At 38.3% G+C, this 144,179-nt stretch overlaps 1 long non-coding RNA gene across 7 annotated transcripts; it reads left to right on the top strand.

Annotated features, from left to right (window-relative positions):
* The first annotated feature begins 44,690 nt into the window (after positions 1 to 44,690).
* Positions 44,691 to 129,123, top strand: LOC138920816 (uncharacterized). Of its 7 annotated transcripts, none has more exons than XR_011432680.1 (7): positions 44,691 to 44,848; positions 46,904 to 47,085; positions 87,508 to 87,707; positions 89,301 to 89,381; positions 90,872 to 91,137; positions 94,844 to 94,946; positions 128,550 to 129,123. It is a non-coding gene; the product is annotated as an uncharacterized lncRNA (long non-coding RNA). The 7 variants fall into 7 exon arrangements; XR_011432679.1 differs by lacking the exon at positions 128,550 to 129,123 and adding an exon at positions 107,251 to 107,402; XR_011432676.1 differs by lacking the exons at positions 89,301 to 89,381; positions 90,872 to 91,137 and adding an exon at positions 107,251 to 107,338 and having other exon boundaries at positions 128,550 to 129,118.
* Positions 129,124 to 144,179: the final 15,056 nt, after the last annotated feature.

Below are 144,179 nucleotides of genomic sequence, written 5' to 3'. Positions count from 1 at the left end.
AATAAGCACATAATCGCATATCTAGCTATTTCTGCTTCCAACCAAGGTGCACTGATCAAAGTTCTGCCCATGAGAGGGATTTCCTTTCACCACTGGCCTTCAGGGATGTCCTAGAGAGGAGCTATAGTGCTGCAGATGTCCACTTTCAGGTGCTGCCTCCATATTGTGCAGAAACATCTGTAAACCAGGCCTGAGTCTTCTCTTCCTCTGTAAACTGATCATAGAGAGCTCCCACTGAGACCACAGGATCAGGCTGGGAGAGTGTAGCAGAAGGTGGAGGCCCTATGAGCATTTGGGCCACTTCTTCATGTAACTTGCTTGTGCCTTCAGGGCCTGCTTGAGCCCAAACAAAAATATATCACTTCCATTTGATGATAGAATGCTGCTGTGCACATCCAACTTTATGAGTTTGTACATCAGATAATACCCACTAAGTGACGAGCAGCTCAGGTCGCTTGATAACTTGGCAATCTATGTTTAAGTGTTTAGTCTCTACCAAAAGCTGTTTCTCAGAGGGAGAGTAGTTATCTGCAAAGTACGGCAGGGTTTTTCTCAAAAACCCGAGGGGCCCGCACTGTGATTCTTCTACAGGGGACTGCCAAAGGCTACAAACAGCATCCTGACTGTCACTGACACTTCAACACCATTAGATATGCTGAATCTTATGACCCCACTGCCAGAGAAGTTTGCTCAGTGGCCTGGTCTTATTGCTTGTTCTGGACTCCACACAAAACTAGCATCTTTTCAGGCAATTTGGTAAGTGAGCCAGAGTAACACACTCAAATGAAGGATATGTTGCCTCCAAACTCCAAAGATCCTCACCAGGTATTGGGCCTCTTTTTTTGGTTACGGAAGGGGCTCGATGCATCAACTTATCCTTTATCTTAGAAGGGATATCTTGTCATGTCCCATACCACTAGACACTAGAAATTTCACTGAGGTAGAAGGCTCCAGAATTTTTGCCAAATTTACCTCCTATCTTCTGACATACAAATCCCATATCAATAAGTCTAGACTAGTTGCTAATTCTTGCTCACTAGGTCAAATCAGCATAATGTTATCAATGTAATGTACCAGTGTAATAGCTTAGGTAAGAGAAAGGTATCTCTACAAACAAAAAACATCTCTACAAACCAAATTATGAGATATGCCTGGAAAACTGAGATAGGACAGTGAAGGGTTATTACTGTCCTTGTCAGCTGAATGAAAATTGCTTCTGGTGGTCCTTATTAACAGATATGAAGAAAAAAGCATTCGCCAGATCAATAGCTGCATAACACGTACTAGGGGATGTGTTAATTTTCTCATGCAAAGAAACCATATCTGCAGCACCTGAAATTGGAGTTACCACCTAGTTAAGCTTATGATAGTCCATTGTCATTCTCCAAGATCCATTTGTCTTCTGCACTGGTCAAATAAGTGTGTTGAATAGGGATGTGGTGGGAATCACCATCCCTGCATCTTAATTGTGGCACTTGATCTCTGCAATCCCTCCAAGAATGTAGTATTGCTTTTGGTTTACTACTTTCTTAGGTAGAGTCAGTTATAGTGGCTTCCACTTGGCCTTTCCCACCCTAAAAGCTTTCACTCCGCAGATCAGGGAACCAATGTGGAAATTCTGTCACCTAATGAACATGTGTGTCTCAATTATGCGCTCCAGAACTTAGGGAATAACCATATGATGGTTTTGGGGACCGACTGGGCCCAAGGTGAGATGGACCTCAGATAAAACTCCATTGATCACCTGACCTCCATAAACCTTATACTCTGATTGATGGATGGACCACAGTGACCACAATGGTATACCTGGAATGAGTGTCAATTCGGAGCCAAGGTCTAGTAGTCTCTGAAAATTTTGATTATTTCCTTTTCCACAATGCATCTGCCCTTGTAAAAGGCCATCTGTCTATTTGGGGAAAGCTAGAAGAAAAATTAGCAGTATAAATCTTTGGCAGTGTACTGGGGTCCTTCCTCAAGGAGATCCAGCCTCCTCTTTATATGGGGGATTCTAGGTCTTTAAACTGGCTCAAGTCTTGGAATTGATTGAGGGGCCATGACTCTCTGTTTTAATGATTCAGATTATAATTTTGTTCTCTTGACCTATAGCTCTTCTGCTTATATGCATCAAGTAAGAATTTCTTAGGCTTCCTATTTCACTTCTACGAACACCATGATCAACAAGCCAACACCATAGGTCAAAGTAAGTCAAGCCATTCTGATAACTGCTTTGACTCTCCTGTCTATTATGGTAACCACATCTACCTTGCCTTTGGTGTTTGAGTGGTACCATGTGGTCCCTGTCACCCTGGGATCCAATTACTCCCATTGCATTTAGGTTTGCTAATTTAGTAACCACATTTCCCACTGTAAGATCTTGCCTACAGAGAAGTGCAATCACAGAGTTCTTCAAGTGTGCTGCAACTCCCCTCATAAATTGATTTCTCAAGTCAAAGGGAAAGATGTGTCTTCTGCACCATCCCATGGTGGCTGAGTATGTCTTAAATGACAAATCCACTCTAACACTTCAATCTCTCCAAATCTGTGAATCCCTTTCTCTGCATTAAGGTAAGGCATTTCCAGCATTTCTAGTTCACTCACAGTGAGCCAGCTTTTGGTTCATGCTTCAGAGAACTAACCAAACCAACCAACCACAAGAGCCGTTTGTAAGTCCTCAAGCTGCAATATTCAATGCTAGGTGAGCCTCTATCAATAAATTTAGCCTGATCCAACTTTCTGTACCTTCCACCATTATCCTATACCCTTAGTACCCATTCCCATACATGGTCCCTAGATTTATGGCTGATTAAATTAGAAGAGTAAGGTAGTTCTTTTGGAAGGTAGTATATGTCTTCACAGGTCACACTTGTACCTCACTTTTAGGGGCCTGCTGGCACTTGAGTTTAGTTATAGGTCTAGAAGAAAAGAAAGATGGTTGTGTGGATATTGAGGAGAATCAGCATTGTCTTGTTCACTAACTACCTGAGGGGAGGTCTTTATGGTTTTCTCAAGCAATGCAGGGTTATTCCCCTCAGATGGAGTTGGAGAGGCTACTTCCAGTGTGGGTACAGAGGCTGCTTCCACTGACAAAGAAGATTCATCAAAATTTAGGGGCTCAGTGTCTCCAGCTCATCGTGGTCTTCCCACATGTCCCCATTCTAACTTTCAAAATCCCATTCCTTCTCAATCAATGCCCTCATTTTAACAGTAAACAACTTGTGAGGCTGGGCTTCTGTTGTAATTCAGCCAGTTTCAGGATGAGATTCTGTGTTTGATTGTCAGCAATCTCAGCCCTGCAGCTACAGAAGATAAAGGTCTCCTTCAGGTCAAACATAGACACTTTCAGGTCCTTTATGTGGTGCTTTAGCTGAAATTTGAATACTTGTGTTCATCTCTTTCTTTCCCTACTATGTCCAAGGACATTAGGAACAACCAGTCAACGTATTTTTATCATATTTGTTAGTTTGACAAAAATGTTTGAAAGTATCATATACACAGTCACCATATCCTTGTTTCTCATAAGTGGTTGATGTTTCAGTTCAAATCCACAGAAGAAGAAAACAAAACAATGTCTGAGTTTGAAGGCAGTCAGGCGGGAGGAATCCCCTCTTATCTGGGAGAGGGTCAGGCTTTTTGTTCTATTCAGACTTCAACTGATTGGATGAGCCCACCCACATTAAGGAGGACAATCTACTTTACTCATTCTACAGATTTAAATGCTAATGCCACTTAATAACATCCTGGCAGAACCACTTAGAATAATATTTGACTAAATATCTGGGCATCACATGGCCCAGTCAACTTGACACATAAAATTATCCTTCACAGTTTATATGGTTATCCTTATGCTAGCATCACACTGTTTTGATTACTATAACTTTGTAGTACATTTGAAATTGGGTGGTTTGAATTTTTCCATATTCTTCATCTTTTTCAAGATTGGTGTGGCTCTTTAGGGCCCCTTGCAGCTTAAATATATTTGAAGGTCAGCTTTTTCATTTCTGAAAAATGGCTGTTAGAATTTCAATATGAACTGCATCAAATCTGTAGATCACTTTGCATAGTACTGACATGTTAACAATATTAAGTCTTTCTACATATGAATTACAGATATATTTACATCTAGTTATGTCTTCTTCAATTTTCTTCAGTAATGCTTATAATTTTAATTATAAAAGTCTTTCATATTTTTGGTTAAATTTATTCCTAGGTACTTTATTCTTTTAGATGCTTTTAGAAATGGAATTGCTAATTTATTTTTTGTATTGTTCATTACTGATATACAGAAACAACTGATTTTTTCATGTTGATCTTATGCCCTGCAACTTTGCTGAATTTGTTTATTAGTTCTAGAAGATTCCTTCTGAATTCTTCAGCATTTTCCAAATATAGGATTATATCATCTGTGAATAGAGAGAGTTTTACTTCTTTATTTCCAACTTGAGTGTCCTTTATTTATTTTTCTTGCTTACGTAATCTGACTAGAAATTCCAGCACAATGTTATATAGCAGTGGTAAAGTGGGTATCATTGTCTTGCTCCTGATCTTAGGGATAATGTTTTCAATCTTTAACCATTGAGTATAATGTTAGCTGTGGGTTTGTAAAAAAAAAATAATAATAATGTCCTTTATCAAGTTGAGGAAGTTTGCTTATATTCCTAGTTTTCAGAGTGTTTTTATCATAAAAGAATGTTGGATTTTGTCAAATGCCTTTCTGCAGTGCTTGAGATGATCATACTTTTTCCATTCTTCCTGTTAATGTCATGTATTTCATTGATTTATTTTTCTTACATTGAACCACTTTTGCATTCCCAGAATACATCCAATTTGGCTATGGTGGCTAATCCTTTAGATAAGCTGTTGGATTTGGTTTCCTAGTATTTGGTTGAGAATTTTTGCATCTATACTAATAAAGAATATTGGTCTGTACTTTTCTTTTCTTGTGATACCTTTATCTAGTTTGATATCAGAGCAATGCTAGACTTATAATGAGTCAGGATGTGTTCCCTTTTTCTCTTCTTCTTTTGTTTTTATTTTTTTTTTTAACATTTGGAAGAGTTTGTGAAAGATTGATGTTATTTAAAACTTTGGTAGAATTCACCATTGAAGACATCCGGTCCTAGACTTTCCCTTGTTCTGAGGTTGTGAATACCAGTTCAATCTCTTTAGTTGTTTTAAGTCTGTTGAGAGTTTCTATTTATTTTTGAGTCAGTTTAGATCACTTGCATATTTCTAGGAATGCATATATCTAGGGTATCTGATTTGTTGCCATATAATTATTCATAGTATTTTCTTATAATCCTTTTTATTTATGTAAAGTTGGTAACAATATATCAATTTTATTTCTGGTTTTAGTTATTTGCTTTCTGCATTTCTTTCTTTGTCATTCTATGTAATTGTCAATTTTGTCAATTTTGTTGATTGTTCAAAGAACTAAATTTTGATTTCATTGATTCTATTATTTTTCTATTGTCTATTTTGTTTATATTTGCTCCAATATTTATTATTTTCTTCTTCTGCTAGCTTTGGCTTTAATTTGCTCTTCTTTTTCTAGTTCCTCAAGATGTAAATTTAAGTTATTGATTTTGAGATGCTTTTCCTTTTTAATATAAGCATTTATAGGTATACATTTGTCTCTGAGCAATGTCTTTGCTGAATCTTATAGGTTAATATCTCTTTATTGATGTTTATATTTACTATACATAATTTTCCTGATTTACTTTAGTTCCTTATCTGTCTTTTCCTTCAGATCTTTGCGTATATTTATGGCAGGTTTTCTTTGTCTAGTGAGTTCTATGTCTGAGCTTCCTCAGTAATGGTTCCCATCAATTTATTTTGTTCCTTTCAATGGGTCATACTTCCCTGGGTTTTTTTGATGACCTGTGACTTTTTTTTGCAAACTGAACATTTGAATTATTTGGTAACTCTTGGAATCAGATACTTCTTGCCTGGGTTTTGTGGTTTTCTTTTTGGATTGCAAAAGTCTACAGCAATCCATTATTTGGCAAGTTTCCAAGTTATTTTTGCAGAGACTGTATTCCTTGTCATGTCTGGTCACTAAAGTCTCTGTTTCTTATTTTATGTTCAGCTAATAATTTGACCGAGATTTTCTTGAAAGCCAGGAGCTTAAAAGCGAAAAAGGAAGCACACACAAAAAGTAAACAAAATGAAATACCTCTCCCAGTCTTTGCTGATTGCCTCTGATGCTGCACTCTAACACTTAGCCAGTGGCTTGCACTTGGCCTAGGGATCAGTCCAAGGTGAAATCTTAGAGTAATCTCACGTCTTTGAGCATTCATGTTGCCTGGGTATGCATGAGACTTTATATATATAGATATAGATAGCTGTTATTGAATGTCCTAATTTCCCAAAGAATCTCCTCTAGCTTTTCTCTCCAGGCCTTAGGCAGTCTATTGTATGTCTTTACCATAATCTTTTGCCCCAGGCACCTGTGAGTTGTTAGTTCACCTTGCAGCATTTCCTGGCAATGCTCATAACTTTTCTTGCCTGAGTTCCCAGTTAGGCAAAAACGAAAATGGGAGCACCCTAGTGTTAATCCTTCAGTAGCCTGCAGAGATTTCATTTTAACCCAGTTCCCATTTCTATTCATAGCCTGAGCTCTTTGAATGTTACATACAGATGTTCCACAGATGTTTCACCAGAGCATGGATGAGAAAATTGGATAAAACTCTGTTGTTAAATTGAAAGCAGTATTGAGCTTGTCATTTGGTCACATAACTGTTGTGTACCTTGAACTCACTATTTGTAATACAAGAAGATCCCACCAGTCAATATTTACAAAGGTACTCTCGGGAGATTATTTCCTTTAACAACATGGCCAACTACTATTGAGAGCAATGCATACCTTTATCCCATCTTGAAGACTTGAAAGACGTGAATGTATTATAAATTCTTAAGAATCTCTGTAGTATATATATAATGGAAGGCAGTATTTTACAAACACATTTTCTTACTGAATGAAATCCCTTCCTTCTTATGCCGTCAGGAATATTTATTTAGAACTTCTTAGAACAAAACATGGCTAATTTGGTAATAATGCAATCCCAAAAGTCTTATACAGAGGTTCAAGGGAAGGAGTTAAGATGATGATCTTCTAAAGTAAATAAGCTCCAGCTCAGTAAAAGGAAATGTTTCACAATTCAAATACTTTACTTTCCCACTGCTTGTCTAGGTCTTTCTCAAAGCTAAGTTTTATGGTTTGGCCAAGAAGGAAGTTTTATTGTGGCTACTGTGCACCAATACTGACATCTGGTGGTTTCATACTCTAAGTAGCAGATCTGACCCAGCTAAACTCCCAAGGGGATGTTTGGTCATGAAGGTGGGTTGGTGATAAATTGGGGTTACTTAGAGGCTGGGCTTATGAAACACGTTCTCCTTATAGCTTCCACATGAAGACTATGAATGCAATAGCAGAAGAGCCATTCTTTATGTTCTCCTTTTTCACCTGATAGTTCACTATGTGATCTCTCTCTTGTCACCCATGGGATAAATTATCCAAACTAACTAATTTCACAGACAGTAAATTACAGACATAGCCAACGAATCTCTGTCTCATTAGGGAAGGTTAATTTAAGTAGACAATCAACAAAAATACAGGAGAAAAACTCAGCTTGAATAGAAGATTTCTCTACATCTAGGGCACACAATGAATTCACAACCTCAACATCTGCCATCACCAGAGAAAACACTTTGGAGGAAAAAAAGAAAGAAAAGAAAATTGACTCATTGTGCTTTCCTCTGATGAATGGTGAATTTCCAATTAGCATTTTAATTACTCAAGCCAGACTCTCAGCTGTCTTCAACATAACAAGAAAACTCAACAGTAAGTTATCATATTAGTTCTGAGAAAGGAACGTGGCCCCTGACTTTGACACACAGTCACTCAAGTTTAGTCTGTCTCTCTCCATGTAAACTACCTGATCAAGTGCTCAGGTTATCAACTTGCTGGCAGCACTATTTTGCACACAATTTCCAGGAAAGGCAATCTTCTCTCTTCCTTACCATATGCCATTGGGCAAAACTACAAACATTTGGGCCTACAGATAATCATGTGAGATAATAAAAACATTGGGAGAGGCAGTATTGAATGCCTTTTGGTCAAATCCCATGGAGGTTTCCATAGTATCTTTAGTTTTTTCTTTACTTCACAGCATTGATTTTTCAACAAGTAAGAAAATTCAAATGTCCTTTGTTCCATTTTACTGCCTTTACATGTCTGAACAATTTAGAAAAAGATGACTTTTTATTCATTCTCTGAAGGCCTCGTGAAACAATGATTCCATGCACATCCTTAATAATGATTCCAGTTCTACATAACACCCATCCATTTGTTCCTCTTTCTAAAGGCACTCAGTATTAGGCTATATTGGGAGAAGGAAGATGTCCAAATCACTGGACTGGAAAACATCATTATATTCTATGCTAGTAATATCACAAATGAAGAACTGTGCTCAGTTCATTAACTCATTGAAGTTATCTGGGGGAGGGTATCCAGACTGGCAAAAACTTAGAAATTTTTGCTCATAAGGAATAAAGATAGAGTTAGGGATGTTTAGCTTGGAGAAGCCTTGATTGTAAAGGGAAAAAGTAGGGATGATAGCTGAGTTTAATAATATAGATATATATTTTAGCATGTGAAAGATAGAGATGGGAAATTTGGCTTAATTTCATTTCCACTAGAACTGTCATCTTTGAATGACAATATGCAGCAAACTCTGCATGATTTTCAGCCAGGAAAGTGATACAGAGTATTTCTTTAGTGGACAGGGAGTTGGAGTAGACAGTTTCTGACATTTTCCTCTCTAAAATATTGTGATTTCTAATTAAGCTGCAATTAAAAATGATGATGCAAATCTATATTTATTGACATGGAAAGATGCCCATGACATATCACTGAGTGAAAAATAAAACAGGTTTTAGAACAGTATGTTCGATATTATTCCATATATAAAATTTGTGCATATTTCTGTTTTTATCCAGAGAGAAATGTTTAATGGTGTGCTCACCCAAACGTTATCTCTGGTTATCTCCAGATGGTGGATTTCAGATGATGTTAATTTCTTTCTCTTTACATTTTAGCAACCACTATTTATAATAACTATATATTAATTGTTTTTAAAGCAATAAAGTTATTTTAAAGTTTTAAAAGATGTTTTAGATAATTACACAACTTCATAACAGTATTTCTGAATTAGAACAAGCTGTCAATGACTGAAATTGACTTGGAATCGGGTAATGAGCAATCTGATTGCACATCTTTTTACCCATTGTGTGGCTTTCAGTAAATAATTTTACCTCTCTAAGTTTTACTTTTCTCCTATGTAAAATGAGGATTAAACACTACTACATAGCCTTATGGTGAGGACTGATTAAGGTAAAATATAAAATGACCTTAATTAGTCTGAGTGCATCCAAGTACTTAACAAAAATGAAGTGCCTGGCAATTGATAAGTGCTCCATTGCTTCATAAATGTTAGTTATTATTTTTTGTTAAAGTAACAATTATATTATTTTCTAATTCATTCAATAGTATTTATGGGGGCCGGCCCAGTGGTGCAGCAGTTAAGTTTGCACATTCCCCTTCAGCGGCCCAGGGTTCGCCCCTTCAGATCCCGAGTGCAGACCTACACACCACTCGTCAAGCCATGCTGTCTCAGGCATGCCACATATGAAGTAGAGGAAGATGGGCACGGATGTTAACTCAGAGTCAGTCTTCCTCAGCAAAAAGAGGAAGATTGGTGGCAGATGTTATCTCAGGGCTAATCTTCCTCAAAAAAAAAAAGTCATTAAGCATCTGAGTGGGTTCGTTGTTTGCAGTGAAGAAATCTGTTTTTGATTCAATGGAAGATTTTTTTCAGGTGCTAGGAGACTTCCTTTAACATATCCTTGCAAATAAGTCCTTAGTTCATAAGCCCACAGACAAAACTTGCCCAACGTTGATTTCCTTTCCTCAGAATTCCAATCTGGGAGAATCGTGTTCTCCCTTTTCAACATGCAAATTTTCAATGGGCATGTAGAGGCAAAGTAAGAAGCATAGTTACGTCCTTTGCATTTCCTTTAGGCCATATACTGGGGCCTCTGTCACCTGCAGGTTTGCATGTGTGTGTGACAGAAGAAAGATTAGCCACAATGAAGTGACATCTTGAAGGCATAAATTGCTGCTGGAGAAATATGGGGCCTGCCAAGACTTTGCATCAAATCTCAGGAGTAGTCCATCTCTTCTCTCTCCACCCTGAACTCAGCGTCCTTTCTTCCACTCTGCTCTTTTAAATTTCATCATCACTCTGCTCATGGCAAGAATTTGGTAGGATTTATCAAGAGCCAGCAAGAGGAGCCCTTTACTTCTGTTCTCCTAACATGGCTGGAGCATAGTAGTTTTTATTACACCATAAATTAGACCAGGAAAAGCTAATATACTCTATACATTTGTCAAAAAAAAAAAAAAAGCAGCAGATCTTTACGGGGAAGTCCCCTGTAGCAAATCTGTCACTTCGGTGAGTGGGTTTTGAAATATCAGAAGTATTTACTGTCCAATGCAACCCTGGGATAGAATAGCAAAGTACAGTACCTGTTGGAGGACTGCCCCAGCACAGAGTGAGTTCTCAAAGCAGACAGCAGCAGGCTTTTCACGATGTCATCCAATGCAGCAGAGGGAAAGTCTCCAAGTGGACTGCGTTTGGTGGGGGTGGGGATAGGAAAGGGTGGTTCAGAGTCATTTTCCTTAATATGTTCTAAAATTTCCTAATCCCAGGGAGAGAGCAATGTTGCCCTCAAAGACCTTAAAGTCTGGACTCAACTATTTCAGAGTGATTCTACTTGGCCGAGACAAGCTACATGGGGCCCCAAGATTTTCTTCCTCTCCAGCCTTAAGTTTCAAGGAAAGCTTTTGTGATATAGTTTCATACATGCCATGTGAATTTTGAGAAGTTCTTCCATTTATACACCAAATACCCTTACTGTGGTTCTGTGTGCTTAGAAGTATGTCAGACCTATAACTTCAGAAACAAATAAGACAAAATTCCTGCTTACAGCAAGCTCACATCCTTGTCCGGGAGACAGCGCAATATGGCAATTGCTATTGTTGCTCCAGTGTAGGATGAAACAGAAAACTAGGTACACATGATCATAATTCCTCTTGGGAAAATCAGAGAAATTTACAGAAAAATATATTCCTTAAGCTGAAATTTGAAGGAGGTACAGAAATTTTCCAGATGCATAAAGAGAGGGCATTCCATAGAGAAGAAACAGGATACATAAAAGACCAGAGATGGCATAAAAGTTGGACAACCATATACGTGGTTCAGCACTGTTACAATATAAAAATGGTAAATAAGCAAACCCAGATGGAAAATGTAGAGCAACAGTGTCTCCGCACCTCAATCGATCTGTGCTTCTTAAAATGGGCTCTGAGAAATGAACAGATTTGGATAAAGTTTTAGTGTGTCTAAATCACAGTTCTGCTTTTCTGTGACACTGGATAAGCCACGTAACCTCCTTAAATCTGTTTTCTTACCTAGGAAGTGAGGATTATAACACTAACCTCAAAGGGATTTTTGTGAGGATTAACTGAGTTAACATGTTGACATCTAGCACAACTCCAGACTTAAGCAGGTGCTCAGCATACATTGGCTAAATCTGTATCTTGAACTCAAGCTCTTTCCTCAACTTCAGCTCTCATTAGACTCTATCTACCGAGTGCTGCCTCTCTTTTTTGACAAAGGGCATTAAAATAAATCAAGACTGGTGGTGTAATCTTTTAAATTTCCCTGCATAGTCAAAAAGTAGCACAAATAATACACTCATCTTAAGGATTTTGGAGTAAGGGAAGATGTATAAATCAAGCCCTTTATCTACATTTTCTCACTGAATCTCTATAACCCTGTGCAAGAAGTGCTGCTAATTTTGTCCTTTGATTTGTTTAGATTAAAAACTTGGAGTTATCCTTGTCTCTCCTCTTTCTCTCTAAGTCACATCAAGTTGAACAGCAATTCCTTTTGGCATTATCTTCAAAAATTACCTAGAATCCATCCCCTTCTTTCCACCTACACTCTTGCCAACAGGGCCCAAATCATCACATCTCTTTTAAAGATAATAAATGGTCTCTCTGTTCTATGCTTGCCTTTCTTCAGCCTATTTTTAATAAAATGGCTGGAGTGATCTTGCGAAAATTTAAGTCAGATCATGTCACTTCTGTACTCACCTCGCTCAGAGTAAAAATCAAGATATTTACCATAACTGCCAAGACTCTACACGATCATTCCTTCATCCTTCCTTTCTGATCTCATTTCCCACTGTGCTTCCCCTTACTCAGCTCCAGCCATGCTGGCTCTCTTGCTCTTCCTCAAAGAGAATGGAGAAGTTCCTGCCTCGGAGACTTTGCCTGGTTCCTCCTCCACTGGGAATGCTTGAGTGTATCCAGGCATTCACATGTGTTGCTCCTTCACATCTTTGTCTTTTTGCTAAAATCGTACTCTGAGAATTGAGTCTTTCCCTGGTTATCCTACCTAAACTTGCAATCTTCCTTATCCCCAAATTCCCTATTCCTTTTCACTGATTAATCTGTCTTTGACAATTAGTGTATAACATACATATTTTATTTTCTTAATATGTTTATTGCTTGTTCTCACCCTTCTGGAATTTTAGTTTCACAAGGACAGGTATTTTTATCTGTGTTAATTATTATTTATCTTCGCCATCTAGAACAGTGTCAGGCACTAAGAGGCAAAAAGTGAGTGAATATTAAATAACCAAAATTTGCCAATGAAAACTATGAGCCTTCAAGAGCAAAAATATAGTTCCTTGAGGTTATAAAGCAAGTGTCAGAACAGGGATAAAAACCCAAGTTTGCTATTTCCAAAACCCACTCTTGTTCCACGATGCTTAGGGTGATAATACAACTTACTGTCCAAACTGTGAAAATTTTTGAGAGATAAAGCGGAGTTAAAATTATTAAAGTTTGAAGTTCTCAACAAAATATTGGCAAATCGAATCCAACAATATATAAGAAGAATTACACACCAGGATCAGGTTTATTTATCCCAGGTATGCAAGGCTACTTCAACATTCAAAAACAATGAAATCTATTACATCAATAGGCTAAAGAAGAAAAATCACATGATCATACCAATTGATGCAAAGTATTTAACAAGATCTGACACCATTCATGATAAAAATTCTCATCAAATTAGCAATAGAAGAGTATTGCCTCAAGTCAATAAAGAACATTTACAAAAAACTCATGGTAAACATTATGTTTCATGGGGAGAAACTTGAAGTTTTCCTGCAAAAACAGGAACAAGGCAAGGATATCCCCTCTCACCATTGCTTTTCATCATCATACTGTAAATCCTAAATAATGCAATAAGACAAGAAGGGAAAATAAAAGGTATACAGACTGGAAAGGGAGAAGCAACATTGTTTTTATTTGAATATTAAATAATATTGTTTTGATGCATATATAAATAGAAAATCCAAAAGAACTGACAGAAAAAAAAGCTTCTGGAACTAATAAGAGATTATAGCAAAGTTGCAGAATACAAGGTTAATGTACAAAAGTCAATCATTTTTCTATATACCAGTAATGAACAAATGGAATTGGAAATTTAAAACACATTAGCACTTACATTAGCACTCCCAAAAATGAAATACTTAGGTATAAATCTGACAAAACACGTACAAGATCTATAGGAGGTAAACTACAAAACTCTTATGAAAGATATAAAAGAATAACTAAATAAATGAAGAGGTATTCCATGTTCATGAGTAGGAAGTCTCAGTATTGTCAAGATGTCAATTCTTCCCAACTTGATGTATGGTTTCAACACAATCTCAATCAAAATCCCAGCAAGTTATTTTGTGGATATTGACAAAGTGATTTTGAAGTCTATATGGAGAGGCAAAAGACCCAGAAAGCTAACTCGATATTGAAGGAGAAGAGCAAAGTCGGAGGACTGACACTAACTGACTTCAAGTGTTGCTATAAAGCTACAGTAATCAAGACAGTGTGGTATTGGCAAAAGAATAGACAACTAGGTCAATGGAACAAAGAGCCTAAAAATAGACTCACATAAATATAGTCAACTGATCTTTGAGAAAGGAGCAAGACAATACAATACAATGGAGCAAAGAGAGTCTGGTACTGGAACAGCTGGACATACGCAGACAAAAAAATGAATCTAGACACAAATTTTACATCCTCCACAAAAATTAACTCAGAATGGATCATAGATCTAAAATGCAAAACTATAAAAACTCCTAGATGATAACATAGAAGAAAACCTGGATGACATTTTGTATTATGATGACTTTTTAGATACAATGCCAAAGGCAAGATCTATGAAAGAAATAATAAGCTGGACATCACTAAAACTAAAAATGTCTGCTCTGCAAAAAACAATGACAAGATACTGAGAAGGCAAGTCACTGACTGGGAGAAAATATTTGCAAACAACATATCTGAGAAAGGACTGTTATCCAAAATACACAATGAACTCTTAAGACTCAACAATAAGAAAGTGAACAACTTAATTTAAAAATGGGCAAAAGACCTAAACAAACACGTTATCAAAAAAGATATACAGATGGAAAGTTAGCATAAGAAAAGATGTTCCAATCATATATCTTCAGAGAAACACAATTTAAAACAACCATGAGATATCACTACACACCTATTAAAACAGCCCAAATCCAAAATGCTGACAACACCAAATGCTGACAAGGATGTTGAACTCTCATTCATTGCTGGTAGACCTGCAACAATTTGGCAGTTTCTTGCAAACTAAAAGTATTCATACCATATAATCCAGCAAACTTATTTTTTCGTATTTACCCAAATAGGTTGAAAACTTACATCCACGCGAAAACTTGCACACAGATGTTAATAGCAGCTTCACTCATAATTTCCCAAAATTAGAAGCAATCAAGCTGTCTTTCAGTAGGTGAATGGATAAACAAACTGAGGTACATCCAGACAACGGAATATTAATCAGCATGAAAAAGAAATGAGCTATCAAGCCATGAAAAGACATGGAGGAACCTTAAATGCACACCATTAAGTGGAAAAAGTCCATCTAGAAGGGCTATATACTATATGATTCCAACTACATGATATTCTGGAAAAGGAATAAATATGAAGACTGTAAAAAGATTAACAGTTGCCAGAGGTTGGAGGTGGGGGAAAAGGCAGAACACGCATGATTTTTAGGGTAGTGAAACTATTCTATATTATTCTACAATAGTGGATACATGGCATTATACATTTGTCCAAATTCATAGAATGTACAACACCACTGGTGCACCCTAATCTAAACTATGAACCTTGGGTAAAAATGACGTGTCAATGTAGGTTCGTCGACTATAACAAACGTACCACTCCGGTGTGGGAGGTCGATACTGAAGGAGGTTGTGTACGTGCAGAGACTGGGGAGTATATGAGAACTATCTTTTTCTTCCCAATTTTTCTGTGACCCTAAAACTACTCTAAAAAGTAAAGTTTGATTTAAAAAATCATACAAAGCTTAGAAATGCATACATTTATTGACTGACCAGTTTTATTATATTAGTGTACATATTTAATTCCATTTAAAACTTTTCAAAAGATAAAATGCCTTAAAATATATACCCATATATAATAGGGAAAATATTTTTAAAAATCATTTTATACTTGATTATCTGAATATTCAAATTTAACAAGCAGAGTAGTTATTTTTGGCACATGTTCATGTACTTTAGTTAGTTTCTTAGCTGTATCTCTTTCTAATAATGTGTCGCTGTTGTTTGTTTTTCCCTGAAGAAAGCACTCTTTTCATTATGGCCTATTTTTTTCATAAAACTATCTGCATTCCTTTTCGAAGTTTCATGTTATGGTTGACATATTTAAAGCTATTGCCATCATCTTGGACTCTGATCTCTACACTTCGCAATTTTAGTTGAGAAAATATTCTCTCTGTGCGTGTGAGATAACTCTAAGCTAAGGGCAAATTCTGCCAATGGAGTATATTCTTATGTTTTGTGTATTGAAATGAGTAAATATTTCAGTCTGAATATTTTCACAGCTATTGTCCTTTTCCCTCCATTCAGAGAATCTTACTGTGATAAGTATGTTTACAAGACAAGACTTGTCAAAGATATTGCTCCATACATGATTCTTTTTAATATTTCCCTCAATTGAATTGCTGCAAAATCGAGGATGTTGGCAATGTCATTGCATTCCAGTACAGAATAGGTACTCAATTTCCGGAAAGTTGAAAATCTGAAGATGGGGTCGGCCCGCTGGTGCAGCGGTTAAGTGTGCACCTACCGCTTTGGTGGGCTGGGGTTCGCTGGTTCAGATCCCAGGTACGGACATGGCACCACTTGGCAGGCCATGCTGTGGTAGGCGTCCCATATATAAAGTAGAGGAAGTTGGGCATGGATGTTAGCTCAGGGCCGGTCTTCCTCAGCAAAATGAGGAGGATTGGCAGCAGTTAGCTCATGGCTAATCTTCTTTAAAAAAGAAATATCTGAAGACATTCTGGCACTCATATCATTGACTACATTGTTAAAGATTTTGAACAACATCTAGCCAAAATCTAGAGGATATGTTTTAAAAATAAAATAGTTTACTATCATTTTGAAATGCTTAGGTTGATTGATGAAATAGTTCTTCCAAAGCTCAGATATGTCTAAAATCTGATTTGGGCAACAAGAAGAAAGTGGGCATTGCTAGTCTAGTGAATTTGTTTTGCTGCTTATCTGAGCATAGTTATGGATTATAAAAGGCACCAAGACAAAGTCCATGCACATTTCTTCTTTGTAAGTTTAGTAAAAGCATAGGTTTTATCATCATAGACTCCACCAAAGTTTGTATTCACGCTACCACTAGGAAAACAACTAATTTTGTTTTCAACGTTGTACTTTTACCAGAATTTACAATATCAGTCTCCAAACTGTCAGACGTTTCACATTTGACTAGTGAACTTCCAAAAGCTTTACTTTGATTTTAAGAAGAATAAAAAAAAAATCTTGTTAGAATTTGCTAATTTTCTACTTGTAGCATCTGGTAATACCAATACAAAACTTGCTCAATTTACATTCCTGTGAATTCTTCTTATGTTAATGGAACCAACACATCAACAACAATCACTTCACTTTTTGTATTTACAAGAGAAAACTTCAAATAAAAATGGGAGAAATTAGAACAAGGATTTGATCTAAATGAAAAGTCATGTTTTGCAGAAGGATATGGAAACCTTTACTGCTGCAGTCTCCTGGGCTAAATAGTTGTTTGGGGAAACAGTCTTCATAAATTACCTGCTCGCTTGAAGCCCATCCAATTTTTCTTCGGCAAAGTTGTGTATTCTGTTTTTCCATGGTCAGTGATTTGCTACGCTCTTCATGGTGGATGGTAAATGTTGACAAATATTTTTCAAAGATAACATTCATCATCAACCTTCTTTAGTGACTGGAATTCAGTACGAATTTTTAATGAAGCATTCACTTTTTAAAGCTCATGATGTCCAAAAGGATTCATTAAAAAGAAACAAATAGGGGTCAGCCCGGTGATGTAGTGGTTAATTTTGGCACACTCTGCTTCAGCTGCCCAGGTTCACTAGTTTGGATCCTAGGCATGGACCTACACCATTCATCAAGCCACACTGTGGCAGAGACCCACATACAAAATAGAGGAAAGATGGACACAGTTGTTAGCTCAGGGCCAATCTTCCTAAAGCAAAAAGAGGAAAATTGGTTCAAGGCCAGCCCAGTGGCATAGGGGTTAAGTTCACATGCTATACTTCGGTGGCCCAGGGTTTGCAGGTTTGGATCCTGGGCATAGACCTGACACTGCTTATCAAGCCATGCTGTGGTGGCATCCTACATAAAATGGAGGAAGATTGGCATCAGATGTTAGCTCAGGGCCAATCTTCCTTACAAAAAGCAAAAAAGAGGAAGATTGGCAACAGATGTTAGCTCAGGGCCAATCTCTGTCAACAACAACAAAAGAAATAAATAAAAAGATTACCAGATGTTAAAATCAATAAATGTTTGAAAAGAATCACTGTAGTCATTATGGTCAAATAGATGTTTAGTCACTACTTCTTTATCATATTTAATGTATATGTAACTTGTAATTTCCCGAATTGTCCACTGATGCTGGCTGCTGGACCTGGGCAATTTCATGTCTTTCTTGTAGGTCACTGTGTGGGGTATAGCACAAGTGGCCAGCACACCAAGTGGCCAGCAGGACGAGCAGTAGTACTTCTACCACCAGTTAACACTAAATCTAAGTGCGTTGCTTCAAGTCCCTGAAGAGAGGTGTTGTAATATAGTGTTTGGAGATAATCTAAAAAAGAGATGTAGGTTATTGCTGGTCATTCTCCACATATAGGCATTTGTTAAGGTGAAAATTTGGTTAATTGTATGTACATCTCACATGCTATGAGATGAGACCATGGCAGAAACTATAAGTACAAAGTAGATGCTCTCAAACCCATCCTGGCTTCTTTTAATGAAAAAATAAGTAATAATATTTTGTTATAAATGAAAAGAATATCCAGAACAAATTCTAAATCTGATGGGAAAACAAGGCAACAGGCATAAACTATGACTATCCCATGTGAACTAGTAGTCGTAGATTACTTAATTATACCCCAAAGGAAAATAGGGGGTATAGAAAATAATAGATGCAGTATGGCATAAAAGAGAATAAAAAATATTTCACGGGGGATCCCTCTAAGAAGGTCCATCCTTAAAAGATAACGAGAGCCTGGATTAGGATGATTTCAATGGGAAACAACAGAAACGAATAAAATAATAATGAAAATAAGTTTGGCAATACTTTGTGAAAGGTTGCAAAAGTGTCTACAAATTATTCTTTTCTCTCTGTCTGTGCCCTCTGTTAGGACTCTTCATTGGACATTGTGACTTGCTTTTGGCAATATAATATTAACATAGGTATCACAAGCAGAGGCTTATAAGGTGCTTTCATGTCTGAGATTGCCTTGTTGTTACTCTTGGAGCCCTGTGACCACTCTGATGCTTGCCTAAGCTAGCCAGCTAAATGAGGAGCAACACATGGCCAATTGATCTCCATCACATCAGTGACACCGAGCCACCCACTAGACACCTGAGCAAGACTCCAGCCGAGCCAACCCTGACAGAGCCAGCTCCAGCTGAGCCAGTCCAGATCAGAAGAGCCACCAGCAAACCCACAAAATCATGAGAAGAATAAATGTTTCTTGCCTTAAACCACTTAGTTTTGGGGTGGTTTGTTACACACCAAAAGGTTATGGATACACACATACTTGTTGTAAAAAGTAAAACAGGGGTCAGCCCCGTGGCCAAGTGGTTAAGTTTGTGTGCTCTGCTTTGGTAGCCAAGGTTCATCAGTTTGGATCCTGGCCACTGACCTACACACCACTCATCAAGCCATACTGTGGCAGCATCCCACACGGAAAAACTAGAATGACTTACAGCTAGGATCCACAACTATGTACTGGGGCTTTAGGGATTAAAAAGAAAAGTAAAACAATGCAGGGCAAAGATGTATAAAGACAAATATCACCTCCCTCCTACCCACCTCTATCCTTCAGCACCACCAACTTCACCTCTGCCACCCTGAGTAACCAATATTTACAGCCTGGTGTATGAATTTATCTGCCTTTCTCTTTTAAACATACACATTTAAAAATATACATGGAACTTTGCTTCACACACAGAATGCAATTATATATGTTAGTCTGCAACTTGATTTATTTTCACTTGGTAATCCATCACAAAAGTACAAGTTAGTCAATATAAATTTATACTATTTGTGGGTTTTTTTATAATTACTTATCTATATACACACATAGATATTATTATACTTAAGGAGGATTATAACAGGCATTTTTCTGCAGTCTTGTTTCCTTTGTCTTTCTTTACATGCCCCACACCCCATTCCCTCTCACAAGATAGCATACGTAACAACATGGAAGTTATCCTTCCATACTTTACCCATGCTGAAGTATCAGGGACCAATATACATGTATTAATATACATCTGTGTCTGCGTATATGCAAAACTAGATGGGAATTTTTTCCAGTTTTAATTTCCAAAACAGGACCTTAACTTACACATTATTTTTCTTATTACACACACTTCCTGCTTCTAAGCTTTCTAATCAATAGTACGTTATGGGATTTTCTTTGTCAGGTAGCATAGTTCTAATTCATTATTCTTAACAGTTGCAAAATAGTCCCTTGGTATGATCAAGCTATAATTTATTTGTTTGTTGCTTTGTTACTACTTCCTGCCTCTATGAATATTACTGCCATAAACATCTGTATCCATAGATCTCTATATCCTGAGACTGTATTTCTGTGGGATAGACCCCAGGGAAGGAGTGCTGTGTCGAAAGTTAAGTGTATTTTAAATTTTAATAACTGTTTCTATATTGTTTTCACGATTTTTTTTAAACAATTTATAGCATTAGAAGCAGAGGTAGCTAATGAGCCTGAAATGATATCTCATCGCTACATATTAATTTTTATTACTCTGACTTCCATGGATTTTGTGCATCTTTTCACATGGTTTTAACCATTTACATTGGTCTTATGAGAAACACTTGGGCGTACAACATTTTTCTTTTGGATGCTTTGACTTTTTTTTTAATATTTGAAAGAAATCTTTCTATTGAATAAATATTAACCATCTGTCATTTCTGTTGCATTTTTTAATTCAATTGTTTGTCTTTGACTTCAATTTCAGCATTTGATCACTGAATTCATTATCATTAGGAAGATTTTCACTGACTCCAAGAAATACATACAATATCATCTAGACTCTCTTATAAGATGTACCTCTTTTACATTTTATTCTCTACTTATATAAAATTAATTTTATGTGGTATGAGATAAGGATCAACCTTTTTTTTCTCTTCTATAGGGATAACCAGTTGTGCCAGCACGATTTCTTAAATAACTCACCATTGTATCAATGAATTAAGCTACCACATTTATTGCATATTAAGTTCTCATAAAACATGTACATTCTGGTCTACTGAAGTATCTGTTCACGACTATGCCACCACTGTGTTGATTGTTAACATGGACTCTGTGGTATTTTTTCCTATCAGGTAAGGCACATCACTCATCTATTCTTTTTTCATTCATTTTTTGGCTCTTCTAGACCATTTTCTCTTTTAACCATACACTTAATTTATATTGTGAAATATATTTTATATAAGCAACAGTGCAGAATATATAAGTACAGTGCAACATATGTAATAAATTAGGCCTTTACACCCACAAGAATTTAAGAAAGAGTATTACCCTTGGTTTTGTTTCCTCCTATGTTTCTATTCTATTCCCAGCAAAACGACCACTATACTAAATTTCTTGTTAATTGGCCACTTGCCTTTTTATAGCTTTAGTGGACTTGCTAGATATTAGGCTGTGCATATATTTGATTTTACTGGGTAAGGCCAAACTATTTTCCAAAGTAGAAGGACCAGTTTATACACCCACTCCTCATGAATGGGAACTCTTTTGGTTCTGCATCCTTGCTAAGATTCGGTATTGATAGACTACTTAGATCTTGTTAATCTTGCGGGTATGAAAAAGCAGTTCATTGTACATGTACCCTATTCCTGATACAGTGACCATCTTTTCAAAGATCATGGGCTGGCTGCATTTTCTTTGTAGTGAAAAGCAGGATTGTGGTTTTTCCAATTTTTTCCGCTTCGTAATTTGCGGTTGATTTTTTTTTTTTTATTGATTTGCAAGAGCTGTTTATACATTCTGTGAAGTAAACCTTTGTCATTTCTGTAGTGGTGAATATCTTCTCTCACTTTGTGGCTTGTCTTTTCAATCTCTTTTTGGGGTCTCACTATGAGCAGATGCCCCTAATATTAAAGAAGTCAAATTTACATTTTTATTTATGCTTTTTCCTTTTGCATTTTGTTAAGAAAACTTTCCCTATACGGAAAACTCAAAAATATTATCTATTTTTTTGTTTTATTGATTTGGTTAGCATACTTAAGTCTTTAAATTATCAGGAAATAAATTTTGTTTATGATTCAGGATGAGCAACCCTTTTCATTTTTCCCATGTGGAGACTGCTTTTCACAGTGGCACTGCTTATTAAACAGACTATAATTTTCCTACTAATCTGTCTTGCCAGGTTTTTTTTATGTAGTTGGTTTCCTTATATGTATGGGTCTCTTTCTATTCTGTATCTCCTGCAGATTTTTTTTAGCTCTCCTTTACCCAGTCAAGCAAATTGTATTTTATTCATAGTTCAGTAGGAGTTTTCATTACAAACGATTGCCAAGTTTCAGTGAAAGCTTTTATTGCATCCATTGAGATTTATTTTTCTTATTTGGTCAGTCAATATGGTTGAATAAATTTATAGATTTTTCTAATATTAATCATTCCTAGAGCAATCTCATATTAATCATGATGTATTTTTTGATTCATTATTGAATGCAGTTTGCTAATATTTTATTTAGAAGTTTTGCATGTTTATGAGTTGTAGTGATCTGTTATATTCCCATCGTATACTCTTTCTGTGTGGTTTTGGTTGGAATATTATGCTATCCTTCAAAAAAAAAAAAAGGTTGGGAAGCCAACTCCTCTTTTATTTTGTTATCTGAAAGACATTTTGTAAGATTGGAATTATTGTTCTCTTTGATGTTCTATAGAATTTACCTGTAAAATCACCCAGGCCAGTTTTGTTTCTGGGAATAGACTAAAACATTGTTTCAATATCATTAATGTATGTAAAGATCATTCAGATTTTCTACCTCTTATTGTGTCCGGTTTAGTAAACTATATTTTTGATGATTTGATATACATAAATTATTTCCATTTATTAGAATATTTGTTTACAATACATATTGCCTCTTATTTCCATTAATTATTGTTCAAACTATAACTGTATTTCCTTTCCTTTCTCAACCTTGTTATCTATGCCCACTTTCTCTCTCGCTTTTTCTCTCTCACACACACACATCTTTGTCTTCATTATTAAATCCTCATTTCTTTAGATTTTTCCTGCCGGTCTTTTACTAATTTTTTTAATTAACTTTTACCCCTTTTGCTTTTCAATGTAGAGATTTTGGAACTGTAAACTTCTTTTAGTTATCATTTTAGCTACAACACAAACTATTGATAGATAGGATTTCCACAGTTATTGAGATCTAAATATTTTCTAATGTCCATTATTATTTCTTACTTTACCCATGGATAATTTAAAACATCATTTTATTTAAATTTCTGAATATACATATAAATGCATTTTTTCTGATATATATGTGTGAGCATAAGTACACATTTAAATTTACTTTTGTTATTTTTTATATTTTGATATCTAACAATTTCATTTTGGTCAGAAAACATAGGGGTATAACATTAATTTTCTGAAACTTATTGAGAAATGTTTTTTGATGTAGAAAATGATTAATTATTTAAAATTGCCCAGAAAATAATTGTTAGTATTCCACTATGAAGCTTGTTATTTATGTTGTTTCAATCATCTATGTTCTCGATCAATTACTGAGAAATGTATTACAATTTCTCACTATGATGTAGACTTGTCATTTTTTCCTTGCAAATCCATATTTTATTGCTTTACATAATTATAAACTACACTATTAGGTGGTTACTAGTTTTAAAATATAGTATTTTCTTTGTAAATTGAATCTGTTTTCTCTACAGAAAGATATGCTTTACCTCCTCTAAAGATCTTTTTTTTAAATTCTTTTTCGAAGATTGGCACCTGAGCTAACACCTGTTGCCAATCTTTTTTTTTTTTTCGCCTCTTCTTCTCCCCAAAGCTCCCCCACTACATAGTTGTATATTCTGGTTGTAGGTCCTTCTGGCTCTGCTCTGTGGGTTACCACCTTAGCACTGCTTGAGGAGTGGTGCTAGGTCCCTGCCCAGGATCTGGACCAGCAAAACCCTGGGCCACCGAAGCGGAGTGCACCAACTTCATCACTCGGCTACAGGCTGCCTCAAGGTCTTTTTTTAACCCTAGTATCCAGGTTATACGAAATTTGAATAGCCATGTTGGCTCTAAGGCGGTATTTTACTTTTATATTTCCCATTGTGGTTTTTCAATCTGTGGGTAGATTTGTGTTTTAGGCTTTCCCTGGTAAATAGTCTATAGGTGGATTTTTTTTATATAGATTTTAATCTTTTAAATGCAGAGAGTAATCTATCTGCATTGATTCTGATTACTGACGTAGTTGGATTTGTATCTATTTGATTTTCTATTATTCCAATTTTCAAAATTTTACTTTTATTTCTTTTTTTCCCTTTCTTTTGGAATGAATTAATGTTTCTTCTTTCCTAATATTTACTAGCTTGGAAAGTATACACTCTACTGTTCTTTTAATGGTTACCAAGAAATTATTACATACATATTTAAGTCAATAAACTATAGAGTTAATCAATAGATTCTCCTCTCCATAAAAAGAAAAATCACTGAAGCATATTGATAAACTTTAATTTTGGTCACGTCAAACCTGATTTATCAGCTTTTGATGGATATGGTTCAGACGTCAAAATAGGTCTTATGTTTCTGAACCTCAGACCTATATGGGCATTTTTCCTTTTCATTCATCCAGGGGTACTGCTACAGTTTACGGTCTTGGCTTAACACATTATAGGCCCCAGGCTTTTTTCTTTCCTTTGGCTCAAAAGTTTCCTTAAAACTCTGGATTTAGGCCACCCAGTAACCGACTCAAACTCTCAGCAGAAAATTACCTAGAATGTTCTCATTTATCCTTTCATGTTCATACTTTCATATAGTCTCTTGCCTCTGATTTATTGATGTCTTTAAGGTGCATAAAAATTAAGAGTTTAAATTTCTTTATTTTAACTCAATGTACTAAATTTTGTGTACTGACTGAGGCTTGTCTGGCCATCTAGTCTGCCATATTCCCAAAAATATATGTCTTCAGCCTTTTACTTCCATAAGAACTATAAGATCAGTGTGTCCAATTCCATAATGAAACAAAATATAATTAAACAAAATAAAATAAATTAACTCTTGGGATTACAATTGATGGTCAATGAATATGTTAAGTTTGGGTTGAAGTGATAAACTGATAATATTATTTTCCCAGTTTTCTGGTTCCATGTCCAGAATTGAGAGGAGTTGACGACTGATTGAATATTAAGCTAATAGGATGTGTAGATTAATAAACACTTTAATGAATTCACCCACGTTAAATCCCTGAACTCTGAAGTTCTTTCCTTGCTGGGAAATATAGGAGCCTTCACAAACAAGAGCAAGCAAATGAAATTAGACTTTCAATCATCGGGTAGATAATCAAGTATTAGGATTCTTGGCTTTTCTCCTCGTGTTTATTAGATGTTTGTCATTAATTAGACATGGAACTGAAGAGCTCCATCATTGTCAGCTGGCGTGACTGCTGGGACAGCCTTAGAAGCCCTTGCTCTTGGTATGAACAATTTCACTGGGAGATATACCTTGGAAGTTTCTTGTTTGAGTCTCCTTGGCTTAGAAGCCATGCCAGACTGTATTCTCCAGATAGTCTCTCTCAATAGCAGTATAAGATAAAAAGGTATGATTTTTAGCCAGACTTGAGTTCTAGTCCCAGTTCTGCCGTTTCAAACCATGTGGTCATGGGTGATTTGTCTCCTCTGTATGCATCTCTTTTTCCCTCTCTTTAAGATGAGGGATTTGAACCTTAGCCCTCCCAACCTAGAGCTTCTAGGAGTCTGACATGTTTGAATTATTGTAGTCACTGTCCTGATATGCACCTCATTGTGGTATTTTATCCAGGAACAAGAGAGTTAAGACATCCATGAGTTAGCAAAGAGAAGTCATTCAATTCATACATATACATGATGACATTCCTTGTTTCTTTCCTTGGTGCATGAGCAACATGGAACAGGCAGATAAGAAGGTAAAGCCTCATGTGTATTTTCTGAGGACGTCCGTCCCTACTAGATTGTTTGAGGGACTCACCTGGTCACAAAATATCTCTCATGGGTTTGGACGGAAATTCAAATGCATAATATGCCTGCCTTATTCTAGTAGATAAAAAGCCTAATAACATTCTTGCTCAAACCCTGTGAGATAGGCATTCTCATCTTTATTTTGCAGGTGACAAAACCAGGGCTCAGAGAAGCTAAACAGCATAAACCTCATGACATGACTAACGCATAGTACTGCCAGGGGTGGAGTCATGCATATAACTTCCACAGTCCTTTCATATCTGTCACCTTTCACTGCTCATGGACTTGAGTTGTGGTCCTGCATTTATCCTTGCAGGGTATTAGGTGTGAGGAAAGGCCACAACCCCTTCTTGTCCTCATTTCTCCCAAAAATTAAAGACAGATAAGAGTAGTATGTTCTCCCACATCATTGTTTTCATAATGATTAATTTAGATAATAGATAGGCAAAATCTTTGAAAGGTTTAAATGCATAGGAATCAAGCTTAGTCCTTGGGAGAGGTGTCCTAGGATCACAGAACTACTATAAGATAAAGATTAAAGACCCACACTCGAGCTGGACCACCTGGCTTAGAATCTTGGCTGACCCTCTTATTTCCCCACGTTCAAAATGAAGATATTAAGAACAAGTGCAAGATGCAGTTGTGGTGAGGCTTAAAAGAGTTCATATATGTAAAGCACTTGGACCTAGGACTGGCAAACAGTATATGCTCAGTAATGCTACCTGTGTCCCATTCGTATGTGTCTGGCTATGGGTAGTATTTTGATAGTGCTCTGTGACTGTCTCCTTGTATATAAAACTACTTCCACATGTTTGGGAGCATTTGGCTCATCTAAGAACTTTGCACATTCCCTGGCAAAGTGAAGGAGCCCATAAATTTCCCTTTTATCCTCCTCTCTTCCTTCATTAATGCGTTTATTTATTGCACCTTTCAACAAATAGTATCATGTGCCTGCCTACTGTGTGCAGTAATCTCAGATGATATCCTGGGAAAGTGAGGAGGAGGAGGGCTCAGTGATCAGAGGGTGCAAAGGAGAACAGCCCCCGCATATAGGAGATAGGGGTCTTTCCACCGAAGACAGTGCCTTAGGGTGGAGGTGAGGAGTGAGCAGCAAAGGATTTTGTTCTTGGCAGAAGCAAAGCCCATGGGGGATTCCAGCGAAGGTTCTCTTTTCCTTTTATTGGAGTTCTGTGCTGGAGCTATAAACCCTCTAAATGAGTTGAGATCATTAGGGAAGCTCCACTGATCACTGGTGAAAAAATATAAGAATTAAAACCAGAAGCTTCAGAGTGGGAAGCTTTGGGAGGGGCACAGGAGAGGAGAAGGGAACATGGAGGGCTCTTAATACCTAATAGCAAATACTAATAATGGCAGAGAGTTGGGGACTAATTAAAAGTTTCTAAAAAGAGAGATTGAAAGAGATAGAGAAAGGAATTCATCCGTAATATTTTGCCGGCCTGGAATCAAGAAGTACTATGGCTTAGGAAAGGGAAGGAAGGACAAGGAGTCTAGCATTTGGGTTTGAGGCCCTGTCTTGGGTGATTCAAATGACCTTGGCAAGCATCTTCATCTCTCTGAGCCTCACTTTTCCCATCTGCAAAATGCTGCCTGGCTTTCTGCCTCATTGGGTTTAGCAAGTATCAAATGTAAACTGTATTACACTACATAACATGAGCAAGATGCTGTCTTTCCTCCAAGGAGAAGCACTAAGAGCTGTTATAAATGACCTCTAAGTCTTCTGCAACTTGGCAATTTTATGTTTCCACCAAAAATAAATAAATAAAAGATGTGATCTCTGAACTGATATTTCAAGTAGATTTAGAGAAGGTACTGGAACTTGGAATTTAAATGATATTCCTGAAGGACTTTTGTCCCAAATATTCCCATTACCAATCAATAATAGTCTCTGACTCTTTTTCCCTTTAGACAGCCATTCCTTTGGTGTAATCCTGCATGCCTTCATCTTTCTCTGATGAAAATACAAGTAGATGATCCGTCATCACTTACCACTAACAATGAACTTCACATTAACAGGCAAATACTTTCCTAAGGAGACTTTTTATGGACTGAGGGAAAGGAAATAATTGACAACCTGGACATTGGTAATGGCTGCTAGAGTAGTGCAGGCTTGGGGAGGGAGAGAGCTGGCAACTGAACCTACCTCAAAAATGGGACTGGTCATGAAGCATCATAAGCGGAAAAAAATAAATAAAAAACTTGAATATCTACAGTGTGTCAACTACTTTACGTCTATAGCTCACTTAATTTGCATAGAAATCAATGAGGCAAATATCTTACAGGTAGAGAATTTAAAATGCAGAGAGAATACATAAGTGACCCAAAGCCAAAGGATGAATAAGAGAGGCAGGAATTGACTCCAGTCCTATGTTCTTTGTGGCCTACCACTCTGAATTCTCACCTGTTTTCCATGGTCCCAGGCCCCAAGAGGCCCCCAGAATCGATTGTCAACCACAGCCCTGCAAATGAATCTGAAAAATATGGTCTATAGAATCACCCGAGTTTCCAATTTGTTTTTTTGAAGCTGCTTCATTCATTTGTCAGTCTACACTCGATACATTTTCATCTTCTTTCTCCTTTTAAATTCCCTAATAACGTTGGTTGGTGGGTGTCTTTCCCTCATAAGAGGTTTTTAATGGCAGCATGAGGCATTCAGCTTTTTGAGTTTGAATTCACTTGGTCACTTTCTAAAAATGAAGATCCTGAGGCCTTACTTCAGAGATGCCGATTTAGTGGTTACAAGGATGGTCCAAAATCTGGACCATTTTTTAACCATCGCAGCCCCACCTCTCCAATACAGGCAGTTCTGATACAGTTAATTCAGGGGCCACTCATAGAACACAGAATAGCCTGAGGCAGGTGTTAGAAGAAATCTGAACTCAAATCCTGGGTCATGCCATTCGCTAATTCTATGAACTTAGTACACTTTTTCAAACTGCCTCTGAGACCCAGTTGCATCACCTGTAAAACTATTGGAAGACTCTCTCCTTCATGGTGTATCCCTGAGAATAAAACAAGACAGTATATTAACTCCTGGCTGAGAGAAAGTAGTTTGTAGTAGCGGGGTAGCACAGCAGAGATGTGTGGAAGTTAAGTGTAAGAATACTGGAGCCATACCGCCTGGGTTCAAATTCAAGTTGACACATTTGTTAGCTCTTTAATCTTGAGTGAATTCTTTAACCTTTCTCTGCCTCAGTTTCCCCCATCTTCAAATGAGAATACCCTAGGGAAAATGTGAATTTCATGGTACAAATGAAAACATCATGATACAGTGTGAGAATAACATGGTACTTTTCTCATCAGGTGATTGTAAATATTAAATACAGTGATATCTCCAAAGAGCTTGGAACCCTAACTGGCACAGACTTTTATTATTGATATTTAATAAATAATAGTTTTCTAAGGATAGGAAACCCATCTGGTTCTCTGTGGCATGAAGCCCAGTGCTGTGGGCAAAGCATTTGCTACCAAACGCCCTTAAATAAAAAAGGAGCCGGTGTTGTTGGGAGAATGGGGAAGGTGGACCCCACAGCACGAGAAATTCTTAGATGATGACCAACATTCCCCAAATCAAGCACATGCCTAGCAGAACCTTCCTTTAACAATTTTTGCCTTCTCCTCTAAAACCAAAGCATATTCCAAGGGTAATTTAATCCATATGCTTTTCATTTACTCATTTACTCTTAATCATCCAAATATTGTTGGATGAAGCTATTTGATGCCCGAAGAGAAATATGAAAGAATCACAACATGAGTCTTTAGAAAGCTTTTTTTTATGCCAGACAAGAAACTGCATATTGGTAAACAAACTTGTCAACCAAAATGAAGTGACAGATATGATCATCCTGATTTCTCTCCACCACCCTACAGTCTTAACGTGCATTTCAATCACTTTCACTCAGTTTTTCTTTCCCTTCTGTTGGTCTGTGTTTTGTTTTCTCACCTGTATTTCAACAACACCTTCAGGGTAGGTAGATTTTGTTCTCCAATTGTACAGCAAACGAAAATAGGTCTGACACTTGTTTCTACACATATTTCTAGAGGAAGAAAAAAAATGCCAGGAGGAGTTCTGGTGTTCATAGGCACATAATTTCACATTTAAAAGACCTGAATAACCAATATAATTCATTAGGAGATTTTAGCAGAAATGTGACACAAAAGGGAACTCCTTAATGGATGGCTATATGCATTCACCTGCACATGTTAATGTCTCCTCTGTTTTGAATTGGTAGTAAGTCAAATTGGCAACCAACTCTGTAATATAAGGCAGAAGATGGTGAAGCTATAAGAGAGGGTCGATTATCCTATAGCTATGAAGAAGAAGAAGGGGTTAGTTTTCGTGGGTTTGATCATTAAATGTTATAAGTAAAATCCAATGTGAGAGGTTTTATAAAAGCCACATGTGAGAAGATGAGTAGGATTTTTATACACAAAATTTGGGTGAGCTATAGACAGGAAGAATAGTGAGACTAAAAGCGCAGAGTCTCAACATGATAGCCAATATTCAGAAAATAAGTTGTGGGATCAGAACAATCTTTGTGGAACAAGCCTCTGAATCAAAGTCAGGTTTTAAGGGATAAAGAAGTCACCCAGGACAAATAGAACATGCGGTTTGAGTCCTCTGTACAGAACCACCAGCCAAATGTCCTCCTAATTCCAAATGTGGCTTGATTGCCACCAGGGGAAACTCACTAACTGTCCCAACAGTCCGTGGTATGTTTGGAAATCTATGATTATTACATGGAATAAATTTTCACCTGCAGTTGATACTTCCGTTAATTCATTGAATCACAAAGAATAAACATAATGGACCTTCCTTACATTTCTAAAGACATTTAAGGAAGATAATAACTTATTTGTTTATTCATCAACTCATTGATTCCCTGCTACACATTCTGAACTAATCACTGGGTGGTCAGTAATGATCAAACAAATCGAAATTTGCTCTTGTATGTACTTTGGCCTCATGAAGTCCACACATAAGCAATGGAGACACATTGTGATGGTTGCATGATGAGAGAGTTTCAGGTACTGAGGAATTACCTGAGAGAGACATATAATCCTGATTAGTGTAAATCGCATAATCCCGGTGTGCAAAATTCTGTTGTCTCGTTTTTCAACTAAATCTCAAGTCCTTCAATTCTTTTCTTCCCTATCTTGTTCACTCTTCTGTGATCATGTTCTATCTGTCTGCTCTTCTTAAAAATTGGAAGTAGAACTGTGAGCCTCAGCTGAATAGAAAGTATTTATCATCTGGCTGTTTTTACACGTTACATTTGTAGTTATGAAATTTTAACTGGTAGCAAACATTCATATTGGGTAGCCATCTTTCATTATTTTATTATTTTGATTTTGTTTTTTTAAAGATTGGCACATGAGCTAACATCTGTTGCCAATCTTGTCTCTTTTTCTTCTTCTTCTTCTCCCCAAAGTCCCCCCAGTACATAGTTGTATATTCTAGTGAGTGCCTCTGGTTGTGCTATATGGGATGCCGCCTCAGCATGGCCTGATGAGCAGTGCCATGTTCGTGCCCAGGATTTGAACCTGCAAAACCCTGGATAGCTGAAGCTGAGCATGCAAACTTAACCACTCGGCCACGGGGTTGGACCCTATTTTGATTTTTTAAAATAATTTTTATTAAGGTATAAATGACATATAACATTATTAGCTTCAAATGTACAACATAATTATTCAATATTTGTATATATTGCATAATAATCACCACAATAAGCTTAACTATTTTGATTTTACCTTCAATTAAAACCCCAAAAGTTTCCCAGGTACACATACATAACACACACACACACAAATACACACTTATGCACACATTTTTATAATTATAAATTTTTACAATTGCTTTTATTTCTACAACTTTCTTTTTTGATTACTACATTTCTCCATTTTAGATACAGTTCATTTCTCTGGGCTGTTCAGATCACTTTGAATTCTGATTCTGCCATTCAACATATTCCCACCATCATATCACTTACATATTTCATGATCATGAGCTCTCACTCTTTATCCAAGACATTAATAGACATAGTGAACAGGGCAGGACAAAGGCCAGAGCCTGCAGGCTGTGACCAGTGCCTGTCCTCAATTTTGGCATTGATCCATTAATTAGCACTCCTGGGGACCATCTTTCAACCAGTTACAAAGTTACAAAACCAGTCCATCATACCTCCATCAAGCTTCCATTCTTCACTCCTTTCTACAAAGATATCATCAGGGAAGACTTTGTGAAATGGCTCGTGGAAAGCTAGATATGCTGTATCAACTTCCTTTCCTTGATCTCCCATCCTAGGCTATAAATACTCTAGAGTGAAAGAAGGTCAGTCTGATTTGACTTACTCGTGGAGAGCTCACACCAAGACCAAAGGGAAAGTGGTACTCTTTCTGTATGTTTAGAACTTCAGAATTCAGGAGCTGTAAAGGATTATAGAGATTATCTCATCCAGCCTCATCATTCCACAAGTGAGTCTCAAGCTTGAAATAACTTTGCCTATGGTCACACAGCTAGTCAGAGCTTGAAATGTAGTTATAACTTATATTCTCCTTTTCACACTTAGGAGGAGTGGAATTGACTTTAGAAAAGCATTTCCCAAAATACATTCCACAGAATATTACTTCTAGGCTGAAAAAAAATGTCCCCATGTTCAAAAGCATTTGAAAACCCTCATGTATTGCTTTATTAGTGATTCACAATTCATTCAGTCATTAAGTAAATATTTACAGACTGCCCCTAAATATCAGACACTGTGCTGGGCACAGGAATATGACAGTGAATAAGATCTCTTATAAATTTTCTTCTAAGGGGAGAGACAAACATTAAATAACCAATTACTCGAATAGAAAGATTGCTATGAATTTTAATTTGCTCTGAAAAACAATTTAGTGTGTTCTAACAGACAGAAGGAGTATAAGAAATGGCCTATATGAGAAAATGACATTTAAGTATGCAAGAAAGCTCAGATAAGAAATATCTTGGCATATTCAACAAAATGGAAGAATAAAGGAGATTGTTAGCCATGACCCTGAGAAGAACACCTCAGAGCTAAAGAAGGGATTTGTTGGCAATGTTAAAGGAAAAAATACAAATATGAACATAAAGGGCATTGGTGCATTTTGAGCATGAGGATGACCCAATGTCATTATCATTTTGAAAATATTACACTGGCTGCTCTGTGAAGACAGAATTGGGGACCCGGGGTGTTAAGAATACAAACACAGGAAACTGTTATGAAAATTTTGATAAAGTTCCAGAACAGGGAAAATGGCCTCTTGAGTATGGACCTATTATAAAAAGAAAACAATCAAGTAAACAAACTGTTAACTCTTTATCATTTATGCACAACACTTCCCAAACTCATTTGACCATGGAATCACTATTTAGGTAACACTTATTTTACTCCATGACATTCTGAATAATACATTTTAAGAAATGCTGCTGTGGGATATCTCAAGTTAAAGTCATTCTAGGCCCTTCAAAATGGTAACAGAGCTTGCCATTTGCTGGATTTGGAATGCTTTATTCATTTATTTTCTTCATTCCAGCCGATGATTCATTTGTTTATAAGGGTCACCCTGGTGCTAGCTGGTTTACTTTCATTTGAATTTCCAGGTGTCAGGTTTAGAAAAATACAAGCCCAGGAAGTAATCCCAATATATCACCATGTTTACTTGTGTATATTTTTATTTCTCACCTCCCTCTACTCACTCTTAATTCACAATGTCATCTGTTTTCAGAATAGAATTCTAATTGCTCATTAATATTTAGGAAAACTAACTCCTACGTTAAAAAAAAAATGACCTTCCAGACTAATTAACCAGCAATGAATTTCACATTTGAGTATATTTCCATAGGCTGATGTAAACTTATTCTTAAATAAGGAATGATGAATAAGAGGACTACAAGGAGGTACCAAGATGTCAATATAAAATAATAAATTCAACATCTGCAGTGTGATTTCCATATGTCAGCTCTTTGAATCAGCACAGCTCTGTAAGGCAGGGCATCTGATATCTCAATATGTGCATGGATTACTTGGAGATCTGGCTGAATGCAGATTCTGATTCAGTGGGTTTGAGCGGGGCCTGAAATTCTTCTCCCTGGTGATGCTTCCAGACCTCAGACTACACTTTGAGCAGCAACGGTGTTAAGCACCATTTCCACTTTGCATTTCAGGGTTCAGCAACCAGCAATAGAAAACCCCAATTCCCACAGTCTTAACAATGACACTATTTGTTATCTCTCACCCAAGAAACCCAGTGCTAGAATGGCTCCAGGCATGATATGTCAGTATCTCAATAATTTCATCAAAGATGCAAGTTCTTCAATCTCTCCACTCTGCTTTCTTCAGTGCCTTCATTCTAAGGCTACTTCTCCTGTTTCTAATATGGATATAGCAATTTCAATGTCTTATTCAGATATAACAACATCCAGAGGAAAATATTTCTCTTCTACGTTTTCTTCTTAAGACCAAAGAAACCTTGACAAGAGTCCCCTGGCAGACATTGCTCACATTTTATTAGTCAAATCTGCATCACGTGTTCCTCAGTAGCAGACTCTGTAGGTACTCTACCTTATGCCCTCAGCCCATAAACAGATTGCCTGCAATTTATTGGGCAAATCTCATAAGCCCTTGATTCCTTCGTCTGGAAACTGCATCTCTGAGCCTGAGGGCCACCTCTGGAGTGTGCACAGGCTGGAAATGCTAGAGAGTTGAAGTCCTAAGGAGCAATCTTAAACAAGTGAGTGATGGAAACTAAATCCTGTCCTCCTCCTTCCTTAGGGGGCAAACTCTGAGTCCTGCACTAGGTCTCCAGCAGCATTAACTCCCAGTGGCACATGGAGGAAACTGGCCATCAACTAACCCTTGGTGGCTTTCTTTGCGTCTCCTTCTCACATCATGATTCCTTCATAGTGATTTCTAGGATCATGTCCCAGTAAAAGACTTGAGCCCACATCCTTGTCTTAGGTTCTGTTCTTGAGAGAATGAGTTAAAACAAGTCCAAATATCACAACCAGACCAACTGGAGAATGAGAATGTGTCAATTGGCTTAGAGGGGTGGTTTGATAGTGTGGACCCCAGACTAGAAGCATCAGCCTCACCTGGGAACTTGTTAAAAATGTAAATTCCAGGGTTCCTCCCCAGTCCTATGGGATCAGACTCTCTGGGGCTGGAGCCAAACAATCTGTGTTTTATAACAAGCCCACCAGATGATTTTGGCACATGGCAGGTTTAAAAATCACTGGTTTAGATTAATCAGAATATATCCTGGGTTCTGAGGGAAGAATCTCCTCTCATGAATCATTTGATCATGAGGAGGATGTGTAGATATCTGCACAAAATTATGGTTCTATTAAGGAGAGTTAGGTGAGTTGAGGTGGGACAATAGATGCTTCAAAATCACCATTTCTGCTTCCCTTTAGGGATGTCCGGAGAGCAAAGCCAGTTGCACCAAATCTCAGAACTGCAAAACAGAAAAAGTGGGTTTTTCATCCTGATTTATGCCAATAGACACAGTGCTCCTTGCCTAGTTTCTTTAGCTCTGTGGTCACTGGGGGACCTTAGGCAGCATGGGAGAGAGAAGGCCACGGAGGACAAGGCTTCCCTTGCCAGAAGTCACAGCATGTTTTCCTTCAGTGGCAATAAATCCCATGAAAATGCAGATAGATAAAGCATCCTGACATTTATATCCAGTAGGAAATACATGAAAATAATAAGAGGAGAAGATAATAGTGCAACATGAAGCTTTTATTAATGTTAGACTAACTCTGTAGGGGAAATGGTTCATTTTATTGCTTTAATGTCAAGCTTTCTCTTTTCCTCCAGTGGGCATAAAACTGGGCTCACCCCTGATTATTAATCAGTAAGTGAGAGAGCAGTTAGTGAGTGCCTCGGGTGTGTCTAGAGGAACTGTATGAGCCATAGGGATATACAGCAGTGTGTGAGACACGGCCCCTCCCAGGAGCTCATGATCTAGTTGGGAAAGCCACATAAACAGACGTATTCAGACTTAACATTTATTGAGTGCTTGAAATGTTCCAGAAGCTATGTTGAATGGTTTTACACATATTTCATTTTAAAATATACATGAATTAACAAATAAAGGATAACATAATAAAACAGAGTATAGCCAGGTACTAAATTGTATCCAATATGGATTTTGAGCAGGGAAAGACCACCAGGAATTGTAGCTCTATCATTAATTTGTTACATGATCTTGGCCAACTCATTTCCCTCATCAGATGTTTCCTACCTAGCACAAGGGCATTGAACCAAAAGAGTGCATCCCAAAATTGTGTTCCATGGAAAATTTCTCTTTAGGATATTAATAGATATGTAACATTAAACAAAAAGATTGAGAGAAGTGGCAGAAGATGAAAACATTTAGAAACATGTTCAACAAAATTGAGCAGGTTGTTTCCTGCAAGACCTCTCAAGGCCTCTGTGTTTTGTGAATCTATAGGAGGAGAATATTATTTGTAGCATTTCATAAGATTATTTTATTAAAGAGCCTACTATTATATGATGCTGAGTAACATCCCTTAACATGTCCCAGAATCAGTGTGGAAATTGACAGAAAGTATGTCTGAGGTCTCTTCCAGCAACATGGTTCTGAGAGGTTTGGCAGCTCACTTGATCAGTCTTTAAAGGAGACTCAAGTTCAACTCAGTGAACAGCAAGGGCATTCATAGTGGGGATAACAACATAAAGAAAAGTTCTGGGATAACGTTTTCCTTCACTAAGACTGTAGACAGCAACATACCTTAACATTTCTCCAACAAACTTACAACACATTTTCAGATATTCACTAATTTAAACCCCCTGGCAACCTAGATGTAGCTTTTTGTTCTCCACTGTTATTTTTTTCAGTGAGAAAACTGAAGCTTGTAATGGCAGAATCTGACTTTCTTAGTGTCACTTCTTCTGTCCTCTCTCGCCTGATCCCTTCACTCTGTGCTGAGCTTAGTTGCTTATTAAGGTTTCCGCATTTCAGCGTGTACTATTTTTTTTTAATCTAGTGTTCAAGTATCATAAAAACATGGCAAGTTTTACAAAAGGTTGGCGTTTCTCCTTTTTGTATCGTCTTTTTGTTTTTCCCACAGCATCTTGCTATGTGCTTTAGAGCCCAGATCTGGTGATCAAGGTCCAGGCAACGTTAGCATATCTTAGGGATAAAAGTGGTCCTACAGGCAGGATGTTCATACGAAACACTAACTGGGCTCTTCTAGTCTTCAGCACATACCACCTGGGTCTGGTCCTGGTGATACCTCCGGCCAGTCACCAGCCCTCAGCCTGGTGTCTTTAATTAAACACCCTCAATACTACATGAGTTAATTCGTTGTATGTTTATAAGGGTCTTTGAGGAATCAAAATGCTACCTGATAGGGAGGGTGATCTGAGGGCAGATGTCTAATGGGAGAAGCAGGAAGTTCCGAGCTGGGAAACCAGCTGGCTGGGATCAGTCTCAGGCTCTGAACTCTCTTCCTGGATGATGTTGGGCAAGTCACACCTCTTCTTCCAGCCTCTTTGTCTCTTTGTTTAAAAAATTCAAAAAAAAGTAGCTTTCCAAGGCTCCCACCAGATCTCACAAACGTTTATTTTTTAATGTCAATTGACCAAGTCAAACTTAGCAATCAATGAAGTGACCGGTGTCACATCAATTAAGCCCTTGTGGCCATTATTTGAATGGGGCACTTGAAACCCTCCCAACCCCCTTCTCCTGCCAGAGAAGATGAAAGTGTCATTTCTGACCTCAGCACTGGCCTTTGCCTTGAACTTTGCAGTGCCTTCCACATTACCATTTCCAGCTGGTTCTTTGCCCCCCGGCGAGACCAGACTTTTCTGAAAGAGTGTAAACTTCTCTGAATGATATTTGAAAATAAAATATAATTGATTTAACAGCTCCTTGAACCTCTCCTATCAGGAATTGATTTTTTTTCTCTCTTTTGTTTTACACACTTGAAAGTGATTTGAGTGATGACAGGTAGAAACTCCAATACATAAATGTTCTGCATCCATTCTTCCATTCTCTTTAAATTCATCCCTTAGAAAAGAATGCATGTGGGTGTGTGTGCAAGTGCATGTGTTTTTACAAGTGTCTTTTCACATATATTCATATCTGTATTTGCCTGTGTTTATATGAGTTCATCAATCTGCATGCACTGTACATGTGCTTTTGTATATCAACGTCTTTGTATTTGTATGCACTCACATATACAGCAAATTCATTTATTTGTGCATGTGTGTTTTCCATATGTGTGCATCCTAACGCAAATTTGAATATGCATATTTATAAGCATGCATCTTAGCAAATGAGTATTTTGCATACATCTATGCTTGTTTGTGTGCTTGTGATCTGTGCATGATTTAGCTTATGGAGGAACAGGGAGGTTTGTGTCTAGGTGCTTATGCAAGTGTTTATCCATATGAATAGGTGTATGTAAATCCCTATGTAGTTAGACAGGCATTTCAAAGCACACCTAGGCTCGCTATTCCTCCTTCTCTCCAAAGAATAAACAGAACTCAACTTTTCCTGGACGCACCAGACAGCTCCTGCCGATTCGGACAGTCATTATGAACCATGGAGTGCTCTCCAGTGCCAGCCCAGTATTAGCTGTCACTTCCTCAGGCAGGATAAAGTCACCCAACTGGACTATATCCTAATTATCTGGCAAGAGAAGAAGGTGTGGCAGATGCTGCTGATGGACCTGGTAACCCCTCTCTTTGAAGCAACCCAGGGACTCAGGTGGCTCCCTAGAGCCCACCCCTGGAGCTAGTGCTGGACTACTTTTGAGTGACACAAGGGCTGGCTTAACACGGTGCTGATTGAAATGTCGGTGTGGCAGAAGCTGTCGGTGCCAGACAGGCCCAGCACACCTCTTTTCCATCCCCTGCCTGCCTAGATTTGTGTGAGCGGCAGATCTGTGCTTCCTGTCAGTCAACCTGTCTGCTCGTAGCTGGCAGCACTGCCAGAGTGGTCAGTTTGTGACAGTGATGTTTGGTAGGGGAGAAATTGGGCTCATGTTCAAATAGGCCTTTGGCTTCCTTTAGCAGGAGAACGAGCTCCCACATGGGAACTTGTGTCATTACCCAGGAAAAAAAAAAAAAACAAAACCATGAGCATTCTCATCAGTTGAAGGTAGAGTAAGACATAGACACTCACCACAGACACTGAAGGTAGGGTGGGGATTCATGATCTGGGAGGTGGAGGTGGATGGAGAGTTAGAATAAATAAACCCATACTAGATGCGTAGTATGGAGCCCTAGGCTCAGGTCCCCACCCTTCCATGAGTGGGCTGCAAGGTGTTGTACAAGTCACTTTAGACAAATCTCAGGACCAGTTTGGATTTATTCCCCAAACCATGACAAGACAGAGTGGGGTCTGGCCCCACTCTGGTATAATGGGAAGAGTCCCAGCATCAGTTCCTCGAAGGAAATCTAGTCCAATAGGCAGGATATGTAGGGTATTACTTTGCCAACCACGAGAGTGACAATTCAAGATCAACAAGACCCTGTTTGAAAAGGTAAAGGCTATTCTCTTCCTTCTTTCCAGGCTCCTGTTCTACTCACTGATTACTTCCACTTAGATATTTCAAGTCATTTCACATTCAAGATATCCAAACATAGCTGTATCCTTCTCTTCCTCAAAGCACTGTGGCAACCACATACAAATTATTACTGATCCTAGCCTCACTTTTCACCTCCTTACCTTTGACCCGTCTCTAACCAAATGACAATCCCTCTGGACTTGCCTCCTGGATATCACTGCAGTCCGTCTTCACAGCCACCACCTGAGTGCAGCCTGAGAAGCATCTTCTTTTGCCTTGATTTTACAATGACCTCTTAAATGGTCTCCCTGGTTCCACTCTGCTTCCTTCAAATCCATTCTCCACACCGAAGCCAAAGTGACCATTTAGAAACTGCAATGTTGGTCATGTCTTGCCCTAACTTAAAAGCCTTCATGATCTTTCCACCATCCTTAGGATGATGCACAAATCCATTAGCATGGCCTATGGTGATCTCTGTGCTCACATCTCTGTCCGCAGCCTCATCTTTTCACATTCTACTCCACATGGCTCACTCTCACCATTATGAATTTCATTCATGCCCTAGAGTAACTGATGTTCCCTCTCACCCCTCAGCCTTTCTCATGCTATCCCTCTACCTGAAATATAGTTTTCCATTCTGTCCATCTGACCAGCTCCTATACATCTGTCCAGTTTACGCTTAAATATATTTCCGTGGAGAAGACTTTTACGTGTCCCAATGCAGATGAGACATCCTTGCCAAATTATCCTGTTCCAAATTCTACCTCACTTGCAGAAAACTCATCTCAGAACATTAGAACTAATTGCTTAATTGATAGTCTTCCTTATTAAAATTCATGCTGTTTTAGGCAGAGTACAGGTCTGCAATATTCACTTCTGTTTTTCTATTGCGTAGCACAGAGTTTAGTACATGGAAAATGCTCCAGAAGTGTGTACAAAGTAAACTAAGAAATAAATAGCAATTAATTACACTTTCATAAAATTATGTTAAATTGCTGTGTGAAGGAGTTCATAAATACAATATAGACTTTGAATGCAAGTTCCTGAGAGCACGAACTTGTTCTGTACACCAGTGTACCTCTCTCTACCCTGACAAAAGTGTCTGGTACAGGCTAGGCTCTCCATTAATATTTAATAAATTAATGAGCTTTTAAAATAAGTATTTTATATCGTGCTATGCACATATTTGGAATATATAGAGTTTCTTAACTTTTTCCACCTAAATACCCATAACATCAAGCAAGAGTGAGTATGTACCCCTAGAAGATCTGGAGGTGTAAGCCTAGATGGCACCCTGTAAGGAAGAAATCTCTTTGCAGTCTTGAGTTATAGCTCAAAATCCATGCAAATCCTCTATTCGATACCGCAATGTATCTGTGTTTGTTTTAATATAAAAATAAGTTTACCTTAGTTGCCATGAGCAAAACTAATCGTTGAGAAATATATGCCATACATATCACCTGGCTTTGCGTACTTTCTGGCATATGGCCACATACCATTGCCAATAAGCTTATTTTACTTTGAGAACCAATGAAACCCCAATGGCTAACTCAGAAACCATGCTGTGACCAGAGATATGATGTAGACCAGGTGGTCTGCCAAATATCAAAACTTCATTTGGAGATGATGCTTGGGGGATTTCTCTCTAGAATTATACCCATAGGAGGTCTCCTATAAACTTATGCAGGAGCTAACCTAGACAGGAATAATTGTTCATAATATCTCATAGTTATTTGAGTCCATCCATTGCTTCTCCTACAAATGTCCTCTCACTGATATTCAATAGCTCTTTTTTCCAGTAGCCTCCCTTCTGCCTCTTTTCTATATGCTAGTTGTAATTGCACACACTGACTCATGCCTTTCCACTCTCTCGTGCATAGAATGCAAAGCTTTTGAGGCCTCTACATTATTCCTTTATCCTCACACACCCTCACAATTGAATACCATCTGCAAATTTAATTAGCCAGCAATTTATTCCTTTTGCCTAATCATTAGTGAAGTTGAATAACTTGATGAAAAGGGAAAAAAAGAAACTTTCTCAAATGCTGTGTACAGAATAGAAACTATGGCCTTTTCTTCTGTTTTTTAACCTCTCCAGCTTACTGTGATGGAGGACCCAAGTGATGGAAGCCCAAGCCAATCAGAAGTCAGGTATAAACATACAATGCAGTTCGATGAGAATTTTTTAACTAGCTCTAAATAAAGAATACCAGGGAGCTTATCTAGAGTAACACAGTTGTTTAGGGCACAATGCTGTTCTATTCATTTTTGAATACGATTTTCTCCTCTAAATACTAGGTAAGCAATTTTCAAAACTATTTAGCCCTTCTGTGGCATCTGCTCATAGAGTATTGTCATTCTTTGAGAGGCCTCCTTGAAGAATCTGGATTCCTACTTTGATTGCTCTGGCCTCAAAATCACTTCTTTTTCACTGATTTCAGAGCATTTTTGTCCCTCTGAATCAACAAAGCAACTAGGTAAACTTGTCTTTTTTCCAGCTTTATTCCCTGGGAAATTTCCTCTGGTCTTTGGGAACAATCCGGTCCATGGCACAGAGAAAGGGTTACACTTGTCTCATTTCCAGAGATTGCTCCAGATGGTTTGAAACAACAAAGACAGCCACACAACACATTGGCCAATGTCGTATGCTTCCTTGCTCAGGTGTGTTGGGAAGTTTCAGGTACTTAGGAAAAGTAGCATCCATCAAGAAATCCAGTGCATTTTTGCATTCAGCGTTGTCTCTCCTTCCACTATTTATCTTCACCTTAAAGTGTTATTCTAAAGTATAAATGGATGTATGTGAATTACTTGAATATTGTCACTAAAACATGCAACAATATGAGGCAATTGGAAGACAGCTGGCCACAGGTTAGAACAAGTGATCTCTTCCATTTAACTAACTGGATGGTTTCTACTCAACAATTCCCCTCTTGAGTCTTGTTTCTTTTCTCAAATGAAATAACATGATCTATATATTTCACACAACTAGACTCTGAGTTAGGTAAGGATGAAGATTGTAGTTGCTTGATGTTTGTATACACAGAGCCCACTACCAAACAAATAGTTGAGGATAAATTAGTGTCTACTGAATAGAATAGACAGGGTTGTTGTGAGGTTGACTTGAGGAAATTGTACGAGTACAAATTACAAGAATTATCATCATCATCACTGTTATTACAATTGCTACAGTTGTGGGATTGATTTTTACTGTTACCTGAGAGGAATATGGAATACCTAGAAAATTTAAATTCATTTAAAACTTCTACAATATGTGCCAACTTTCTTGTTTTGATAGTTTATACTGGTTGGTGAAAATGAATCTTTATCTCTAGTAAGGTATGTGACAAAAATTCAATGTGATGGTTAAGAATGTCCATAAATTTTATACAAGAGTACAAATGATAGTTGCTGAATCCAAAATCATGGCCCTACATACACATTTCATTACCCAAAGAGAATAAGATGTGTGGCATCAGTGAAATAGCATTTTGGAAAATAACATGAAAATTGAAACAGAAGATGAAGTGTAATTCTTGCTCTGCCAACACTCACTGTGTTACCTTGTATAGTAGGCAGAATTCTAACCTGGCTCTCAAGATTTTCACCCCATGTTTACACACCCTATATAATTCCCTCTCTTCCTTTATGTGGGTGGGACTTGTGATTATGAAAAGAGAGATTATTCTAGGTGGGTCTGACCTAATCAGTGGAGGGTTTTAAAAGATGGTCTAGAAGTCAGAGAGATTCAAAGCAGCATAAATGTTCTCTTTCTGGCCTTGAAGTAGCGAAGTGCTTTGCTGCAGAGAGGGTCTTGTGGCAGGAAATCATGGGCAATCTCTAGGAGCAGAGGGCCTCAGTCTTACAATCACATGAAACTGAAATCTGCCAACAACCATGGCAGACCTCTTCCAAAGGTGGAAGAGGATCCTGAGCTTCAGATGAGACCACAGTCTTGACTTTATTTTAGCCTAGTGGACTCTGATCAGAGAACCAGCTAATTCACGCCCAGACTCCTCACTGACAGAAGCTGTGAGCAAATGTGTGCATTGTTATAAGCTACTAAATTTGCAGTAATTGTTATACAGCAATAGAAAACTCATACACCTTAGATAATTTGTTACCATTGTGGCCTCACTATAAAAAGAGTCAAGAATACAACCTCTTCTAAAATTTTGAAATGTGTAAGAACTAATGCAATGCAAAATATACTCATCATTGTATTCCTCAAAATTTTGCTTAAAATTCCTTTTTTTTTTTTTTTTGCCAGATCAACTTAACATGTACTAAATTAAGCTTTTCAGCTGCCTCATCCTTCTTAGAATCCCCAATCAGCTTCACTACCTATGGTTCACCTATTGGTTGATAGCCTCACCAGCAACCTAGTGCCCAAAGCTGGAAACCTCGGGGTCATTCTCTATTCCTTCCTTCTTGATTCTCCCAACCAGGCTCAATTTTCATGTCATTCGAGAAACTTACCTTAGCTCTGGTATCTCCTGTGCTTCCTTACTATTCAACTCAACAACTGCTGTGGCCTTAATGCAAGACTGTGACTTCCATTTGGTCCATTTTTTTCATTGCCATAAGAGTTATCTTTCTAAAGAGAAAGCTGCTTTATCCACTCTGCTCCTGAAACATGCCTAAGGTCTCCTCCACATGGCATGTTGTGTTTTTCACAACCTGGCTCCAACCCACTTCTCTCCTTTCCCAACATGCTATCTATATGCCACCCTTAACTTTCCATGAATATGATGGGTTGAATCATGTCCTCTCCAAAAAGAAGATATGTTGAAGTCCTAATTCCTGGTAACTATGAATGCGAACTTGTTTGGACAGAGGGTCTTTATAGATATAATCAAGTTAAAATGAGGTCATAAGCATGGATCCTAATCCAGTAGGACTGGCATCCTTATAAGAAGAGGAAAATTTAGACACAGAGAGAAGAATGCCATGTGAAGACAGAGATGCACAGGGAGAAGAAGGCTGTGTGAAGATGGAGGCAAAGATTGGAGCTGTGCTGCCACAATGCCTGAGGCTACCAGAAGCTGGAAGAGGCAAGGAAGGGTCCTCTCCTAGAGGGTTTAGAGGGAGCATGGTCCTGACAACACCATATTCTTGGGCTTCTAGCCTCTAGAATTATGACATCATAAATTTCTGTTGTTCTAAGCCACCAGTTTGTGATACTTTGTTATGGCAGCTCTAGGAGATTAGTACAATGGACATGCCAGCCCCTCTCACTGACCCATGACTTTGAACCAACTACTCCCTTTGTCGATATGTGGAAATCCTCTAAACATATTTCAAGATACAGTAGGTAAGCTACATCTTCAAAGAAACCTTCTAGGAGAGCTTCAACCAAATTCTCTTTCCCTGAGTTTCTCAGAGCAAGTTTCCTGATCTCTGTTAAAAGATTAATACTGAATTGTTTATCCATGATTTTCTTGGCAATCTCTTCCACTGGGTTTAAAACTCTTAGAGGTCAGGGATTATATGGCATTTATCTCTTCAATGTATAGCTGTTGAATTAAATAAAAGAGGAATAAAACTTTTGCCAGCCTCGTGTATCTAGTTAGAATTAACTTTGGAAATAAAATATTATATTCTTTTAATGAATTAGCCCTTTAGACATCTTGGAAGGTAACATTGCTATGCCCAATGTTTAGGTGAAGAAACTAAGGTTCCATATATGTTGCTTCCACTTACCCTTTTGCTCCCAGTAAATTAACAAGCCTGAGAGGCCAGAGGCTGGTACCAAGTCTCTCCCAGATTTCACTATGCCATATCAATTTTGGGAGCTGAGTATTTTTTTGATGATCATGAGGCTGGTCAGCTGATGGAAGTTATAATGGAAATTTAAAAAATAAAAATGATTAAAAAAGGGTTGAGATGAAATATGTGATATGATCCTTGTGAGTAAGTCTAGCATTTATCACCATTTCATTGACATGGTGAATGAATTATATATATAGCATTATAATGATGTAATATCTCACAGTCCTTGATGGCTTGTGGAGTTGAATGGTCTGTCTGGGTGCAGTTTATGGAAGAAAAAGAGGGACAAAAATGAATGCAGAGTCATTTGGCATACTGTTCAGGTTTTCCACTAGCTACAATTTCTTTGTAATATTGCCATTGTTTAAATTCAATGTATTATAAGCAACATAAATTCATTCGGACAATGAAGAAATATTTAATAGGAAATAGATTCATTTTTTAAATATAGGTATTTGTTTTTGTCTTTTTTCTCAACTCTGTCTCTGTTTCTCTGTATCTCTCTCTTTCTTTCTCTGTCTGTGTCTTTTAATGTTTTGGCCTTTACAAATCACCCAATCCAACTGAGTTCAATTTCCTCATGTGCAGATTGGTGGTTAGGAGGCCATAAACTTATGGAAGAAGCGCCATCACTGTGTTGACATCAGAAAATATGGTCTTCTATTCTATTCTCCCCCCAAGATAAATGGGCTTGATGGAGAGCTTTCCTTTCCAATGTGAATGACTTCATGCTCCAAGGAGCTGAAGTGGAAGAATGAATCTGAACATAGCTTGGTCAACATCAGTCTTCTGGGTACAAGCCCATTATGAAGCAAACATCTAACAAATGTTCAATGAATTCAGGTTTTCTGTTTCATTTATGCCCTGGTATAAAGAGAATGGTGGAAAATAAATTTTGTGCTAAATAAAATTTTACTTTGACATTCAATGACAGGATAACCACCTAGATACATAATAATAAAAGCAAGAACAATAATGTAACAATAGAACAATTATTGCAACAAAAATATTAGCTAACAATTACCAGACACTTATTACTTATGGTTGCTTCTTTTGCTGCATAAAACTCATTTCCTAATTCCAAAGTGAAATGAGAGCATGCTTTTTCCTTCTAATCCAGTGGACTCTTACATTGCATCCATAGATTCCATCCTTCCCACAGGTATGTTGACCTAAAGCACGACTTACTGCCATCTCCCACCACTTCACTGGGGAGAATGATGAAGACCCCACGTCTAGAATAGACAGAGTAAGGGCCAATTCTTACCACTCCAAGTTTGCTAAGGAAAGCAGATACTTTTCATCTTCCAGAGAGCTTGTGAGCTCCCAATAAGTGTTGAGCAGGTTATGGTCAGTCGGTCAGTATAGGTACAACAATTCCTGCAAGCACGAACAGAAACAAAGCAGGATGCATGCGGTTTTATTAGTCAGTTTAGGCTAGATCAGGCTGCAGTAACCAGTGAGCCCAAAAGTTCACTGGTTGAAGCAACAAAGTTTATTCTTCACTCACATTGTATGAATATCACACATTTGTGGAGGATTTATGTTCATATTGGACCAAAGCTGATGAAATTCCCACTTTATTGAACATTGCTAGCAGCAGCAGAAAGAAGAAAGAGACGGATGATCATCCACTGGATCTTAATGCTTCTGCTCAGAATCAATACATGCCACTTTGCTGACAATTCATTTATCAAAGCAAGACAAATTTCCATTTCAAGACATAGAGGAGAGGTGGTCTTCTTGGGTGCGCAAAGGTGGATGTCATCGGAATTATTGGTGAGTGGCACTGATGTCTACCATACCTGAGACATCAGGTTTTCAAGGAAAGGGCGCCACCTGGAGCTCTATTGTCATGGTCCCCAATTTATCTACCACTGTTCTCTGTTGTGCACACTCTGATAAGGCTTCACGGACAACTCCAGCAAAACCACTCTCGTCAAGGCCATCAGCACCTTCCACATCTCTAAATCCACTGGCCAGTCAGCACTCATCTTTGTCTATCTATGAGCACTGTTTACATTCTCTATTTCTCCACCCCAATATTTCCTTTAATTCCAGGTGAACCCACTCTTCTGGTTTTTCTCTTATCGGATGGGTTTTTTCTTCTCAGTTTCATTTGTGAGCTCTTCCTTATCTCCCTGACCTCTTAATCTTCCAGTGCCCCAAGGCAATATCAATGGTTTTCTTCTCCTCTCTATCTAACCTCATTCATTTGGTGATCACATTCAGTAGCTTGTTTTTGTTTTGTATTGTTTAAACTGTTTTAATTTATTTATTTACTTATTTTATTTATTTATTTATTTGAGGAATATTAGCCGTGAGCTAACTACTGCCAATCCTCCTCTTTTTGCTGAGGAAGACTGGCCCTGAGCTAACATCCATGCCCATCTTCCTCTACTTTATACGTGGGACGCCTACCACAGCACGGCTTTTGACAAGCGGTGCCATGTCCACACTCGGGAACCGGGGAACCCCGGGCTGCTGAAGCGGAACGTGCACACTTAACCGCTGCGCCACTGGGCCGGCCCCTAGTAGCTTGGTTTTGATCCAACCTATAGGCTGGATATTCTCAACATTTATTGACAGCTTTTACCTTTTTCCTGAAATCAAGCTTTCTATAGTCATCTGTATATCTGATATCTAATTTATCAAGTCTATACCAAAACTCCTAATCTTCTGGTACAAACATCTCCTATTCTACCCTTTCTAGCAAACTTTGCTGTCTTAATCTTCCAAATATATCCAGACCGCATTTTACCATATTCAGTGGTACCAAGCCTGTCCAAGTTACCATATTTGCATTATTATATTATCCTCCTAAGTGGTCTCCAAACTTCTATCCTTGACTGAACCAGCCCTATCTGTCTATTCTCTCACATCAGTTAGAGTTAAAGTGCAGATTCCTACCCTGGCTTCCATTTCAGTCTTTGTAATCCCAAAGACAATGGCCCTAAAGTCACGCATAATCTGGCCTCTCATACTCTCTCTGATTTTATTTCCTACTAATCTTCTCTCTGCTCACTCAATGCCAACCATGGCAGACTCTGAGTGTTCCTTGAACACTCCACACTTGCTTCTAAATAAACATTTGAGCTTGCCGTTCCCTCTTCTCGGAATGTCGTTTGCTGCATAGGTGCATGACTCCCTCCTTTCCTTCTCAAAGCTTTGTTTAGATATTTTATTCTCAATGTGGCTTTGCCTGACCACTCTTTAAAAATTTAAACCCCTTTTTCTGCCTCTGATAATCCACACACTTCTTTCTTGTTTTATATTTTTCCCCTTTGGAACTTATTGCTTTTAAAGTACTATATCATCTACCTATCAATTTTGTTTATTGCCAGTCTCTCTCACTAGAATTTCAGACTCCCGTCTGTTTTGTTGACTTGTGTATTTCCAGTACTTAGAAAAATGCCTGAAACCAGTCGACTGTCAATAAATATTTTTTTGCAATGAATGAATGGATGGATGGATGATATATAAATGAATGAATGAGTGAATGAATAAATGAGGTTAATTTAATGTGGTTTGGGCTTTTAGCAAGAACAACCTGGGATTAAAGGACTAGTCGGCCCATGCACAAATAATCCATCAATCTTCTTAAGAACCATCCCTAAAAACCAATTTCCCTCTTATTATTCAAGCATAGCATATGCAATGAAATCCAAACTACAGTGCTATAGCAAAATCACATTATATTGTGTATAATCTAGTGTCTACAGGCTAAATATACTTATGGAAATGGTCTATTGACCACAGGGAGAAAGCCCCATTTCAATGTATCATTCCATTGGAGGCTCCAGATCGTAGAAGGAAGATTATCCTGGGGACCCCTATTGACACAACCTGGTATTTTACTATGACTAATTTATTCCTCAAACAATCTGAAACATAGGGCGCTGGGGGAATTTTAGTTAAGTCTTGTTTATGTCTCCTCTAAAAGATCTCGCTGATACTTGTCACACAATTAAAGCTGGTTTTCTGCCTTTGGAGGAAGAGAATAAGATGAGACGACGAAAGTGTCTTCTTTATTAAGAAGAAAGCAGAAAGATCTGCATGTTCTATCCTTAAAAGTGTAAATTGTATGTATTTTTTAAGAGCATATGTAATGTTTACCATGTTCTTGTGAGAACTATTTTTCTAGAACTTATGCTTAGTATGCGCTGATGATGTGGCTATTAGAGAGTAGACAGGGACTTGTTCAGTGAAACTGCTGCCACACAGGGAATAAGTTGGAGTTTTCAGGGATCCCATAAGTAACATCCTGCTATTTTCCTGAGTGTGGCCACATTAAGAAATAGACAGAGGAATCAACCAGATGTCAAAGTGTCACTGTTCTTCGAGAAAAAGTTGTATTAGACTACGTAACCACATTTGCAACCACAGCTAGGTTGTCTTGAGAATTTATTCTCTAAAATGTATACCATCTCCTTGGAAGTTCTGAGTCTACTCTGTCACCCAATCTCCTACAAGTTCAGGACACAAATGAACAAAGAAGGTTATATTCTGATACTCTGAGAACTCCACAAAGATCCTGAGCTGATCATGTTGACTTCTTTCTCTTAATTCTGCCAATTAGGGAATTTACTACCCTTGATAAAGAGAGAGGAAGGATCCAGAGAAATCAGAAATGTTTTGAAGTTTTGTTCCTTAGGAAAAGAAAATTTGCTCTCATATGGGAATGTGAGGAATGAGGAATCTGTATTCTTCCTTAGCAAAGAAAATTAAAATTAACCCCAATCAGAACTCAGTTTCTGTCTACAGAATAGATAGTCAAATAGGAGAGAAAATTTCTCAACTTTCAGGTAATTATCGAATTGCAATAGAACCCTTTGTGACTGACAACTTAACATTTAAAAAAAATTGTGTCTATGGATGCTGAGAACAACTGTAAGACTTGGGTTTTTAATAAAAAAAAATTGGGCAGAGAGATGAAAGCACTTAAAGAAATGGGCTGAAGCTTGTGTGATACCTAAAGGTTATCAGATAGCTTGGAGTAGAGAATGATGAGTGATTGCAAAATACTTTGTCAGTCAATATCTTTCAGTTGTTGCCTTTAAAAGTAGATTTCATTGTTTATTAGGAAGAACCAAAATGAAACCCAGTCCAGGTAGACAGTCCCACCTTATTTTGGCAAAGATATAAGACAAGTGGAATCAAGTGTTACCCCATTTAACATGTCAAGAGGCTGAAGCTGAGATTCACTATCTATTGGAGGACTCTCAGTGGTCTAACAAAAGACCTAGCACCCAAATCTCCACCTTTACACCAAATTTCAATCTTGTAACCACTTTTGGTTTTGGTCTGCCTTTCTTGCTCAAAAGCTTTCTCCTCTTGGTTTCGAGTGTGCAGGATGGATAAATTTCCCTTGTCAGCACAATAGTAGAAAAAGACATAGTGAATTTCAACTTCATGTACATAAAACTGAAGGCCATCAATGATTTCATTCTGTTGAGTCAGCAAAGGTAATCAATGATATGGTAAATTCCTTGATATTAAGGACTGAATCCACAGTGCCTAACACAGCACTGCCTAGATCATAGGCTCTTCCCAAGTACTTTTGTAATAAATGAATACAAGTTCTGCCTTTGATACAACTGTGGTTTATGATGAATTGTGAGAGATTATTGTGTGCGGTTTTGTGGGTTGGTTGTCTTATCTTCATTTACTTTGTCCCTTAGAAGAACCTGTTATTTACTCAACTCTCATTTTTTCCTATGACAGAGGACTTGATTAAAATATGTGAACAAGTTTTGAAACTTATTACTTACTTTCTGACACTGAGATTTGCCATTTCTTCAACTTTTCTGTATTCAAAACTTCTCATTTTGGGAAAAACTAGGGAGAAGCCCCTTCCCCCTGCCCTCCTGCTGGTTAAGTTTTGCTGGAAGCGAGAATGTGGGTGCAGGTGGTTGACCTAGGATAGGTCAATCAGATGGTCCCACCCATCACTTTGAATCTTGAGGGGTTGATGCAGAGATGCAGAGATACAGGGATGCTAAAGAAATTATTGATGTTGGCAGTAGCACAAAGAATGCTGCAATAGCAATGGTGGTGATGCTTCAGAGGCAAGTAGCGATATCCAGAGTCCCTCCACTGGCTGCAGCTCTGATTTGCCAGTGTGTGTGGCTCACAGACACATTTCCTGCTGCCTAGCCTCTCTTGGTTTCTGCATATTTTATGAGCCTGATTGATTAACCTACTGTTGATTTTGTAAAGTACTCAATATCCTTCCAATGAACAGCTTTTATCACCAAAGTATCCATTTTTTTTCTGTTATTGTCAACGAAAAGCCATGACGGTAACAGAGATTAGTACCAGGGAGTGGGTTACAGGCAATGGTCCCCAAGAAGAAGGGCGAAACTTGTGATAGACTACCTGACCTATTTGGAGCTGAAGGCAGCAATAATTCTGTCTGAATTCAAGGAAGGGAATTTGGATGCCCATGGCAGGAAGCAGCGGAACAGCTAATTAAAGTATCATCTGGATGTGCCTGGAATGAAGTACCCATCAAAGTCAAAGCTTTGGGAGCTGCATTGTCATGGCCATAAAATAGTGTGAAGAACAGAAGCAGCAGGGTGAGGTGTCTACTCCCAAGGGCACTTTAAGACCATGAAGATAAATAATGAAAAGCACAAATCCCTAAGTTCATAATTCAAAACATTCACTGAAATCTAGGGACTTTCTATGAATTAATAAACAAAAAAAATAAAAACGGAACAAAGAAACCTTTTTTCTTCTGCAGGCAGAAAACTAAAGCTGATGACAACCAAATAGCCGATATCATGAGATATCAAATTACAACATCAGTAGACTTAACATCTTTACATTTCTCTTATGGGAAAACTAGGCATTGATGTTTGTTTCAAATGGTCTCTGTTCTTATTTGCTGTCAGACCTTGGGTGAGTCCAATAGTATAGTGACTAAAGAGTACAAGCTTTGGACCCAGACTACCTGCCTTCATTTCTCAACTCCACTATGGGATGGTAGGGTGAATTTGAGCAAGTAGCTTAATATCCTGTTGCTTCAATTTCCCCATCCATAAAGTAGGAATGGTAATAGTATCTACTTCATAGAGTTATTGTGGCTTTTAAATTAGTAAATATATGTGAGATTATCAGAACAGTGTCTAGAACATAGTCATCACTCAATAGATAGTAGCTAGAGCTACAATGGCCATTGTTACTGTTATCACATTGATGACATTATGCTGATATGATTTGCTGAGGAGGAAGTAGCAGGTACCACTTTGTCGTGATAAAAGACATGCATGTCAGAGAGTGCACAATAAACCCTAAGAAATACATGGACCTCAGTATAGTTTCTGGAGTTCTGGGGATATCTCCAGCAGAATAAAGACTGGTTTGGTTAGGGATCCTTGTGCTTTATACCATATAGAAAAGCAGGTTTTTTCATCAACCTCTCAGGATTTTGAAGTCAAAAATAGACTGCTTTTACGTATGCTTCTATGACTCATTGACTAGGTGAATTAGGTTCACTTTGTCTGTCCTCTGGTAGAAGAGAGGATTATTTAGACCATAACGATAATAGCATCCTAATTGGCACTTATGACCTAGCAGAACCAGTGTTGCTACAGATTGCATTGTGCTTCCAGGTAGAATGATTTCTTGTTAGGATCCTGAAGAACTGTCAGGAAAAAAAGATAGAAAGCTACCTATGGACAAAGATTTATTCAACCACGTTACAGAGTTTTCCTGTAGCGAAAAGGTAAAATTCTTATGTTTTAGTCATTTTCAATGACTTACTCTAATCATAAGACAATACATAGCTCAACACAATGTGATGCAAAGGGGAGGTGATTTAATAACTTTTAAATTTTTGTTTGTTTTTCATTCTGCCACCCACATATTCTCTAATACCCAAATCACTTAACAACTCAAAACTTTGCCAATAGCATTTTATTTTCTTGTGGATAGATTGAAGATGTTAAGGCCTTGATTGGTTTTTTTGCTTTTTCTTTTTGGAAAGCACAATGTATTAACAGAATATATTTGATATGAAAGAAAAAATCCACTGACCTAAAAAAAAGTGAGAAATGGGAGGGTGATTAGCTACTTGGAAGAAAATAGCAAGTGACCTCAACTTTGAGTCCTCACCACAAACTTGGGAATTTTGAAGTCAGGAATGTTTTTCTTTTTAAAGCAGAGGATGTTTCAAAAGTGTTTTTGAGGCACCAGTGACTTCCTACCTCTGGAGATATAAAGGGGAAATGCTGAAAACTTGCCATTGAACATTCTTCCTTTGGTATGGGCAGTCTGAAGAGAGCCACTACAGTAGGGGATGGAGACTTTGTCTGACTTCCTTCGGCCTCCCAGGTGCATTTGTTCAGTAGATCATGGCAATGGTGGGGAGAGCAAAATCCCGTAAGAAAGAGAAAGACCAATGCTATTTTCAGTCCCTGTCCCAACATCCTCAGCTATAGGATGTGCTTAATTTTCTACAAAGTCTATTTTTTCACTGTCTCAATGTAAATTACAAGACTGGAAAGTACTTATAAAATCCAAATTCCTCTGGAGAAGTCTCCAAACCATACACAAGTATAAACTTTGATTTTGTATTTTTTATAATACTGTACTGTTTAATCAGTGGATGAGAGTTATGTTTCTGTTATCCATTAACTACAGTAAAATGCTAGTACATTTACTATACGCATGATATATGCTAATGCTATTTGCTAATGTTAAGAAATGATGAAAGTGCTAACAGAAATGTTTTTTGAGTGTTGCCATGTCAGGTATTGTGCTGGCACTCTACATTTGTGAGCACATTACTTTAAAATATGTGTTTTTTGGCCCATTTCACAGATATTTTTGTCCCCTCCACCAACAATAATGCCTCTCCATCACAGAGCAGTACTTAAATCCTATGCTTACTTCACAGTTCATCTCAAATACCACCCACCCACCTTCACTAATTTACTCAAAAATACTTTTTTTCAGCAAATATTTATTGAATTCTTTTTATGCATCAGGCACTGTGCAAGGCAGGGAGTCTACTTGTGGGTGAAAAAAAACTATATTCCTAACCATGTGATGTTTATAATCTAACAGAGTTGACAAAAGATAAAGTAAACAAGCAAATGAATATAAAATTAAACTGACAATATTATGAAGGGAATAAACTTTACCCAGTGGTGAAAGTAGGCAGCAGAGGAGGTGAACTCCCTCTCTACTTATGCCTATTTGGACCTTTGTGAAAATTAGAAAAAGATATCCCTTTCTCATGGTCCTTTAGGACAACTACCATCAAATAACTATAGTAAATACACAAATCAATGACAACTAGCAATATGACCCCATCCCCCAGGATCTGTAGTATAGAATCTTCAAACCTGTATGTGAAGGCCTGGAGAAGATGACAAATAAAATAAGTTGTTAGGGATGAGAATGTGTCAGCCACTCAGAAAAGGCAGAGGAAGAATGTTCTGGGTGGAGGAATAAGATAGTATGGAGACTTTGAGATGGGGAAGAACATTTGGGTTTGAAAAACTAAAAACAGGTCAATGCTACTAAGGCATAATAAATTGGAAAGAAATTATATTGTTAAAATACGCAGGGCTAAACAAGAAGTTGGGGCTTCATTTGAGTTGCAAGGGGGCTTCACTGAGGAATTTTAAGCCAAGGTGTGGCATAATCAGATCTGAGTTTTTACTTGGGTGAATAAATGGGAGCAAGATAGAAAAACGGGACCCAAACAGGGGCTATATTGCAGTAGTCTAGTCAAGAGATAACCGTGGCCTGGATTAAGCAGTGGTGTAACATAATTGTTTCTACTTGTCGATATCTACTACCAGGCTAGAATCTCTAAGTTGACAGGGACTATATTTTACACAATGGACTTCGATCAGTTTGGGCACATTGGACTTGAGAAATAAACACAAGAATAGGAAAGAAAGAAACTCACTTTACATTTTATCTCCCATGTGCTACAGGGTGAGTTCTTCTAAAGCAGGCACAGAGATGGGGTTTGACGTGTGGGGGTTCCATATTAGGAACCAACACCTATGGAAAGGAGTGGAGGAAAGCAGGTTTGGCCAGAGGGAAAAGTTGCTGCCGTGCAAACCCAACAAAACCCCAGCCCACTCCTTGAGGAGCACTGCCACCTAAACTGCCTGAAAGAAGTGAATGAGCAAACACACCGAGTCATGAAAGACATTCCATATTTGGGGAAGATTCTTGTCTCTGCACCTTATAAGACACGATCATATCTCTGAGTGCTTAGAAAAGGCATTGGGTCACTGAAAAGGATTTAAGTCAAAAACTAGAATGATTATTGGCAGTGAAAACGTGTTTTCACATCAAAGACTTCATTAAGTGAGTCGCCTTCTCTGCTCCTCAGTTTCCCCATATGCAAATTAGAGATGATGAAACAGATGACCTTAAATGACCCTCCCAATTCTGAAATTCTGTGATTCTGAGTAAGAAAACCCAGTTCAAGAAACCCATTACAGCCATAGCTGTCCTTTTCCATTAGTCCAAATGCATCTAGACTCATCAAAATGAGTTTTGACTCGCAGGAACCAAATGTCTTCATTTAGAAGAGATAGGAAAGGCAGCCTTGCAAATTACACCATTTCTCCCACCTCCATTATGCTCCGAGCGTTCTGCCAGTGCCGTTACAACCCAACAGCACGCGGCCAATTGGAGCAGAAAAGACAATAACCTTAATGGGAAGGAATTGGGAGCTGGGAGACGCCACAGATTGTATTAGGAGAAATGAAATAATATTTAATTTCCCTGGTCATAAATAATCTGTCTGCCCACATTATGAGCATATCAGAGTTGACAGGGAAAATATTCACCAACACGGGAAAAAAGGTCATTATTTTTTCATCATTAGTGGGTAATGAAGGTGGGGGGGGCATATCAAATATCATTTTTTTTTCCTGACAGATGGAACTGCAGTAGCAGAGGAGCTCAGAGTAGCTAGTAATCCTCACAATTTGTCAGCAAGAGGCAATAACAATGATTGTGATGATTTCTCTTTCGTATTGGTAAGGTTGTTTATGGGTTTCAAAGTGTTCCTCCATTTGTTTCCCCAGAAGCACTTCACTATGTGGAAAGGTTTAGTCATTTTTAGAGATAAGGGCTCAGAGGCTCAATGATAGGTAAAATATTTTGGCAAGTTACCCAAAAAGCAGAACAGTGACTCAAAAACTTCAGACTTTCCCTTATTGCTTTCAAATTTTGGCTATAACAGCAAACAACCTGTACTATTTACTTTTAACTTACTTTTTAAAAAATTTCAATAAGCTTGCTTTTTTACTTAAATTATTTTAAAAGATCCTTTAAATAGGACCATCGTAAATGGAAGGTTCAAATCACTTGCCTAAAATAACAGTATAGGTGATTCTCATTATGCTCAGTAGTTACATTCTATAAAGTTTCCGCAAACACAGAATTAGCAAATGCTGAACCTAGGAGATATATAGAGTTAGGTTGCTGGGAACCTCTGGTCACACGTTTTCATCAACCAATCAATATATAACCTATTTTTATGTGTGTTTCTGTTTAAAGACACCTTGTTTCATATATTTTGTTGATTCAATATATACTGTTGATTTACGGACATGCAATTCACAGCTAACAACACTATAACTCATGCCTGAATGAAGCTTACCTAACACACATTTTCTCTGCAAGGCACATTCTTGTGCTTAGGAACACAAGATAGCACTTCAGCACTATGCTTAGCAGCCATTTTAAACAGCAAAATCTCTAACAAAAAAACCCCACAAAAATGCAAAAAGTGTGGCTCCAAATAGACCATGAAATGGACACTTGTTTACAGTATGAAATCTGAAACAAGAAGGCAGAGCGTTGTCTTCTTCAACCTCAGCTAGGAACATACGTGTAGGGTGACAATTTTTTTCATCTCTTCCCATGTCCACCAAGGACTGCAAAACACTGCAAATATTGATTCTGGGTTTGCAAATAAATTTTAGCATATGGGTAAATTAGCAAGTATGAAATCTGCAAATAATGAGTATTGACTGTATCTTTAAAATTAAATCCAATGAAAGCAATTAAATTTGATTGAATCCAAGCTAGATAATCTTGCTGGCCCAACACTCTCCACACAAGGCCTATTATTGTTGTTAAAAAAGGAGGGTGAAATGAGGTATTAAAGACATCTTAGCCCTGAACTGGGAGTTCCTCCTTGACTTAACCCAAAGGATTGGAAGAAAATTAAAATAAAAATAATCTTCTTGTCATGTGATTCATTTTTTCTTCATGTTGGATTTATGTACCACCTGCAATCATTTTGAGAACATTTTCAATCACCGTTAAGTGTTATGTATGAAGATTTGGAGGACCCTAAGGATACAAATTCACCTTTTGGGAAGGACTGCGCTAGAATATGAAAATCACCAGATGTCCTGACCCTCAGCTTTCTCTTAACATTGTGGAGGGGAAAACAGCCTCCACAGTCTCTGGCCCATGAGGATGAAGCTAACCCACCTGTAACGACAGCACATTGGACTGCTGAGCTTGCTTTGTGCTCTATTCCAGTTTCTGAAAGAAACTCTTTACTTATGAGACGTGCAGAAGATAGAAGCAAATCATCGGAGTTCAGCTGGTTGACCTGTCTCTCCTATATGTCTAAGAATTCTTTCAATGCTTCAAAAAATCCAGAGAGAAAACTATTCTATTTCAAAATGTGCCTCAGCAATCAGCTCATTCTCTTGTTTTCTTCTGGTGAGTTCAAGAGCTGAGTCTGAACTCAGCAGAAGAAAGTCGTCTTTCACTATCAATTTCTCGGTTGGTGGGAAGGGACCTTCTGTGGACTTGATTCTTGTATGAGAGCCCAGGAACAGATTCCCTTTTCTCTTAAATAGAATTGCCCCAAACTGCTTTATGTTAGCAACTTGTACAATACACATAGAAAACGCTTATTACGCTTGCATAGATAGTATGAATGAATCAGAAAATAGTCGCAATAAACAGACCCAGATAAGCTTACTAATTTTTTATGATCCACATTGCTGGTGTGGAAAGATAGAGAATTAATTATGGTTAAAAAAATGGATTCTAGGTTCAGATTTGTCAAATATTGAGGTCCAAGCAAGTCACTTAGCCTTATAACTGTGGGCTTGTCCAGTCCTATGTGCCTAGCCAGAGTGGGTCACTGCAAAGACATCCAGGTTTATTAATGTATTCTGGTCTTGCCAGTTATCACAGAATGACAAGGGAAATGTGTTTAGTCTCTTTGCTTCTCAGTTTTGCCTTTATAAAATAAGAGTAATAGTAACTACTTAAGAGGATTGTTGTGAGTATTAAATGAGGATTTTTAGGTGCAGTGAGAGCACAGGGCACCTAGAAAACTGTTAGCCCATGAGAGATTTCTTTTAATCTAAGCCTCAGATTTATCATCAATTAGGGAAATTTTACCATTCGCAGGGCATTGGTATAATAGAAAAGTAAGGAACAAAGCTTTGTAACCAGACAGGCTTGGGTTTCAATTCCTCTTCTGCCACCTACTATCCTTGTGAAATTGAGGAAACTGTATAACCTCCGTGAATCTCAGGTTCCTCCTCCCCTTTATAAAATGACTATAAAACAGACTTTCCAATAAGTTGTGAGCATTCAAGTAACACTTAGTGCCTGGAACTATGTAAGGGATCCATAAACGTTGTTTCTGTTTTATTTATTTATTTATTTTATTTACTATGTTTCTCAGAGTTTGAGGAGTGTTGATCCCAAACAGTCTTAATCAAGAGAAATACCGCATGCTTTGTGAAGTCTTAAGAGCACCAAATGTTAAAACTTGCTAACACTTGGCAACCAAAGAATCCTAAATCCTTAGGGTTGAAAAGCATCTTGCAGATCATTTACCCCACTCTGTATGGCTCATGAATGGCCATAATGATATCACAGGCACATTTTTGCCTTACTTCTGTTTCAATGCCTCCAATGAATTGGGGGAACACTAACTCTAGTGAGGCAGCCCATCCAATTGTCTTGAAACGTCATTTGTTAAGAAGTTCATAATTATGGCAGGTGAATTTTGTTGCCATATGACTCTCACCTGTAAGTCCTGGGTCTGCTGCTAGATACAAGCCTAGCACCTCTGAACACTATGTAAAGACTTGAAGACAGTTGCCCTATCCTATGGCAGTTATGGGTTAGGGGCTAGGATTTTGGTCAGACAGACATGGTTTAAAACCAAGGCACCCTCTATTCTTGAACTGTGATGTTAAAAATAGTTATGTCACTCATTAAATCTCAGTTTCACTACAAGGATGCGTGTGTGCACTTGCATGCACACATACACACACTGCTTCCCTCAGACCACATTATGAGAATTAAATGAAATGGTACATTCAAAGTTCCTAAGACAGTGCATAGCACAAAACAAGTATTTAAGAAGTTGTAGCCATGTTTTAACCATTGTTATAATTAAATAAATTTAATCTTCACCCCTGATCACCTTTGTTCCAGATTGCGTATCTCCCTGTGTTTCAGTTTTCTCATTCACTCTCCCAGATTCTCTTCCCTGAATACACCTTCTAAAAGTATCATTCAGAGTTAGTCTTTGCATTTCGGACAATCTGAATAGTGCAGAACAAAAGAGAACAGACATCTCCCTCCTTGAGCTGTCTAATATCACCTTACTTCCATCAGAGTTACATTACGGCACAGGTTAATAATGAGTTTACAGTCCACTAATTACGCAGGGCTTTGCTTTTCTTTGTTCTTAAACTTTTGTTACTAAAACATATTTCATCAAATCCAACAAGATGATGAAACAAAAGCCAGGAGAGATTCTGTTACTTGCCCAATGTTATGCCAAGGTTGGGCCAAGGTTTCAGGTCCAGAAAGCAAGTCTGCCAGCTCCCCAGACCACTGCTGCTTTCAACCAAGTGTGCTCTTTCTCATGCTGCAGTTTCACAGGGATTGCTTTAACAGCTTTAAATTCTTCTGCTTTCATCTCACCTCTGGGAGCGAAAAGTCATTCTCAGTGTGAGAAGAGGAGTGGATTCAGAGAGTAGGAATGTGGCCCAGGTCAGTAGGAAGTGACATCTCTTCTTGGAGGCAAGTGGCTTTCACAGGGGTGACTCCAATGACTGATGTCTATGGCCAACTCACTGACCCTCACTGCCTCTGGGCCTTTAGGCTTAGACAGCCCATGGTAGTCCTCAGCCCAAGGGGTGGAGTTGCCAGGCAGTGAGACTTCTGGTCATATCTTTTTCCTTTCCGACATCCCCCTAAATACTCTCCATCCAAGACCTCTGGATGGCTCCAATGCCTCTGCTTTCTCCCTCCATCAGCAGCCCGCCCCTAAGTAAAGCATCATTGGCTTCCCCTCCAGATTGTCTAACAGCTGATCCTGATAAGTACCCAAGCAGCTGAGTTTCTGTAGGAAATGAAGCGCAGCCGGTGGCTGGCTGTGGTTACTGAAGAAAGATAGAGACACTCGCAAAGTCCTTTAGTGGGAACTCACAGGGAGAACTTTGGAGTTCTACAGAGAAGGGTAGAGCAATAGGATACAAGAAGCAGATTGTCAGATGGTATTCAAGAGGAGAATACTGGAGACCTTATGGTAATTGCAAAACATTCTGATCATTAGATTAAAGAAAATATAGATTTATGGATTTCAAAACAAGGAAAATTATCATGGATAAGGAGATATATTCCATAATGATAAAGAGATCAGTTCCTCAAGAAGAAATAACAAACTTAAATATCTATGTGCCTAACAATAGAGCCAAGCACAATCAAGAGTCAAATACATGAGACCAAAACGGATGGAATTGAAAGGAAAGAGAGACATATCCAGTACTATAATTGAAAATTTTAATACTGATTTGTTTCACTTGGTAAAAAGTAGGTAAAAAATCAGCAAAGATATAGCTGGACTGGACAGCACTATCAATCAACTTCATGTAACTGACACTTATAGAGTATTGCACTAACAGAAGCAGAATACATATTCTTCTTAACCTCACAAGGAACATTCACCAAGATAGACCACATTCTGAGCTATAACACATTAAAAAATTAAAAGAATAGAAATCATACAAAGTATGCTTTCAGACTACAAAGGAATTAAATAAGAAATTAACAACTGAAAGATGAGTGGGAAATCACCAAATATTCTGATATTAAACAGCATCCTTCTAAATAGTACATTGGTCAAAGAGCAAGTCACAAGAGAAATTTTAAAATATATTTCAAACTAAATAGAAATGAAAATACAACTGGTTAAAATTTGCGAGATGCAATGAAAGTAGTGTTAAAAGTGAAATTTCTAGCACTAAATAATATTTTAGAAAAGAAGAAGGATGCAAAAGCACTAACATTAGGTTCGACCTCAGGAAAACAGAGAAGAGCAAATTAAGTTCAAAACAAGCAGAATAAAGTAATTAATAAAAAACAGAGCAAAAATTTATGAATTTGAAAACAGGAAAATAATAGAGAAAATCAATGCAATCCAAAACTATTTATTTGAAAAGATCAATAAAATTGATAAATATCTAGCCAGGCTAACTCGGAGAAAAAAAAATCACAAATTGTGGAGATTAGAAGGTAAGAAGGGTCATCCCTACAGATACCTCGAATATTAAAGAATAATAAAGGAAAAGAATGAAAAACCATATGTCCACAAATAACCTAGATGAAATTGACCAAGCCCTTGAAAGATTCAAAATACCAAAACTTATACAAAAAAAAATCTGAACAGAATTATATTTATTTAAAAAAATGAATCAACAATTAATAGACTTCCAGAAAACATCACGGCCAAGGTTGTTTTATGGGTGAATTCCACCAAACATTTAAAAATCGATATTACCAATTCTCCACAATCTCTCCCAGAAAATGGATGCAGAAGTTTCCATTACCCTAGTAAGAAAACCAGATATACATTACAAGAAAGGAAAACCACAGATAATATCTCTCATGAAACTCGATGAAAAAATCCTCAACAGAACATTGCCAAACCAATTCTAGCAACGTAGATGAAGAATTAAACAATATCACCAAGTGGAATTTATCCGAAGTATGTAAGGCTGGTCCCAAAGCCAAACAATGTAATCCACTAATTAGCAAACAAAAGAAGCAAAATCACATGATCATATAAATTGATGCAGGGAAAGCATTTGACAAAATCCAGCACTTCTTCATGACAAAAACTCCCAGTAAACTAAGAATAGAGGGGAGATTTTTCAACTTGGTAAAGGACATCTACAGAAAAAAACCAAGACCAGCTATAGCTCAAATCATAATTGATGATCAGAAACTGGACAGTCTCCCCTAAGATCACAACAAGGCAAGGATGTTGTCATATTTTCTCATTGCAAATACCATATCCTAAAATATAGTTCATCTGTTAGCCTTGTCTGCAGTACCAATTTTTGAGTGAAAATCTCTAATTTTGATGTAAAATTACATGCCTTTTCTAAAATCTCATAGTTTATACATTTGGGATCATATTTAACAAGGATCTCTCTACCACAAGGTCAAAATTCTCTGATATTGTGACCTATTGATTATATAATATTTTTCTTTTATGGATAAGCCCTTGATCCATCCTGTGTAAGGCAGAGCTTTAAGAATATTTTTCCCTATATACTGATGCAGTTTTCCCAGCACCATCTATTAAATAATTTGTCCTTTCCCTATTGGTTTGTAGTATCATCTCCACCATATATGTTGCAGTATATAAATGGGTCAGGTTTTAAGTTCTTTCTACTTTTTATGAAGAATCTTTAAATTCTTTCCTTTCACTAGTCTGACTGTTACTACTTAAATACATCACTTTTTGTGACTATTATTTTGTCTTCATATCTGGTAGGAACAATCTTCCCTCTTTTCTCTTCTTTTGCAAAATTCACTTAGGTCTTTGTGAAAATTTTATTTTTCTATGTACGTTTTAGAAAGTTTGTCAATGTCTTCACAAATGTTAAAATAATGCTAAATTTCCTAAGTGTTTCAGGATTAGAGACAATTTTGCAAATGCCACTCAGCATCTCTTTGATGTTTGGAAAAATTAGATAACATGGAGGGGGCAGTTGCCATGGACCAGAAACTGTGAAAAATGTTTCACATGCTTTATTTGATGCACTTCTCAAAGAAACTCCATGATGACTGGATGTTATTAGCCCTGTATAAAGAACATACAGAAAAGTTAAGGGACTTTGACAAGTCGCTTTCTTAGAAAGCATCACATTTGGGATTCAACACCATCTGTTTGATTCTAGAGCAAGTTCTTAGCCCTATATTGTTTTTCAGGTAACTAGACATTAATTGGACCTTGAAATCCTGTAAAGTAGGTTCCATTTCTTCCAGGAAGCCAGTCATCAACACTTCCACACTCTTTTACCCCTAATGCAAGTCATAGCTTCCTCCTTGGAACTTCCATGACTCTTTATCTATATTGCTCCCTAGTGGAAGAAAAGTGGAAAATTTCTTTGAGGTCGTGTGTCCACGTGTGAAGATTTGGAATATTTATTTGCATGACAGCTTTGAGATAAATCGAACAGATAACATAAACCCCTCTAGAGTCGGGTTGGCTCTGGTTGAGTTTGATATGTAATTCAGTGGGATGAGTATTAATGTTTAAATTTCACAGATTGTAAGAGTATAAGAAGGAAAAAGAAATGATTGCTCCAAGAAAAATAGTTTATTCATCTTTAGGAATTTGGATATTGCTAGCTATTGATATGGTTCTGTGTATCCTCTCCCTAACCCATGGAGGCCAACCCCTCATCCTCCTGAATCCCATGACTGCCTGAATGTTTGACTTCGGATGAGACCACTGTGTCCAAATGGGGACATTACTCTTGCCTCCCATTCCTTTGTCCTATTCTCTGTGGGGATACCTTATAGACTTTGGGCTGGTAGCAATAATAGTTATGTTTATTAATTTAAAAATTGGACTTTCATTTCTATAATATCCAATATCAACAAAGTATTTCATTATTTTCATTAAGCTCTCAAAGGAAAAATAAAAAGATTAAGTGGCTAAAGTTAGAACACACAAAGTCTTTGGTGGCCACATTCCAGCAGCCCACCAATTCATGAATTGACGCTGAACATAGAAGAACATATGTTTATTTGTGTCTGGGTCTTATCTTCCTGCAGACTGTGAGATGCTTCTGTGCCCGCTGAGGTTTATGTCTAATTTGTACATGATCGGTCAACTCTAATGCAGCCTTCCTGACATCTCAAGAAGAATATAAATGAAATGAGGAAATTTTTCATTAAATATTATAACATTAATATTAGCATTATAACATTAATTAATTAACATTATGATATTAATAGAACAAAATATTAAGTGAATTAAGCGGGATGCAAACCTGTAATTATTGTGTATCTATATTATTGTATATATAATTACTGTATATATATATGTACTTTAATTACTGTCTCTCTCTCTATATATACTGTATATATTTATTTGTACGGTATATATATTTCTAAAATATGATTAACTGTGTAGAAAAAGGGCCACATAGAAATACTTCAAAGTGAAATAGTGGCTATCTCTGGATGGTCAAGTCATAATGATTTCAACTTATTTTTTACACTTTTCTATATTTTCCAAATTTTATGCATTGAACGTTGAGGTAGAAAAAGCAGGCTGTTCACCCAAATATGTGCTGCTCTTCCATAGTGTAGAGTTTTGCTAAGAAGAGGCTACTGAGCAGGAAATACATTTCCCAGGGCTCCGTGTGTCTGGGTGGGGCCATGTGGCTCCTTGTTTGCCTATGGAATCCAAGAGGATGGGACACATGTCACATGAGGCCCATGGTAGTTAAAGAAGCAGGTGAGCCTTTTCTTTTCACTGTTTCCCTCAGAGAGACCACTGAGGTCCTAAGAGATGTCAGAGCCACACAATGGAAAGACTCTATTTCTCTGAATTGCCACTTGGAAGCTGCCCGCTAAACAAGAACATGTAAATTGGCAGATTATCTAGGCAAAAACTAAGCTATTGTTGATGAATTTCCTTTTCCTGAGTTCTATGAAAAGAACCTTTTAAAAAAATATTTTTAGGGGCTGGTACAGTGGCACAGTGGTCAATTTCACACACTCCGCTTCGGGGACCCAGGTTCACAGGTTTGCATCCTGGGTGTAGACTTACACCAAAAGTTAGCCATGCTGTGGTGGCAACCCACGTACAAAGTAGAGGAAGATTGGCACAGATGTTAGCTGAGGGCCAATTTTCCTCAGCAAAAATTTTAAAAAAACAGAAAACCCCGATTTTTAGACAGGTATTTTTTAGGGAATTCCTTCAGTGAGCAAGGGTGAGAGGTCAGAGAAGTGATCAGAGGAGGAGGAAAAGGGGAGACCAGGGCGCATTATTGAGTTGACTATCACTGCAGACAGCTGGTGCTCGATCCCACCAGGACTTCAAAGGAGAGTTATACACTCAGCTCAGAACTACCTGTGGTAGAGAGGAGGACAATCGGTATATCTGTTCCGAGCTCCTGCTGGTCAAGAGCTGATCCTTGGGGCATTGACTCTCTGGCTTCCAGGTTGCACATGTTTGCATGCAAAATATTTCATGTAGGTGTCCCTTGATGTGTCATCAGAGAAGCCCTGGGGCAAAAAGCTAAAGGTGCCTAATGCAGGTCTGAGGCAAGGTATTGCTGGGTTATAACTGAATTAGGCTGTTCACCACTGTCATGGCTGGAATAAAAGGTGAGGTCTGAAGGATTTGAAGTGATACACAAGAGGTGTTTGCTAGCAGTCACTGATTGAGTCATTACAGTATCTAACCTTACTTTAACTAGAATAAGCATATATTACCCTTGTAGTCAGAAAACTTCAAACACACACACACCTTTTTGTTTGGCTCTATAAGATAGCTCAGTATCCATATGACACGTAAATATTTTGATTCACATTGGAAGAACAACCACCAAGTGAGACATGCTAGGCCTCTCCGAGTCTTCATTTCTTTCTCAACTGTTCAACCACCAGTCAGTCGATTCTACTTCCTGAACAATATTCAGAACTGCCCCTGCTTCCACATCTGTTGCACCTCCTTTAGTTGGCGTCGTTATCAGCAAAGGCCTCGAATATTGCTGGAGCCCCAAATTTCCCCCATGTGTTGTTTGTATCTAAAATTAAATTAGGATGTGGTAAAATCCTACTTAAAATGTATTTCAAAGGCTCCCCGTTATTGTAAAATCCAAGCTCATGGGTTCTACGTGCTTCATAATCCAACCCCAACACACATCTCTAGCCCCGCCTCAGTCATGAACTGGCCTACACCTGGCACTTGAGGCAGACAATAGAAATGCTCAGGAAACCCTAAATCTTTTCACGCCACTCTGATTTTGTACACGCCTTTCTCTATTGGGAATACTTTCCCTCGTTTTTACCTAGAGGGGGAGTTGGTCAACTACAGCCCTCAGGCCAAATCCATCCTACCACCTGTGAACTAAGAAGCTTTTTTACATGTTTGAATGATTAAAAGGGAATTTTTTTAAGATGGTATTTTGTGACACATGAAAACGATACAAAATTCAAATCTCATTGCCATCAATACAGGTCTTTTGGGAACACATTCATGCTTGCTTATTCTTTTACAAGCTGTCAGTGGCTGCTTTGGGGCCACCAAACAGAGCTGAGTAGTTGTCACAGTGACCTGTGGTCGACAAAGCCTAAAGTACTTACAATTTGGCTTTTTACAGAAAGCATTTGCCTAGAACTCTACCTTTCCTCCAAACCCTCCCATAAAGGACCATTCCACTTCTCTGTCCCTACAACATTTAGTTTTTACCTCCAGGAAAGTATTATTCCTACCTAATGTGAGCTCTGCATTGACACATCTTCTCCCCACTGCTATCCCATTACTTTCTTGGGAGCCAAGGCTGTGTCTTACTTATCTCTGATTATCCCCTGGACATGTGGATAGTACCAGGTACACAGCAGAGGCTCAGTCAACATTGTTCGAATTTGTCCAGTTCTGAGCCCTGCTTCCAGATGCCATGTTGCCTTTTCTGGAACTTGCTGGTTAAGAACATGGGCTTTGTAGTTGTGTTGCCCCAGTTTGACGCTGGGATTAGCATGTAAAGCAATGCAACCTTGGGTAAGTTCCTTTAACCCCTTTAAGCCTCTGTATCCTCATCTGAGAACCAAAGATCATAAGAGTAACTGCATCATAGGCTTGTTGTGAGAATTATATGCAACAATATATTCCAAATGCTTAGCACATAGTACATTTTCAGTTAATATTAGCTATTATGATGATGGTTGCATATTTCCTAAAGCTTAAATGAAGTCCTGGGGTCTCCCGGGAGCCATCATTGACCAAGCAATATCCCCTACATATGCAGCTCCATGGCATGACTTGTTTTTTAAGCTATTTTAATGTGCTCATTTGTTGTTAAATAAAACGGTGTGTTTGTTGAGGCAAGGGAAAAGATAGCCTTGAAAAAAATAATCTTTTCGTTTTATCTAAGAAGCTCTCTCAGTCTTGTTTTGCTTACATCTATCTTCTTCCCGCTGGGTTTGTTTTCCTTTTCTCTCCGTATTTCTTTCTGCTGGCTATCTATGTCTCTCACTGCTTTCCCAACTTGCTTGATTACTTCATTTTGCTTTTTCATCCCCTTCAGCCTCCCTTCACTCCTCCCCAACCCTGGCTCCCTACCTTTACTATTTTCTCGATATTTTTTCCTCTCTCTCCTCTGCCTTATCTTGTCTTTATTTTTTTTATCTCTCCCTTTCTATTTCGCTTTATCACCTGTCTCTTCTTATTTTCTCCCTCTTGTTCTCTTTTTTTGGTCTTATATCCCTTCCTTTATTTCTTGGAATGAAAACTTTTTTATCTTTATTTTTTTTCCCCTTCCATCGTATTTTCTTCTCATTTTGGTTTTATTCTGTCATCTCTGCTATAGTGCCTGGTCTTTGTCCCTTTTTCCTATTCTTCCTTCTTTCTTCCTTTTCTCATCACCTACACTGGGTCCCCTCCAAGCTCCGTGTTGGGTAGAGGGTGCCTTGCCCTTTAGATGACTAGCAGATCAGCAAAAAGCTATTAGTCACCCAGCAAAGGAAGAAGACAAGCTGTTTGAGGGAGTCTGGTGCTTGGGGAGCATCTCGAGGCCAGTCAGAAAATGGAGTGGTCAAGAAGGAAGAGGAGGTGGTGTTTAACAGAATGGAAATAAAATAGGTGAGAGAAAATGAGATGGAAAAACAGAGATGTATGACACAAGAGAATTTAGTTGGAATGAGATTGTCATCAGATCAGCCGGGGGGAGAAAATGGAAAAACAAGACTGTTAGAGTGAATTCTTGTCATAACCATGAGCTTTTTATTCTCAGCTTGCCTGCTTGGCTTCTCAATGCTGTTTTGTTCTTTTCTAACAATTTTGTTTGATTCCTCTCTTCTCACCAGACTTTGCTATTTACCCAACCCTGTCTGATTCTCATTTGCTGATTTATGTTCTTGGGCACTTTGGGCTAGCCAAGTGTTTAGAAAGAAACCATGCATCATAGTGTATAGAAGCGCAGATTTTGGAGTTAGAGAGACTTGGGATTTGGTTCTAAAAATCAAATTGTTTCTGTTATGCAGAAATTATGTAAAATTACCTGTTCCTATTATCAAGCACAGGACTTGGAACACATTGACTTGCGCTACAAGCCCATTTCTCCTCTTACTAGTTTTGTGACCTTAGCAATTTATTAACTGTTCTGGACCTGTTTATCTTTATCACGGGGATAATACTACTTGCTCTCATAGATAAAGTTGTGAGGATTAAACGGGATCATTGAGGTCAAGTGCCTGATGCATAGTCAGGCTCTGCCAGTGTTTGTTGGGTTATTATCAATATTTTAACAGAGAGCCACTGTCTACCACTCTCTCAGTGTAAGTTGAGATCAGCTTCCTTGGATTACCCACTGTCTGCCCAGCCTTCCTTCATAGACAAGTGCTCCTTGCACTATATATTTCCCCTCCTTAATGAGGCCAACTTTCCTAGATTGGTGCCTGGGAAAGGCCATGATTTGCTCAGCAGCAAGATGTGTATTCTGGCAGACTTCACAATTGCATTCAACCACACCCACCCATTCCCACACCCTCCCTTCCTCTTGGCTCCTGCTGGGGGAAGAAGGGAAAGGTTGAACCATCTCCCAGGAGAATCAGCCCACCCCATGAATTCACCACTCCCAGCTTAAATAGACATCCGTAATTAAATATACATCAAACAAACTCCCCCCAGTGGATGATTTTGGCTTCCGGTGAGAGTCCTATCACAAAAACCTTTTCTTTCCATCTCTCTCCTCTCCACCCCCGACTTTACCACCCCCGGAGCCTGCCCTTTGGAAATGCTCTTTACACCCACCCCATGCTTTTAACCCTGGTATTACGAGGGTGCAGCCCAGCTGGAAATTTCCAAAGATGATTTCACTGAGTCCTTCTGAATGCTTCATTTCAACACAATGGAGCAGCCAGCCTGTGAACCAAAAGGAGACAGTGAGGTTTACTGGATATCCTGCCGACCCATGATACTGAAGTTGCTTATCTGCAGATTGACTCCTGGCAGGTCTCTCTGCTACACTTTACCTCAGTTTCCTTCATGGCACAATGCCAAGGGATCTCTGCAATTGCTTCCGACTCTAGCGTTCAGAATTCCAAACTCGATTCTGATTAAGACAGATAGCAGCAGAGCCTTTATTTCTGCTTTGTATATGTATTACGTGGATAGTAATATACCTTTTGGAAAATTACCACCACTCCTATCCTGTTTCCTCAGATCATGACACACAAATTCCAAAAGCATGCATGTCTGAAGAGGGCCATGGAGAAGAACCGCCTTCCTGACGATGGGACATCGTAGCCGTTTGTGTGTTTGTGAATTAGGGATGGCTCTCTCCAATGCCAAGCCATCAACTTTTGAAAAGAAAAATATTGGGTACCACTCCTTCAGATCTCAACTTTAAAAAAAAAATTCTAAAGGATGTTTATAGACAGAAGAAATTAGGATCAAGAGGAAAGTGAGGGAAACAAAGAGTTTGGGAAATAATGCTCTAAGAAGGAACTAAAATAATCCAATGTTGTGGGAGGGCAGAAGTTGTCTCTCTTTAGTGTATATTTTCTTCTGGTTTTTTGTTTAAACTAGAAATTGTGGTTGCATCCGGTGTGCTTCTTCTCACATACTGACAAGTAGGTACCTGTTGTAAAGTTGACCCTCCATCCCCAATTGTACCTGTGGGAGGGAAACTGTGAGCAATGAAAGGGAAATCATGGTGGTAAATGGAGAGACTCGGTGACAACACATAATTTTAAGTTCTAGAAGGAAAAAGACAATCGAATAACGGGAAGCCAAAGGAGGGCAGATGGTGAAATTTAGGAAAAGAAGGAAACAGAAGAGAGATGTAAGATGGGAACTATGGTATAATAGAAAGGAACATCGGATTGGGAATAAAGAGACCTGGCATCTAATCAAAATGGTAACAAACTACCTTGTGATGCTGTGAGCTTCAACCTCTGTGAGCTACAAACCTCTGTAGACTCAGGTGCTAAAACAGGGAAATAAATAGCCTTTCCTATGCTTCCTATTATAAAAAGTTACTGTGAGAATCAAATGAAATGAGGGCAATGGAGGTGGCTTGTTAACTGTACACACATGAGGGCTATTTTTATTACAAAATGTTATTCCCGAATGACTGAAATGGCGGCAATTCTAAATTTATTATAGAGCATTGCGTCCCACAGAGCCAGGCTGCCAGGTCTCTGAATGAAATTATAACCTGTAAATGAGTCTTCTTAACACTCTTGTGTGGTAGCCCTCCTTTTTCCTGAGCAAAGACTCTGGAGGGTTAAAAGTGTCCAGGATAGGATGTGAACTGATGGGAGGCCTACAGCAATCCCTCTGTTTACTGCTTTAAGAGTCTTGCTCAGGAGGAGGCATGGTTTGTGCTACAGGTAAACAGAAAAATTGAACATCCTGCTTCTCTTCCGTGCTGTCTTGAGCCTTTGCTGACAAATGGAAGCATGGCCTTTTCTTCTGTCCCACAGTACAGCAGTTCTTATACTAACACAGTTGTACTGTGGTAAATATCATTTGAAGGAATGCTGTCCTGTACCTCTGCTCTCACTCACAGTGGGAGTCCCTGACAACTAACTTGAATAGCGTGATCTTTTGCATGTATTTCTCTCTGCTGATTGGACCAACAGAAGCACCTGATCAAAATGGACCCAAGCATAATTCCTTCCTGAGAGTTTGGGAGAGAGAGAGGATCTCTGAGTGATTAGACATGTAAGCCCAGCTTCTTTCTATGATGTGGGTATCTTTCTCTTTCTGAGTGGACTGGAAATGTAAGGGAAACTTTTGGGCTCGGAGAAGACAAAACATATCAAGATAGAATTAAGATAGTTTCCTCCACCTGAGTCCCAGTATTATGCCAATTCTTGGTTGCATCTTTGCCTCAAGGGCCCATTCATCTCTTTCTTATGCTTCTAATAAGGTTTCTTTTCATTTTAAGTTCTGAGAGGTATTTTCTGTGGCTTAACACAAACTACATAATTTCTTCAGAAATCCATATTGATTATATGAGAGGAGATCTGAGATTAGGAGCTAAGCAACATGAGTTCTAGTCTTGTACTCTCTCGTAATACTTATGATGTGATCATTGGCAGGTTGCTTACCTTTCTTAAACCTCAATTTCATCATTTATAATCAGAAAAAACTACCTGAGCTACCTCAGAGGCTGTCTGGGAATAATGGATTTAGGAAGAGTTTTATGAATAATGAGTTTTATGAATTTTCAAATGTGGAAGATTATTACAAAAGACGTGTGTTTAAATTATTTCTTCTAAAATGAACCTCCAGTCTAAATCAGAGGCCCTTAGGTTCTAAATTATATTTTGGATGTTGTTCTGTACAACAGCTAAGCTAGATTACACATATATCCATTCTTCAAAATGCCCTGCATTTTCTTGTCGATTGTTCCTGTGCTGTCCCTCTCTTCTGCACTAGGTTCTCTGGTACCTCCCTATCTCCATAAGCACCATATCTCCTTTAACCTATTGCATTTCTGTTCTCTCATCTTTGAAGGAATAACTCCAATGCCTCACCCTCCAAGATTATTTTTTAGATCTGCCCAATGAGAACTTTTGCCATCTGCCCTGGATAGCATAGGCATTTTTGCCCCTCCTCTGTGGGACGGAGCGCTGTACACTACTTACTCAAGATTCTCATATGAACTGATATATGGATAAATACAGTCAATAGGAATATTAAAATGAAACTGGAAAGTGAAAGCAAAGGAGAAAGAAAGGTATTTCCTCCTCAACCCCTACCTCCACCTCCTCCTTGAGTGGTGTTTACATTAGTGACTGGGTCTCCTATGTTCCTCTAATTCCTTCTATGTTCCTTTATCCTCCGGAAAGATTTACTGTGGTTTCATGGGATTTGGCCCAGGGTTCTGGTAGCCCAACTTCTTCTCTTTCCCCTCAAAAGCTTAGGGATGGTGGTGGATTTCAACTGTTGCTAATCTTGAGTTGCATCACTGTCCCTCTTTGGCTTCTAGACTCTTCCATCACCTGTGTAATAAATTCACTGCACCACATTTCTTCTCAGAGTTGTTTCTGTTTTCCTGGTTAGACCTGATTGGTATAGCCCACTCCAGCTACACCCCAGGTAGACTGTTAATTTATTGTAAATAGAGGTTATGTCTATACCTTCTGGGTTTCCTTATAGAAAATTATGTATTCAGTTAGTACCAGACACATGTTTATCAAATTCAATATTTTGAACACAGTGATTTACCAACTTCTGCCTGTTCCTACTATCAAGTGCCTCATCCTACTTTGGGGGTTAGGTCTAAGCCTAGAAGTTGGGTGGGCAATATCCCCATCTACTCTCTGATGGTGTATAGACACCAAGGTATCAATGACCAGAAGAGAGAGTTGTGCTGATCATGGGCTGTAGCTCATTTTCTAAGCAGCTTGCTTGCAATATTCTTGCTTCCTAGATGTAATAAAGATTTTATGTATGAAATTTAGTTCTGTCTCACTTCATTTGCTGTGCTAAATATATTTCATTTCCTTCATTCTAGTGTGTCTACAGGCAAAAATGTTCAGAATTTGAAAAGCTCCTTGAGTGAGCTTCACTTTTAGTAGTGCCAGGGTCCATGGTACAAGATACAGGACTAAATGCTACCTAGCAATACCTTCATCTCTTCTGGATTCTGAATGAACTAGACTTCAGAATTTAGGCAACAGTGTTTCTTCTTTTTAATATAATCTCCTGATAGATCAAGAATGGTAAAAGCATGACATGCAGACTGCCTCTTTCAGTGCTCATAGCAAATACTTATAATCAAATATAGCACATTCTCATAAGGTCTTAAAAGACTTCTCAATACACCTTTCCAGGAGACCACCACCAATCAACTGGAGTTGGTTCTCAAGATAAAATGTGCCACCTCACTAACCAACAGGGAAACGCAAATCAAAACCATAATGAAATATAACCTCACACCTGTTAGAATGGCTATTATCAAAAAGGAAAAAAATAACAAGTGTTGGCAAGGATGTAGAGAAAAGGGAACGCTTGTGAACTATAGGTGGGAATGTAAACTGTGCAGCCACTATGGAAAACAGTATGGAGGTTTCTCAAAAAATTAAAAGTAGAACTACCATATGATCCAGCAATTCCGCTTCTGGGTATTTATCCAAAACAAAAATAAATGCTAACTTGAAAAGATATACACACCCCCATGTTTATTACAGCATTATTTGCAATAACCAAGATATAGAAGCAACCTGAGTGTCCATTAATGGATGAATAGATAAAGAAAATGTGACATTATTCAGCCATAAAAAAGAAGGAAATCTTGCCATTTGCACCAACATAGATGGACCTTGGGGCATTAGGCTAAGTGAAATAAGTCAGACAGAGAAAGACAAATACTGTATGATCTCAATTATGTGGAATCCAAAAAACAAACAAACAAAAACTGAGCTTATAGTTACAAAGAACAGTTTGGTGATTGCCAGAGGGAGGGGGATAGGAGGTGGGCAAATGGGTGAAGCTAGTCAGAATGTACAATCTTCCAGCTACAAAATAAATGTCATGGGGATGTACAGCATGGCGACTATAGTTAATAACACTGTATTGCATATTTGAACATTGCTAAGAGAATACATCTTAAAAGTTCTCATCACAAGGAAAAAACTTTTTTGTAACTATGTATGGTGATGGATGTTAACTAGACTTATTGTGGTGATCATTTTGCAATAAATAAGAAACATCGAATCATTATGTTGTACACCTGAAACTAGTAAAATGTTCTATGTTGATTATCTCTCAATTAAAAAATGTGTTGCCATCTCTTCTAAGTGTTCTTATTTTCACAGTATGGGCTTTTCAACATTGATATTTCCTGTCCTCCATTGCTGTGAAGCCAAGAGTTTAGGGGAGATTAAGCACCCCAGGTTTTGTGCTATTCGTCATTTATCTAACCCAATAAAGGACCACCACCTCATTGCTACAGTGACTTCTTTGGGTAACACAGGCATTCCGTGCCCATGGCCAGTGATATCGATTTAGGAATGGATATGTGACTGAAGTTTGGTCAGTAGTCACGAAAGGAGCTTTTCTAAGAGGATTTGAGAAGTAGTTCCCTTACTCTTCTAGGAGAGCTACCCAAAACCATCCTTCGAGCTTTTCCTGGCCAACATGGTATGAGAAACAGCTTAACAATTTTGACCGCAGGAGCTAAGCCAGCCTTATGAGGAAGCTGCAACTGCCACAAAAGAAGGCGGAGCAGACAGATGGAAGAACTTGCTCTTAGAAATCTCTTAGCCACTGAATCAAACCCACCTGGAGAGCTTCCTATGACCGAATACCCATTTTATGGGCTCAGAAATCCTCTTTGTCATTTGACTCAATTTGAGAAGAATTTTCTGTTACAAAAAGCCAAATGCAACAGTACATCCAGGCTTAACTTGAGTAAGTTCTGTTCCGCTCACTACCAGCTCTCTACATAAAGACTGGCTCCGTCTCTTAGATCACATCAGGCCCATTTTTTTCTTCATTGTTCTTACTTAAATGGCCACTCCCTTCAGAACTCCACCACCTGGCAGCACCTGACTCACCTTCTTCACAGCTGATTTTCATTTGTTTTACTGCCCTGCATGAGCCATGGCTTATTACTCTTGTTCATATTCTCACACTCAGTAGGGACATTGGCTAGGGGGAGGAGATGGTCTCAAATAGGCTCTGATTTAAATTTCAGTGTTGTGGCTATCCACCTCGCAGCCAAACTGCCTGAACAGGCAATTCATTCTTTTGCTTTCCTCTATTGTGTGTTGTTTTAAATGAGTTTCAGAGAATTTTATAGCTGAATGTGACTTTGAAGGATGGCAAGCCCTTTAGATAATAATCAGGAAAATGGAGGTCTAGAGATGTTTAGTGACTTGCCTCATATCAGCTGGGGATCTTGAGGAAGCCCTAAAACTCAGGTATGCTGACTCCAAGCCAGTGCCCTCTTTCTGACCCTATGCCTGCTTTCCTTCACAACATAAGTAATATAATGGGGCCTCACTTGCAGATATTCTGCATAGAGCTCTGAGAATTGGCTGCTCACAGACAGAAAATCAAGTAAAGATGGAAACTGTGTTGTTGTCATTCACCCACAGGACAAGGGACTGCTCAAGCATCCTGAAAGGTTCAAGATTCTCCCATAATTCTCAAGATCAAGAACTATGGAGGCTGTCAGATTGTCTGTGACAGCAGGGGAGGCCAGAGTGGTTCAGACTTTCAATCCAGTCAGATCCGTTTTCAGATTGACAATTTGAAGTGAGTTTTCTAAGAAACTGGTGAAAGAGTAACAAAGAAAAATTCAAAAACCATCTGATCCTATTTCAATCTTTAAATCCAAAGCTCTCCAAAGATTTTTATAAGATATTACTTGAGGCTATTGAAGATTTTGGGAGGCAGTGCATCTCAGGGGTCAAAGATCATGATTTCTGGAATTACTCCCCTGGTTTGCAGCCATCTCTGGCTACTTACTGACTCCACAACCTAGGATAGCAAGTTAACCCTTCCAAGACTCAGTTTCCATTTCTGCAAACTGGGAATTAGAGTAGCACCTATTTCATAGGATTTTGGGGACCATTACGTTATTTAAGTAGCATGCTTAGAACAGTATTTTGCAAATAGCACACCCCAAATAAGTGATTATTATTAATATCATCATCATCATCAAGTGTAACTTTTTTTGCAAGAAGGAAGAAAGGAAGCATAAAAAAGAAAAAAAAAGAATGAGTAAAGAAGAAAGAGATGAATAAGCCTGGGAACTCAAGTAAGAGGAATAAGAAGCATAAAAGAAATGGTAGAGAAGGACAAAAAGGAGGAGGGGAAGAAAGGAAGGAGAGATGACTGACTCATTTTTTCTATTCATGTATATTGAGGACCGATGTTTGTTTCAGGTACTGTATTTGTTCCAACAATGAACCCCCTCCATGTAGTCTATAAGAGAGAAAAATATTAAATAAATGAATAAACCCCAAAATATAATTATAACCTGCTGTAAATGTTACATTATATGGTCATGGTAGACCTCTACATGGAATGGACATTTACCAAGAGTTTTCTATTACCCAAGCATGATATAAGGCATATTTGCATACATTGTATATTTATTCACTTAGTTTTTAATACTTTCCTTTATTCATTCTTTATTTATTTTGTAGCAACTATACTCCCAATGTTCAGCCTCATTCTTTGCATACACTGCTAGAAGGCTGTCCACTTGATGAAGGAGCTCCTTGTAGAGCACGCGACGCAGGTGTCTAAAAGAATAAAGGTCATGAAGACTGATGGGAGTCATGAAGCAATACTCAAGAGGGTGGGAAATTGTTCCTGAGGGATGGTCAGTAAAAGACTCAGAAGAAAACTAGCGTTTTTTTCACCAATGACTCTATAACTCTTACCTAGCCTCCATGGCAATTCAGAGATGCCATTTCATCTGCAAAAACATCTCATCTGGGAGACATCATGAAAAAGATCCTGAAATTCAACATAGAGAAAGGGCTGGAGCCCAGTTTCAGAATCTCTCTGCTCCATGAAAGTACATGACACAGAGGGAGGGAAGGGAGGTGGTGCTTCAGGGGAAATTGCCAGTAAGAGGACTGAGAATATCACACTTGGTTCCTGTAGGCAGAACTCGGCACAGTTAGTGACTAGCAAGGTCACAGAACTCTGCCATTAACAAGAGTGGTGCAGAGAGCTTTCCATTGTGCTGTGACCTCTCATGACCAACCCACTGAGGCTCTCCTACCTCATTTGCTTTCTTCCAGCTTCTCAGACAATTCACACCCACTCTTTCAAAGACTCACAAAGTACCAGCTCTTTATAAATCTGATGTCAGAAAAAGGGGCTGGCATACTTATTGTGGAATAACACTGCCATATTACGCTCGCAGTGGGTGCCTGGATTAGAAAGGTGGGGAGAGACTGAGTCTTAGTCATCAGGTTCCATATACAGGTGGGTTTCAGGGGCTGCATGATTCCACCAAAATTCAGGCCTAACTTCATGAACATGTGTCCATGTGCATCTTTGTAGAAAGAGAGGATTTGTGTTTTTTGTCAGATTTTCCAGGGATCGATGACAATAACATGTCTAGTAATCAAATACTGATCAAACAACTTCCAACTTTTACAAACTAAGACCAGTTTTGACTAATAAATCTGATCAAGTTCATAAACAAGCAGAAAGAAAAAACAATTCATGTTCATTCAACATATGAATTAGACCGATAGAGAACACTTTATGTTGTCACACTTGAAAAAAATATATATATATATGAGTATATGAGTTCATTTTCTCCATTTCTGCAGCTTCAGAAACATCAACAGAGAGTTTGAACAATTTGACCAAAGTCACACAGTACATGGCAGAATTAGAACTAGAATCCAGATGCTCCAGCATTTTAGGATTCTATTTTTTAGGTGTCTTACATTATTTCATCTTCAAACAATTAAATTTAGGAAGAAAATGATTTTTAAATGGAGATCATAAAAATGAAGGAATCTGTGAATTCATAGTAGTATGAATAAACGCCTCTTTTCTCTCACTCAAGTGTGCTGCGTTCTGTCACTTTTGGGATGACATTCTATTTATTGATAAAGAGTTAATTTTACTACAAAACTGTGGTATGAATATAAAGGTATCAACCCGAGCATGGCAATAAGTTATCATTACGCCACCCAGAAAGATGGCTAAGCATGATAGGCTCTGAAAATTTGAAAGGACAAATCTGGGCATGAGGGGGCTCTTTCTGTATCCCAATCAACATAAGGAGATGTACTATAACGACGAAGAGAACTATTCAATATTTTATTCTTGCCCCTTCTATTTCCTTTCATTTGTTGACTTGTTGAGACTTTGTGCTGGAGTAGAAATAGCATGGAATTCAGAAGGCTTGCATTTGAATGCTGGACATATCATTTCATTGCAGTAATAAGAAGAGGAACAAAAATAGAATGTTTACCGTGTACGTGGTAGTTGTTTTGTGCCTGAGACTGGGCTAAGAATTTTATATCCATTATCTCATTTAATTCACAGAATGACACATCAAAGTTGATCCTCTTGTTATGCTCATTTTACACGTGGCAAATGAGGATTGAGAATACCAGGCAGGTGTGCATGCATACACACACAGAACTTATTCAAAGTCACACAACAATTCTCTTGCAGAAGTCTGTATTAAAATCCATTCTTGGACAATTTCAAATTTCAGGATTTAAACAGTGTGATACATAGTTTCCCTTCCTTTCTAGCTCTGTTCCTTTGACCAGTTTGCTTATCTTCTTTGACTCTCAGTTTTTTCATTTGAGACCAAATCAAAAGGATCGGCTGCAGTTATCTCAGCACATTGTTTTGAAAACTAGATGGGATCATGAGTGGGCCGTGGAATCTATGGCAAAGGGAAGAAGCAGGTTTACAAAACGTTGTTCCCTTCCTGCTTCTGAGTCATCAACCTTCTCTATCCTTGGGGTTCTCCTCCACTGTTGCAGCTCCTCTACCCTTTCCCTGCCCCGCCCCGTTCCTTGGGCACAGATGGCAGAGAGGTCCAATGACATGGTCCATCGTTACTGCTAGCTGTGTGTCTGGGGTCAAGTAATTTCTTCATTATCTTTCCTTATTGCAAACAGCTTTTGTAAGAGAAAGTGTCCATTAGTAAATATTGCTGCCGGCAGGCAGGGCGTGCAAGCTGTCAAACAGCTGAAATGAGGGACTGCCAGTTCAGCAGCAAAAACATGAAATCCAGTTTAAAGCAAAGATTTATTTGAATAAAAGAGTAACATAACTGGAAGAACAAGCAAACACTCATTAACAAAGAACAAAGGCAAAGAAAGTTTCAGGTTGGGGTGTTTGCAACTTCGTGAAAGCCCACGCTCTGAAACAGAGTTCAATTTATATCAATTTGCAAAGAAATTTTTTCAAAAAGGAAGAAAGAATGCTGATGACTACCATGTGCAATTGCATTTAGGAATCAAATATGAGTAAGATGCAAACATTGTTTTCAAGAAGTTTATAGACTAAAAAGGAGTATAGTGTGGTTGAGAACACAGTTTTTGCATTTAGAAAAATCTACGTGTAAAATCCAGTTGTATGACCTTGAGTTCCCTATATCTCAGTTCCCTCCTCGTAAAATTGAAATTATAATGCCAACACCATAGGACCGACATGAAGGTTAGGAAAGCATGTGACATTGTCTATAGCAGATTGTACATTCCCTCAACATCACAGAATTTTAAGAGTGATATTATCACGTATCATTGTAAGACAGAAAATTCTAGGAGTAAAAAGATAGCCTTTGAATTGGTCTGGGTGTTCAAAAATAACATCTGCTTGCTTGGATCAGGAATGAGGAAACGAAGTTGGAACATTTAAGTTGAGAAAAGGTTAGTATTTGGCCATGCTAATTTGTAAAGACTGCTATAAGCAGGAAGAACAGAGAAAAGAAAGGTGGACAGGGCTGGCCCGGTGGCACAGCGGTTAAGTGCACAAGTTCTGCTTCTCAGTGGCCCAGAGTTTGCCAGTTTGGATCCCGGGTGCAGACACGGCACCGCTTGGCACACCATGCTGTGGCAGGCATCCCACATATAAAGTAGAGGAAGATGGGCACGGATGTTAGCTCAGGGCCAGTCTTCCTCAGCAAAAAGTGGAGGATTGGCAGCAGTTAGCTCAGGGCTAATCTTCCTCAAAAAAAAAAAAAAAAAAAAAAGAAACGTGGAGAAATGGGAAAGCTTGGAGCACAAGTGACAAACAAATACTGTTTCCTTTGCCTTTGAATGTGGGATATGGAGATGGGGGTTGTTGATGAGAAGACTGTGACAAAAGTTTGAATCCAAACTTTGTAAAGTCTTGCACACTAGGCTAGTAAGTCAGGACTTCAATCTCTAGTAATGAGGTTGCCATCATTCTTTTCTCACCATTCTTTTCATCAGGTTGCAGTCCATCTTTAACCTTAAAGTTGCAATAGTAGCATGGCATTCAGGAGCGTTGGTCCTGATCTCCAATGGTGTGTTTCTGAGGCTAGGGTTAGTAAAGGATCTCAATCAAGTTAGTTCACCTCTTTCTACCTCAGTTTCTTCATCAGTAAGGTGAGAAAATTGTGATCTTTAACTCATAGTAGTAATACATGATCATTAAGTGAGATTATACATCAGTTAGGACAGAGCCTGACATCATCATCACCTAGTAGCAAAGTCAAAGAGTTAATGCCTAGTAAATATTGTATTTACTACTGAATAATTGATGGACCTGGGTGATTAGTAATGATGATGCTTTATCTGTCTTTATCCTATAGCTGACACCCTATATCCAATTTCTTCTCTATCAATGGATGTTGCCATGGCATGAATTGGTGTCTAAACTGCCATGGTATAAAATATAATGGCTGTGGCAGGACTGCAATGGAGATATCACAGCAGGAATGATAGAACACTGGGACATCGTGAGGAAGATCACACTGAGAATTCGGGTCCAGGATGGTCAGGGACAGAAATTAGAGCTCAGAGAAGTGTCCACCTTCCAAGAAAATAACTGGTTAGTTTGCTGGAGGAGGATCACTTCTGTTTGAAGTTTAGCTCAACTAGCCATGAATTTCCCTGCCGGTTTGTCTCAATTGTGTTGGAGATACTGGACTTTGTTGAGGAATCTTGCAATTTTTATCCCCAAGATACTGACACTCCACTGATTCTCTATCACTTTCCTTCACACCAGCCTCCCCTGCATCAACTCCTAATGTCTACATATAGACTGAACTTCAGGCTTTCTAAAGTTCCTTGTGCTGCGCTGATAGCAGCATCATAACAACTGCAGGAGTTTAGGTAGAATTTATATTGTCTTGCTTGTAAAGAAATAAACAATAGAAGAAAATGGCTTGCTCCATGTCATATACCCAGTTAGCTGAAGCACTGGTCTGGAACTCCATGGTGCCTTGCATGGCTAGATAAAGTTCTAATCCTGGCACCGCGCTGCCTCTCTATCTGCCTAGAGATATCAAAATCCATTAAAGCGTGTGCAGACAAGACATACAAAGATGTTACTTTCAAACCCAAGTCCTACCACTTGTACAGAGCTTCTTCTCAAAAATTTTAAATGGCTTTTCATTACACCTCATGCAGCACAGAATAATAGTAGGCTGTTAGTCTTACTTCAAAAGTTAAGCAACTATGGGAGAGAGGAGGGTTTGGGAAATAGGGCCTGTAGGACAGCTTAGAAAGATTGGGACTATTTAGCTGAGAGAAGAGAAAGTGGATGAGTAACTTACCAGTAATCTTCAAGGGTTATTAAAAGACCAGCTGTTACCCATTTCCACCCGAGGTAGTAGGGAGGAAATTGCAGTAGTGAAAATTTAGTTACAGCAATCGAAGAACTTCTTTTTTCCTTGGTTATAAGGTCTATTAGTCCCAAAAACATGATACTAAGCAAAATTGTGGACTTTTCTCCCTGGAAATATTCCAGAATAGGGTACATATGCTGGCAGTAGTTCCAAAGCACTACTTCTTGGAACATTAAGATCTACTCACTTGAAGCATCTCTTACAAATACAGATTCCTGGGAGCCACTTCACACTTTCAGAGTCACAATCCCTGGGGATAGGGACAGACAGGATTTGACATAAGTTAACAAGGCCCCAGATGAGTCCTGTGCAGAGCCACATTTGGAAAACTTTTGTGTATGTAGAACCAGTAAAATTTAACTCAGCAAGAATGTATCTAGTGCCCACTTGGTGATCTTACCACTGTCGTTAGCCTCAGGGAATAAAGATAATCAAAGAATGTAGTGTAATTTTAGTCCTTGTGGAGTTTTCAGTAAAGTAATTAAAGACTAATGATGAATTAGGACAACTGTTTTGCCTTTAGTGTACTACAATTTGGGGTAAGTTTCTTAATTCCTTTGGCCTGAGGTCCTAAATTGTTAAATTGAAGAGTTGAATAAAATGGTTCTATAAGTTCTTCATAATCTTTAAAATAATACAATACAGAATAAAGCCTATTTAAAGAAAATAACTAAGTGCTAATTAAAGAGTATGAGAGTGGATATCAAGAGGGAGACCAATTCGTGTGGACAGTACTCACTAGAGAAGGCCTCAGGGAGAATAGGAGATTTAAAATTGGTGTCAAAGGACGGATATGATAGATGGATGTATGCATATGCATATGGGGGACTCTTCATTTTTTTCAATACCACTTAGTACCAGGTAAACACAATACGTCATTTAATATCTGTAAAGACTTGTGTAATGAAAGTAGGGACAATTTTTAGAGGATTTTACCACATACTAGTCACTCACATAGGTACTTTATAAATATTACTTGATTGAATAATCACTATTACATTATTTTCCAAGTGGAGGAATAGAGGATTCTCTGTCTTTTCCCCAAAAATGCTTATGTTTGCATGACATGGAGAAAGAAAGGAGAGGAAGGAAAGAAGGAAGGAAGCAAGGAAGGAAGGAAGGAAGGAAGGAAGGAAAGAAGGGAAAGAGAAACCAAGCTATGGAGGTGGAAATCAAATGGTGAGTAGAGGGCGCTGAAAACTTGAGTCTGGTTTGAGTAAAGGATCAATGCTCAGTTGTTTTTATGGTTGGTTGTTAGTATAAATGATTTTTACTAATTGATTGGGGAGTTCAAGGAAGTGGTACATATGGATTTCAATGAAGCATTTTTTTTTAAAAAAAAAAAGAACCTCTGGGTTTAAAAATCAGAATACATATTAGTATAGTAGCTTTAGAATTCCTAAACAGTTGAACATTTCCTTATTAAGCAGAGTTCATAAACGGTTTTTGTTAATTTTTGTTGTTTGCTTTCTGGTCACAGGAAGAGAGGGCTTTCTCAGCTTCTAAAAGGCTTGGGTCTCATAGATTTCTGTCTCAAGTCTTCACTGAAATACTTGATGAAGTGATCAAATCGTATTTATCTGTGTGTGGATGTCACAAATTCACAAGGCTACCAGTAGTTAAGAGCTTGGACTTAAGTATCAAGTAAACATAAATTCAAATCCTTGTTCTGCCTAAAGAGCTGTGTGACTCTGAATAAAAGTCATTTGCCTTTCTGGGAGTCATTTGCCTCATCTATAAAATTGGATTGTTTCTGTGAGGATTCAATAAAACAATGCATATATAATCTTTTATCGATTAAGTATGTCTTATGAGATATAATTATAAAGCAACCTCCAATCTATCTTAGTACATTAGTTGCTCCCTGGCCTCAGACAGACACCTTAGCTATTTTGGTCACTAGAAGAAAAGTTTTGAGTTAACTAAGTTATAAAACTCTGCCTCAATTTATTAATTCATATGCCCTGTCCCATATAAACCATCACAATTAAAAACTGATATAAAGTTAAGCTTCTCTCCTCCCCTCGTCCATGCCTGCTTCAGTTTATCACCTGGTAGGGACAAAAGTGTATGTGGATAGTGTCTGTTCCTCTTGCTTCATTTTGAGCTCTAAATAGCCCATGTTTGGAGCAAGGGATACGGGGAAAGGAAAGGGAGCAAGCAAGAAAGTCCCTCCTTGACTGGCACTGGCTGGTGATCTAGCATCGATGCTCTTTGTGTACTTGGAAAGATGTTTAATGCTACCCATGCCCACCATGGGTTCTTCTGGTGATACCTCCCCTAACTCTGAGCATCTCTCACTGAATTTTCATGACTCATCTATGCCAATTTTTGCTGCTCAGTCCACAGCCTTCAGCTCTACTGTGGTCCTCATGCTGCTCCATGCAAACCTCTTAGATAATACTAGATGACTCATACTGGTCTTCTTTATTGCATGGCCCATATCCGGTTTAGGGTAAAGGCCATACATCCTTTGCTCTACCAAATGGGGAGGACGGTTGTTTCCCAAACTCACTTGTCTACTCTGAGAATGTAGGTCACTTTATCCAGGCTTTCGACTTTTATATTTCTCAGATATGACTCGGACATTAGATTATAAGAAGAATATTCAATAAACTCTTCACTTGGTTTCCTTAAAGTCCCACGTCTTGATGTGAGAGAACAGGTAAGCCCTTCCCAATTGTAGCTTGAGAAGGATGTGAGACTTAAAGCATGTACAGAGCTGTTTCCAAAACTTTCTTGACACTCCACTTGATGACCATGTTATGCTTATAGTCAGAGATAAATGTTGGAATGTTGTTAGGTTATCATCCACTATTTTGAAATGTTTTCTTGCTGATTTAGAATCTCATTTTAGAATATCCTTCCACAAAATTTCCATTCTAAAATTCTGATACATATATAAAGCTGATAGTACAGTGGTTCCTCATTTTCTGCTGAGGTTGGTTCCAGGACGCTCCATTGATATCAAAATCCACGGATGGTCAAGTCCCTTAGCTGGCCCTCCGTACCTGCAGGTTCCACATCCGCAGATTCAACCAAGCACAAACAATACGCTGTTAGTTGTATCTGCTGGTGGGAAAACCACAGATAGGGAGAGCCAACTGTACAGTACTTAGTCATGTTGTTAGAAAGGGAAGTGTTCACAGTAAAGCTGAAATTGTTATAATTGCACCATATTACTCACTTCTTAGAGAAACACACACATATGTGTGTAGTTTGTGATTTCACATTTTAAGAGTGGCATTGGCAAACGGAATTATTTCTAAGAGGAAGTTCAGCAAGAGCAAAATCCATAAAGATATCATATTTCCTCCTTTGACGTGCCCCGGCGGTAATCTGCAGGATGCCACAGAAGAATACTGTTCCTTTGAAATTAGGTCACACATATGAAACAAACATAACGGCAACCAAAATTTGTTGTAAACTGTAATAATGGTTACTTTAAAACTCCTATGTTCAGTACATGAATATTGAGTGATTCAGCCCTACTTTCCCCTTTTTTTCTTAGAAACTATTCAAGGTGTCTCAATTTCATGAAGAAATTTTAGTAAAATTAAACTTGAAGAGGAGAAATTGACTTCATTCCTTCCTTGCTTCCTTCCTTCCCTTCTACCTTCCTTCATCCATTCCCTCCTAAGTAATTTAATAGGAAAGTCAGAAGGTGAGATGGATCAAGATTTGCATCCCTTGGGGAAGAAGGTTGCTGCCTGATAAGTGTACTGGAGACTGATTGGGTGAGGAGAGTGTCTGCAAAAGTGTCTGGTGGCAGAATGTATGTGTGCCTAAGCAGTTAGATACATGCATATCCCATGTCTTTCCACCGGGAAGGCCCAGGAACAGTGACACTCCCCAACAATGAACACAACCAATGTCCAGACCTTTGTTTCTAAAAATGTTCTCCACTAAAAGGAACCAGAGAATCTTAGAGAGATGGTAGATTTCAGGGTTGTGTAAGCTAAAAGACAAGCTGAGCTTGGTATAGCTTGCTGTGCCAGAAAGAATATAAATACAAAGAATAATATAGATGTGTAAAAAGGGCACAGAAACTTCTGAAAGAAGCTAGGCATTAAATTAAATAATGATGGTAATGGATTATAACCCATTGAATAAAACAGGCATCCATGAGTCTCTTTTGATATATGTAAATAAATAAAAGGGAGGAATAAAACACTTTTCCTTATACTAGAATGCCAACTAATAAATGAAGAAGGAATGGTGGTGATAGGAAAATCATCATTTAGCAACTATAATAATAAATTTCTGCAACTAACATTAATGGATGCTGAAACTAGTAGGTGAAAGTTTGATAAGGAATAGAATATTTGTCAGGTCTCAAAATAACTCCCCAAATATTATTAATTACAAAAATATCTTTACAGTGGAGAAATTTTATGCACACAACCTAAATCAGATGATCAAATTTAACCTCACCAGTAGTGGGACACATTGAAATCATGTACTACTTGATAGGATATAATGAAAAGAAAACAGAATCTCCACTTATTTTTTTTGTCAAATATCTATAATCTAAATATGATCGTGGGGAAATATCAAACATCCACATTCATGACAGTCTACAAAATAATTAGCCTGTGATATTCAAAAGCAACAGAGTCATTAAAGACAAAGAGAGGCCAAGGAACTGGTCCTGACTGCAGGACACTAAAAATATATGACAATTAAGTGTGACACATGATTCTGGATTGGACTCTTTTGCTATCAAGGACATTTATGGAAATAAAAGATACTTGGAAGGGATTTGTGAAATTAGATGTCAGCACTCTATCAATGTTAATTTCCTAATTTTGGAGATTGAACTGTGCGTATGTTGGAGGATGTCCATGTTCATAGGGCTTATGTGTCTATAACACTAAAGTGTTCAGGTTGATGGGACGTCACATCCACAATTCACTCTCAAGTGCTTCACAGGTGAAAAAAAATCTTTGTACTACTGTTGTAAATTTCTGTGTTTGAAATTATCTAAATTTAAAAAAAAAAATAGAGGAAATTTGCACAGATACTTTTTCTAATAATATCAATTACATTTTGTTCCAAGTCAACTAGACCCTTGTCTGGCATCCAGTTACAGAATGGTGACAATAGGCAATTGATCGGCTGCCTTGGACTACCGTACGTATAAGTTAATTCAGATGCACAAGACACTTTGCTAATTTGTTTGATTTTGTATAAATAAGTATTAGTGAGCCATCCCATAGGTGCATTGAGCATGCAAGCCATTTAATAAAGAGAACAAAAAATCGTTAAGATTGCCTAACGTGTGCTGGAAATGAAGTTATGGTTACATCTTCAAATATTTTACAGACTTTTTCACAGAAGAATGGTTGTGTTTATTCTGCAGGCACAGAAAAGAAACTAACTGATGGAAGAGTGAGGCTTCTGATTTTGATTCAATAAGAGAAGACTTTATGATAAATACTGCCAAAGAAAGGCACTGCCTGGTGAGGTAGTGAGCTCCCCATAGCAAGATCGGTTCAAGCCAAGTCTGTGTGATGACCTGTTAAGGATGTGGCAGAACAAGTAAATGACCTAAGGAAAAAGGTAAACTGCTTGATGTGTTTTTTGCTTGAGGAAGATCAGCCCTGAGATAAAATCTGTCCAGTCTTCCTCTATTTTATATGTGGGTCACTGCCACAGCAAGGCTGACAAGTGGTGTAGGTCCGTGCCAGGGATCTGAACCCATGAACTCAGGCTGCTAAAGCAGAGAATGCTGAACTTAACCACTGGGCCATGGGGCCTGATTTTTCAATTCTCCTCAAACTGAAATACTTAACATCTATGAGTCCTTGAGCGATGGAAGGTAAAATTAATTAGGTCGATCTGAGGTACTCAAGGAGGTAGAGTCTTAAATATGGATGCTTTTATTCTTGCTCATGAATATATCAAAGGTGTTCCAATTCTAAGATATAAGTAAGAAGTTAAAATGTCCATTTTTCCCTCTATAGTTCAATAACCATCTCATGTTGATGGCTCTGGCTTCAAGTAGAAGGAAAAGAAAAAACCCTCTGTACTGTCAACATAACAAAAATAACGATATTATAGAAGAGCACTGACTGATTGTCACTTCATAATTGAAAGATGGGCCTATTAAGGGGACACAGCAGCCCTGAAGGAATTGTGTGATCATTTGCACAAATGCTAATTTTGATATGTGGTTCTTCACATCCATAAACATAATGTGGCTGGGATGGCATGATGAACAATGCATTCTTCCGCCAGGAGGCCTATGCCTCAGTGAATCAATGACAAGAGGGTCACTTGCTGGGGTTGGGCAACGGAGGTATCATTCTCTCTTCTTCTTGTCCTCATGGACAGAGCCAATCTGAATTGCCAGGATGCTGTGTTTATAGGGACAACCATCTTCTTCCCAAGAGAGAGCATCTTTCTCTGGATTACATACAGTTGTATATATGAAGTCTGGAATAAATCAGTTCTCTTCTCTGGCCTTAGTTTCCTCACTGATTATATAAGGAATTTGGAATAGATAGGCTAATGTCTCTGAAATGACTCTGTTTGACAGGTGTGTGATATGAGAGAAAGAACTTGGGCTTTTAAGTCAGAGAGACCTGGAATCAAATCCTTCCTCAGCCACTTCTGAGATCTTGAGCAAATTTATTAAGCTTTCTGAGCATTGTTTTCCTCAACTGAAAACAAACGAGGAGAATAATACTTTCTTTTCAGGATGTTGAGCATGTTAGTTGGCACGCAGCCCTTGATAAATATTTGCTGCATGGCTGAATTTTATATGTTGGTTTACTACACACCAATATGTGTACATTCAAATAATCAAATATTTACATATATGCATATATACCCTCACGAAATCGAGAGAAGATAGAAAACATGGTCAAGTAATAAAGATGTGCCACAGACTTAGGTGAGAATTCTCTGCTCCAGGGCCACACAGCCCTGTCAACATAAGGTAGGCACTCAGTAAATGTCTGTCACATGAAAAAATAAACAAAAGGTACATGTGGAATCTCCATCCTCGTAAGTGGAGATCTGTAGTTTTAATGCAAACCCTAGGGAAATAGAATTTTCAAGAAAGATACTAACTTGTTATCTGCCTCATATGTGCCTTGCTTTTTCTTTTTCTTAATTCTATCTGGTTTGCTGTGGAAACTTACTGGAAAGAATATTTCTCATGGAATGTTTTGAGCTCAGTTCCATCTAACCCCATGAGGAAAGGCCCGTGGGTCTACGTGCAACCCTAAAGTGAGTTTTTTATAAGTATTTACTGAAATAAATAATTCAGGGCCTGTCCTCAGTCACACATGAGAAAGCCCCCATTTATTCCAATGGAGAATGTAAATGCAGTGGTGGAACCTGAAAATATATGTATTTTAATCAACTCCTCTCAAACACTTTTGGGAAAGATAATGAACTATAATGTTAGGGAATATTCCACCTTTCTCCAGTAGGAAAAAAGAGAATTGGACGGGTTGGAAAAAAATGGACTTAAAAAAAAAAAGATACAGTATTTGATGTTCAAAAAAATCAAATAAAAGGCCACAAATTGAATGAAATAGCTTTTGTTCATGCTGAAACTTGCAGGGCCAGTTAGAGCTCATTAAGAGGTGATGGGAACTATGCAGATGAGATCAAGTTTGGTAATTGGCTGGTTCTGAATCCATTAGAAAGGTTATAGGGTTGTTTGGGTGGGTTGTGTTTTATAAAGGAATGATTAGAAGTATATTAATGGGCCAATGGGTTATAAGGCTGGGATTGGTTTGGTGATATAATGTCTAGGATAGCATTAGGCTGGGGACAAGGTTATGTGGATAGGATTAAACTGGGGAATAGGTTAGCTATGATCACATTAGGTGGGTTATAGGTTTACAAAAATTGTCCTGTGTTTGATGGCAATGAGAAAACGAGAATCTAATCAGACTTCACTTGTATCCTTAGCATTTCTAATACTCTAATGCCATTATAAATAGATACTGTTCTCCAGAATTAATGTGGGATCTGGACCAAGATCCCCCAAAAAGCTCAGATACAAAAGAAAGCCCTTAATTCCCAGCAGAGTTAAGGTCTTCATTGGTGTGTTAACCAAGACATAAAGAAAGGCACACTCGCGGAAGGGAAGGGCTGAGGTGGTGTTTTAAAATTTCCTCAGGAGTGGGTTCAAGAGGAGGTAGCATTTGAGCAGAGTCATGGAAAGTTGAATACACACTTGTTACAGGGGTCCTAATAGGAGGTTGAAAAGGCAATCTAGGAAAAGGTCACGTTCTTTGAAAACATTCGGACGTGATAAACCGACCATTGTCTCCAAGGAACCCAGAGGTGCTATGTGTGTCCATGTTGAGAGCTGGGGAAAAATGACGGAGGGCTGTGTAGATGTGTGTATTTGTGTACAGTAAAGAACCAGGCAAGAGAGGCTGTCAGGAGCTGGAGCTTGAGGGAAGAGGGGTTAAAGTCTGTGTTAATAAATGTGAACTTGATTCCTGTCTGCCAATCTGGCCCAAAATGTATTCCATAGCAAAAAAAAGTCATAAGTACACAAGAAAATGATAAAAAAAAAAAAAAAAGATTCTGTGGACTCAACTATGTTTGCTAATCCTACATTTAAAATTCACAGCCTCTCCTTCTTCCATAGATGTTCAGTTCACATTAGAATTTTAAATGTTCTGAGGAATCCTGCAGTTACAAAAATGTGACTCTTTACTCCATCATGTTTTAAGCTTTTTTTTTTTTTATCACAGATAACTTTTTACCTACTCCAACCTCAAAGAGAATGGTTATTAATATCCCTTTGAGTAAATGTTCTAAGGAATACACTTTGGGAAAACACTGCTCTAGAAAAAGAGAAGCCCTTGTAACAAAGACTAAGAAACAAGACACAAGGATGCTCGATTTTCTCATTTTACAAAGAAGATGTAGTGATGCTGGAAGGATAAGTTACAGAAAAGAAAATGAAAAAAATGTTGATGTTGAAGTTCAACAGTCAGTTTGAATTATCTATTACTAAGTAGGTATATGACTTTGAGAAAATTTCTTCTTTGTGTGTCTCAGTTTTCTTAAGTATATGATTATGATAAAAAAGGAATTTAAGCCTATTAAATAAGATAATGCATGCAATGATGAATACAGTGACTTGCACATAATAAGAGTGTGATTGATGTTAAAAGTTGTGATAATTCTAACCTTCCCCACTGTCTCAGGTACTCTGGCATGCTCAGTTCAGCCTCCTGCCCCCAAGTTCAAGTGTGGGAGCTCTTTCCCACATTATGTCCAGGGTTTCTCTTTAATCTATTGTCAGCTTTGGTGGCACTGTAGGGAGAGATCCTTACAAGGCAAAGAAAAGCTCATAGACTGGATATCATTTTCCCTCTTGGCTGTTGGATAGTAAGAATGATTGATGTTAATTGAATGAGGTGTTCGTATGGGAAGTTTAAACATCTAACGAGAAAAAGAAGCAGGTTTTTGAGTGGCAAATAGCCTAATCTCATGAGAATGGAGCCACCAACTGACAAGGATGTTGAGCCAATAGAGATGCTAAGCTCAAGTCATGGACTTTCTGGAGATCCTTCTCTCAGCCTCTGTGTTAATTTCTTCACGAGCAGCCATCCCAGCTGGGGTCTATTTTCTCAGTTCTGAACACTTGTCTGATATTCAGACTTTTAAAATATCCCTCCCTAGCCTCACCAGGCTTCTTGTCTATACCACTTTTATTAATTAAAAAGCCTCATTTTTGAGGCCTGCCCTGTGGCGTAGTGGTTAAGTCAACACGCTCCACTTCAGCAGCCTGGGATTGCAGGTTTGGATCCTGGGCCCCCACCTACATCATTCGTGTGAAGTAGAGAAAGGTTGGCACAAATGTTAGCTCAGGGTTAATCTTCCCCAGCAAAAAATAATAATAATAAAAAAATCTTATTTTTATTTTTTAAAATTTTTCTCAAAATTGCCCTTGGTGGATCTAGAAAGATCCTGCCTATAAACCAAGTTCAGATAATTAGTAACAGCTAAAGTGATTTCCCCTTCATTCAGGGATTGGCAGGGTTACACGTAAGCAAAAAAACAAAGAGAAAGGTCTTATCTCTTCTTGGGGAACGTGAGAGAGGGAGACCTGAATTCTGTCCTAGGTAAGTTCCCTGCCCATTTCCACTCCCCTGTGATGTTTACTTCACAGCAGTAAGGAAACAGACAGGTTCTTTATCAAAACAGCTTGAAAATGCAAATCCTTTCTCACTACTATTACTATGGTTCAATAACATAGAAACACAAGTGTATTACTCTCACCTTTCCTTTCTTCCTTTACATATACATACATACATATATATATTTTTTACCATTTCTTCTTTTCTAGATGCACATCAGTGCCAGGCACTTTTCTTTCTAGTGCTCACAATATTCACATTTCTGTGTTTGAGTTTGTTTGCTTGGTTTTGTTTTTTTGCCATGGATGTAATGATTAAATTTGTGTCCCTCCAAATTTTAAGCTACTCCAAGACAACAACTTTACCTTGCTATTTGTTCTGTCTGCCCCTTTCCTTGCCAAGAGCTCAGTGCTAAGTAAATGTCCAGTAAGTGACCATTGGCTGGATATACAAATGAATGAAAGCATTTTCTAAATTCTCAGGAGGAAGCCTCACTGTACCCATCTTTTTAAGATGGCTGAAGCAATTGATTGCTGTTTTCCATTCCAGTTAAGACACTGCTTGGTCTAATTAAAAACCAACAAACTAAAACATGATAAATAATTTTTAGTTGAACTAACTCAGTAACCTGTCTTTATTTCCTCGTAAATGTGAATCTAATAGGGTTTTTTTAATGTTTGAAAACAACACTTGGTTTGTATGCTGAGTCTGGAGATGGAGTGAATTTCTTTCATTGTGTTAGAAATCTATGAAAACAAAGGGTTTGGATGAGGACAACTGACAGACCCTTAACTATGAAATCACACATGGGCGCCACCATAATAATCAGGTGTATTTATAAATCAGGAACAACTTCCCCGGCAAGACTGCCTTCCCTCACCTCCCACTGCATTACTGCTCCCTGCCAAAGCTGTCAGCTTGCACTCGCATTGCTAATTAACAGCACAACTCAAAGCAGGTGGAGGGCTAACGGAAACAACCCACAATTTACCCTGTGATCATTCGTGCTTCAGGTCCCTAGACTCTGGAACTCATTCCACTTGACTTGCTCCCCACTCTCCATACTGAACACACACACACATGCTCACACCTGGGGCAACAAGGAGTCGTGGTCTCTCCAGAGAAGAGAAAGAGTGGGAACCATCTGTGATGTGTGCAAGAAAGAAACCTTTAGACTGACACAGGAGCTGGACTGAGTGTGAAAGAGACAAAGGAGGAAAGTTGGTAAATATGCTCCAAAGTTTCCTAAAAAAAAATCCCCTTGGTCTTCCCAACCCAGGACATCTTCACATTGGAGGATATTTTCCCCTGGGAAATTTATGAATCCAACTAATTCTTCATCCATATACGCAAGTTGATTTTATCAGTCATCCACTTTTCTCTATGTCAAACACCATCCCTCCAAATTAAAACACCATTCTCTGTCACCCTAAATCCTGCCACAAGATATGTTTACAGAAATCCAATTCGGTTTTGGATTCCCCTGTTCCACCCCTGCTGCTTAAAAGCCTAAATTCTTCTCATTAATCTTAACATAAACACCTAAATTCGTAATGATTCACAGTAGCCTGCATGATCTTGCCTCTGCCTAACTTCCCAGCTCCCTTCCATGCCACCTTGCACCTCAGTCGTTATGCACCAGTTCTCTGCATAAACCAAACTTTGTCAAGCTTCAGGCTTCTACACATGTTCTTCCTTCTGCCTTAAAACTTCTTCTTCCAACTCTTTACCTGTCTTCCTACAGACCAAAGTCTAAATATCACTTATCATCAGTAACATTTAATCCATTGACAATCTGCACCCACCAATATAAATCAGTCCCCCCATTTAGAATCTTGCATTTTAGCTTTTACTTTTTCCATGGCATTAATCAAAATTTGTAGTTACATGCATCTCTGCATACATAGCAACATCTGTCTCTTTCAGTAGAGCAGTGGTTATCAACCAGAGGTGATTTTTGCCCTCCAGGGGACATTTGCCAATGTCCAAAGATACTTTTGGTTATCAAAGCTGGGAGAGGGGAAGCATATTACAGGCATCTAGTGAGTAGAAGTCAGGAATGCTGCCAAACCTCCTACAATACAACAGAGAGACCCCCTAACAAAGAATTATCCAGCTCCAAGTGGCAATAGTGTCAATAGTTGAGAAAGCCCAGCATAGACTATAAGCTCCATGATATAGGCAGAAACCATGCCTGTCTTAAACATTCTTGTTTCTTCAGGGCTTAGAGTTTGCTTAACATAGAGTATGTTTAATATATGTTGATTAAATGAGTGATTGGATGATCACATTCACTATATTCCAAACACAGGCTATTCAGTCACTGATTAATCATTTACTGAGCATCATGATCTGTCAGACCATGTGCTTTTCACTTGGAATATAATGGTAAAAATGAAGAAGCCATTTTTTGAGGAGACATAGAATCTAGAAGAGGAATAAGGACTAAGAAAGTAAGCAACAAGTTCAAATTGAGGGAAATTTTAATGCATCACACATTATAAGAAATTATTTCACAATTGAATGGCATAGAGGATGTTCAAATGGAAAGATAATATGGGTCTTTCATTCATTCAGTAAATATTCATTGAGGACAAGATGATGGAGATGCAGCAACGAGTAACACAGACAAGACTCCTGCCCTAATGGAACTTATATTCTAGCGGGAACTCATTAAAAGGTACATTATAAATCAACAAGATCATTAAAAAAAACAATGTGCTGTGAAAACAATAAGATAATAAGATGCAGTCTAACAGGGAGAGTTCGCTTTAAGTAGAATGATCAGATAAATCCTCTCTGAGGAGGTGGCATTTTATATGAGATTTGATATAATTGTGAGATCACACAATCGTGAGCCATTATGAAAATTGGACAGATGTACAAAAAAGTGTATAAAATCACTTTCCAGACAAATGAAATATAATTTTCAACATCTCAGATGTAGGAGAGACCTTCGCATGTTGGAGAGAGAGAAAGGAGGTTAATGAGTATAGGATCCAGTGAGATTCAGGGAAAATAGCTATCAAATGAAGTTGGAAATAACATAGAAGCAAATTCTGAATATTCTCTATGCCATGGTAAAATGTATTCTAGAAACAATGAATGAATTCTCAAAGTTTAAATTTATATTTTATATAATCACTCTGGCTCTTTCATGAACAGAAGTGGAAAGAACGGAAGCAAAGAAACCTATTAGTAAGCCATTGTAATGGTCCGTGTGAGAGATAATAATGACTTTCATATGGTGGTAGAAGTGGAAAACAAGAGAAGTAAATGGACTTGAGATGTTCTTTTCTGAGTTAGAATAGCAACAACTTGGTGATAAATTAAATATGAGTGGTGTGAGGGAAAATGAACCATCAAGATAATGTTGAAGTTTGGGTCAGAACAATTAAAGCACAGAAGTATTGTTTAAGTAGGAAAGACGTGAGAAGAAACGATGCTTGTGCGTGTTATTAGTGATGGCCAAGTACTGTAGGTTGGACATAGTATGATTGCAACATTAAACATGAAAATACCAATAGTAGTAACACTTATATAACACTTATTATGTGTCAGACACTCTTCTAGGCATTTTATAGAACTTGGCTGTTTTAATCTTCAGAACAGCCCTGGGTGTGAGATGGACCAGTCTCCTCATTTTACAAATGAGGAAACAAAAGTAAAGAGAATTGAAGTAACCTATCTTAGAATAAACAGCGAGTTTCATGGAAGTGTATATACAAATCAGGCAGTTACACAAATGGATCTGTAATTCAGAGTACAGTTCTAAACTGGAGTTGTCAATTTGTAAGCCATAGAGTCTAGATGATCAGGAGATCTTATGGCAAGGTAGAAAGAGAATATCAGCAGGAAAAAAAAAAAAAAAAACCTTTAAAATTTCGTATCTTGATTAATTAAGCAAGGTAAAAATAGATGGAAATAAATGAATAAGCAAGAACAGCTTCTATGGTAAATTGATATTAGATCCTATTGGAACAATTGGAAAATATAGAAAATCTGATTTTCAGGGTTTTGCATGCCAGGCTAAGTAACTTTGCTTTCTTTAGATGTTCTGGGATATTTGAGAGTTGTTGTGAAAAAAAAATGCCAGCATAAGATGGTACTTAGAGATGGCAGATCAGGGAGTAGTAGGCAGAACAGTTAAGAGTGGGTAGTGAATAGATGTTTTGAAATCACTTAAAAGGCAAGCACAATACCATATTTCCTCCCAGGGACAAGGAATAAAAGAACAGAGTAAACAATGCATGGTGTTAGCAAGGGTGGCATTATGAGGGGCCAATAAATTCATTTTAACAGAACAGCCCAATTTCCCTGGAGATTCTGTCTCTCAAAATGATATTTCTCCTTCATACCTCCAATGTGTCTCTTCTCTTTCACTTTCCTTGAAGATAGATGATTTAAGAGCTGTTGGGATTTTGTCAAAGGAAATATTCTCAGGGTTTCAGGTTCCCAACAAATGGAGCTTGGATGAGAAATTTCAGTCTGGCAAAGATAAGATACAGTGTGTATAAATCTCCGCACGTAGAGCTGAAGATCTAAAATATGCACATCTAAAATCTTCAAACACTTAAAATCTCTTCTTCAGTGTCTAAATAGTTGCTGTAAGCTCCTTTTTTTCTGAATAATCTTTCTGTGAAGTTCCCCTGAAGAACGTGGAAAGAAAAGTTACTCATATTTATGATTGCCTTCTATATTTTAGGGTCTGTGTAGGCAGTCTACAACTATATCAAATAGCAATTAGATTGTTTATTTATTTAGCACAATTGACTTGTCTACTTACATGAATTTCTCATTAGGCAGCAAAGCTTGCACAGAAGTGTTATAGTTGGGAATATGGGCCCCACAGCCACATTTTTCTTGGTTTAAGTCCAAGCTTCCGTCTACTTATAGGTATGTAAACTTGGATGGGTGATTTAACCAATATTAGTTTACTTTCTTCATTAAAAACCCCCCAGAAATATTAACAGTGATTATGATGGGGGTTAAGAGTTAATAGACGTAAGTTGCTTAGTACAATGTCTATCATATTGCATCAATAAATGCTAACTATTATCGTATCTCCCATATATAATTGGAGATCAATAAATATTTGATGCTGATATTTTTGGATAATGGTATGCTCTACTGTGGGATGCTTAAGTGAATTACTCTGAAGTCTGTTTGATTCAAAGAGATTGAGAAATGCTGAGTGTAGTATGGTTGTATTGATAATCAGGCTCAGATTGAAGGAGAGAGGTGGAGTTCAGGGGAAGACAAAAATCCAGGTCCTAAATGACGTGTGCAGTGAAATCATATCCAATATATGACATTTACGAGTAGCAAAGGGTGCTTAGAACCAGGAGTTCTGGTCAAAGGGTTCATGCAGATACTGTTGAGACTCATGTATTTATAGCTAGGGACTCAAATACTGTTTTAAAAACATTTGTGCATTTTGGAAAGGAATGGGTCAGTTATTTATATAAGATCCTATAAAGGGCCCATAAATCAACAAAATGCACAGCTGGAGATTGTGAGACACAAAGCAGAGCTTTTTATAAGACAGCATAAGAAAGATTTGTAATAGAAGCAAAGACAAGGTAGAGAATGGTGACATCACCTCAGAGACCATCAGGTGAGAAATAATAAACAGGCTTCAGAGAAGAAGTGTTGTCAGGGGAGAGTTGGTTTCAGAAACAAAGGAAGGTGAGGGAACATTCTGTGAGAAGCTTTCTGATATAAAGGAAGCATTTATAACAGAGTTGAAGTTATCACTGGCACAGAAATAGGAGTCAAGAGAAATTTTAGAAAACAGGAAGCATAGATTATTATAAACAAAAGTGCACAATAAGATACACAATTGCATGTGTGTATGCATAGGGGTTGTGGGGGGGAGCAGGCTAGAGGGCTTGAATTTCGGTGGTAGACAACGATGCCCATGATTACAGGAAAACTACATTGATTGTCCTGTAGTTCTCAGGACACCTGAACTGAGATTCCAAGTACTTTTGGAAGCAATGAAGTGGCTTCCCAAGCCACTAAAGAAATGAAAAGTTGACGTGACAAAAACTTGATTATACATAATGATTAAGTGATGGTTCGAAGTCCCTTGCATTACAAGGGATATTCAGGATGGATGTGAGCAGGAAATAGTTAAGAAGAATAGTTTAAGGTATTTGTTAAAGTGACTTTTCCAAAAAGCTTAGGGTGTTGGTTAAGAGTGTGGATTTTGAATTCAGGTTGCCTGGGATCCAATCATGATTTTATCACTTTGTAAATGTGGGATCTTAGGTAAGTTAACTTGACCTTATGAAACTTCCATTTCCACATCTATAAAAATGAATGTAATAACAATACTAACAAAATGATTCATTTTATTCTTATAAATTGTTTTAAACAATTCTTAGTAAATAGCAAATACAACAAAAGTGTCTGTTAAAATTCACAAAAACATACACACACATAACAACTGCTTGACTTTGGAGAAAGTATATAACCCCTCCAAGTCTCAGTTCTTGTATCTATGACATGCAGAAAGAAGAAAGTATGTCCCACAAAGAGTGACTAAATAAAAATTAAATGAGATAAACCAAGGGCAGCACATAGTACTATATCTTGTACACAGTGGTCAAACAGTATTTTCTATTCATAAAACATACTAGAAATTTAATAAATATATGACAAATGCAAGTGTTCATAAAGAAATGAGCACAAGTCTAAAACCAAGTGACTGCTTTCTCCATAAAAAATGCACAACATAGGTGAAAATTATACACTTTTATAATCAAGTTCACATGTTGGTCACAGACTAGTCTGCCAAATTTTATAATTCATAATTCTAAGGCATTATGAAAACAATACTATGTGGTTGTCAAATTCTGTGTCTGTTCAAAAAGGGTAATCACAATTCTGGTATTGTTTATCATTTCTGTATTAGGAGATATTGAGAATTCCTTTTCCATCCAGAATACGAAATTCTCCAATTTTTTGCTACCCACAAATGTAAATTTCACTTCCTCCAGTAGGCCTTGATGCATATACGATGACAACGCTTTCAGTCTTATCCTCCTATTCTCTGATAGTTATCTGTGTGCCTCATTTAATATCTTCTATTTGTTAATCATTAATACTCTCTCCGGCCATTTGTTCATCTGTATCTTACCAATGTTTGCCTCTGAAGGTCTGTACATACTTTCAGGGGTGTTAATTTTTGAATCCTGCAAAAGTACTTAAGGTTTCCCCTAGTCTGCTTTTAGTCTATTTCTTTCCTTTTAAAATACGTCATTAAAATTCAAGACGTCTTGCACCAACCCCTCCTGCAATTAAGAGACAGACGTGTGTCTGGATGTGTTAGTAGAGGAAAAAATAATTCAGGAAACAGCTGTAGTTCAGAAAGGAGCAATTCTGCTCTGTCCGTGGTGCTGAATGTGATTTTCTAAGGGTATGGCAAAGCATTAATCATTTGTCCAAGAATCCAAACAGAATTTGATTTCTACAAACCACATGAACCAGTCTGGAATGTATAACAGAAAGTTGAATGCATACAAAGATTAAAAGTGGAGTATATGTCTTTATAGCATTAAGATGTATGTGACAATTTTATTCATTGTTTTTTCCCTCTCTAATTGGAAATATTTTAGGTGAAGCAAACAGATATTATGTTTGACTTCCATCATTTGGGATAAATGTTGTTTCATGAGTGTTGAATGTTCAAGCTTTTCTCCATTAATTAAGTTCCAAGGGTAGCCCCTGAGATTCTGAGACTTCCTGGTCAAATAGAGCATACATTCAAAGAGATTTTATTTATGGCAAAAGCATTTGTTGGGGACCTAATATATGTAAGATCATATATTGTATATTTTGGGGACACATATTTGAAAGTTACAATAAATGTCAATGCTAATTTTTTTTTTAAAAAACGTAATTTGTGGAAAACGCATACAACTACAAGATCCTTAACTCTATATAAAACTACTTAGGCATTGATAAATAAAGGGATATGGAATTCTGGGTGTAGGACTAATCAGGTTCTGACTGGAGACGCTGATGCAGACTATGAAAGGGCCTATTTTAAAACTTATGCTAGTGCTTTGCCCAATGCTAGATAATTCTATCAGTATCTAGGGACACGAGAAAGGCAGAATGGAGAGAAAGATTTAAATCCAACTGAATGCATGGAATTTGTCTGCAAAAAGGCAGACATGGCATGTGGATGCTCCAGTGAGATCAAATGGCTTAAGGAATGTTTGATGACTGTTGCTGTATTACCCATGGGTTCTTTCACTTTGAATTATTCCACTATGAAATACTCATCTGTTGGCTACAGAAACAGAATGACAGAGAGAAAAGAAACATCTTTGCCTTGTCTAAACTTTGTGGAGAGGCTGTTGCGCATAGGTCAGGCTTGTCTCCTCTCATTTATGTTAACAGGCTCTAAATCAGTCTGTCAATCCACTGCCTCCCACCATGGAGACCATAGCACTTTGTTCCTCCATGATGGCATAGTCACAGAAGGCTCCCATGATATGTTTCCATGACATGTTTCCATATGCATTTGTAAGGATTTGAATAAGCTCTTCTCTCCAGATATTCCTCTAACTTTTAATTTCTGGATGCACACACACATGCTCCTCCAAACTTACAAAACCCAGAATAACATTGCTAGTAACAGTCTTATTAAAATCAAAATGTGCTAATTAACATCTATCTGTGTTAATATGTGGGGGTTAATCTCTGTGAACTTTACAATTAGCATCTCTATCAAGAAAGAACTCTGAGTACATATTTTCTTTGGACTTCACAGCCTGACCTTTTCTTTTATCTTCTGGGTTCATTTTCCTCCAAAGGACCCTTGTCTATTATTGAGAGTGAGTTCTCACGTCACAGAACTATATATCACTATTCAAAAGCACCTGTTTCATAATCTGCTCTAGTGACTCTCAACAAGTGAGATTTTGGCAAATTTGGCAGGGTAGCTCCTGGTTGTATTGTGTTATCCATACTTTGCACAGAATTTAGCAACCTCAGCCCCCAGGCAGAAATTTCCTGTTAAATATTATGCATTCATATAGAAATGTGCACCCCTACACCTTGTCATATGCACTTAGGAGAACTTTAATACTCTAAATTGAGAATCATTGCTAACACATTCTTGCAGTGATTTATTCAAATTAGTCAAGTAACTCCCAGGACTGTGGTTAAAATCCAAGTATCCCGTATTCAATTCTTATGTTGTCTTGTTCTCAAGAAAGTTACACTCAGTAGAAGTGAGTTTAGAAAGAAAGTCAGTAGAAAGTACTGTCTGAATATTTAGATAGATGTGGTTACAAATTTTTTTCATCCATTAAATGTGTGCAATATAATCTACTCTACCTAGAGTCTGGGTTATTGTGCTGTTTAGTTTGGTTTATGTATGTGAAGGAAACACTGTGAATTTCAAAGAACTATTACAAATAAAAATGTGTTAATTGACTTGATAAATTGTTAGAGTGTACACTAAAAGCATAGTATTTTATCTTAGGAATAGTTTTCTCGTTTTGCGTTTTTTTTTTTTTTTTTGCTTTCTTTCACTTCCTTTATTGTTTGAAATTTAAATCTCACAAATTGGCTAATACCTCACCTAAGCTGTTTCTTGAAGCCAGTTGCCACCAGAAGTCATTGGGAAGAAAGAACTACTTTCTAATGGATCTGAAAGGAGCTTATGCTATCAAATTCTTAATAGACAGTTGGGCAGCCCTAGGCATGATCGGCACAACTGATGGGTGCTCTCTGGAGATCCCCCAAGGAGTCAACAAATGGAATAAATGGGCAATGGAGAATGAAGTGCATTGGAAAAGTGCCTGGTTGACTTCATAAATACTAGAAGGGGAAGATAGAGCAGGATTTATCTTCCGAGAATAGATCTGTTTTACTTAAACTGTGTACACATATATTCATTCATTTGTGCACACATGCACATGCACACACATGCTTACACCTTAATCTGTCTTTTGCTTTAAATTTATCAAGATTTCTTGTGCTTTATTTTGACGGTAAGTTGACCCATGTGGACTTCAAGTGTAGTTAAAGAAAATCCTACCTTATCCAGAGTATAATTTGTCTCTACGTCTGTTGCTATAAGGAGCCATATCTCTGGAATTTGACAGTCACCCAAAGAGAGGGAAGACAGCCTAAGGGTCTCAGGCTGAAATTGCTTTTACTTAGAACCATTTATCAACGTGCTTACTCCACTTTCTCAGTGTTTTCCTTCTGTGGCTTACTTTTGTAATGCTAATACCTTCAAGCCACCCCTGAGAAACATGAATGTCTGAATTTGATGTCTCCTTGGCCAACTTGGTGTCCTGTGTCCTTCAGTTAGTATGTAGTTAGAATAACCAATATTTATAAAGCAATTATCTGATGCTAAATACTTAACAGACATGACCTTATTTAATTTTTATAACAAATCTATAGGTAAATGTTAGTATCATTCTCATTTTACTGTTGAAAGAACTGAGATCCACAGAAGTCAGTAATGATAATAAAGCCTCAGTCATAAAAAGATAGAAACTGAGATTTGAACCCAGTTTTTTCTGATTAAAAAATATTCCAGCTTTCTTAGGAATTAAGTTCCTAGTGGTCTCTCTGTTCTCTTATTCTTACATTGCCCGTGGATTTCTATATTATATTAAAACACAAACAACAAAAGCAAAATTAACAAGTGGGACTACACCAAATTAAAAGCTTCTGCAGTGCAAAAGAAACAATCAATGGAATGAAAAAACATCCTACAAAATGAGAGAAAATATTTGCAAATCATATATGTGATTAACAGTTAATATTCAAAATATATAATAAACTCATACAACACAATAGCAGAAAATACAATCCAATTAAAAGATGGGCACAGGAACTATATAGACATTTTTCCAAAGAAGATATATAAATGGGCAACAGGTATGTGAAAATGTGCCTGACATAATTAACCATTAGGGAAATGCAAATCAAGACCAGAATAAGATATTGTCTCACACATGTTAGAATGGCTGTTCTCAAAAAGACAAGAGATAACAAGTGTTGGTGAAGATGTGGAGAAAACGGAACACTTGTGCACTTCTCGTGGGAATGTAAGTTGATACAGGCACTATGGAAAACAGTATGGGAGTTCTTCAAAAAATTAAAAATACAGGGGCTGGCCCCGTGGCCGAGTGGTTAAGTTCGCGCGCTCAGCTGCAGGCGGCCCAGTGTTTCGTTGGTTCGAATCCTGGGCGCGGACATGGCACTGCTCGTCAGACCACGCTGAGGCAGTGTCCCACATGCCACAACTAGAAGAACCCACAACGAAGAATACACAACTATGTACCGGGGGGCTTTGGGGAGAAAAAGGAAAAAATAAAATCTAAAAATAAATAAATAAATAAATAAAGTTTAAAAAAAAAATTAAAAATACAACTACTATATGATCCACCAATCCCACTTATGGGTATATATCCAAAGGAAATTAAAGACAGGATCTCAAAGAGATATCTGCACTCCCATGTTCATAGAAGCATTATTCACAAGAGCCAACATATGAAAACAACCTAAGTGTGTGTCAAAAGATGAATGGTTAAAGCAGATGTGAGATATATACAGACATACGTACACACACACACACACGGGAATATTATTCAGCCATGAGAAAGAAGGAAATCCTGCCATTTCTGACAACACGAATGGTCCATGAGAGTATTAATGCTAAGTGAAACAAGTCAGACAGATAAAGACAAATAATGCATGATGTCATTTATATATGGAATCTCATAAAAACAGAGTAGAATGGTGGTTATCAGAGGCTAGAGGATGAGAAAAATGGGAAGATGTTGGTCAAAGGGTACAAACTTCCAGTTTAAGACAAATAAGTTCTGGGGATCTAACGCATGGCATGGTGATTATAGGTAACAATATATATTGCTAAGAGAGTAGACGTTACATGTTCTCACCACGAAAGAAAAAAGGCAATTTTTAATGGGATGGAAGTGTCATCTAAGGCTTCAGTCACAACTGTTTTGCAATATATAAGTTTATCAAATCAACAGGCTATACGCCTTAGAGTAACGCAACATTTTATGTCAATTATATTTCAATAAAACTGGAAAAAATTCAGAACCATGTTCAATGCATTAAGAAGACAGTAGCTTCTCATTCAATAATTTTTGTTCTTTTCAGCCAATTTTATAAAATTGCTTACGTGAAAAGTAAGATTTTTTCTAGTAATTAGATATTCATGGAAATTTTTAAATCATAGCCTTTTATTGAATATCCGATTATTATCTGGGTTCAGTTTAATTACATGTGTCTTTAAAAGTAAAGAATATTTTCTAACAAGAGAGAGATGCAACTATGGAAAAATGGCCAGAGAGATGCAGCATTGTTGACTTCGACAATGGAGGAAGGGAGTCATGAACCAAGGAATGTAGGAGAACTCAAAACAGATGCTCCTCTAGAGCCTCTAGAAAGGAATGCAGCCTTGCTAAGACGGTGATTTTAACCCACTGAGACCCCACGTTAGACTTCTGACCTACAGACAGTAAAATAACACATTTGTGTTGTTTTAAGCCACCAAGTTTGAGGTAATTTTTTGTGGCAGTTGTACAAATCTAATAAGTGCTAGTTAGACACTTGGACTAGTCAAGGCCTATTCTTGATTTTCTCCATCCAGACCTTCCCTAGTTGTGTTTATTTTTACATTTTGATGGGCATTACCTTGAGGACTAGATATACTCCAGATTCTGAACCAAACACGTCTAGAGAATGATTCCCCATACTTGGCTATGCAGGCAGGTAAGGTTGTGGTTCTAGTCTTGAATTCAAGTGTTGAGCTCTACGTCACAGACCCCAGATATATTAATTCTCTAAGAATAGCCCAATCTGTAAGACTATACTTTTTATTCATTCAACAAATTTTTTTTATACCTACTGTATGCCATTTCTATGCTGGTTACTGGAACCCAATGATGAACAACATGGACAAACCATCAACTCTCATAGTGTTTATACTCCAGAGCAAGGGTCAGCAAACAATAGCCCAGAGATCAAAGTGAGTCCACTACCTGTTTTTATAAATAAAGTTTTATTGGAACACAGACGTGCCCATTCACTCACATTTCCAATGCTGCTTTCAGGTTGTAATAACAGAGTGAATTGGTAGCCATGGAGACCGTATAGCCCATGATGCCTATAATATGTATCATCTGGCTCTTTACAGAAAAGGTTTGCCAACCCTTACTCTAGAGGGAAGATGAAATAAATATGTACAAATATGAAAAGTGTTATGAAGAAGAACTGCAGAGTTCCCTGGAAGTGTCTTAGAGTGAGAGGATAGCATTTAACTAATCTAACATAACCAAAAACTAAAGGGTGTGTAAGAGTTAGCCAAATAAAGAAAATGTGAGAGGTTAAGAAAAAGTGTCTGAGATAGAAGGAAGATTGTGTGTAAATGCCATAAGATGAGAAAGAACGTGGTACATCTGACATTAAGCTGGGGAGAGGAGAATAAGTAGAAGAAAAGCCCAAAATGATGCCAACTCAGGAAAATATGAGGCCATGTTAAGAGTGTTGATTCCATAAAAAATGCACTGGGAAGGCAATGACTAGTTTTAAGCTGAGTTTCCTTGCCCACTTCTTGATTATCTCCTTGACTTGAAACTCTGCCCTGATCCCTAACTGCTTGGCTATGGTTCCTGTATATGCCTATATCCTGCAAACTCTTCTTTCAGCAACCTTGATGTTGCTTTCTTGATAACAATATTCTAGATAGGTTCTTTCTGACTTTCTAACTGAATCTCACATCGTTTCTGTATTTTACCTATCTTCTTGTACCCACAGCTGACGCAGACTTCCTGATATGGGCTCTTATCTGACCATTCCCTGGGTTACAGTTCATTGGACTGCCACGACATTCCTCACTTTCATAAGTCTCTGCCTTCATTCTATTGAAGTCTAGCTTTGATCATGGAAAGGAAACAGACAAACCAACACAGACAATAGACTGACAAGAGTTACTTTGACTTCAAGTCCTGGCTTCCTAACTTTATATCTCTGTGATGTAAACAAGATGTGACATTAAATGACCCCTAAGCTTCTTCATCTCTACAATGGTCACAGAATTCTTATGAGGATTAAATGGAAAAAGTATGCTGTGGTAGATCAATTGCATTGACGGACTCTGCTAAAGGCATCTCTGTATCCCCACCCTTTGCTGTTGCCTCTCACTCAGTAACTTTTATGTCCCACTCTAAGTTCTGACTTGACCCTGTAACTTTCTTTGTCAATAGAGAGGTAACGAATGCAACACAAGCAGAGACTCCAAAATGTGTTTATGAGTTTCAGCTTTCTCTCTTACTGCTCAGCCTTCCCCATGAAGATATGCCTGGGATAGTCTGCTAGAGAATGAGGCAAGTGGAAGATTTGAGTCAGCCCAGTCTTCCCAGCAAGGTCACAGATATGCTAGACAGCCCTCCTAACATCTGTAAAGTTGCCTAGCCAACACGTTGTTGACCATGGACACTTGAGTGAACCCACCAAGTGTCATTCAGAACAGCAGAACTGACCAACTCTAGACTCATGAACAAAAATTACTGTTTACTTTGTTTATCTCTGAGGTTTTTGTGGTTGGTTGTTCCACAAAAGTTTTTGTAGCAGCAACTAACTGATGCATATGCAGTAAGTGGGATAACAATGTCAAGCATATACTCAGTGCTCAATAAGTGGTAGCCCCCTCTCCCCACCACTGCCACCTATGTGATGTAAATATCAGCAGGTATCAATTCAGAGTATACTGCCATTATTACACTGGTTGGGGTTGTGTTTCACTTCTGCTGCGTTTCCAGACAGCATGCTTCCAGACACACACACACACACACACACCTGCAATTAAATAAACTGTGGGTCCCACCATTTGCATTCTTAAATGAGTACCTGCCTGTTGCAGTCTAAGAGGTTCTCACCAAAGTCACCTCCAAATCCATTTCCTTTCTCTTTAGGTGCCCACCACAGCTCCGGCATACTCCTCTGCCCAGCAGAACTGAGCAAGCTACACCATGTCAGGGTCAGCACAGCCTGGCTTCTGAAGTAGGTCTGGAGACAGTTTCCAAAGAAACGTGTTATTAAAGAAACAATGCCTTTGTCTTGGCAACAGGGCTAAGTGCTGTTTACTTCCAGACGCTTTCCTGGAACACAGAGGAGGGAGTGCAGCTGCACGTCATTCATGGAGTAGCTGTGACAGGATGGGGGGCAGCACTCAAAGGAAATGACCAAGCTCATTCAGGGCTGGGAACATGATGCAATTTTCTGTCCCTGACAAAAAAGAATTCAGTTTCCTTCTGCATTGGCCTGCACCTGCTCCAAACTTCAACATTCCTGTTTCTGTGAATGACACCATGCTTTTCTCCTTGACCTGATCGTCTAAGCTTTATCTTGATTTCTCCATATAAATGTCTACCTTGTTCCACTTTCTCACCATCACGTTGTTCTTTCTGATCAAGACAAGTGCAGCCAAGTGGCTCAGACCATAGGCTCTGGGAAAAAATTACTTCAGCTAGAATCCTGTTTTGAACATTTAATCTCCATTTGTCCTTGGACAATTCTCTTTTTAAAGACTCACTTTCATAATAATAACAGTACATTTAAAAATAGTAGCTACATTATAGATGTGTTTTATAAAATAAATGAAATAATTCATCGTTATCTCAGTTTTGACAAAGAGCAAGCACTAAGTAAATGCTTCTTCTTATTCTATCATCATCATCATTTTGGGGAGGTTGTTTTTATTATTATCATGACTGAGTCCTGGTAGTTGTCTGACTAAACATCACACATCTATTCTGCTCATTTATCAGAATCTACCTTTAGTATTCCCCATGTAAACCACCCCAAAAACCTCTCAACTAGCCGCATCAGCTTTTTTCTCTTCCCTCTAATACTCTCTACTGACCTGCCATTTCTCCCAGGATAACTCCCATTTGTGGTAACATGGCATATTAATTTCCCAGGGCTGCCAGAGAAAAGTATCACAAACTAAGTGACTTGAACAACATAAATTTATTTTCTCACACTTCTGGAATCTAGATGTCTGAAATTAAGATATTGGTAGGGTGACCAAGCTCCCTCTGAAATCAGTCAGGAATAATTCCTTGCCTCTTCCTAGCTTCTGGCAACTTCCCCTCAATCTTTGGTGACCCTTGGTTTGTAGATACATCACTCCAATCACCTGTCATCACATGGGATTCTTGCGATGTCTCTGTCTTCACATAGTTGTATTCTTACAAGGATATATTGGATTAGGAACCCACCCTATTCCAGTATGACTTCATCTTAACTAAATACATCTGCAATAATCCTACTTCCATATGAGGTCACATTCTGAGGTACCGTCTGTCTATCTATCTGATTCTGACTAGGTATAGATAAGAGTTTGCATTATACAAAGGTGGTCACAATGATCTTTCTCATTCCACATGCTCTTCTGCAAGGCATTATACAATACTCTAGCAGTCAGCCATGTGAGAAGCAGAAACTCAACTTCTTTTCCTTCCTTCCTTCCTTCTCTCCTTCCTTCCTCATCCTCTCTCTCTCCCACCCTCTCTCCCCTTCTCACTCTCCTATTAGCATTGCCAAACATATTTTCATATTTTTGTGGTTATTTATAGTGTGCTCATCAGAACATTTGATATTCACTTATTTTTCCTTCATGGGCTTGTCTCCCTCATAAAGCTTTCCTGACTGTCCCCAGCCCAAGTTGAGTTACTCCATCACTGCCTCTCATAGAGCTTAGAGATGATACCATTTTATTTAGGATCCAGTTTTCTAGCACTTGCATTTTCCCTCTTCTTGTTTCCAAAAGCAAACAATTCCTTCTGGACCAGGATGACATTTGGTTTATTTGCATATTATTTCAATTCTTAGAAGGAGTTTAGAACACATTAAGGACTCAATAAACAATTGTTGAATGGTGGACCCATTTCTAATCCTCTGCCTTTACCTACCCCCTCAAATGCTAACTCATTCTCATCATTTCAGCTTTGAGCTATTAGGGTAGCTAGTATTTTCAGATGCCAGCATCTTTCTTTCTCTGTTTTTTCTCTGCTAATGGAATGCTTGCTCTCAGATGCTAAGAGTGATCAAGACACAAGTCTGAATACAACAAGCAAACAGATGAATAAATGAATGAACGAATGAATATTTTAACTTTCTGACCACATAATTATTTTGGGAATGGGTGCATGAACCAAACATAGTCTTGCTTCCCTGGGACTTTTCAGCTTGGAAATACTGTCTCTGTCCTTGGTTGTCATGGTACCAGAAGAATGCAAATCAGGCTGGCGGTTGCATTCTCCAGCACTCCATGGATGGAACCTGTTTAAAAATGTAGAAGAGTCAATACATAGAGAAAGAACAAATGTGAGAATAAATATGTTGGACAAATCATTTGGGGCCTAGATCAAGACATGCCTGCTCTCCGTTTTTCCTCTGTACTTTATTTATGGGAATCTCAGAAACTGGCTTAATGTTTGCATCCCTCTACATGCTATTGAAACTATTCCTAATAAGAAACAGTATTCCTTTAAACTTCTCTAGCTGCTGACAATCTAAAATGTTCCCTTTGGTTTTTCCTTCTTAATTTACCAATTTATGAAACCTAGATTAGGATTCCCCACCCCTAGTACGAAATCTTCCTCAAGCTTTCCCACTCTCTGTTTCTCTGAATGTTCAGGAAGCAAAGAGGGTTCCATGAAGCATTTTGCATTTTGATTGGAAGATAGCTTGGAATGGAGAACCGTATAAAAGAGCAAGAAAACTTTATGGAATGTGTAAAAATTTACGAAAGGTCACAAAAATTACAGCACATTTTTTCTTAGGCTATTGTCTATGCATTTAATAATGATGAACATTATATAATAACAAAAGAAATACGAGATGCTTTAGCAAAGCAGAGCATAGTTTGGCATATATATCATAGTTACAATGTAAAATAATGGGTATTAACTTAAAACTGGCAAAAAAATAATCTCTCAGTTTTAGTGTGATAGGATTATGGGTGAGATGTGTTTTTCCTGTAAATATTTACGTTATTTTTACAGTTTAAACAAATAAAAGATTTTTCGCTCTATTTTCCCAATTTTCTATGACGTGTGTGTATCTGTGGGTGTGTCTTTGTGGGTGGCAGATGAGGGTAGGTGGGAGAAGACGTGGACCCAGTAGCTCCACTACTTATTACAGCATCTGAGCAAGATTCTACCATTAGTCTCAATTTCACCACCTGTAAAATGATGGTGAATGAAATTGATCTGAGTTCCAAATTGAAAAGCCTACTTTTCTTAATTTAAATAAATTATGTGCATCAAATGTTAGCTTACTAAACTTTTAGGGCTATTCTGTGCTTCCCCAATGATTAGATCTGCTCACATGTTTTTGATACACATGAACCACTCATTCAATCCTCTTCCTTTTCATAGGGAAACATATTTTTGCCTCAAGGATATCAGCAGGGCAAGTGTAGTGAATTCTGATTACTTAGACTGGGCTTCAGTGTTGATGGTACTATATAGAATAGTTAGTTGAGACTATGGTGACCTGGAACATGTATCTTTGGTTAAAAGAGAAAGCAATTGCTCATCTCCAGCTGATAATTGCCAAGCCAGAATGTTGCCTCAGTGGTGTTCAGTTTTCCAATTTCTTTGAAGAAACTGTGAAAATCTAGATTTCTTTTATTTTTCAGATGTTACATATTAACTCAAATTACTATTGTACAAAACAACCTCTGTAAGCCTTAGACAAGCACCTTTGGGCTAAATCCATTCCTTGGACAATGCATATGCATTGTTGATTAGATGAGATGTAGAGGCCCTTTCAGGTCTATGATTGATCAGAAATTAACTGGTCTTTATTTCCTTGAGGTGTATTAGAAGAGCAGGTGCATTAGATAGTTTGTTTTTATTACCCAGCCTCCGTTCACTCTCCTTTTGTAAAAATTCCAGATCTCATTTGGAAAAGGACATCTTTCTTCCTCTCTGAATCTATATTTTCCATTGAAGTTGAGTTTATCTATAACTCTAAGGGTGGCTTAAGGATATCAATGCTGTGTTCCAATGGCAAGATTATTTCAGACATAGACACATGGCCCAAGCCAAGCTAGTAAGAAGCTAAGGGACTAAACCCTGGGACTTCCTTTAAACTATCATAAAAGGCGTGCCACTTTTTTGTCTGCTAGACAGGAACAAAGAAAGCAGTAGCCTCGGAAGATACTGAAAGCCACATTGGAACCATGTGGCATGAAATACTTAGAGTCAAAACAGAGGAAGCAAAGATAACATGACTGGGAGGGAAATAACGGGTCCTTACTGTATTATTTATGCCCCTATATCCAGCATTGTCTGAAGCTAGCAGCCCTGGATTTTCTATCATGGGATCCATTAAATCTTTTTAACCTAAGCTAATTTGCATCTGGTTTCTGTTAACAGCAGAAAGTTCAAGCTGCTGCACAGAGGGAATTGAGGGGAATGGGAGAAACTCCTTAGTCCTGAATTTCCTCATTGCTTACATTCAGGGGGGAAAAAAAAGGTCATAATAATAGCACTGTTTCTCCAACTCTAAGATGTTGGTGGATGTCTTTACTGAAGCATGGCTAGGCATAATGTCACCATGTCCCAGCACCATTTCCAGATGTTACTCTTCTGAATAAACATTGTCAGCATCTTCTCTTTGTACAGCAGAAACGGAATGTTATTTTTCTTTTATCCCTCTTGCCATATTCCCCTGCGGAACCATTTCAATTTACTGAAGTAGAGAGGGACCCAGCCGTTTGCGTCTTCTGTTATGAATGTGGTGCTTGAAATGCCAGAGTCAATGACATGAAACGCAGGGCTTCATTACTCCTCAGCTCACCCAGACTCGGGCTTCCCAGGACCCAGTGATAGTTTGCTGCCAGAAAGATACATTTGAATTTCAATGTGTCAAGTCTCTCTTGCTGTGTTTTCCATGTTGCAGGCTGAAAATGGCTTTTAGAAATCTTTTGAACATCCCAGTGACTCAGCTTTCTACCTTCTACCAACGCCAAATTGGATATATTTTTTCCCAGGTTGTAATAAATGAAGGAAGAACATGAGTCTGCAATCACAAAATATCCAATAAATAAGAACCTTTCAACAAAACCACTCACACTTTAGATGAGGCCGCATGGAAAAGGTGAGGAGCAGAGCATTTGGCCTCTGAAGGCCAAGTCTGAGTTTCTGCTCCACCCTTTCCTAAGTAAGTAAATTTGGTGAAGCTTCCAAACCTTTTTCCAGCCTAAGTGTCCTCATAAAATGGGAATGATAACCATACTTCCCTCCCCAAAATTGTGATATATATATTTCATTAAATTGGGAGCTATTATTAATCACAACCATTTTGCAATGAAGAATTAGGACTAAGAAAGGGAAAATTTATTTATTCATTTGACAAGTATTTAAGATGAACCTTAGTAGTTTAAAAAAATGTGACATCTAGAGTCAAACTGCCTGGATTCAAATTCTTGTCCTACTCATTAATAACTATGTAACCCAGAGTTTAATTTCTTGGACTTCTGCTTTCTTTTCTATAAGAAGATCTACGTCATAGGGTTATTCTAGTGAAAATTTATGAGATTAAAACCATTAAGTTTTCAGGACTGTGGCCGGCTGTCACATGGTAAGCACCTAACAAATGTCAGTGTTATTACTGTTATTGATAATTGTTGCTGCTTAGTAGCTGCTACCCTTTGCGATGTCTCAGACATAGTGCTTAAGAAAAGACAATCGAATGTGGCTGCTTTGAGTTGAGGTTGTGAAATTGTGTTAAATGAACTGATTTTTCCACTCTCCAGCTCTGGGTCTTTGGGCAAATCACTTCACCTCACTATGCCTTAGTTTTCTCACTTCTAAAATTGGGATACTAATAACTCACAGTGTAATAGGGCAGATATGAAGACTATAAAAAAGTTATTCCACGTAAATCACTTAGTAGAACCCCCAGTATACAGTACATAACACTCTATTATTTTTACTATTATTATGATTATTACCAACAACGGCTTTTTTCAAGATCATATCGGAAATCAGAAGTGTAAATGGGGAGTTATTCATATTACTACATAAAAAGCTGTTGATCAACTAGGCTTCAAATTCATGTCTGACTCCAAAATCCACATTGTTGCCATTACACCATATTGTCTCTCTTTTTAAGAAGATGAACAGCAGAGCAAAGCCAAAGGCAATTTTAGATTTATTTTACTGGCATTTCAAACACATCAATGCAGGGTGCCATATCACTTTTGAAATGTATATATTTTTAAAAAGAAACAAAAAAATAGCTATAATAACCACCAACTGCTTGCAAAGTAAATTGTGCTAACCCTCTGCTCCCCATTTGCAAACATATTTGGATTACATCTGGAACAAAATCATTAGTGGCAGGAAGACAGATGTTCTTCAAAGTTCGGGTGTTCATGTAGACATCGAATATTGATGTTGATGTTATTTACTCATTTGATTCTTTACTCTTTTCCAAAAAGATGGATTTTGAGCTTTTACAAGATTTATTTCTTCTTTCTTTGGTTCCCAAGGTGACAAATCAAAGTTCACCCCAGGAACTTGCAAAGTATATCATAGTGGGAGAAATCCATCAGATGTGGAATAATATTAAAAACTAGTATTGTGCAACTGTCAATCAGCATAGAGTCTTTTCTCAGAAATAATTTAAGGATCTTCTTCAAACCAAAGCAGTATGGATACAACAACAAAAGAATAACACACACTGCTATTAATAGATTGACTAATACAGCAAATTTTACTTTATTTTAAATATAATTTATTAAAGTAAAATGAAAATTTAATTGGGTTCCTTTTAAAGACATATACTTAAGGGAGAGAATATGTACAATATAATAATCTATGATTAAAGAAAGCACATAATGTGCCATGGATGATACAAATAGGAAATTCGATGAGGGTGGGCATAGAAGAGTATGAAGCAATGTCCCTGAGCTTTATCTGTTTAGACTACTATAAAATCTCACATTTAATTAATGGAATACATTGGAATTTGTTTTACCCTGAGATAGTTAACCACTGAAAGTGAAAAAGTTTTTCTTGTCAACAGGAACATAATAGTTACGTTGTTTGCTAGAGCTCGTTTTTAGAATACCGTATTCATTTCTTTGTGGACACTAATCAGTGAACGTGTTCTTCATGTCTTCTTCACTTCTACAGAGAAGAAATGAATCTTAAGGCATATAGTAAAATGCTTTGGAAGACAGAGAGGAAAGAATATGGGTAATGGCCAGTAGAGTAGTTGTTATGTCCTGAATGTTTATGTCTCCCCAAAATCCATGTGTTGCAATCCTAACTCCCAATGTGATAAGATTAGGAGGTAGGGCTTTGGGGACATAAATAGAACCAAATTTACTTATTTAGGAAAGGGTGGAGCAGAAACTCAGACTTGGCCTTCAGAGGCCAAATGCTCTGCTCACCACCTTCTCCGTGTTTCACCTAAAGTGTGAATGGTTTTGTCGAAAGATTAGTATTTATTGGATATTTTGTGATTGCAGACTCATGTTCTTCCTTCATTTATTATAACCTGGAAAAAAATATATCCAATTTGGTGTTGGTAGAAGGTAGAAAACTGAGTCACTGGGATGTTCAAAAGATTTCTAAAAGCCATTTTCAGCCTGCAACATGGAAAGCACAACAAGAGGGACCTAGTGATTGGGAATAGTGCCCTTAAAAGAGAACTCTCTTGCTCTCTTTCTGCCACATGAAGGTACAGCTGGGAGACAACCGTCTGGAAACCAGGAAGAGGGCTTTCACCAGGCACTGAATCTGCCAGCCCTTGATCTTGGACTTCTCAGACTCTAGAACTGCAAAAACTAAATCTTTATTGCTTAAGCCACCAACTCTATGGTAGTGTATCATATGGTATATGCTATGCAATAGCAGCCCAAACTAAGGCAGAAGCCAAACCAAAGGAATTGTTTTCCATTGTGCATTACATGTTTTCCTTTGTACATTTTCTCGAGCTGTCACTCAATGTGGAGTGCATTTTCCACCCATTTCTGCATGTCTAATGTGTGCCAATCTTAAACTTCATACTTAAATTGCACTCTACCTGTAGAGCTTTCTCCAAATTTCCCATTTGAGTTAGAACTTCCTTCATCTTCGCTCTCAAAGCACTTTGTCTATTCCTATACTTTTGAGATTTAGTAAAGTGAATATGAATTTTTTGTTTCCATGCTTATCTTGCAAATCCATCTGTAACTTCCTCAAGAGAAAAGGCTGTGATTTATTCATCTTGCTCAACATGGCACACATCACATAGTAGATGTTCAAGAGAACCTCAATGAGAGAAAGAATACATGTTTTTTTTCTTTGTATTAAGCCTCTTACATCATCTAGCCCAGTACCTAACACATAGCAGGAGCTAAATGAATATTAGGTAAATATTGACCAAACAAAGTAGATTTCCATTGTTGCACAAACCTTATGGTTAGGATAAGACATTTTTCAATTTATCATGATTCAGTTCACAAAATTAGCCCTTTTGAAGTCTTTTCTGTCTTTGACCTTCTCACATCTCCTTCCAAGAGGCCTTTTGTTCCCCAGAAATATTTGTTATTCAGAGAAAATAATGCCTCAGGGTGACTAATTGTGTAATAAATGAGAAGAACCCAACATGGTCTTTCCACCCTCAATCTATTGCCAAGCATTTTTTTTCCTGTAGCCCATTGTGCTCAAAACACAAAATAATTGTATTAACCGGTGACTTTTGGGGGATGATATTTTTTTATTTAAAAGAAATGTTAATTTGCTGTTAAATCTCTTGTTGAAAGACTAATAGCTTAATGAACGCATTAAACATGTGCAAATTAGGTTTTTTTTGAATGCATTACTTAGTTTCAGATTGAAAGGGGGTGATACATCATCGTCATCTCTGTGGGAATTAATGAGGCATTAGGCCATCTCCTGTCATGGAGGCCAGACTTATGAATGATCTGCTGAATTGCACATGCAAACCTTGTCCTGTTCTCTCTTTCCACCCATTGCATACATCTTTTCTGGACCTCCTGCTTCTGCAGCCTGAGCTTTAGTACTTAAAATACAAATGTCAGTTCACCATCAGTTTGGAAGTGAAAAGCAGTCTATTGCAAGTGACAAATGTTGTTTACTGTTACTAGAAAAGAGGGTGGAACAATGAGTGCATATATTAACATCACAGGGGATGGGTTTGGTAGTCATTCAATTGCCATCTTGCCCTGTGAAGACGCATAACCTCTCTCCATTTCCCTCAATCACCCACTCACTCTCAGACATCTACATTAAAATAAAGAGCCCAAGGTAAAGCAAGCTATCTTAACTATAATAAGTGGCAAGGTGTTCTCAACTCAACAGCTTTTGTCACCAGCTCTCAATCTCTCCCCATCACAAGCACAGCTTTCTCTGCCTGCATTCTTTGATATATTTGCCTTATTCTGCGGTTCCCAAATCAGCAGTTCCAAACCTCCATGAAAAAGCAGCATTTAAAAGCCATCAGTGTAATTCCATGACATAAACTATCTCTTACTTGCATTTATTTTTATAATTAGCAGGTATGACATTTAATTCTGTTTCAAGAACCTTTGATAAATTTTCAGTGTAACTTGAGATAACTGAAGATGGCATGGCCTATTTAAAAACCAGGGGTGGAGATCACTAGTATGGATGTTAGATTAGCCATAGAAATAATATCTGTGCAGGACATGGAAACATTATAACAATGTTAACTAATATTTCTTTGTACTTTAAAATGCAATTGCTTAACTCTGTATGGTTTCTTTAAGAAGATATGTTCATACATATATACATATCCCACCCCACAGAACATAAAAATTTTCTCTATCTGCTCAGCTAGAGTTACAAAACTTCAGGATCTAATCTATGCCTCTCACTAGCCACCAAATCTGTTCATTGTCTTCCAAGACCATTTCTATTCATGATTCACACTTAATGCGTGTTGGCTCCTCTTTTATGACATAGTCCCCCATTCCAGCAATTCCCTCGCAGTCAACTTTGGGTAGTTCGCTTTCAGATTCAGTCCATTCTATTTAGCTATAGCGGTTCCTAAAAGCAGATTGGGACAAGTATGTTCACGTCCATTATCAAGGACATAGTTAATGGTAGGTTGAGGAATGTCATACTCTTCATCCAACTGATGGCTTTCTTTTCTTTTAATAGACACATACTTCATTAGTTAACATTGTTTGGTTGTAAGCAGCAGAAACTGACTCTGCCTAGTTCATTAGAATAAAAGGGGGCTAATAGATTAGAAGGGAAATGAGGTCGTTCACAAAATGGAGGAAGAGACTGGATAGTGAAGCCTTGGTGAAGCCGGGTACCTGAAGATTATTATAGATATTGACCCAATTTGCTGTTTTCCTGTTTAACTTGAGGGGTGACTCAGGGGTCTCGAGGATTTCTGAGCTTGTTTCCCAGAGGATTTGTGAGCTTGTTTTGCAGAAGAAAGAGAATGTCTTTGGGGAGGTTGCCATCACAAGAGGGCTGGCCCTCAGCAGCCCTTGAGGCCCAGAAGTCAGATTGCCCAGGGGCTTATTGGGAGTGACCCCTTTATTTCCCTGAAGCTCCTCCTGCCAAGTGCCTTAGCCCCATAAAACCCCCTGCTTTCTGTTCCTGGTGATCTAGGGAAGGAAGACAAATCCTCTACCCTCTGGGTCTTTCTGGCTGGGATACAAATTAAATTGACATGAGCCAGAATCACAGGAGAAAATCAAACAAAGCATTATAACATGTATGCATGGGAGACACTCAGGAAAACTGAGCAATTCAGCAAAATGGCCGAGTTGCCAGGTTAAATATCATCTTCAGGTAAAGACAAAGGAGGATGTTGGGGTTAGTGGTTTGGGACTTCAAAGGGGAGAAAGACAATTCACATGGAAATGAAAAAGTAAATGTTTGGTAGACAGAAATTTCATAAGAGTGGCCTTAGCAAGAACTCTCACAGTGTACCGATACCCAGAGTTATCTATGGTGATGGCCTGTCCTGGGGACAGGCCTTTTATCTTTAATTTCTTTTAGGCAGTTAGTGGGGAGGTCAAAGTTTCTTTCAGAGTCTTTTGTTCTGTCAAGGCAAAGAGACACATTTTGGGGTGGCCATTTTGATCCCCCACAGGGAGGTGTATTTGAGCTAACCCAAGCTCCCACTTACTCATTTTGGCCAATTTGAATAAATCTTTCTCCATTTCTAAGCACTGATGTCTCAGTGTTTGGCTTGCTGTGCATCAAGCATGCGAACATGAGATTAAGAGGCTTGGTATCATTAGGAGTTAGGAGTCAGGGCAGATCCCAAGACCTCAGCAATTGTAGCTCCTGGATCTTTTCTTAGGACACTGCCAATATTATGACTACATTTCTGAGATGCATAGAACTGTGGTCTTGAGAATCTGACTTGCATACAAGTCACTCCAGGACGTATATCTCCACCTTGATTAATAAGTTGTGGCCAAGGAGGTAGGATCACGCAGTAGAAACAAGATTCTGGGGGCTAGTCCCTCTGTATTGAGGACCTTGCCAGAGAAAAATATGAATAGGACAGTCTACTACATGCACTCCCATTCTGGAAGCATGTATGGAATGCTTCCTTTCAGTAGCCATACAAAATCCACACGTCAGCTACACCCCCCACTTCTCCCCACCCTCATGGCCACATTTTCTTCACCACTGCATTTAATGTATAAGAATAGCAGTGTCCAAAGGAAGGAAGTTTGGTTTCTTCTGGGATTGACATGAATTGATTTGACGTGAAAAGTCCAATTTCTTACTGTTATCCCACTCTCCGTAATTAATATAAAAAGAAAGAGAAATATTAACATGTATCAGATAACTTTCAAGATGTTGAGCAAGGTCTTTCAAATATAAGACTCTAAAGATCAAGGGATGATCCTTTCAGAGCCTCCTTTTAGAGTATCAGCTGTATTGGAGGCGATCAGAAAAATTTGCTTGGGCGGTGAATATTACTGCTTAAATGGTAACAATGACAATATCAAATATCGATCCTTTACTTCATTGATGTATTTTAATGCTTTTCCACCAATTATAAAAGTAATATATAGTCAATGGAGAAAAGTTAAGAGACTAAAATGTACAAAATATAAAAACATTTACTCATGACCCACTCTGTTCCCACATGGGCATTGCCACTAAGTTCTTCATACTTTGTGTACTGTCATGTAACCTTCATTGTTATTTTTATTATTATTTTCACCTAACGATATGTTGTGGACCCCATAAAATTATGTTCTTCTAAAACATTCGCTATTATTATGCATATATTGTATATTAATCATAAAGTAATTAGAATATACAAAGAAGCAAAAAGAAAAGTCACCAAGAATCCTACCACACAGTGATGGCTTCTTTAAAAACAATGTGCTATACATTCTTTCAGGTTTATTATAAAATGGCTTTAATGTTTGCAGATCATTCTACTGCATGAATGTATTTTAATCTACTTAATAATTCCCTTTAATTGAGTATTTAGCTTATTTTCAGTTTTCTTATCAATAACACCTCTGAAATTATCAGCTATATGCATATTCCATGTATATTCTTTTTCGAAGAAGTTTTTCCATTTGAATTCCTAAAAAGTGGAATTGTTTGTTAATGATACATGCATTTTTAAGTCACCTCTTGGTACACGTTTTCATATTTGTTTGCAAAGTTCCTTCAGATTTATTATATCATTTGATTCTCTCAATTGTGCTGTGAGGGAGCCAAGTGAGACATCATTATCCTCTTTCACAAGTGTGAAGACTGAGATTCAGAGAGTTTTGCCCAGATCATACGACCCTTAAGTGGCAAAGCCTGGCATCTATTACAGGTCCTTTGTCTCCAATTCATATTTAAACACAGATGTGCTGCTGACAGAGTAAAGATTCAGTTCTAATCCTAAAAGAAAAACATGTTATAATAAGATAGCTGTGTTTGCTGTCTACCTATCCTGGACCAGGCACTCTGTTAGATTATTTTAGATACATGAGCTCATATAATCCTCATAGCAAACTTGTGCAATTGGTTTTATTGTCTCCTTTACAGATTACAGGACAGAGGATTAGTGAGGTTAAGTGACCCCCTCAAAGACACAGAGCAAAGAGGTGGAGTGAGGATTCCAACTCTAATTATGAAATCTATGCTTTTCCCTATGCCCCATGCTGTTGTCCTTAATTACAAGATTCCTACCAAAATTGATTTTCTTCAGTTAAAGCCAATGTCTCAATGACCCCTGCTTTCACTAAGTTTGAGACAGAGAAGAGAGAGAGATGTGTGAGTGTGTAAAGAGTCAGTGATGGGGCCGGCCCGGTGGCCCAGTAGTTAAATGCACACGTTCTGCTTCAGCTGCCCGGGGTTCACAGGTTTGGATCCTGGGTGCGGACATGGCACCGTTTGGCCAAAGCCATGCTGTGGTAGGCATCCCACGTATAAAGTAGAAGAAGATGGGCATGGATGTTAGCTCAGGGCCAGTCTTCCTCAGCAAAAAGAAGAGGATTGGCAGTAGTTAGCTCAGGGCTGATCTTTCGCAAAAGAAAAAGAGTCAAGGAGAATTTGCTTTTAAGATCAGGCACAGAGTCAGCCAACGTTAAACAGGCAAGCTCTAAACTCACAAGATCCTCCAACTGTTTGCATCAGAGAGCAAGAGAAAAGGAAAGGGGAGCAAATGTATGGGCACAGGAAGTGTTGTGGTGGTAAATGTTTAACAACCAGCTTCCCACTGGGTATGTGTGGGAATGGGGGGGTTGTCATTTGTGGTGTTTACCAATCTCCCTGGTGAAAATACTCCCACACGAAGGCTGATTACAACCTACTGACTGAGTGTGTAACATCATGAAGGATGATTTTATTAAATTTTCATGATTGAAATTCTACTGGGTTTTAGAGGTCCAATTCTTGGAATATGATATTCATTACAATGAAAAATTAACAAACAATTCTTGAACATATGTACTTCATATCAGCAGGTATGCTAAATATTAGAAACACAAAGTGAAGTCAGACATGGTCCTGACCTAGAAAAAAAAGATTCTCATGCTAGTAGTGAGAATGGCATGTAAACAATTTAATGTGATATATGAGTAATAACAGAGGCATATCCTAAGAACGGTGATGATATATTAGCGTATTAAAGTGATCAGCTCCACTCCAGAAGGCCATCTGATTCTTCAGTACAATTTGCCTATAAATTTTGCCCCTTTTTGACATTACACAATCCAGAACAATCAAGAAAAATACTGTAAATAATTTGCATTGCATAAGTGATCTACATATTCAAAGATGTCTTATATCTTAAGGATGGCGTTCCCTGTCTCTCCACTTCTACCAAGAAACGTGCAACATAATGACATTCTCAGTGGCTCTTCTAACTGCATTAACTTTGTAGATGAAGATGGGAACTATTTTCAGAAACTTAAAAAAATTACCAAGGGAGGTACTTTCATCATTTATTCATATACAGGCTCTTTATTTTTTATTTATTAATGAAGTTTAGAAAATGGTTCTTGTAGATCATCAAGTGGCTTTCTTATAAAATAAAATATGACTAATCCAGGCACCAATGGTTCTGCTTCAACCTAGTGTTCACCTCTGGAATATACAGTTCTTCTTCTGGATCATAAAATACAATTACAAGTTGTATGCTTCTGGGTACCAAGCAACTAAGCAAAGGCAATTGATATAAGTTCAAAAAGCAAAGATAATTGTGCAGAGTCCTAACAATTTCATTTATTTGAAAATATCATTGAGTATATTTCTCATTCATTGAGGCTATTCCAAAAAAGGACTAAATAGTAATTTTATAGGAATGTTTTAGAGAAACTTCACGCATTGGGGTTTAAGGGGTGGGTTAAACTAGATCATTGTTTCTCAAAATATATTCTGGAAACTGGAAGAAAATTAAGAGCTGTGGTACAGAAAAAAAAAATACTATTCAAATAAATTTAGGAAACACCATATTCCATAACTCCCTCTTAAAGATTCACAATATATTTAAACGTTATAAAGAATCTGGAAAATTCTATAGTTAACAAACTAGTTTAACTTTGGTTCAATCAGGATTTTCCAAGTTGTTTACTTACAAGAAATTTTTAAAAACAGGGCACTATTTATTTATGACATATCTCTGCATCACACAAACACCAAATTTGGGTAGCTGTGGACTAGAATATTGGCTAATGTTTATTCTAACACTAACATTTTGTCTTTGTTAATTTCACGTATATTAAGACAATGGCTCAAACAATTTACAGTCACCTATAGCCAAAGAGTATCTGTTACAAAGGCTGGTCAGTGTCTCTCCCTCCTGTTTACTTACTTAGTCCAACTCATTGTTTAGATCTCCGTGCAACCACCACTTCTTCAGAGGAACAACCATTTTCAATTTTCAACCCATTGACCCTGTATAGCTCTTTCAAGATACTTAGCATTAATTCATGGCATTATCTGATTAATATGTTTCTTCCACTTGAAGCTGAAAATGCCATGAAGAAATAGTTTATTTTTTCCGAAACTTGCATTTGCCTTGGCTCGTATGATGTCTGCTGCATTATGGTTGCTTAGTAAATACCTGTCATATGTTTAAAGAATGACGATCCTCCTAGAAGTTTAAGCAGCCCTCCTCTCTGAATATATAAGTTCAATCTTGTGCAAAAGATTTTGTTAATGACTTAGATGAAGGCTTGACGACGTGTTTATCATTTTAGTAATTGGCACAAAAGTTTGAAAAGTGGGTACAGAATGATCAATGAGGGAATAAAACAAGTCTCATCAGGCTGAGTCAATGGACTGAATCCCTAAATCTGGCCTTTAATAGGGATAAATGGTAGGCCTGCAAAAATTTCCCCTGAACAATTACAGTACGGGAAAGATAGGGCTTAACAGCATGAGACTTTTTCCTGTAAAACAAAGCACACACACAAATTTCATTGATGCTTCAAAAGGAATCATGAATGAGATATTGATATTGCTGACACAAATGTTTCTTGACTTGGACTCCATTAAGAGGTATAACTCAAGATTTAGGAACACAGAGATACAGTATAATACTTTGGAGTTTAGGCTCTTGAGGTGACTTTCAAGCTTGGAATTTTAGTTCTGCCACTTAGCAGCTGCATAACTTTGGGGAAGTTACTCAATCTTTCTGTGCCTTGGTTTCCTCATCTGTAAAATGAGAACTTAGCTCAAGATTGCTGTGAAGATTGAAAGAGTTAGTAGAGTCAAGGTGCTAAAACAGTTAGTTCTCAATAAATCTTAGCGATTATTATTAGTCATAATAGTAAGACTAGTATTATTACTGTTCCAGTATTTCTGTTTTGAATTTTGCATAATTAGTTTCAATCAAAGGGAGCATGAGAAGGAAGTCTGGTATATCTGTCAGCAGTGTGCACTCTGAGGTCAGGTAGACCTGAACTCGAATCCCATATACACTCTTACTAGTTGTATTAGCTTACACAGGCTACTTAACCTGTCTCTGTCTCTACTTCCTTATCTACTCTGAGTAACTGAAAGAAGTAAATGAGTGTCACCTGAGAGTCACTCAGTTCAGTGTCCACAATAAGTGCCCAAATACACAGTCAGTGAGAATTTTGGAGGAGAATAACAAAATGGTTGACTAAGAGAAGCCAAGCAGGAAACCTAAGACAGGGCAGACTCAGGACAATGTGCTCAATTATTAAAAATATTTGAGGGGCTTAGAACTTGGGGTCCCATCAAATAGGTATAGGCTATAGGGAGACACATTTTAAGAACAATATAAAAACGAAAGAAAATTTGAGCAATCAGAGCTGTCCAAAAATGGGATGGGAGGCCTCAGAAGGTGGTAAGCTTTTCACTCTAGGGGTCTTTTAAAGTTACACTGCACAATAATGTGTAGGAGTTGAATTAAATATTTTCAAGCTCCCTCCAAACTTCTGTGGTTATAGTTCTTAACATCCCATTAAATAGCCACATAGGAATGTTCCTTTGGGCAGAGATGTGCTCTGACTCCACCTTAATGTGAGACGACAGAGGGGTGGGGAAAGGAAGTTGATTTTGTTACCTCAAAAACAAATCTCCATTTCACCATGTGTTCCTCATACACACCTGCACAGTAGAATTTCTGAACATCTCGACGTATGATGCAGATGTTCTGACTCATTAGTGGTTTGGGACATTGACACCGAATCATTGCCACATGAGTGCTGGATATTGCACTAATGCTATAGAGCGTCTTCCATTCTGAAAGCCTGCAAATCACATCAAAAGGCCACACTCAAAGCAAGAGAGGGCAGCTATGCTTAAAAACATTAAATTTCTCCTTAATTTGAAAGGGAGATTTCCGTGATATCCAGGCAAAGGCACGGAGGAAACCAAGAGAATAAAATGCAATGTCAGGCCAGAATTTGCCCTTCACACAGAGGGAAGGACTTAGCATTCAAGGAAAACAGAAATCAGTGGGTGGAAGCTGGCAGTGCTCTGCATATGAGTCGGTTGAATCACAATAATAAGCAAAATATAATAGCAACATTGATTGTTCTCTTAAAGTTTACTAGGCACCAGGCTAACCATTTTACCTGCATCGTCTTGTTCTTTCATCATGGATCATAAGATTTCTCATTGAGATGCATACGATTTTCAATATAATTTTCAAGACAAGGATACTGAGGGTTAGAGGGAGAACATAGACAAAAATCACCAAGCTCTAACATGGCACAGTCATGATTCAGTCACAACCGGCAGATTTCAAAGTCCATGTTTTCACTTTAAATCACATCACATCTTGCCCTCTCAAAGCACCTACCTACTCATGTTCATCCAGTTCCCTCTCAAATCCTTCTCTTCCCCATCAAAAACATTCTACATAACCTATTCTAAATTACTCTCTCCTCTCCAGAGCCTCCCCAAGCCCTGTGTATGTATATGTGCCACCAGTCTGGCATTTAGGTCTGCCGTGAGTTATAGTTAGTTGGGACGCTAGTTTCTTCAATAATTTCTGCTCCAACCAAATGACAGACAATTATATATTCTGTGTATCTCCTGCAGGCCAAGCACATAGAATTAGTACTAGTACACAGAACTAGTACTAAACATAGAGTAGAACATAGAAATTATACTGCTACTACTTATCATATATAAATAATCGTTAATAGTTCTTGAGGGATTACTATGTGTCAGATCCTATTCCAAGCACCTTTCTTGCACGAATTCACATAGCGTTACAAGAAACCAATGTGGTAGGAATAATTACCATATCCATTGCGCAGAACATTTAAGGACCTTACATACTTAATTACATGAACATGTCTTTTCTTATCCTTGCAAACACCATGATTTTAGTCTAAGTTTTGCTCACTTCTTGCCTTTTGCCTCTTCTAAACCATCATTTACAAGGCTCCTGTAGTTAGCTTACAAAAGCTGAGGTTGCATGAGCCCATTCCCCTGGTGGTCCCATATTCTGGAGGAAAGAGACCAAACCCCTTAGTTAATTAATCCAGCACTTCCTAATCTGGCCTCAGTCTTTCCTGCATCTGTATTTTCCTCTCTTCCTCATTTACCACATGCCCTGAATCGCCTGGAAAGTCCACATCTCTGAGCCAGTTCTAATTATGTTCCTCATCTTAAAATGTCCTTTCCTGACCCTGTCTGCTGAAAAAAAGTAAATATTCCATTGAAGCCTTGATCACACCCAAACCAAGGTACCATCATCTCTTGCTTGGATGATTGAAATAGTCCCTTGCCTGATGTTTCTGATTCTGTTCTTGATCCTGCCCTCCCCAAAGAGTCCCCGACAGCGGACCAAGGGAACTTGTTTAAAAGGAAGTCAAATCACGTCATGGCCCGGCTCAAACCCTGTGACTGGCTTTTCATCATACTCAGAATATTATCAAAACCCCTCACCTTGCTCTCTGAGATCTTACATGGTCTGGCTCCTGCCATGCATTTGACCTTCCCTTCCACACACCACTTCTTCCTTCACCTCAGCCATGCTGGCCTTCTTTCTGCATCAAGATCATGAGCTCACTTCTTGTTCAACTATCATTGCCTTGGCAATCAATCCCTGTGATATTGTGATTTACAAAAAGAAACATATACTTGGTCTTCATACTGTTTCTGGCACAGAACTCCTAAAACCCTTGGAATTTCTTAAATGAAGAGAGTGATAAAGGTGTCTTTCGGGAGCTGGCCTGGTGGCGCAGTGGTTAAGTTCACACGTTCCGCTTCTTGGTGGCCCAGGGTTCGCCGGTTCGGATACCCGGTGTGGACATGGCACTGCTTGGCATGCCACGCTGTGGTAGGTGTCCAACATATAAAGTAGAGGAAGATGGGCACGATGTTAGCTCAGGGCCAGGCTTCCTCAGCAAAAAGAGGAGGACTGGCAGTAGTTAGCTCAGGGCTAATCTTCCTCAAGAAAAAATAAAAAAAACCTTAAAAAAAAAAAAGGTGCCTTTTGTTGTGTTAATGAGGTGACTTGGACTTTTGGGAAGCACCTAAGCTCGGGGCTGGTTGCCAGCAGAATCAACCCTGTGATTAGAAGGTTAAAATGTCAGTCCCACCCCTCAATCTCCTGGAAGAAAAGAGGGGCTCAGTCACCAATGGCCAATGATTTAATCAATCATGTCAGTGATTTAATCAATGAAGCCTCCATAAAAGCTCAAACGGGTGAGGCCTCCACAACTCCCACTCTGTGGGTGGTTTGAGGTCGCTATCTGCCTCATAAGGCAAAATAGAGGGTTTATCTTCTGGGAAGACCAAGCCGTCTTCTCGTCTGAAAAATCCTCCTAGATAGTTGGCTTTGGCGTCTTCCAGGAAATAGGAGGGCAAGGATGGAGGCCTCATAAGTCTGAGCGTTCATTTGAGAGAGGACAGTGATAACCAGAAAGTCCAGAGTGGTGTGTTGCGTCTCCATAACTCATCACTGTTAACCCAGCCTGGGCTTCGTGTCAGTCATAGAAGTGGATTCCTTAATAATAAAACACTACAGTTTCCAAAAATAAAAATGCAAAAAGACCAAGTTTGGAGAGCTTCCACATTGGTGAATTCGTGGCAATTTGGGGAGAGTGGCATGCCTGGAGAGGGCAAGGAAGCTCCGCACCCTTCCAGACCTTGCTCTATGTATCTCTTCCATCTGGCTGTTCCTGTGTTTATCCTTTTAGAATACACCAGTAATCTAGTAAGTAACATGTTTCTTTGAATTCTGTGAGCCACTCTAGCAAATTTATTGAACCCAAGGGGGGGAACCTCTGATTTATAGCCAGTTGGTCAGAAGCACAAATGACAACTTGGACTTGTGACTGGCATCTGAAACCCAGGGGCGGTGTGGGTATGGGAACCTGCCATCTATAGCCAGTTCGATCTACACCCGGGTTTGTCAGAACCATAGGTGACAACCTGGGCTCGCAACTGAATTTGAAGGGGGAGGGGGCAGTCTTATAGGACTGACTCCTTAACCTGTGGAATCTGATGCTGTCTCTGGGTGGATAGGGTCAGAATTAAGTTGAATTGTAGGACAACCAACTGGTGTCTGAGCATCGCTTATTGGTGTGGGGGAAGCCTCCAATCCACATTGGAATTGATACCAGAACCCCTTTATTCCCCCACCTGGATTTTCAGATGGGTCTCTCTGATTTTATGTATATCTCTGCTGAAATGTCACCTTCTCAGGCAGACCTTCCTTGGCCTCCTTATTCTGAGTATCCCCTGCTCTTCCGTACATTCACTAACGCCTTACCTTGACTTATCTTTCTTCATAGAGTTTCTGCCATGTGAAATCCCAGTGTGTATTCCTGTGTGTACTTCTTTACACTCTGCCTCCTCACTAAAAAACCCTAAGCTCCATTAGGTTCAGGGATTTGGATTGTTTGGTTCTCTGCTTTTTCTTAGCAAATAATGCTTGGCACAAAAATAAAAATTTGTTAAAAGAATGAACGCTGTTCTATGGTATTTTTCTCTTTACTCTAAGAATCCTTATGTGCTTCTTATCACTTTTCTCCCCCTCAGTGGATAGGGTTGGCTCACTCATACTCCTCAATTCAAGACAAATTATTATGATTTGTCCACACAAGGACCGCTCTTGTTTTATTTATTTTATTTTCTCTTATCCCCATTTTCTTCCTCACATCATAGGCAATTAGTCTAATGTGTTTAACCAGCACCATTTTGTTTACATGAGTTCTTGTATGTATGTTGTCACTTTGTGGTTAATATATTTTTAATGCATATAAGTAAAATTTTGTTATGTTTCTTCTGTTTTCCAGATCCACCCGTGTTGCTTTTGCACACCTAGTATGCTGTGTTGCATGACCTTCTGGTGCCCCACGATGTGCAGCTGCCACATTTTACCTACCTAGAGCTCCCAAGAGGGTCTCTTACACTCCTTGTACCCAACCCTGCAATAAACACTCTCTTACTCATCCCTTTATATACATATATGAAAATTCCTTTCGAACATATACCCAGAGAACAGACTTGTCGGACAAGACTATTCCAATACTTAATTTGACTAGGTATAGCTGGTCTGTTCTCCAGAATGCCTGTACACATCTATTCCACAACCAGCAGTGCATGGCTGCTTCATATCCCCATATCCCTGGCAACATTTGCCATTATCGAGCTTTGACTTTTTCTCAGTGCCCTTTCCACATTATGGCACATACATCATACAGCACTTCATGTTATCAGGTCACCACTCTGTCATTCCTTTTAGCTTGTGTTTGTATGGGTGGAACTACACAGTTATTTTTGTATTCCAGACTAGTCAAGTCCCTATCACAAAATACAAACCTGGTAAAAATGTGTTGAATAAAAATTAAGCTCTGTTCCATCACTTCCATCCACTTTCATTTAGAATATTTATTTAATTTAAAAATTCTATGTGCCAAGTACTGTTGTAGGAGATACATATTTCCCCTAGATCTTTGAGGAAGTGCTTTCACTCCCATTAACATATAAGGAAACTGAAACTGAGCAAGTTTAAAAAGACTTAGCTGAGGTTTTGCCAGGATATATGTATCAAACATAGGATTTCAGTCTGGGTCTGAGTGACTCCAAAATCACTCAGACCCCCTTTTTTCTATTTATTTGGGTTTATGTAGTGGTAATGAGATAAATGCACCAACGGAAACTTGTTTCTATATTGCTAAATGATTACTCTATCCCTCCCCCACAGATAACATGATATTTTGACTGCCATAAACCACAGCTCATCTACTCTATAAGATAATGATATCCCACATTCAAGATATGTTTAAAGCCACCATCATTTACAATGATCTTTGGCTTTTGGGAGTTTTCATATATATATATATATATCTATATGTATATCTATCTATCTATCTATCTATCTATCTATATATGTAGATATATACACATATATACTTTTTTTTTTTTTTTTTGGTGAGGAAGATTGGCTCTGCGCTAAAACTGTTGCCAACCTTCCTCTTTTTGCTTGAGGAATATTGCCACTGAGCTAGCATTTGTGCCCATCTTCTTCTATTTTGTATGTGGAATGTCTCCACAGCATGGCTTGATGAACAGTGTGTGGGTTTACACCTAGGATCTGAACCTGGGAGTCCTGGGGCTTCTGAACCAGAGCATATGAACTTAACCACTATGCCACTGGGCTGGCCCTTTTTTTTTCTGGAAAGTTCTTTTCTTAAGGGATAGCAACTCAACTAGTTATTAATCTAGACATACAATCCTTGCTTATCTTCAAGACATTAGAGAATTTGTGAAATGACCGGTTGAAATGTATTAAATCCATGTATAAGCGTTAATTTCTTACTTTGTGCTAGACACTGTACTAAATTCTGACACATGATGATGAATAAGTCAAATACAGTCTGTTACTTTGGAATTAACTGAAAGATATGAGCATGTAGAAAAGATAGAGACAAAACAAATAGAGAAGAAGTGACAGAGCAAAAATGTGAAAACATTATAGGGACAATTAATCCAGACCTGGGGGCAGGGGAGATTTTTGGAAGGAAATGGTGGAGATAAATAGAAGCAAGGCAAGGTAAGAGGAAAATGAAGGAGTGTGTTCCAAGAGGAGGAAACAGAATGTGCAAAAACGTAGACAGGAAACAAGGCCTTGTGTATTCAAGGAAATGAGAGAAATTGAACATTGCTGGAGTACAGATTGCAAAGGGAAGGATAAGCTACAGAGTTAAAAAATTCTCAATTAGAGAATTGAGCAGGGGCTAGGTTTTATAGGCCCATTATAAGGTACTTGAAGTCTACGTGTGAAGGCAATGGAGAACCATCCAATGATGGTTAGCAAAGCAGAGGAAGGATGTGATCAGATTTGTATTTTGGAAGATTCTGGCTGCAGAAAGATCAGAGATTATAGAAATGGGATTGGGGGTGGGAATTGGCAGTAGAGGTAAAAAGACCACTTAAGAGGCATTTGCAGTGATCCAGGTGAGTGATAATGATGGTGTGGACAAGAACACAGGTATTAAAGATGGAGATAACTGAACAAATCCAAATAGTTTGAAAGTAGGATAAACCTAGGGACTGTTTTGTTGTGGAAGTTGGGAGTCAAGGGTGATGCCTAGGTCTCAATATCAATCTCCTAGCATCCTGTAGAATGTGGATTAGATGCTTCTGTGTCTGTGATGAGCATTCTGTAGCAGGCACTTCACATAATTAATTTCTAGAAGAATGAAGAACAAAGAACAGCATGAACCTAGGACTGGAAAGGTGACAAAATTAAATTTTCTTGTGTCCACGCTTTTATTTTAACTTCTTGTTGCACCTGAGGCCATAATGCCTGAAGTTCTTAGGGTTTGGTCCTGGTTCCCATTTCCTTCCACCTCAAACCAATAGAGCAAATGGTGAGTGAAGGTGATCAACTCATTGTTAGAACGGCTTCGCAAGACAGAGTTGTTAGCAGAGTCTCCATTTTCTTGTTCTTGGATCTGTCCATGGAAGGCCTTCCACTAGCACCACTTCATGACCTCTCTCTCAGCCGCTGACTCATTCTCCCAACAGAAGGAAAAATGGATTATTTAAATGGTGAATTTAAAAGGAGAAACAGTGTGTATAGCCAACACATGCCTCTCAATTCATAGCTTCTCTGCTGCTTTCCAAAAAAGTCTTCAACATATCCAAAATGCCACATGTGACTTCTCTAGATGAGATAGCTCAGGTTCACTCACAATTCCTTGAAACAAAGGTCTTCTTTTCAAAGCTTATCTCTAAACGTGTCCTTACCTCTGCCCCACTTCACTCTCCTTTGTCCTTTTCCTCCTCTACCATCTATATCTTCTTTCAAACCTTCTTCTCTTTCTCCTGCATTTTCCATTTCTTTCCCTCACCATTTTGTCTTACTTTTTTTCTCCCTCTTTAACTGGGAAATCTAATTCCTCTGGTTCAACATAAAAGATAGCAATTGTTTTGTGATTATTTAAAAACAGCCTTATTCTTTAACTCTCCCTCTCTCTCTTCTGATCTGACAGAAGAGATCAGAACAATTTCATATCTATTAATTAAACAAATCTCACTTTGTCATTCTAAATTACTTTGGAACCAGGATTAATTTCTGCATAACTATCTACTTTTGTAAATATGATTAATTGGGAAATATCATCCAAACATCCAAGGTCTTCCTTCATCTGCCAATTACACATATTTTATAGATAATTTTTATTGCCTCCATATTTAAACCTGCTAACCCTTCTCTGTAGCCAAATCAGCCTGTAGGGAATCCAAGATTTTCGGGAATTTTTCCTGGAATGTCCTCCCACCTTTGGGTTATTGTACACCCTTCACTACTTACAGGAAGGAACGCAAAACACACTTTTTCCAAGAAGCTGCCCGTGATCAACACTACCCCAATCATGTATATACTGCATTGCTCCACATACATACATTCTACACAAGCACTCAACTGAACATTTTAGACTTTTCCTAAAAGTTCTGCTAATCTCGACTTTAAAATAAAACTATGGATTTTCCTCCTAGAAGACTTGCGTCAGGAATCATTAAACTTAAAGTCTGAGCCATGGATGATGCGGGAATGATTACCTCTTCCCACAGTTCAGAAAGGCAAATGTGCTTACTCTGATCAAGCTTACATTGATGTTACCACAGGTCATATTATGCTCTTGGCCGTAGTGGCTGTGTGGTGGATGTTTACTAGCCCAAGAGCAGCATTTAGAAAGCATTAATTATCACAATCCCCTGTAGTCTCATCATTACAAATGGCACAGAAATATAAAGAAATATAATAAAGCATTTTGCATTTGCATCTTGTTGAATTATAACCATCCTACTTTGGTTCCTAGAGTGATTTCTGCTCCCATTAATGTCTATATTTCTGCAGGTACCATGTTTGCTGTTTCTTTTGCAACTTCCAATATAACTTATTTAGCATTCTGTACTCAGTAAGTGATCAATAAGTGCTTGTTAACTAAGTTGGCAGGAAATTGAGTCTTTGGCATCTGCCCTTGCAAAGGAGAGACATTTCAAGCCCAGAAACTGTGAGAACAAGGAGTCCACAGAGAGGGGCCATTTGGAAACTTGGCAACTCACATGTTGTCATATTGCCTTAGAGTCCTGTGCCCTGTGCTTAGGGAATGAGAGAAAAGATGATCCACCCTCTGATCAAGGACAAATGATGGCAGGGAATCCTCAGAGCAGCAGGCAGAAGAGAGGTGATGCTAGATAAGACTTTGATCTCCCAGGAAATCTCAGATATTGGAAGGTACCCTCACTGTCTGGGCACTCCAACTCTGCCCAGAGCCACTGCCATGGGGAATTCAAATGTGAGCAGATACAACTTCAGAGTAACAACTATCACAGATGACTACTTCTGCTGAGAGGCCCTTTGGCTCCCAAACTCATCATTTGTAATTAAAGTAGGGACGGATGAAATTTTTCATCATTGGAATTTCAACTACCCTATGGCCAAGTGACATAACCCCTTGAGCCTTAGATGACAGGCTAAGAAAAAAGATCCTGAGTTTTCAAACCATTTGTCCTGTGTAGCCTATATGTAACCACTTATCATTATCTTCCACTATTGTATTATATGTACCAAGCTGTCCACCTCCATACTTCTGCTCATAGTCTTTCTTCTGCTTAATGAACCCCTCATCACTCCATTTCTCATCTTTTAAGATCCAGCTTAAAAAAAAAAAAAACTCTCTTCTTGAACCCAGGCAGCAGAATATAATGATTTCCAGTGTGAACCTAAGAGAAAGACTTCTGGCATTTAGATTCCAGCTTCCCTACTTACTAACAGTGTGACCTTAGGCAAGTTACTTAACCTCTCTTTGTTTCCACTTTCTAGAGGCAAGATATCATGTGGATACTAGTACACCTACCTCAGGGTGGTGTGAAAAATAGATGATTGTGTATGTGTGTCTATATGTGCGTTTATGTTTATCTGTTTATGTAGACACACACAGCCACACACATATACATAGGACAGTGCATGACACTTGGTAAATAGGGAGTATTTGCTATTGTCATTGACCTTTCATTTCTCACTCTTTTGAATTTCCACAGTTTTCTCACTCCGTCTCTCTCTTCCTGTCCCTCCCTCCCTCTATCTCTTTCCATCTCTCATGTGCATCACTTCTCATAGACATTATACTGCAGTGTAGCCTTGACGTCTACGGCATTGATAAATATCACCCAAGTAGTATTAGTATTAAGACTGCACTCTCGAAATGGGTTCTCAAAGGGGTGCCTCACGTAAATACACAGAGTTGCCCGTGAGATGCATTCACTCCCATAATTTACCTTCCATGGTCTTTCTTTCCTGCTCAGACTCTTGAGTGTCTCTCCCGCTACCTGCACTAGGAGAAGACCTGCTTTCTGCTGTCATTTTCCACCAAGGGACTGCCAGTGTTCTTGCCAAGGCTAGTGTCTCCACGTTCTCCCAAAGCTGTCAATCCCTGTGTTGCTGACAGAAGCTTGGTTCTTTGAACCACAAGTAGAGAACAGATATTGAAGGACTGGGGTGGAAGGATAGAGACCTTCTTCCCAAGTTCTGCACCAAATTTTGGCTCCTGTTATTTTAGTCTGTTTGGGCTGCTATAACACAATGCCACAGATTGGGTGGCTTATAAACAACAGAAATTTATTTATTTATTTTATAGTTCTGGAGGGTGGAAGTCCAAGATCAGAGTGCCCGGTTCAGGGTCGCAGAATTCTCATTGCATACTAACATAGCAGAAGGGGCCAGCAAGCTCTATGGAGTATTATAAGGGCACTAATCTCATTCACAAGGGCTCAACTCTCATCATTTAAACACCTCCCAAAGGACCCATCTCCTAATACCATCACATTGGACATTAGGATTTCAACATATGATTTTTGAGGGACACAAACAACCTATAGGACCTGGTGTGCAAAGCATTAATGCTTTGAGCTCAGTGTAGTTCAAATCCTGGAGGATGCCCAACTTTCCATCACTTTACATGTTTTTGGTTTTCTTTCCAATAGCTCTCTTCAGCTCCTTTCTTAATTGAATTGATCTTTCTCCTTTTCTAACTACAAAATAAAACACCTTAGGGGGGCCGGCCCAGTGGTGTAGTAGTTAAGCTCGTACTCTCTGCTTCAGTGGCCTGGGGTTCACAGATTGGGAACCCTGGGCATGGACCTAACACCATTCATCAAGGCTCGCTGTGGTGACATTCCACATAAAATAGAGGAAGATTGGCATAGATGTTAGCTCAGCGACAATCTTCCTCAAGCAAAAAGAGGAAGATTGGCAACAGATGCTTTATCAGGGCCAATCTTCCTCACAAAAAATAAATAAATAAATAAATAAATAGATAAAAGACCTGAGACATGTTTGTAGGAGCTACAGATGTGTGAGTGTGTAAATGCCGATCACTTATCAACTTTGTATGTAGTTTTGAATATATAACAAAGATAAGGAAATAGTAAATAAATTAAACTAGCACAGAAAAACACAAAACATTATTTAACTCTTTAAGAAATATGTAAAGTAAGAATATTTTGAGGGTTTTATGAATGTGTCTATGTGTGTAGCTCACATCCTCACAGTGACTGACAATTTCAAAGCAACTCTTATAGTGTTACGATCTTCATAACAAACTTGGGAAGTAGGCAAATTTTATATTATTTGCTCTTTCATGAGGAAACTGGTGATTCAGTTTTCTCATGGAAAATCCTCATGGTGGTCAAGTTTCCAAAATGATTAAGTGGAGGATTTGAACTTGTTATCTGATCCAAAGTCTACAATTTACCATCAAACATACTAGCTCCTCAAGCTAGCCATGGCTTTTGTTCTTATAATACTAAAATAATGTCCCATCTGTTTTATAATTTTATTTGTGACTCATCAAACTGGAATTTACATGATGCAATCTTGACACAGCACTGCATTCAAAGAAATATAGTATAGTAATGATAGATAATTACACAATTTAAAAGATTTCCTGGAGGACCTCAAAGAAGATCAAAGGGAATTTTCTTTCTTCCAGCCTGCACAGGTTTTATCTTTCTTATTATTTTTCCTTTCATTATTTTATCCCTGTCCTGGGTAAAATTTTAGCTGCCTCCAATCCAAATTCATCATGATACCAGGAAACATACCAGGATTAATAGTAGGAAAAGGGCCAACAAAGACAAAGTTCACCTTAGAGAGTGAAAATATGTAAGAAAATGAGTGGGGAAACATATTTTTCTTTTGAAGTTAGGGAAAGGGAGTTGGTAAGCATTTGTAATTTAGTCTATTATTTAAGCTCCATCAAATATCCCAACAACTTTGACACAAGTGTATCTGGCATTATTACTGCTTCATTTTACAGAAGAGAAAACCAAGCCTTGAATGTAATAAGTGGAGGATGTCCTTCTCCTGCAAAAAAATAAAGCCCTGAGTATATGCAAATGCAGATTTGCAGACACACACCCCATTATACTTCATTTCCCTGACTGATCCTCCAGCACTTACATCTGATGCTCAAACAATTAAAGTCCAGAACATATAGAGGAGGAAACCGATCTTCTGCTTGTTTATCTACCTAGTGATCTACATGGAGTCCTGAAATTACAGCTTCATCTTATGATTGTGCCAGCCTCCAATTCCCGATATTAATCAAAGGCTGGTTTAATGATAGACTGCAGTGGATAGAGAGGAACAGCCATGCTCAGGTCGTAGGCCCAGAATTGCAACCCCAGAGGTGAGACTGCAATTAATTAACAGAGAGATGAGGATGATCAGAGGAGAGCCAATGCATGTAAAACACCCTGGGACTCCCTTCAGCTGCTGTCAGGAGCTCCACCACCAAGCTTGACCACAGACTCTGAACTGCAGTTTTTCTCATAGTTTGTCAGTCACCTCTCTTTCCTCTGGCTCAGATTTGTCTTTCCTAAAAGTTTAGAATTCGAAAACTAAATAATGTAAGAACAAGCATCTGACTTCAAAAAGGAGTTTGCTTTCAGAGAGCAGAAGATGCTGCAGCCATCTGCTCATATGCACCTCCCAGAATCACTTTCATCTGAATTTACCTTCCTCGACTCCCACTGTGCTCCAGCTACACCGGCCTCCTTTCCACCACTTGAGAGTGTTTTCTGAGGGCATTTGCACTAGCTCTTCCCTCTTCTTGGAATATTTTTCCCCTGGACCTTTATACAACTGCCTTATTATTATATATATGTATTTTTAAATTACTTCCTCTTAGAGATCTTGCTTTCTACCTTAACGGATTGACCCTGTCTTAGACTGAGCCTATTAGGAAGCAGATGCTAAGATAGAATTAAACATGTAAGAAATTTATGAGGGGAAATGCTTGTGAGAGTAAATGGGGAAGAACTCTCCCAGGAGAGACTGCAAGAGCTACCACAGGAACGCAGTTCTGACTCTGAATGAAGGAGAGAGGGAAGGAAAGAAGATTGGGTAAAAGCATCGTAAGCTACATTGCAATTCTAAGGAAATTTTGGCATGGCCATAGGAGAGTACTTGTGCCAAAGTTGTATGTTAAACTATTTAAACATCTCCCAAGCCTTGGGATCCCTGCCAAACGCAGTCACTGACTGGGAGTAGCCCCTGGGAAGCCTGGCCTAGGTGCAGATGGGGTGATGGATATCAGAGGGGAGCGATGTCACCCATTTGGAAATCTGAGTGGCACATTCTCATGGCTGCCATATACCCTCACCCTCCACTTTCCATCTTCATTCTATTCCTCTATTTTATTTTCCGCCTAAAACTGTCTGTAATTATATTCTTTTATCATTTGTCTCCCTCACTAGGCTGAAAATTCCATGAAAGCAGGAACATTATCTTTATGCCCAAAATTATGTATCAGGCACATAGCAGGTAGTCAGCAAATATATTTGACTTGTTATATACCTGAGTTAATGATTGATAAATAGATTATCATTGAACCCATAACCATAAAATATGCTTCTAACTGATCTATGTGTTATTTCTAGAAATCTCCTCTTGCTTATTATGACGTCGTAGTCTCACCCTTTAAGTTACATCTGTTCCTTTTTACCCACCTTCCAATCCAAAACAAACTCTAGGCTCTTTAATTAGTCCTGTTCGTATATTATAGCCAAACACAAATCTCAGCTAATACCAGCCAATGAAGCCAGCCTAATGATAAACTTTGGAAGAATTGTAACATTTATAAAATGCTTACTTCTAAATGAATAGTATTATAGATCCCTCATTCTTAGTACTTAAGCATGTAGTGGATACTTTCTAGCCCAGTTAATGATCCATTTCTTTCATTTTGTCCTGAGATTTCACATCCATCCAAACCTTTCGGGCTATTTTAAAGATTGACATTACTCACAATTTAGACATTAACAGGATATTCTTTGTCTCTGTAGGTTTCTAAGCCATTTTGGCTGTGCAGAAAGTCTATATCACTTACATTTCTTTCTCTCCAGTTCTTATTAATTATTTCTTTCCTATAAGATAAAAACATTATGAAATAAGAGACTGGGACTAGCACTAAGTTCTAGCTTTGCAGAATGCTGAATTGATGTAAAGTGAATGTCAATGATCCCAAATATACACTGTGCAACTACTACATGCAAAGCTTTAAATTTCCACCAAAATCCTCCTTCTTCTGTTACACTATATGTAGGCAACTGTCCTTATGTTGCCCCTGAGTTGATTAATTTGGGGTTTTGAAGTTTATTTTTAAAAAGTATCCTTAAAGCTATTTCATTTTCCACTGTTTGATTTATTTATGGATTGATTTATTTATTTTTAAAATATAATGAGATCAATAAAATATTATGATTATCAGTGGCCCTCATATTTGCTACACTCATATTGTTTTCCCCGCAAAGACAAATTCAGCCATGTCAGTCCCTTCAATGACTCTCAATTGCCTTTGCCCTTAGAATAAATTTCAAACTCATTTTATGGCTTCATCTTATAGCTCCCTTCTACCTCTCCGAGCTCATTTATCTTAATTTATTTCACAGCACACAATTGATGTCCCCACACTGAATTCTGAAATCTGGCCCTTCCATCTTGGAACCTCTCCCATCCCTGCTCTCACCCCCATTCTGGTTTGCTCCTGTCTATGCTTCAGGTTTCAGCTTGAAGTCACCAACTTGGGAAAGCTGTCTCTGAGCTCCCCTCCACCCAGGCTGTACTATGTGTACCTCTTCTGGGCTCTCATAATAACCTTTACTTTCTCATCATTGGATATTTCACAGTGTGTTACAATTAATTGAGTGTATTGCACAAGAGGTTAGGAGTCACATCTGTTCGTTGTTATACTCTTGGGGCTGGCAGAGTGCTTATAGTAACTAGATATTTGTTGAAGAAAGGAGAGGTGGGAGGAAGGAAATAAGGGTGGATAGGTGGGTTCAAAACAAGACAACAGGCCCAAAGAGAGTCACTTATGCTAAGCCTCACATCACAAAAATGAGATTTAACTTATAGTCTCGGCTGTCCCGGAAATGGAATCTTAAACCAGTCAGGAGTAGCCTGCTTATCAGCAGTTGGGTAATCTGTCTGATAGACTCCCCCCTCGCATCTCCTAAAGGAAAGTAACTTTGCAATAACCAACCTCCTTATTTTGCCTAGCATAACTTCCTTGTTCCCGCTCCCTTCTGCCTATAAAAGTCTTTCATTTTGTACAGCTCTCAGAGCTCCTTTCTATCCGTTAGATTGGATGCTGCCCAATTCAAATGGATTTTTGCTCAAATAAACTCTTAAAATGTTTAATGCCTCAGTTTACCTTTTAACAGTTCTAGTGTCAGAAGGGAGAACCAAAGAAGATCCCCAAGGGCCCCCTCAAGGCAACATGGTGCAGGTGCCTGTTGAGCCCCTTGAGCTGGCTGCTTTCTCCCTGCTTCTGGACGTGGGTGGGCAAGGCCCTCTCGGATCCTAACTCCTCAGCTTCTGCATTATGAGCTCTCAGACTTTATTTGAACCCAGCAGAGTCCACTGGGTTTGACTTAAAAACCAGCCTCAGGCCAGGGTCGGAGCAGTACCCACTTAGAAACTGGACTGGGTCCCAGTCAGACTGGGTCTGGCATGAGGCCTTGGGTGAATAAAATTTTGTTTTAAGGCTGAACAAATAGGTTAACTTTACCAAAGATAGTCTTGAACTACAGTGGCCACAGCGGAGAACTTTTAACCGTCCTGGATAAGCTTACCCATTTAGGAGGTGCCCCAGAGAAAAAGGGGGCTCAGCCAGGCATTTCCCGTAAAAGGCAGGGGGAAAGTAATTTGTAAAGGGCTCTATTTAATTGGCTTAACAGCAAACAAGTGTTTACTCAAATTAAATATACTTTCAGGAATATAGAAACTAACCCGAATGTTTTTCAAATTCATGAGATCCAGGATAATCTTTGGTAAATAAATGCTACTTTAAGTTTGTTTGTTTACTTAAAACAAGCATGTCTTTAGAATTATCAGCATTAAATTAGTTCTTTTATCCTACCTAGGTTTACTAAAAGTCAAATAAGTTCATGTTATCTCGGTTACAGAAGTTGTCAGGAAGAAGGATAACGTAAGATGACGGTTAGCTGTCTAAACGTTTTGTGAAATTTTCGTGAGTAATTTATACATAATTGTTAAGAACAAGTGAATTAAATAGATGTAAGCAAGATAAAAGCTTATAAATAAATTTTTGAAAGGATTTCAATCTACAGTGGGACTGGAGTAGATAGAATGGAGAATGGCACTGAAGAATTAAGAGATTGATTTCCTGTGAATGCCTGATTTACAGAAGACCAAGGCGTATCTCCTGACCAGCGAATGTCTGCCAGGAACCCCTCCTCATCCTCAAGCCAATGAACTTACTGCCTGAACTCTGGCTGGATTTCCCCTTGTTTACACTCCTTGCCCATAAATACAGCCCACCCCAAACCCTGAGTGGACCTGTCTGTAGCTTGCTATAGCATGTATTTCTCAAATTGCAATTCCCCTGCTCTTCCTAAATAAATTCAATATCAGGTAACATGAGCTTGCCTCAGTTTACCCCCTTTAAGTTGACAAACTTTTCAACAATAACTATGCTTTATGATACATTTACCTAAACATAGTTTCCAAAATCTTTTTGGTAACTTGAAACCTTAAAGTTAGACTGAAATAAGCGACCAGTCAGTCAGAGGCACAGGTAACATCCTGAATGTGGCGATTGACATCTGAAGTGGAGAGTGGTTTTGGGGACTGAGCCCGTCACCTCTGGAATCTGATGCTATCTCCAAGTAGACAGTGTCAAAATTGAGCTGAATTGTAGGACACCCAGCTGGTCTCAGAGAAATGCTTGGTGGTATGGGGGAAAAAACCCACACATTGGAATTGGAGTCAGAATATTAATGGGTCATTAGGAATCTTTGACAAATGTAAGGGAATTACACTTGCTCTTTTGGGGTCGCAGTAGAGAAAAGCTACCACACGCTCACCTAAATCACCCTTTAGTGTCCCTTAATGCACCCAAAAGAAAGGTGAAGCACTAAGGATAAAGAAAAAGCCAAGCCCAGCCATGCATTTTGCTACTGATGAATGCAGGGATATAGGGCCGACTTGAGTCACAGGCACATTTCTCACATTCTTTCCATCCAATTAGTCTCTTAAGACACCTTCAGGTACAAATCCAATCCCCCAAACAGAAGAGCACTGGATCGTGATTCAGGAATCACATACTTGCTGTGGTGCAGCTTTGGGCTTCTCACATCCCCTCTCTGGGTCTTGATTTTAATATATGTCAGATTAATGAGTGTAACTAGACACTAGCTATAGTCTTTTCTAGCTCTGACATTCTGTTGTCTTAGGTTTCCAATGCCCCATCTGCCCTGGGTAAGGCGGACGTGTCCCTCTATTGCTGACTTGCCCCCTCCTCTGCTCTCATCCCTCCAGGACAGTGCGTCATCTTGGATCCCCAAAGTAGTATCAGGCAGCCAGACAATCTCATTTACTCACAACTATTTCCATCATCAGGACCTAGTATATCCAATGGCAATTTACCACACGTCGTTAATATGTTTGTTATATTTTGTTGGCGGAATATGAAAGTGCATCAGCAAGCCCGCACACGGGGAAAGCATATTGAAATGAGCATTATGGAGCTGTCAGGCTGCAGTTTATGGCCTTTTCTCAGTACTACACTGTAAGTAAAACAAGCCCTGATTGAGTCAGCAGCCTCCTGGGTACTCATTTGCCAAAGTGTGGGGAATTTTAATGCTAAGTTTATCTGCCTGCATTAGGCAGGCGAGGTGGGGTGGGGGGTACGTGGGCAGATTGCTTTGGCTTAGGGGTATTATAGACCAGCTTGCAAGTTCCACAGACACCAGGAGGCCAGCTTTCAGTGGGTCTGGCCTCTTATCTTCTTATCTTCTTATAGATTTTGAGATGTAGTGCCCTGGAGTTTTAATACTCAATTTGCAAATCCTCCTTTTAAAACCAATGCATTGAAATGCAACGGAAAAGAGAGCGGAAAAAAGAAATATTCACTGAGGAATGGCACTGCAAAGAAAAAAAATAGAACAATGAAACAAAAAGAGAGAGAGAGATTCATTAAAATCCCAGTTACGGAGCATGATTGATGCTAATATCCTTACATCTTTTCTCCTTTGCAGGGAACTTCCACGAAGGGTTCAGGTGCCCTCACTGGGGAATTGCGTTCTCCAAGTAGGACTTTGTAGATGCTGATGCTGTCTTAGGGGATTACAAAGCTTTCTAAGTCCAAATTAATGAACTGGGAAAACGAACTTTGGAAACAAGTCTTCTAATTCTTTTAGGTAGAGTGTAGGAAGCACAGAATGAGGGGAGCACGTTTCTACCAAGGAGAGGAAGAAATCAGCTTCTCTGATTTCGGGAGGGTCAGAAATTTTTCAGCAGGCAGTTCAACGAAGTTGCACTGACTCAGACTCAGGTGTTATTAGTATTAACAGACAGTTATCTCATGGTAGCAAAGTCAATCACTCCCACTTTTTCTTCCGCAGCAGGGGGGCTTAGCCACTTCTTTTTCCTTAAGCGGGTACTTGGTATTCTAGGAGCTTCAATCTCTTTCTCATTCTAGCAGTGTGCAGCCCTGGGTCACCTGGCTAATGCTGGGGCCATTCCACATTCCAGAGGCATGGGGCTGTGGTCATTTGGCATTCCAGAGGCATTTCGAAGCTGCAGGTCATTCATTATGCCAAGGTTAGTTTGTAGGCCTACAGAGCCAAGAGCCTTATTCTGTGCTAGCTGAGATTGGAAACCGCAAGGAAGGAAGATGTAACTCCACCGGTGTCAGATGGACGGAAACGGAGAGAAAGAGAGAGAAAAGAAGAATTAACTGCAAAGAATTCTCAACTAGTTCTTAGATAGCATGGTGAGCACAATACATGGTGCATATAAAGTCAAAGATGAGGATTTTCTGAAAGGAGAAAGAAAAGCATAAGCACAAATCAGATAATAAGCTTATTGCTCCCACTTTCTTAATTAAATTAGTGATAAGGCATACTGGATCTAGAATCAGTCAAAATTGGTTTCAGATCCTGACTCTGCTCCTTATTAATGCATGGCTTTGAGAGATTTATTTACCCTCTTTAAACATCAGTTTTATCATCTGTAAAATGGGGACAATAAGATAACCTACCATTTTAAGATGAGATAATACCCTTAAAATTGTTTAGCACAGACCCTGCCTCAAAGAAAATACTCTGTAGATTTATGACGATGATGTTCATTGGGAGATTTACGAATTGCAAGGATGAAGATAATGACAACTTTCCTTAATACATCATTGATATTCTTCCACTTTTTTCCATGATTTTCTATCATAAGACATAAGTCAGGCACTGTGTTAGGCACAGAAATTATTTTGCTAAGTCTACAGTTTAACGTCGAACTGTGCCTAAATGACCACAGATCAAATTTAATAGGCTCTCAGTGAATATCTACTGTGTATAGTGTCCTTTTCTAATCTCTGCAGTTAACACAAAAATCAAGGGTATTAGATTTTACACATATTTAGGTAACCATGAGTGTGAGGAAGGGAAAAAATACATATAACCTCCAGTACATGGGATTCAGAGAATGATCAGACAAGACTGTTGTTTTTAACATGCATGTGGACTGGACATTTCTCAGGCCCAGCAGTCCCCAAAAGAACTATGATGGTGCCAAGATGGCTACAGCATCTTCAGCATTACATCTTGTAAGTTAAAAGTCCAGCAGGACAGGTAGTAGAAGCCATATAAGGAAGAACCTTGGTTTTCATGCTAGGAGTTTGAAGCTTATTCTGCAAAGAATGAAGAGAAAAAGAAAAAACAAGTATTTTGGTTTGCTGCACTTGTGTCATTTTTGTTCCTACAATGAACGACGTAATCTGCCCTTAAAGATCTCCCAAGTGAATTGCCAAATAATGCAGCAGAACATATGTGTGTAGCATACCAAGATCATCAACCCAGCACAAGAAGTTTGTGATCTATATTTTATGGGG

Source organism: Equus caballus, chromosome 25, assembly GCF_041296265.1.
Source record: "Equus caballus isolate H_3958 breed thoroughbred chromosome 25, TB-T2T, whole genome shotgun sequence".
NCBI classification, from domain to species: Eukaryota; Metazoa; Chordata; class Mammalia; order Perissodactyla; family Equidae; genus Equus; species Equus caballus.
This window is presented reverse-complemented; position numbering and strand designations above follow the sequence as displayed.